Source organism: Genypterus blacodes, unplaced genomic scaffold (assembly GCF_046128005.1).
Source record: "Genypterus blacodes isolate CSIRO-AG114 ecotype Tasmania unplaced genomic scaffold, CSIRO-AGI_Gbla_v1 ptg000003l_1, whole genome shotgun sequence".
NCBI lineage: Eukaryota > Metazoa > Chordata > Actinopteri > Ophidiiformes > Ophidiidae > Genypterus > Genypterus blacodes.
The window spans coordinates 6901648-7032500 of NW_027466817.1; the positions used below are offsets into that span (position 1 = coordinate 6901648).

Sequence of the window (130853 nt, forward strand, 5' to 3'; positions counted from 1 at the left end):
CACATGCAGAGAATTGGACACATATATACACACACACAAAGAGATGTCCTTGGAGAAAGACAACTACCAAGGTTACTAGTAACAGGCAAGTAGACTCCATTGAGTCAGACTGCGTGTGAAAGATCTCTGATTAAACTCTCATAAACTCCTACTTAACTAATAGTCTGATAGTTTATAGAATGATGTGGCCTTAATATTATTGTTAAAAAATATATTATTATTATTGTTACTCTGCATTATAGTCACTTTTCACATTTTTTCTAATGCCTAAGAAGATAAAAATGCTAATTATTTACACACATTAAACAACATTATTTACATTAAACAATGTTTACAATGACAACAGTGATTAGTGATTTAATTAACTCCATGGCAAAGTTAAATCTTAATGATGCCAAAAAGGGTTTGTCTGATTTAGATGATGTACTGTTACTGTCTGCTGTAAACACAGATTAAAGATTGGGATTCGGATTAATCTGTAAAGTGATTATATAATATAAATATCATTTTGGGGTTGTTTTTCTGATGAAACTAAAAATATCTGAGTAATAACAGACAGAAGCACAATAATGTGACAATGTGTAACGGTCTGAGGTCGTCACAGTCAGGTACCAAACAGCAAAGACAGAGCAACAGTGACCCATGTTCAACATTTGTAAAAAAAAAAATATCAATAATTTGGAAGGTTTGTGAACATTTTAAAATTAAAATTTTATGCTTACCTGGGACTTTTCCTCCCAGTCCGAAAATAAACTTTTTCTGTATCGTATTTTCATGGTTCAAATGGTACAATGGATAATTTTTCAAAAGTTAAACAACAACAATAATAATGAATATACAACATTCTTTCCTTTTCTCTATCTCCCTCTTCCTTTCCCCCTCTTTCTGTATAAAAAATCTCCAAATTGTCCCATAACTGTATGCGCACTGTCATGTCAAATGCTTGCTTCAATAAAAATATACAACAAAGTACAATAAATGAGGCCTTAGTTTCTTGGTGTATTTTGTGCACACCATTATAAAACGAAGACGACTTCTGTTGTAACTTTGCAGTAAAAATCTTTGCACAAACTAATGTCTGAGCAATGATAATGCACCTCTCAATCTTCATCCACCATCTGTCTCGTGAGGAGATGATGATGATGATGATAATGATGAACCTCATTGATACAACTTGTTACTGAAAGATCACACACTCAAGCCTGAAAATTGCCACCACTGTCCTCATGAGGCTGAAGAATCACATCCAGTGACAAGAGTGCAAATTACCTCAGCCACCTCACGCTGTCACAGACCTAATTAGCACTTAAGTCTGTCATCGTGGTATTGCTGAGGTCTATCATGTGAAAAACACACCCAATCATTCCTGAAAATTCCTTCAAAGGGGACATATTTCCATGTTCCTATTTTCAGGGTCAATTTTAAGGGTCTGTGTTTGAATTTTTTGCAGTGCTTTCATGCGGATAAAGCACCTTGATCCACTTCAGCCTCGCTGTGCACACTGAGCCAACACTTACTGTATTCCTTGTTCTTATGTCAGTGGCTATGTCTAGGCAGGTGTTCCATGATGGCAACGTGTTAAAGCTACAGGGCATTTCAGGGCCTATGGCGTTGTCTAACTGGAAGCATCTCTACAGGCAGGAATCTGATGACTCAAACTCCCTATTATATAATTTCCTACATAAAAGGACAGGCACCAAAAGTTAGTCAGGAAGGCTGTCTTTTAGAAAATGTCAGAGATCAAATGTGCATTGCAGTTCACAGTGACCTTTAACATTTCCGATGCCAAATGTACTGTGTAAGACAGCGTGAAGGGGATTACTCTCCATAAAGCAGGCAGATACAGGATGTGTAGCATCATTACATCTGACAGCACTGTGATGCTCAGCCATATATAACAGTGGACATCCTGTACCTGATTACAGAGGAGACAGTCACCATTTCGTTGTGCACCATTCACACAGTCATCATTAGAGAGATACTCGTACATAAATACAAATATTTACAAATCCATCATTATTGTCTGTAATGCATTCCCTTTTTAATCGCAATAACTCCCTTACATGATTCCGTGTATAGAGTTTAAGCCTCGCTGGCCACCGTAGTTAGCTTCTCTTAAGTGGACAAAGCTAACGTCACTCTTAAAGGTTTACATTTAGCCTAGTAAACACAGGCAGTAACCTCGGTGTGCTGTAAGTTAGAATTCGCTCCACGAAGCACATCGGTATAGTGTCCTGTCTATTTTGCTCGCATACAACAAACCTTCTTGGGTTTAGGTGAGGCTGCTGTGAGCAGTTTGTAACGTTTGCGGCGTGTTTACACTCTGTGCCCGAAGAGCAATGACACTGGCGTTCAGATCAGCGCTCAGCAAGTGTAAGTTGTGTGTGTTATAATTTAGTGGTAGTTTCAAGAAACGTTTTCACTTATTTTAGGTTTTTCCGTTGCGGTTATGACGTAAATCTATCAAAGGTTTTTCTAGTTCAGCCATAATGGTGCATAAACAACTATATCACAGTCATATTGTTTCGAAGAGCTATTTAGGTCGAAGGTGAACCGATCAGCTCTCCTTGCATTGCAGGGCAAGTTAGGTTAGTTATATGGGTTGGTAGACTTACTGAAGGTCAATCTTCTTCGTCGTCCTCTTGTATGTTCTGTGGGTATATGTGTTAAGTTATTATTGTTATAAGTTATTTTAAGAAAAACTCAAAATGCTGGACTTTACCTCTTAAATATGTCACTGATTAAGGGAGGACATCTTATCCAGCTTATAACAAATGACTTGTCCTGATAATTATTACAAAGAGTAAAATAAAACTGTGAAAAGACACTCTGTCCAAATGTAATGAACTGCATTAGTGCTGATCTTCTGTGATCTAAACTCTACTGTTGCTGTACCCAGTTTGGTATGATGTTTCTGTATTTGTATTTGAGTCTTTCCGTCTATCTCTCTCTCTCAGATCGTGGTTTGTGGCTGCCTGGTGGGAATCTGGTCAGAGCCATGTCGTCCAGTGGTCAAACTCCTTCCTTCACCACCTTGTCTATCAGTCAGCCAGCAGCATCTATCACACATGTAGAGCTCCACCGTCCAGAGAAACGAAATGCCATGAACAAGGCTTTCTGGAGGTCGGTGCACATGTGCTGCTGAAGCTTCTCTTGTATTTTCCTCTCTCCTTACAAACTCTGTTAAACTTAAGACCTGAATCGACATATTTTGTGTTGGTACAGTTGTTGCCTCCATAAAATAACAGTGCTGCTGGTTTCTCTCCCAGTGAGATGGTGGACTGCTTCAACCACATAGCAGAAGACCCAGAATGCAGAGTGGTGGTGATTTCTGGAGCAGGAAAGATCTTCACAGCCGGTGGGTGAGCTGAATGTAGGTCAGGTTGTTCGGTTCAGATATTCGGAGACTTATGGCAAATTTCAGGGCGACATAGATTGCTATCTGTCTGTGGCATCCGATGAACTTAAAAAGGGCATACACTGATTTCCATTTAGGATATATTTTGAAACTTTTGCCATGCTTTAATGCGCAAAAAGACATTGATTCACTTTCACACTTGCTGCAGCACCACTGTGCATGCTGAGTGAGAAGGGGGGTGTTTTAGGTACAGGCTATAACGGTTTTATTTATTTAAAAAAAATTCTTACCTTCATATATAACATAATTATTCCATGTCCTTTAAGAATTGCTTTACTTGTTCATTTACATTGTGTATCATATGAAGTTGTCCTCAGTAAAAACGTCAAATAATTTATTTGACACTGACAAGTTTGTTTTCTGTCTTGTTGGACTCTCCAGGTATCGACCTGATGGACATGGCCAGCACCGTCCTCCAGCCAGAAGGTGACGATACTGCCAGAATTTCCTGGAACTTGCGAAAAACCATCACCAAGTACCAAGAGACATTCTCTGTCATAGAGAGGGTGAGAGTCCAATTCATACCAGTCACAGAAATGACTGAGTTAAGAACCTATTACCAAGGTTAGACATCATCAGAACATTGTTACAGTCGACACCACAACTTGAAGTTCGGACCACAAAGAAGTTAGTGACTGGAAGTCGGTCTGGGCAGCCTTTACAATCACCATATGATTGATACCAGATTGTCAGAAGTGAAACCAAACTGAACTACTTTTTCTGACTATAAATTATTTAAATAAACTTTATCTAGTCATCCATTAAAACAAACCCACATGTGCCCTGAAAGATGTGTTGTTTTCTTTAACTTAGTATGATTTTATTTTGTTGTGAGCCGACTCTTGTCTTCTTCTAGTGTCCAAAGCCGGTGTTGGTGGCCGTCCATGGAGCTTGTGTTGGCGGAGGTGGGACTTCATCGTAACATTCTTACAGACCAAACAAAAGTTTAGACCATAATGAAGTTTGTTAGTGTTAGTACTATCTCAGAGCAGTTGTTGAATAAAGTTTTTATGAGAAATGCATTTTCTACAAAAAAGTCCAAAATACAACTGAAGCACAACTGGATGTTTGAGGCAAACTGTGTCAATATACATTTGAGACCATTTATGGCAAAGATCAATTAATAAGGTTAATCAAAATGAGCTGTTACAAATGTTGCTGAAATGGGTAGAACAGAAATGCAAGGTCATGTTGGCTTTTTCTTTGTGTGTTTGGCAGGTGTTGACCTGATCACAGCGTGTGACATCCGCCTTTGTACGCAGGATGCCTGGTTCCAGGTTAAGGTATGTAGAGCAGTATGTTAATACAATCCCACACAGTTCACCATTTGTGGCAGTAGGCCCCTAAATATGCCACACTGATATGAAGAAGAATCATTAGAGTGTCTAATGTCATCACACCAGAGGCATGCTCAACAGTGTATGCGTGTCTTTCTATTTTGTCAGGAAGTTGATATCGGACTAGCAGCAGATGTTGGAACACTTCAGAGACTTCCTAAAGTCATCGGCAGTCGCAGGTAAAACAATCATTACATCTGAGTGACAGTCGTAATATTTGTCCAGTTTTCTTAATACCATTCCATCCAAAATCCTCTCCTCTTTAGTCTGGTAAATGAACTTTGCCTAACTGCCAGGAAGATGTATGCTGATGAAGCCAAAAGCTCTGGACTGGTCAGGTAAGTCTAATGTGTAATGTATTTCAAAGACTCTATGGCAAAATTCTTGTCTTCACTGAAATCTGTAATATTTTAGTTTAACAATGAACTTAGATTTCATACTCTTATCCGCTTTGTTGAGAGAGAAAAGAAACCGTGTCTTTGTGAGCCAGTCTGAAATTATATTCTCTACTCTTGTTCACATGCCCTTTTAATCTCTAGCCGAGTATTTGCTGACAAGGAAGCTATGATGGCAGGAGCCCTGGAATTAGCTGGAGAGATCGCCGGTCGCAGCCCGGTAGCTGTACAAGGCACCAAAATCAACCTCATCTACTCCAGAGACCACAGTGTGGCAGAGGGACTGGACTACATGGTAACAACTTCAACTCCCCTGTCTTTAAATGCTTGTCTCAGGAAGTTTGTCGCTCTCTACAACACTGAGTAGTAACTAAATTGGTGTGCGATCAAAGAGCAACAGTTCCGACGTTGACTCTTTGCCAACTGAGAAGCTATTAATCCATAGTCAAAGAACTCTTAAGGCCGCTGATGCACCCGAGATACATTTCTTATGTAAGCAGGCAATATAAGGCCAATGTCCATAGAATTAACTAGCATTTCTGATATTTTAACCAATTTAGTTAGCCTGTCTCATTCGCTCCAGATTTCCTTTTTCCACTCCCATGATTAGACCGCAAACTAGCTGTGACACTGCCTTATTTCCTGTTTTCCAGGCTACGTGGAACACTAGTATGCTTCAGACTCAAGATTTGATGAAATCAGCTCAAGCTGCCATGGAGAAGAAAAGTCCCAAGACAGTAACTTTCTCCAAGCTCTGAAACTCCCACCACCTCTCTACTGGGAACGGCGTGAACACAGAAGTAAAAGTGCCCCCTGCTGCCTTTCTGTGGGAGGAGAAACCACAGCATCCAGTGGGGAAACCTTCATCAAGCTGCGAGGAGCAGATCAGTCAAATGTGATTCTGTGTATGTAAATTGCCTACGACAACAAAACATTTTTCAGACTTGATATCTGCATTATTGGTAGACAGCACAAACCTGTCTTATAGTATTTTGCATTCTCGAGGTCTCGTCATCTACTTAACATGTAGAGATGCTGGTTAGGCAGCAGAGATGGAGTTCAGTGCTGACTGGACTACATCATTGCTGTATTAAATGTGTGAGGTGTTGTGGCTTTGTTTCTGAATTACCAGCTCATTTCTGTCTAAATGAATCATGTTGAATTCAGGTTGGAAACTGTAATCAGTTTTACAATTTTGCACATGTACATGAATAACTGCATCATTGTTTTTACTAATAAAATGAAATTTATCTGAAAGCAACCTAAGTGATTATTTTAAACCACTTTTATGCTGATGGAGGTTTAGGGATGTACAGTATGAAACATTGAGCCAAGGAATAACTTAATATAAATAAATAGGCTTTATTAGAGATACATTTACAAACAATATAAAAACTTCTGATGGTTACTGTGGAGTCCGCTTGGCTCTAAGCTTCTGTAAGGTTTTCTGTAAAGAAATAACAGAGATTGTGGTTTAAATCAGCTTTAACTCAAAATTTGGCAGATTTAACATGTACATTTAACTAGGCAAAGGTTAAGTTTGTTCCATGAGAGACTTGAGAGACTGGTAATGTAGCTCACAAAAATTGTTGGCGCTATGGTCATCAAGAAATCATCAGATACACTTTCCTCAAACACGCGTTTTACCTGGTGGAACTCCTTGGCCTTTAGTCTGTTGTTGGCATAAGCATCCTGTCTGCTCCTGACCACCTTCTGATGCTTCACCTCTTCCAGTTGATGATACAGTCTGCAGAAAGATGCAAATAATCCAGTTACTGATGCTCAGGTTTGCCACTTGCTGGTCTCTGAGGTTTAAGATGTGCGCTGGATGCAAAAGGATTTAATTGTGGCAAGACAAAATTTTGTGTAGACATTCTATATAGTTTTGAACAGACTATTAACTAAGAAAATCAGTCGTGTAAGGCAAGCCACGTAACTTTGCTCACAGCGTAGCAAGTGAATAAGAACAGATCCGTCTATGAAACGCTGAGAAAAAGCTAAACAACATTCTAAAAGCACCTCTGAGTTCTCTGAAACATTGCGGAAGCGTCACATTTCCTCTGCTCGGCTGTGGAGAGTTTCACCTCGTCCTTTTTCAGCCTGGACTGGCACGCTGAGGAAAGAAGGGAATTAACAAAATGTCAGTATCTTGGATCCAGCAATATGTTGAGAAATCCCAATGTGAAAGAGCAGGTTTAGGCAATGACTGTTTGCATTCAAGAAACTCAACCTTTTATTTATTTGCCAAGGAATTTCAGAATCAAACGTGCGAAGGCCACACACACACACACACACACACACACACACACACACACACACACACACACACACACACACACACACACACACACACACACACACACACACACACACACACACACACACACACACACACACACACACACACACACACACACACACACACTTTTTTCACATGAACCCGTTTTCATTTTCAATAAGTAAAAGTCCATGTTCTTTCGGTTACACACAGTCCAATAAATACATTTTGCAATTTATCACCCATCATCACAAAAGGTGCCAACTGAATTTAAACTTGAATGTACCTGCAGACAGAGGTTTTGGTTTGGAGGTTTCAGCCGTCTCAGCCGTTCGGTCTCCAGCCTGTCCTCCCCTGAGCTTTGACTTCATCTGGGATTCTGTCTTTGTCTTGGGCCGACAGCTGATTGGCTGTGGGTCCTTGATGCTGCACTGCCCTCTAGGTTCATATGGGCATTGGATTTTAGGTTGAGCCTTGGTACGAGTCCTTTTCTCCTTAATTTCATCAACTCTATTGGATGATCTCTGTAGTAGAGCCTGACGTTTATGCTGGAAGGCTTTCTGCAGGTCTCTGCTGGGACCGCCCTCAAAGTCCAGGAACATGACTGGATGGATGGGAGGTGAATCAGGAAGTCTCAGATTTAGTTTAGACCTTTTCTTTTATAATTTTATGACATGGCGACTTTCCATTATGCTCATGTCCCCACTGGGAGGAAAACAATAACAATAACACACTATTTATTGTATGGAGTTGATGATATATAATTTTACCTGAATATGATTGGTTCTTGTCCTCTTTTGCCAACAATGTAGATTCTAACTCCTAAAAGAGATGTTTCACAGTCGCATCATTAGTAAGACACCTACATCTGATTCGTCAAAATATCGGACTTATAATGTATTTGTAATACATGTGCATGTCTGAACGCTCATCTCTACCTCTTGTACTTGGAGGCCTTCCTCCCTCATCCCGACAGACTCTTTTTCTCCACATTCCTCTTCTTCAGTGATGGTCACCTCATGTTCGGAGGTGTCTGTCAGGCTTGCTAGTGTTATATCAGATTGTTCCAGGATCCCCTTCTCACCGGCAGCTTCCTGATGAGCAGAGAGAGACGTTGATAAAGCCAAAGCCTTAGTGTGGGACCCAACAAAACCAGATTCAAGTCTGCTTACAATAAGTCTTCACCTAAATGGAAATACACCACACTGTGCCACGGGTTTTGTAGATTTACTGTGGCAGGTTCAGAAGACAAAACATTTCACTTGGTTGCTAGTCCCTGAAATGAGACACAGCCCAAGACTTACAGGTTCCAAAGTTGAGCTTGAGTTCAAACTGGTTATTATTGCTGTCCTGACCCAAATTGGATGACGACTGTCTAACTTATCGCTGTGACAGACAGACACCAGGGATTACAATACACCCACTCAATACCTGTATTTTGTCCCAGATGAGGACAGGATTCCACAGGTGTGATCCCTGATGCAGCTTCAGTTCTCCTTTACTCGGCTGGGTGGATAGGATTGAGTCTCTCCCTCTTTCAGACATGCCCTTTGTCTCTGTATTGCCTCCGTCTGGTGGGAGCATGCTGAGCGTGGGTGTAGCATCACACACGGTTAAATTACGCAGACGTGGAGCTATTAGCTGGGCAACAGGGGACGCCATGAGGACAGATTCATCGGGTTGGCACGGAGAGGTGGTGAGCTGGCAGAATGATTGGTGCAAGACGGCTCGTGGGCAGCTGGATGGCTCCTCTGCTCTGAAGCGCTCTGGTGAGGCCTCGGAAAATTGTGCTGATGTTTCGGTCGAGTCCAACTCTTCAGCGTGTGTCGAAAACCTGCTCTCTGCCCTGGTCGACTGAGGGGGAGAACTCGAATTTGAACTCGGCGCGTCCCGTTCCGGCAGATGAAAGGTCATGGTGGGGTCTGCAGTTTCATTGTGGGTGACCTCAGCCGGGAGAGGGTGGAATGAATCTGAGGCTGATAGCACTAAAAGGGAAGAGCAGGAAATATTAAAAGTTGTGTAAATGTACTGCAATACAACCAAATACTGTATAGAGATTGCTGATTTTTTTTACCACTAGTCATACCAACAACAAAGAACAATGTACAATTACTAACTGAATATTTGTGACATATCTGCAGAAACTTCCTTCTGCTTCAAGCTTCTTAAACAACAACATTTAATTACAGATTTAACAACTTCTAATTACGCATTTACAGTACTTCCACTAATACAATTTCCTGGATTTCAGTGCAAAGCAGTTAAAAGTATTTACACTTCACCTTCAGTACTTTCCGCACCGAGTTCTGGTAAAATCTGAGAATCTTCCACCGTCTGGTTCTGTGGATCTGGAGTCACGTTGTGAACCGGGATGCTGTGTGACTGATCATGACTGATCAGCACTGGGTATGATGGCACTGCGTCGTCATCTGAACCACCAACATCCATGCTGGTTCTTTCAACTAAAAAGGACAAACAGCAGTGAAGTTCATTACACAAGACAAGCGATGAATATTGGAATTAATGTTCATTGAGAATGATCGACCAAATTGTTTCAGCACTTCTTGGGACGACCAGCTTATCTGCCTGTTGTATTTGGAACACGCAACTTAAGAAACTTGCATGACAGTGGTTGATGTATACAAGAATCCGCACAGCTCTGCATTTACCTGAGCTTCTGCTCTGATGGTCAGCCGACTCGTCCAACTCCCCAACCAGTGGTCTCATTTGGTTTTCCTCCCGCCCTTCATCCATCCATGTGGTTGACTGCTCCTCTCCCATTTGATCCATCACCTGACTGGCATACAATCCCTGCCCACCACTCAGCCATTGAGTGCCGGGCTGATGCGAGAGTCGATTCATCATGTGACTCAGCGTAGACTCCCACCCGCCGTGATCCGTGCTCACTGAAACCAACTGACATGGCAGCTGGCCAATTAGCGAAGAGTGAGCTGAAGGTTGACCAACCAGTCGCTCCATGGCCGAGTCCCTCGGGTCTGCATCTAGAAACACAGATGACTGATCTGCCAGCTGGCCAATCAGAGGTCTGAAGGAGTCCTGTCCTTGTTCGTCGACCAGTGAAGAGACATCTGAGAAATGCTGAATTGGATTTCCCCATCGCTGGAGGACAAAGGCATCGGATGAAGGTGGGTGGTTAATAATAACAAAACCAGTGATAATTGACTTGCAATCAGTTGAAAAGTACTATAAAAGTAATATGTCAGAAGAAGAGCCATTAAAGAATATATTCATTAAGAGCTGTGACATGATGTGGGAGGCAGTAGCTCAGTGGGTAGAGCTTCCGCTTGGGAACCGGAGGGTCGCCGGTTCAAGTCCTTGCCGAGGTGCCCCTGAGCAAGGCATCGAACCCTCAATTGCTCCCCCCTCTGTGAAGGGTGGTAATGTTATGTAAGTCGCTTTGGATAAAAGCGTCTGCCAAATGATCGTGATGTAATGATGAACTAAACACCCATTTCATTCCTATTAAACTGTGCCCCATAATCGCTTAATTGCTACCAAATACAAATCGTTGTGTCTTACAAATGTCAGTATTACTGTCTGCAGTCAGAAATGATTGCCAGTAACTCACCAGGCCGCTCTGCTGTGCTTCTGCTGTGTCTGAAGGGAGAGTTTGGGACTCTGAAGGCAGCGGCTCCTCGACACGGGAGCCTTCTCCATCTGCTGCTGGATCAATACAAGGAAGATAAGATAGTATTGGTCCATTAGACAATCTTCGCAAACGTACTCTACCACCGCTTTATCATTTGTTCCAAAAGACATAAACATCTAATACATGTGTGTATTATGTACCTGTGGTGCTCCCAGCAGTGTTTAGAGAGATGTTAAGCTCCTTGGTGTATCTGTCGATGATGCGCTGTATGTTGCTGTCGTGAAGCAGGGAGTCGACATTTGAACAAGGACGGGCCGGAGCAGAGTCGTCATCATTAACCGAGCTCTGACCGGATGGAGAAACGACATCTAGTACGTCTGCTCGCCCTCTTCCTACAAACAGTGAGAAAACAATGAAAGTTCAGTCTCGGCCATATTGTGTACAACCAGCCAAGACAAGCTGAAAAGACATGAAAAACCAGATTAGTAACTTGTTGTTACTAATGTAACAAATGTTCACGCGCTCTTCAGAAATTAGCGCTGCGATTGAACACAAGACTTCTGTTGAGGAAAGAGCCAGAGGCCAGAGGTTCCCCACCCCTGCTTTAAATTGTCTCTCAGTCCGGTTCAGTAGGCTACACAACATGGGGAAGACGACCATATTCTAACTTATTGAGCTGCACCTGTAAATAATAGCGATAGACACGGATCACGAACCATCTGCATGAAAACATTTACTCAACGTACAGAGCCCTTCCTGTTGTCTCTCACCTGTGTGTAAAGAGTTCTGCTCGGGGTCGGTGGTGACGTAACTGCCAGTGGAAATGGAGGTGTCGGAGAGAAAGTCAGGGTCAGGAGGCCTATGTGAAGACTGACACTGACACACAGCACGCAAACACACACACACACACACACACAACCGCTGTTAAGAAGCATGTTCACACACACTGAGCCTTAGTTACTGAACCTAGAAGCATAAAACAGTCATCTGCTAGCCCGATACTGTGACTACTGATACTTTCATACTGTTCATCTTTAGCGCCTAACTTGAGTAAATTTACATTAAAATATTACTGAGCTCAGTTCAAGTGTAGAAACCCTCAGGATATGTATTTGAATCAATACAGTTCAGGATCAGTAAAGTTACATCATCGCTCAGTACACACGCACACATGTACGCGCGCACACACACACTGTGATACTTAGCCACACACACACACACACACACACACACACACACACACACACACACACACACACACACACACACACACACACACACACACACACACACACACACACACACACACACACACACACACACACACACACACACACACACACACACACACACACACACACACACACACAGAGCTCAGTTCAAGTGTAGAAACCCTCAGGATATGTATTTGAATAAATACAGTTCAGGATCAGTAAAGTTACATCATCGCTCAGCACACACACACACGCACACACACAATGTGATACTTTCATACTATTGAAATTTTCATTTATTCACAACATGGTGAACCTCAGAGAACAATAAATACAGAAGTAAAGTGTGCCAATATGAATGAAAGTGTCACACTGGAATACTATGCAGAATCTCACTGGAAACTTCTCCCATCAGCCTCTGCAGCAATGGTCTGCCAAACGGCAAAGTGTGTTGCTAGCACAACAAACAATATTGAGTTCTGTAAATAATCCACTGGCTTTGTTACCTCTGTGGGGGATCTGTGGTAATTGACGGCAGAACCAGAGACGTCATCTCCTCTCCCAGAGTCAGAGGACGGTGACGAGAGGCTTCTCAGGGCTGAATCTGAAAGAGGTTGTGGAAACGAAGTGACTCTTATTATCTGCTGCATCATGGTTCATTGCTTCAATTCTACTTAATCTCCTAAGCGACATCAACATACCAGAGTGTAAGGAGTCTGAGCGAGTCCCTGAGCCCATCAGCGGCCTCTCTCTCCTGTGCAGCTGGCTGGGTGTTGATGAGCTCGTCCCAGAAGCAGTTTCTGTGTCAGGAGACTGCTGCCCTCTGCTGGACTCAGAGAATGTGTGCAGAGTTCTGTCGGAGGCCACAGATGATTCGGTTTCCTCTTGCAGATCCGAGTCTACTGTGTGCGGCAGCACCTTCCCAAACTCCTCTGTGCCATGATGGAGTCAACAAAATAATCAATGGGTGTAACTCAAATACGTTTTTGTCAACCAGTGTGATTGGCTGTAAATGTTGGTGTTTCAGTGTTGGTTGTGTAGAGATGAGCTCACCTGCAAACAGGCTGCCGCTGTCGATTGGTGTCTCCACCTCCTGGATGGCACTGAGCTCGTGCTGTTCAGGCATTTCCAGAACACCCAGCCTGACCCGGGTCACTGGGGGCTTCAGTGGCCGAGGAGGGATGTGGAGGCTCGAGGGGAGGAATGACCCCTGAGCCTGACTAAAGCCAGTGCAAGCGTGGGCGCTGATAGAATCTTTAGAACACGGAAGTGAAGAGTTAGAACCATTATGTCACAAAACTGTAGCATCTAACTGAATTTTGAGACTAACAGTGACTTGTTAATTGGACATTTTGCCCTGATGAGAGTTCACGACACACGATTTTTGTGTAATGGCGGTAAACTGCCTTACCACTGGTTGATGGTTGTTGGTGAGCGATGCTGTCTTGCTCCTGGTGGTCTTCTAGGTGTGACAAAGTTCCTCCATTAGACTCCTCTATTGCTTTCAGCAGGGATGCCAACAATTTGAGGCGATGATCAGGTACTTCTTCTGAAACATAGACGTCACTGACATCCTCTGGAGTTGGCTGTGGGACAGAAAAAAACTTTAATTACAATCTTACTCCTGTGATACTCTTGCTCAAGCAAACATTGTAAATTCCATAGGGCCAAAATATTCCAGCTAATATTAAACAATTCTGCATTTTACATCAACCTGTTGGCCAATTTGTCTTATTGAAACTAAAAAAATGGTGGCTATTGATTCACTATCCACTAACAAATGTAACAAATATATACTAGAGAAACTATAATATAGAAAAATAATAGAAATACCATTTAAAGTATTTACTGTGGGAAAATGCAACTCCAGACGGTAAACTTCAGCTGAGACTTTCCTATCATTGCTTGCAAGTACTTGTGTTTGGTTTGTTGGGATAATAGACACTCTTGAGCTCAGTTCAAGTGTAGAAACCATCATGAAATGTATTTGAGTAAATACAATTCAGGGTTAGTACATTTACATCATTGCCCAGTACACAGAAACACCAACAAAGACAAAAATAACATCTGGATTACTGAACTGTTCAACTGTTAGATGTATAAATATAAGTCACTGTTCCCTTACCTGCGTCTCTGTGTTAATCAGTGCCTCTAACGCTTCCCTCTGACGCCTCATCTGTTCCCTGTCCTCTTCCTGCTTCTGTCGCTCTTCCTCTCGTCTCTGCCGCTCCCCTTCCTGCTGCCTCTGCCGCAGCGCCACTGCCGCTCTCTGCTCCAAGACCCGTCTCTGGATGTCCTGCAGCTCCCGTCTCCTTTCGTCCGCATCCTCCTCCCTGATAGCCGCAGACCCGACCTCCAGGGAGCCGTGCAACAGCGTCCCGGGCTTCATTGGGGTCTGGCCTGAAGGCATAGGTGTGCCACTCGTGATGCTTTGGCTAATAGTTTGAAAAGGACCGGAGCTTGTGTGGACGGGAATGTTGGCAGTTGAGTGATGCGGTGATTTGCAACTTGGAGGTGCTGTGGTGACCGAGGGTCTCAGCTTCTTAGGAAGGTGCTCTGTCACTCTTTCCATTATGCTATCAGTCAGCACATCTGGGCACTGCCGTCTCAGAATGCCTGAATGACTTTCCTGTTGCTGTGGCAGCAACCTGGACTCAGTACGTAAACTAGGACCAGACTCATGAGGAGGTGGAGACACAATACCCGAGTCTCTTGTGGAGACAATAACGGGTGTTTGTGGTTTAGCCTGGGCACTGCGGGTGTATGCGGGTATTGTGGCACTTGTACGAGTGTGCGAAGGGGGTGGCAGCAGCAAGGCAGACTCAGGGCCCGGTAGATGTGGGTTAACAAGAGCTGGGGGAGCAAGGGGAGTCAACGAAGATGTGGGCGTCATGTTGTAACGAATCTGAAGAGCTCGCTGGTATTCCTGGAGGCGCTGGCGAGCCACTTCCACTGACCTCTTGTGGGTCCTATAACAAATGAAGAGCGAAATAAAACTGTAAGCTCAAGATTCAATTTCCATGAATAATTGCATGGTAAAGTAGTGAGTCAGTAAAGTAGAGAGGCAGGTAAATCACTACCTTAAGTGCTTAACTGATAAACAAAACATTTATCTATTTCTATGATTGTAACCCACATGTTCTGTTGCAGTAGCCGCTGTTGATATTCTCTAATTCTTCTTGTGTGATCATCCTCAGTCACAGGAGGCAGCAGCTGTAGAAGACAGAAAAGTCTGAGGTTTTGACTTTAATCTCGCAACTAAACCTTTTGAAAACTGAGTTGCTATGTTACCTCCATAGCTGAACCAGGGGCAACAGAGGGGACTTCCGGGTCGTGGACAGGCTCTTCTACTTGGTTGGCAGGTGCATCCTGGGTCACAGTGGCCTTCAGCTCGTCTCTCTCCTGTTGGGCCTCGAGTAGCATCTGCTCCAGTTTCTCCTTCTGCTCCTCCAATTCCTGGAGTAAAGCCACCTGCTGCTCTTTCTCCAACTCAAGCTCCTCTTCCTACAGAAAAATAAAGTTAAATAATGAAAGCTTAATAAAGTCATCAGGTTGCAACGTGATGTTCAAGCTTCAGGCTCTTTCAATATGATCTATCAACTTCTACAAGTACACAAATATCAAACTGTCTGTCTGACCAACTGCTTTATCCTCTTCTCTGAATCAACAATGAGTTGACCCTCCACATCCTTTGAGCAGAGAGCGAACACGTACCCTTTTTTTCCGCTCCTCCTCAAATTCTTGGATCCTGCTGTTGAGAATGTCAGGAAAAGGTTGATCTGCCACAGATGATGTCTCTGTCGTCTCCAGTGCTGGTCGGATTAAATTCAAGAAAAAAAACAAAATAAACTCATAACATGTCCTTTACCTCACAGTGAATATTATTCAGCAATGTTATCAAATGATCAAAAGTCTACCAGCTGGTGATGTTTGGGGCTCGGGGAGCTTAGGGGCAGGAGATCTCTGCCTCTCCTCGCTGACCAGAGAGCCTGTGTCAATAGTTGTGTCTCGCTCTGGAATTTGATCATTGATGGCGGTCGGAGCGTCGACATCAGGGCCGAAGCTGCTGACGCCGCTCCAACAGTTCCTTTGACCTCTGATGCGTTCCAGTAGCTTCTTTAATGCCTGTCTGGGAGCGGGTCTGGAAGGCTCTGCTGCTGCTGGAAGGAAAACCACGACGTTGTAGGCGGGTACAAGAAAGTACAAGAAAGACACCTTTTTAAAAGCGTATGAGCTCATTCTCAATACAGGTTGAAGAAGAATCTCTTCACCTTCTGCAGAGGTTTCCTGTTTTGCGCCTCTAGCTTCCTGCTCGGCGTCGTGTGTGTTTTCCGTTTCCTGTGTGGCTGCATCGTCCAGTGAGACGTCCAGCTCCCTGTCCCGGCTGCTGGTGGAGAGAGCAGGCAGTGGCTCCGGCACCAGCTGAAGCACCAGGTCGCCTTTGATCTCTGGGAGGGTTTAAGAAATGTGGGTCATTATGACACTGTGTGCAAAAAAACATGCAGTAGAAAAATTGTAGAGAAAGAAAACTACTAACATACTGAGCACAATTTATTAACTTGCTTGTAGTATTATTATTTGCTGTTTTTCGTTTGGATAAAGGTTTGTACAGAGAGTTTTTTTGTTCAGTGATCAGATTCATAATTACTGCAAAACTGCTACAAAACCTTCACACTGAATGTTGCAGCGGTGTACAATCCTCACTTCTTTCTCCGGTGTACATCTCCTCAAAGGCAAACTCCATGTCCCTCTGGAAGTCCTCCCTCATTTCCTGTCTCTTGTACACCGGCTGGAAGATCTGAGGAGGCATCTGTGAAACCTGCTGTCTCCTCCTCAGCAGGTCTGTCTGCTGCATGTGCTCCAGTTCAACCAGCAAACGCTCACGATCCTACAGTACACAAGTCCAGACACAGAATGTTTCTCTGCTTTCTTTCTTTTGTCAAACTACAAATAGTAGTTTGGTGAGCAATAACGAGGCCAAATAGAAATCTGTGGGAGCACTTTACCTGCATGTGCTGTTCCCTCCTCAGAGCTTGCTTTCCTCTGAGTCGGGCCTTCTCCTGCTGCTCGTGTCTCTCACTCTCTGCCTCCCTCTGCAGCTCCTGCAGCCTTCTCACCTCCACCTCTGCATGCACGTTTGCACTCGTCTGTGGCCGTAGTGAACAGTTATAGACATTAGGTTAACAGGCCAGTCGCTCTCTGTGTCCAAATATAACCAATAGGTCCTCACAGTAACTAACTGACTGAATGAATAACTTTACCTGCTTTGTGTTCACCTCCCTGTCCACTGTAGTCTCAGGCATGTGGTAGTGTGTAGCAGCAAAGGCATTCACATCCAATTTCCTCACTACGTGTGGTTTCTTGGAGTCAATGATCTGCTTAGACAATAAAAGGCAACAAAATACAGATGGATTATTACCAAAAATCAAAACAACACATTAAAATCCAAGTCTATGCACGAGGCCAACTCAGAGCAGGAAAACGTGAGTCACCTGGGTGGGGTTTGGTGGAGGTGGTGGGAGACTAGCGACTCTAGCCGATCTCTCCTTCTCAGCCTGAAGTGCCGTCTTCCTGGCATTGATGGAGCTATTAAAAAAAAACAATTTAATTCAGATGCGACAAACATTATGGCATTTTTGCAGCAGGTGAATGTGATTAAGCTCACAGTGATTGCTTCTCATGGTCCTTAAGCCTCTGTGACTTAAGTTCTCGCAGGGCTTCTCTGTAGCGCTCCTCTGCTTTGGCCTGATTTTGTTCCTCCCGCTTAGCCATGGCTGCCCAATCAGGTTCCTTTAGGAAACAAATAAGAAATAGAAACAACTACATCAATGGCAGGTCTGCTCGGCGTTGTCATCATATCACATATTGTGTCATTGATTATGCTCAATCATCTACCAACAACGTAGACAGTCCCTGTAAGTGTCTGACAGCCACATTAAACTGCTGTGGTCACATGTTGGATAATCACAACCTTCCTTTCCAAAGAGCTAAGAGAATTGCTCTACTTTGGACATATTCATCTACAGAAACATTCAAAGCCACAGACATGTTGCCATGGGGTACAGCTTACATTTTCCTTTGCACTCCTGTGTCCTTGGCCAATCTGCTGTAGACTCTCCTGGTATAACCTCTGCAGTGCATGGAGCTTCTCCCTCTGTTGTCTCTCCCAATCCTCTCTCAACTCCTCCTCCAGATGTTCCAGTTCACGCTGGCGCCTCTGTTCGACCTCTCTGCGGATCTGCAGAGCGATGTGCCTGTTCTGTTCCCGCACCTGTAATATGGTCACAATGCACATGTGTAAACATAGATATCATGGCAAATCCAGGGTGGGCGGATGGATACACAGATAAAAAAAAGAAAGCTCCACTCTAGTTTGAGAGGAAGACAGGAGGGAAACACACAGGGATGACCAAACACATATCGACCGTAGTTTGTGTAGAAAGTTATATTAGCTAGACGCTACTACAAATCATAATTCATACACGTGGGATTTACGTTACCTGCTGGATTCGCAGTTTTCTCCTCCTCTCATGTTCTGCTCGTATCAACTGAGCCTCCTCGTTGGGGCTCGGTCTCAGTTTGCCCACTTTTCTCTTCATTTGAGCCATGTTGACGAAGATTAGCCGTGCAGATTAGCGTTAGCTTCACCACTGGCTAACTTAACGACGACGAAACGTAAAGGTCGCGCGCACTCATCTTGGTCGCACATAAACTCAAGTTAACAAGCTAAAGATGGAGCGGAGAAAGTACCGTAGGGACACACAGAGGGTTTTGTTTTTCAACCGTACTGCGTACTCCATGCCAACCAAACTGATGTTGCTTGTGATCGTTTTTGTGACGTCATATCCGCTTGTTTAAACTGCCCGCCGCCGGAGCGTTTCAACCCGAAACAGCAAAGTTGCAGCTCGCCGGTAGAGGGAAACGTTTAGTCATTTTCATCCTGATTCCTATACAGAAAAAGAAATATTAAATTTATTAATAATAAATGTAAACATTGGTAGCAACGTTGTATTTCTTATTCAATATCCTTCATTAAATATCTGTTTGGAATGTTCGTTGCCTGTATGTCTTACGATCTCCCACTAAAATGACAATCAGTATCAATGTCAAATTGAATTGAACATTACAACTCATTTTGCTTGTTCAAATAACAAAGGTCGTGCAATTATAACTTGATCTAGCTCCCACATTTCAGACAGTCTCAATATTCTGACTTACACGCGCGCAATAATGATGTTCACGTAATTAAAATCAATGAATTGTACTTCAGCAACTCAGTTACGAGCCCCTGATATGAACTGTATCCCAAGCGGAAAAACCCTCAAGCTGCAAGATGTTAGCATCACCGCTAGGAGGCAGTGGCGTTTAGATAGTCGTGGGTACAGAAAGCATAGAAAGGCACAATTCATGCCGATTCTGCACAAAAATATCAACGATTATTCCACTTTATCGTACACTCGTCATTGTCTAGAAAGCATTGGAGGTAAGGCTACACAGCATGTGTGCATTTGTGTCATTTCTATGGGGAGACTGGTACATTTTACAAGATTAGCTTTGAGCTAAATCCAGCTAGCTTGGTATGAGGCATGAGCGTTCATATGTGCTGCACTAAAGATGCACTTATCAGCTGCTTTATGTTGTAGTATTACTGCTAACATAGTCTAAGTTATGAAGCTACTCAGACCAGACATTTTTAAGATCAACCAAACCAGCTGCAGCTACTCTCCAGAAAGTGATCCTGCTTTCGTTTTTTTCCGACTCAGCCTTTGGACATAGTTTCTAGTTGCTGTTGCTGCAAACAAGAGTTGACTCAAGAGTTTTGCAGCAAAACACAATCTTCTCCCAAGTCGACCTATTACCTGCTAAAGCCGTTGTGGAGATTTTTAATTGATGACCCTCCATCTTTTGATAGCAGGGGTCCAGGAAGCGTTTTTTTCTTATTTTGAAAACTGGAACAATAAGATGAGTAGGTTGGCTGCTGAAATTGATAGACCAGACTAATTAATTATAATAGATCTTTATTCTTCCTGGAATCATATACTGTACATATATATATATATTATTATCTAAGTAAGTAAGTCTAAGTATCCTGCTTTGAGCTCTGTTCTGTCTCATGAAGTTAGATATTTAACCGTCACTGCGTGTTTTCATCTCAGCGTCCTGATCATGTCGGGGGGTCCAGCTGTGCGGGTCAGCATTGAGTCCACCTGTGAGAAACAGGTGCAGGAAGTGGCTCTTGATGGGACAGAGACGTACGTACCGCCTCTGTCCATGTCACAGAACCTGGCCAAGTTAGCACAGAGAATCGACTTCAGCCAGGGCTCTGATTCTGAAGAGGAAGCGACAGATGGAGAAGCCAGGGATCGCGAGTGGAGCAAACAGGAGGCAGAGGAGGAAGAAGGTTAAGTATCAGAGAATGCTATAAATGACTTATTTTATACAGAATGTTTCTTGTTTGAACAAAAACCAAAGTTGTTGTTTCCTTTTACAGGCACAGTGAAGTTCCAGCCTTCTCTTTGGCCCTGGGACTCTGTGCGAAACAACCTACGCGGTGCCCTGACAGAGATGTGTGTACTGCATGATGTACTCAGCGTGGTAAAGGAGAAGAAGTACATGGCCTTAGACCCTGTGTCTCAGGATCCAAATGCTGGCAAGGTAAATAGTTCAATAATGTAGGTGTCATATGTAGACATAACTGAATAAATAACCTGCATTAAACTACAGTATTTTTCCCCACACTTTTCACCACCATTCTGCTCTTCTATAGGCTCCACAAGTGTTCCAGCTGATCAGTAAGAAGAAGTCTTTGGCCACAGCAGCACAACTCCTCCTGAAGGGGGCAGAGAAGCTCAGTAAGTCTGTAGCAGAGAACCAGGAGAACAGGAGGCAGAGGGACTTCAACTCAGAGCTGCTCCGACTCCGCTCACAGTGGAAGTTACGCAAAGTGGGAGACAAAATCTTGGGAGACTTGAGCTACCGAAGTGCAGGTGAGAAAGGGGGTTGGAGCCTATCCAGAAACTTACTATCAGGAAAATAAGTCTAAAAAAAACAAATGCAGATTATTTTGCAAATTGGATTACATTTTTTGCAGATATAAATGTTATTGTGGAATTTATACGATTTTTTTTTTGTTGCTTTAATTGGAGCCAAGTTTAAGTTTTAACATGTATCCATCTTCTTGTTGACCGCAGGTTCCCTGTTTCCTCACCAAGGCACATTTGAGGTGCTCAAGAACACAGACATTGACCTGGACAAGAAGATCCCAGAAGACTACTGCCCCCTTGATGTCCAGATCCCCAGTGATCTAGAGGGATCTGCTTATATCAAGGTTAGATTCCTTTAGATCCAAATAATCAATGCGATATGATTTAGCTTTTTCATGTATTTGAAAAATTTTTATATTCAGGATATTGACATTTGAAGAGGCAAGAGTGCAGTAGTGAGTTTGCGATTGTGGTGTGTCCTCAGGTGTCTATTCAGAAACAATCTCCAGACATTGGTGATCTGGGAACCATCAGCCTGTTCAGACGACAGCCCAAAACCAAAGCAGGTAGGATTCAGCACCCTCATTTCTGTGATATATGTATCTGATCTCTGAATTTTCCCTCATTTCTCTTATCCTCATAACCATTATCTCTCTCCCTTTCCTCCCCTGACCTGTCTCCATCTTGTCATCACTTCCGCTGGTCTTCCTCAGGTACGCAACTCTGGCACGTGAAACTGGAGGCAGCTCAGAATGTGTTGCTCTGTAAGGAGATCTTTGCTCAGTTGTCCAGGGAAGCCGTCCAGATCAAATCCCAGATCCCGCACATTGTTGTGAAGAACCAGATCATTTCACAGCCCTTCCCAGGTCAGAGCTGCCATGACAAACTAGTGGGATAATTGTTATACTGACCATATTTGTTGTGTATATTAAGTACTGAATGGAAACAGTAAAGGCCTTGGCACACATTATAGCATTATCAGTTTTTAAGAGCAAGAAAGTTCTGCGTCGTTTCCCCACATGACAATAATTCTGATGTCTCTTTAGGTCTGCAGCTGTCCATATCACTGTGCCACTCCACAGGAGAGAAGAAGAATCAACGGACATCTCCAGAGAAACCCAAACCAGACGACCACCTCTATGTACTGGAACATAACCTACATCAGATGATTAGAGAGGTGAGACACTTGAGTGATCAGATACTCTGCTTCTCATTATAAGTGACTGTCTAATAACTTTTGCGCTCTCATTTATTGGGTTCCGGTTGAAACCTCATACTTGTGCAGAGAGAATAGAGCTTTCAAAATCAGATCACTATAACACAGATTACCATTTAAACTAAATTCATTTGAAAACTTGCATCTTAATCAAATACATTTAATTTAATTTAATTTAATTTAATTTAATTTAATTTAATTTAATTTAATTTAATTTAATTTAATTTAAAATACATGAATGAAGACACCCTTGTGCCCTTTTGAACAAGCTCAAGTAATGGCAAAGGATAGAATACCTGAAAAACTGCACTCTACTACTTCCATATGTGTATAATTATGTGTATTTTCACATAAAAAAATATTAGGGACTAAATAATATGAATGCTCTTTTCGTGAAACATCCTTCATTTCCTTGTAGTTCCACAAGCAACAGTTGAGCTCCATAGTGATGCCCCACCCTGCAAGTGCACCCTTTGGTCATAAACGCCTGCGCCTGGCAGGACCACTAGCCTATGACAAGGCTGAAATCTCCAGCTTGCAGCAGAGTGAGGGCCTGCTGGAGAAGATCATCAAACAGGCCAAACACATCTTCTTACGTAGCAGGTAAGAATAACTACCTTAATGTAATGTCTTTGACAGTTTGGCCAATTTACACCAGCCTCTACAAGGTTAACCAATGAATTAAATGCAAAATTGCAGGGTTAGTGTTCGCTCTTCTTATCATCTCTTAAAAGGTTTGTGGGACTGCAGTGTGCAAATATTACTCAACTTAAATGCTGTGACACTCCCAAATTGCCTCACATGCATTGTCACTTTTTGCCCACCAGGTGGCACATTTTGTGTTATTCTTGGCTTTCGCCTGAAGAAAATAAATACACAACAGAAAATCAGAATCAGAATGTTCCTATTCTTGTTAGTTTTTGTTGAAGGCAGTGTTTCCCCTGCATTATTCTTCGGTATGAAGTGTGTGTCACAGCACTGTGTGTGTATATGCGTAAACTCTGATTTTCTGAATGCCAGGACAGCGAGGACCATTGACAGCCTGGCCAGCCGCATCGAAGACCCCCAGATCCAGGCTCATTGGTCCAATATCAATGATGTGTATGAGTCCAGCGTCAAAGTGCTCATCACATCTCAGGGCTATGAGCAAATCTGCAAGTGAGTGGAGGACTGTCAGTGCATAAAACAAGACTCTCTTTTTTTGTGTTAAATTACTGGAATTTTGTTCATGAACGGTATGTTTGACACATTAGAGTTTGCCTACTTTAACACCTCAAGCTGCTTTGTGTGTTCAGATCCATCCAGCTGCAGCTCAACATTGGTGTTGAGCAGATCAGAGTGGTGCACCGAGATGGACGGGTAATCACGCTTTCGCACCAGGAACAGGAGCTGCAGGACTTTCTCCTCTCGCAGGTACCACAGCACTTCCACCGGAATGTTTTTCGGACTATAATTGTCCTTTATGTGTCGTATGGGTAACTTTACACTTGTAGTTTAGTCCAATTCTGGGTGCATTTTTCTTAAGAATGTTGTTAAAATGAAGCTGTTTGTTTTGTGAACCCGGGTACAGACCAAGCGGCAGTAGCCAGGTCCACACGTAGGAGGTAGTCTGAGATGGGTTCTAGCTGAATTTGGTTTGGGACATGTGTTATCATACATAGTCTGTACCTCATCAACCAGTCAAGCCCAGATTTGGATGGTGAATATAACCCACACGTGAATATGACCTTATTTGAAGCTTCTATCTTTTTGTTGCCTGCAGATGTCTCAGCATCAGGTTCATGCGGTGCAGCAGCTGGCCAAAGTGATGGGCTGGCATGTCCTGAGCTTCAGTAATCAAGTGGGCCTGGGTCCAGTAGAGAGTATCGGAAATGCATCTGCAGTCACTGTTGCGTCTCCCAATGGAGAGTACGCCATTTCAGGTAAGGTGTTGTGGTTTGTTTTGGGGCAGAATGTGCATGTTGCCCTTCTGTTATTGTTTTTTAGTGTCGGTGTAGGTAAAACCCTTAAGAAATAATATGGTCAAGGCACGGTGTTGGGGATGAGTTCAATTATTGATACAATGTAAAATACCAAACAATTACGTAATGACATCCTCTTAATCTCAAAATATCAAGATCTTAGACATACCTGATGGTTCCGAGAAGACACGTTTGTTTTAATGTATTGAAGTGTACAGCTCAAACTTTGCTTCCAAGCGAGCTGCTAATTAGAACTGGCCTTTTCATTTATCAATATAAACTGATTTTACTCACTGAGTGCGTATATGTACCCTTGTATCCTCGATCAGTGCGGAATGGTCCGGAGAGCGGCTGTAAGGTTTTGGTCCAGTTCTCACGCAGCCAGAGCAAAGAGCTGCCCAAGAGCGACGTCATCCAGGATGCCAAGTGGAGCCACCTCAGAGGGCCCTACAAGGAGGTCCACTGGAGCAAGATGGAGGGGCGCAACTTTGTGTATAAGATGGAGCTCCTCATGGCTGCATTGACTCCCTGTCCGTAGCTCATGGCCACTGACGGTGAACTCCTACAACATCAGCTCTGCCATACACAATATAATCCATTTCCTTTTTTGTATATTTTCAGACAAAGAAATTAGCTGTACATTTTTTCTGTGGTACAGGTTCCCTTTTGTCAAAAATGTGAACTTTCCTTTACTCACAACTTCTTTTTATTAACCTGCCAATTAACCTGCAGAAGAATAAAGATGTGATGGGAACATTTGAGATGGTTTTGGTTTTTGTCAAATCTCCTGACTCTGCTACTGTTTTGAACCTGTTTTTGTTTTCCCTTGGTGCTAGCAGACAATCACACATCTTATTTTACTCGGCAAATAAATATTGACTTTTTCCCAATGTACCAAGTGAAATACTTGTATTTAATCTAGTGACATCATCAGTGTGCAGTAAATCCAGCGAGTTCACTTTCAAATGTAAACATGAGTTAGATTTCTTAGCACACTCTTTCTTTTAAATGGCAGTCCTTCATCTCTCTGCCATTAACTTAAGCTAACAAGTATTGTATGTACATTACACCTACATGGAATAAAGTCATTCTTATAGCACTGATATGTTTGATAAACAGTCCAGTAGGTACAATGTAATGCTTGATGTCCATCAAAGAGGCTGCAGTTCTGTTGCGTCGTTATCTGCAGAAAGTGAGGATTAAACTGTCAGAATACAGAAACTAATATTATATACAGGTATATAAGAAAGCTGTCGTGGACACTCCCATTCTGAGACACAAAAGATAACATCCACCAGTATTCACACCCAAGCCACACATGATGTAGTGGTAAGAAAACAATACCATGCTATGACATCAAAGAACTAAGCCTAAGTAAGCAACTATTATCACAAGAACAGTATAAAAGTATACAGTACATTTTTCCAGGTAACAACAGGTAATGCTCCTATCATGTTGAAAACATTTGTTTCCCTTAGAGATACAGGTTTGGTGTAATGTGTTATTTTCATTCCTCATGCAATACTCACCATAAATGCATTTCATAAAACCTAAATATGACCTAAATGTCATATTTATATAGTTTTACCTGGCATCTGTTTCTTCTGTCTCCATGCCATTATCTTCCTGTAGGCTTTGTCCAGAAGCCACATAGTCAGCATGAGAAGACCAGCAATACAGCCCAGCACTAAGGCAGCAACAGACAGGTACTGAAGATCCTCATAGAGCACCTCTGGAGGACAGGGACACATGAGGCACACCAGTCAGAAAAAGCAATCACATACTGGGTTGTGTGCACAACATCATCACAGCAGGAGCAGGGGGAGAGTTGTTGGGAAGCCAATGTCATAATTAGGTACATCGCGCCGTAAATTATATTCAATATTATCAGATAAAACCGATTACTTTTCATTCTTCATCAGTGGTGTTATTTCATTGGAGGACTCCTTGTCTGTGGCATTAGTTTAGCTGTTGCAGGAAAATGAAGTCATTGTTGTTGTATTTTACACTACTGCTATTCCACTTCTGTTCAAGGAGAGAGGACCCCTCTTTGAACTGCCTCTTTTAAAGTTTCTGTTGTTTTACATGGTAGGGCTGTTTGTGTTCTTTCCCCAGAGTGCTTGGGTAGATTCCGGAACTGTTGCTGTTGTTGATAAATCTTGGCCTATACAAATGAACTACTACGTGATTGAAGACCGGAACTGATGACCAAGTTCCGGTCAGTATTTGCAATGTTTCTCTTTCACTCAAACATTGCAAATATTGGAGCAATTGTCTATAAGTAGTGCTTGTGAAGTTAAGCTAGCCATTTGAAATCTCCTAAAACAAGGTAGTATTTCTGAGTTCCTAAAGAGTTGATGTGAACTGAAATTTGACTCTGCAGACTTTACGTGGAATTAAAGGTAAGATATTTTCCTATTGTTAAAGCAGAAAGTCACCTTTAAAGTGAAACACTACATTAAAGCACCAGTAACTCCAATGCATGTGAATATATTTATAAACATTCTACCTCTGACTATGATGCAGCTGCAGATTAAAATGTATTCATAATTAGCTGTTCGCCATGTTGTAATACACATGTCTGTTATGTATAGTGAATGGAATCTACTGTATCCAGTTCTTCTTACCATTAACTTTGAGCACAAAGCCAGCATCCTTGCTGCTTCCCGTCGTCTCTGTGACAGTGAGAACGTAGAATCCAGCATCCGGCAGCCTCACACCTGACAGACCCATAGACCCATTGATGTAGGGCTGCACTCTGCTTCTGTAATCCTCTGTTATGTTGGTGTACACCCCCGGCTGCCAAGTCCCTATGCTGCGGCTCACCACTCCTGACATAAAAGTCCATCGAATTGTGGGAATCCCACTGCAGGTAATGTCCACAGAGAAAAACACATTGTCCTGTGTGGACCTGGTGAGACTCCTCTCCGGAGAATGGATGGAAATGGCTCCAGCTTCCACAGAGGAAAAGATAAAAAAGAATTTAAACATTTTGGGGTAAAATATATCTCTAAAGGATGCAAAATGCTAAATCAATGCAAAAACCCTTATTGAGAGGGGGTTTGTGAAATGAACAGATACCTGGGCAATACCTGAGTGATTGCTCACCCTCAACAGGACACAAAGCACAGCTGAACATATGACACATACAAAGTATTTCACCTCGTAATTTTTGCAGTTGTCATAGGGCACAACAAGACACACTTAATAACATGCTTACAGTGACTCATTTCCTCTATGTTGTCTGTATGTTGTCATATGACAAGCAGGTTGTGGGTTAAAACCTGTCAAACAAGCATCCGCAATTTGAGTGAAGTCTCCAGTTCTGACCTGTTCTCCAGTTTGTCAGCCCCTTACTCAAACACTTTAGCAGTTTCAGTTGCAGTTTGCAGGTCTGGTTTTGCGCGAGGTGAAACTGGCAAAGTGTTACAGAAGAGAATACCAGTGCTGACTAAGAAATAAGGCACCGGTGTGAAAGGAACATTTATGTTTGTGTCATCGTTGCTACCTGATGACTAACAACTGAAAGATGCGTATGTGATAATGGCACAGCGATCACAATGCTCATTATGAATCTGTGTCAAATGCCATCATATGTTGAATCAATTGAAAGACCCATATCAATAATTAAGCCTATTCTATGCTGCTACAATGCTGCTCATTATATCATTTTTAATTTAAAATGAAAGGACCCAACTGAAACCCATTATATCTTTATGGCCATGAGTGCATGGTTGAGCGGTGTTGCACCACATGGCCGTGGTATGCAAGTTAAGACACAGATCTTGAGAAAATATTGAGTTTGGAGAGTGTTGGAGTTTATCTCTAGCTTGTGCTCTTGCCAAGTTCTCAGATTGAACAAGCACAACTCTTATCCTATGTACTGTGTAGTGTTGTCCTATGTGTGCTCAAAAACACAATAGTCATAGACAGTACTCACATGCTTGAATGTCGGCTTCACTTACCTAAGTGACACATGTACAATGTGATGCTGAGAAACACAGCAACATCGTGGACATCCCAGAACCTAAAATTCCACATTAGGATCCCAGATCCATTGGTTGAACTACATTAGAAATTTCTGCTAGGTTATTTCACATTCTGAAGGATTCTTTCTGTCTTCTTCCTTCCAAAAGAGTATCTTCCTTGTTCTCAGAATGTCCTCTTCTTCTGTCCTGTGTCACAGTGCGCCAGTAACTGTTTCCGCCACCATTGGTGTAAAATCACTTTCTGTTGTAGGTAGAAGTCCTGGCAGTTCCCTCCACTCTCAGATCAGTGCAGTGTAGCTCTTGTGAGTCTCTGTTCAGGTACACATACCTGTGCAAGCCAGTGGCAGCCAGCCCACACCTACCAGACAGGTTCAGCCAGAAATGACTGAGCAAACATGAACTCACAGTTGTGTACACACACGGAGAGGGAATAGGTACCAGGCTGTAGAGGAAACTTATAGCTCTAGATCTCAGTTTACTCGGCACACTATCCAACCACCCAGCACTCGCCTAGCTTCACACTGACACGTTGTCACAAAATGAAAGCAGGTTAGGTGGAATAGCTGCTATTGTTGCTGCGACACACCTGGTCAAACGTGTCAAACAGGAAGTGTTTACAGGCACCAAAAGACAAAAACACAGCGAACTGACTGTCAGTGTCTGTCCTTGTTAGACAGATATATTTCAATAAAGAAAGGACTTCAATCACACACAGGTTTGACACACTTGGAGCAGCATTGGTGACATATAGCAGCTTAGCGAATAATCATTATTTGTATACATAAACTGAACCCTATTTGGACATGCAGCTGAAGATAACTGAAATCAGATAATAATAAATATCCCCACCATCCCCTCCTGTGTATCACATTCCCAACTTCCCAATCAACATTTCTTTCCTTTTTTCCCCTCTCTCTCATTTTCCCCCATCTCTCTGCATAAAATGTCTTATAACTGTATGCTCATTGTCAAGTCATATGCTTTCTTCAATTAAAATATTAATACAAAATAAATAAATATCCCTCTATGGTAACCAGCTTTGCCATCTTAACATTCATATTTAGGTTAAATTTATTTTTACATATTGCTGATCGTTTTGGGCCAATCTAACACTCTGATTCATGGGTAACCAAAACACAACACAAATGTCTTTTAGCTAATTTTGTTAGGTTAGCAGCGTCACAAATTGAGCGACCACCGGACTTGAAAAACACATTTTAGTTTGTTAGTTAGGTAGTACGTTTTTTGTTTCTACATCTTAATCACGTCTCTTAGTTAGAGAAATGTTGATATTTGCTTTGAATATTAAGTAGTTTAGCAGTAACATCGACATCGCCAGCTGCCAACGAGTTCAGGATACCAATGGGACTCTTGGCTTTTATATAAAAAAAAAACAATGTTTATGTTTATGTTTATTGCGTTTGGAACTGTTTGTCGCAACACAGTGGCCGTCTGAAGTATGTCACCCCATTTTATGTTTTAAATTAAATTATGCTGAGTTGCCTGATCCAGGAGACTGAGCCGACGGATAATTACGGACAGGTGAGAAAACACTGATTACTAGTGGTGGGTCAGTCGCGAACGATCTGGCTCTAAGAGCAGGCTCTTTGAAGTGAACGACGGGCGCCGGCTCCTGATTGGGAGCCGCGTAATTACAGGTCCGCGTAATTACGATCGCTTCCTCGTCATGTATGCTCATCTGAGGCCATGAAAAAAGCACTGGATCTACACCTCTTTGAACTTTGGACTTGAAGATAAACTCGTGTTAAGTGAGCCTGGCAGATAAAATAGATAATGTCTGACAAACAGAACAACCGGGCAGTTTATGTTGACGATTGTGGAGCACATGACGAGACACTCATATGTACACACAGGTTATATAGAAAAGTGTGAAGTGCCCCCCTATCCCCTAGTTTTTGAGTCATCATATGTAACTTTTCTATACTATAGAAACAGTTTCTAAGGTGTTTCTACTGCTTGAATTGGTGTCAGCTTTAGAAAATGTATCTTGTTTTTTTTCTTTAGTTTTAGAAAATAATCGTACTTACTTTTTCCTTTTTTGTTAGTTTTTCTTTTCAAAACGGTGAAAATGTGGTTGTGTAACAGTAGTTGTTCGCACTACAGACCAGGAGATGGCAGTAACAGTAATAGCAGCTGCTCACCAGCAGTAAAAAAGCAGGAAGTGATTCGTGATAGTGATGGGAATTCCGGCTCCCAAACGGAGCCCTTTTATAACTCACTGAAATTATTATGTAATTATACGAAAGCTTGTAATTTCCAGAATACCTTAATTTTATGATATTATTTTTTTATTATATTTGATTATGTTAGCTGCATTGTCACTAACACAGCAAACCACTTTGTTTCAACTTGCCACTCTTTTGCCACTCTTAGTAGTTCCACTGCCAAGTTCTCTGAAGTGTGTCTGTCACTAAACTCAAAACAGTCCAGAAGACAAGACACCATTTTATAATTTTATAATTGTCTAAAGTGACATGTAACAGACATGAAAGAAGTCATGTCATCTTTTCGCGCTCTACACTCATGGCACTTCTCTCTTTTTCTCTCTCCGTCCTGCTCTGTACCTGTAGTAGACCGTCATCACGCCCCGCCCCTCCCCTCCCTGCTTGATGTTATGGCCGAACGGCACAACATCGGTTTAGAAGTTCAGTCTTCTCTGTGTCCATGGCACGGAGAAGTCGACCCTATCATTCTGCCTTGTATTACGTTACCGAAAGAACTAAAGCTCATTGAGCCGGTTCGTTAGCCGGTTCGTTAGCCAGTTCGTTTGTGAACAACACATCACTAATTTATGAGAAAATGCGCTTTCTTTTTACTTATCTGACTTACACTTAGGTCAAACAACTTTTTATTGCAGACATATTTGCTTTGCATCGCTTAAATCGACATGTCGCGGGAGTTTGTGCAGAAGCATGCACACAGAATCTTGTCATGAAATGAATTGATATGGTGATACAGCATTGCATGACGGGAACATAGTTCATCCTCTTGAGGAAAACACCTGAAATCTTTGTCAGCTTTCTGACAGCTTTGTCAGAGCAGCTATCTACAGTCGACAGTGTCAAAATCCACAACGCGATAAAAGCATCAGTGATTCTGTGAATGGCTCTACCATCTCTGACTCACATCCACCTGTCAGGGGAGATACTATGAACCTAGGGTGTGGTTCACCTAGGGCGAGGCTCTACCATTGCACTCTGGTTGTGCTGACCCCTGCGACTTCTCCAAATGTAGGAATCTCGACTTCATAACTTCTGGCAGTGGTGGTCTGCGTTGGCGCTCTTCCTTAAATACACAGACATCCCACCCCCTTTTGTCACAAAACGATTATAAGTGTGTCTGTGGAGTGCCACCTCACAGGACTTTCCGGCTGCTAGCAGGGCGTCATGTGTCGTTAGCGAACTAACCAGCTCAAAGAGCCGGCTCTTTTAGGTGAACGATGGGAGCCGGCTCCCATTCGAGAGCCGTTTTTATTTTTTCTGCAACTTAATACAAGACAGAATGATAGGATGGTCTTCTCCGTGCCATGAACACGGGGAAGACTGAACGTTTGAACTGATGTTGTGTCATTTGACCAATTCACGTGAAGGCAGACAAGGATCATAACATCAAACAGGGAGGGGTGGGGCGTGCTGACGGTCTACTACAGGTACAGAGCAGGACGGAGAGATGAGTGACAGCTGGGAAAAAAACAGCATTTGGATGCATTTTAACAAATGTGAAAACATAAAGGCGGAATGCAGAATCAAGCCGTCATGTCGAGCAGGGTCCACAAAAAACCTTCACAGACATGAGAACTGTGCATCCAACAGTTCAGTTGGAAGAAATAAGAAGCTCCACCCAGGCTCTCATTCCAGTGTATGTTCTTCCAAACAGGAAAACACTCGACAACACATTCCAAAACTGTTCGACAGAGAATGTGCTTCACTACAAGAACATTCCAAAATTATTTCAATTCCTCATGAAAAAGGTACCACACTCACTGTCATCTCACTAACATCAGAACAGACTGAATACATGTGAAGTACAGATGATATGGGAACTACAGGGAATTCCCTGAATTACAGGGAATGTGAAGGGAAATTGTGACAGTGATATGTGGACACACAGAAAATGTGAAAGATTAAAGCTATAGTATTAGTTGAAAGTAAAACAAGTAACTACTAATGTTAAAAATAATAATAACCTTGTTTGTTTTCTATGAGATTAATATGATGTGAATTCATTAGTGTGAGGTTGACACTGAAAATGTATACAGAAAAAAACAAGCTGATGTTGCAGAATTGAAGTGCATTTTGAAACCAAATGTGAGTGTTGGATATCAACATTTTGTAAATGTTCACACAAAAGACGCTTATTCAGCTGGTTTGGGTGGAGAATCAGCCATGTGGATAAAAGTTACTAATAATGTTAAACCTGAGGAGCTCTCGGACATTTTTATTTTGTCAAAGTAGCTCTCAGAGGCAAAAGGGTTGGAGATCACTGCAGTAGACGTATGTGTAATTCGTCTTGTGATGCGGTTTATAGAAGTGTCGATTGCACAATTATCATTCACTGGACACACTTGTATCTGCAGTTGCATAATTCTCCACCAGGGACCGCCAGAGCCCCGTTTGTTGTTAATGGATCGTTTTTCTCTCCACAGAGGACTCGAATCTAATCCAGAGATCTGCTTCATGTTAAACATCCAGACTAGTGACATAATAGGTGACGTTACCATACCATATTTAATTTGTACAGAATGTTTAGACTGATCTTTGCTAGGGTAACCTGCTGTCTTTCTGCTAATCCTTAGTCATTGGTTGGTTAAGAGTGGCCACGTGATCAGGAAGCCCTGAGAGAGGTGATATTTGTAACACTTTTTGTAACGCTTTTGAAGCTGTTTAAAATGATGTTATGCTGTATGTTATGAATGTTGCAGGTTATGTCCATATAGTAAAAATTGTTAACTAAGAAAGCCAGTGTATCACCTAATGTCGCTGCTGTGTATATGTTGTTATTGCTCTATATTAGTCCAGCCCCCTGTGTGTCCCAATACTATAGTTCGAATACAATTTATTTAGAACGTTTGTGTGGCATTTCCATACAGTGGTTAATGTGATCAGTTGTAGTATCTGTTTTTATCAGTGTAATGATACTTGCCCCGTCCACTCCACGCATTGACCTGGTATTGCATTACTTTCAGGAAACGGAGTATCCCCTTGAACTGTTGAATTAAAGTTACTGTTGCGGAATATGAGATGATGAGTTTGTGGCTGTCCATAAACATATTGTTCCACCCTAGTACATCAAGTAGATCTCTCATTGTACTTTAATGTTGTTAGTTTGGCTCATCATGGATATATGTTGTCGGCAAGAAGCAGCTTTGATTATATAACACCGACTCAATTATTCGTTTACTTAGTTTTCATGTCCAGGTTTTACATGAAAGTGTATGTGTATCTGTGTATCTCTATATAATCTGTGAAATCTAGACTCCTAGAGAAACTACATCCAAAGTACCTTTTACTGTGGATATTTGTAAGAGTAGAGATACATCTAAGTCAACTATAATAGCACTACTTTAATTTAATAGATGCTGAAATCTTGTGGATATTCTGTCACCCTGTGTATTATTATTATATCTATTTCTGTCTGTATCTTTTGGTGTCAATTTTCAATTAGTTGTTTTCTCCACTAGAGGCTTGTTGTTCAATGTGTTATATCAGAAAGAAGACGAATCCTGAGAGGCGTGTCCACTGTGTTCATATCACTGAGGGTGAGTGCAGCCTGTTGCTTCACGAATGTTGTTTAATGAACTTTTGACCACTACATAGCTCCTAGGCAGATAGACTTAACATGTCCTGTTTGGTTTATTGAATCAAACCCCAAAAAACTGCTGAGCTGTTATAAGTTGTGGTTGTTTTTTGGTGGAAAGAGCATAACGGTCAATGAGTCAACATGTAACTCTGAGACGGGCAGTGTGAGCTATGAATAACAGCAGAACTGGCAGCAGATGTTATTGCCTTTGCAGGTGCTAAATGACATTAGTTTTGCTGTAACTTTTTAACATCTCAGTTTAACCTTGTGAAATCTACTCTTAACTCAGTTTAACGTATATGTATTGTACATGAGTACTGCTCATGCAAGATACCTGCTTGGGTGTTGGTGTATTACCAACTTTAAATCATTTTTAATTCACAAAAATATCATTCTGAACTACAGCTCAGGTTTATCCACATAGGTATTATGAATGAATTGTGAATATTTTGTACATTGCTTTGCTAGAATAGAAAGATATTATAGATTTGAAGCCTTATTTTTGAATAATTGAAATGTAAATTATTTTCAAAGCCTGTATCAAATAAGAGAGCTATTGCACCCATCTGCTGCCTATCCTGTTCCCTGCCTTGTCCTACAGGTGTTGCCACCTGTGCCACCCCACAACCATGTCCTCGCCAGAAATTGCGTCTCTAAGCTGGGGCCACATGAAGGTGAAGGGATGCTCCACCAGCTACAAGGACTGTAAAGTCTGGCCTGGAGGCAGTCGGGCCTGGGACTGGAGAGAAACTGGGACCAATGTCAGTACATGTGCAGCAGTATCAAAATAAAAGCAACATTCAGATTATGCTGACAAGGGAATACATATTGACAACAGCAGCTGCGTAACAGCTATGGACTCAATAGAGTGGCTCACCACAGAACAGTGAATGTAGATGAAGCTGAAAACAGATTTGTTGTTCAGGTCGAGCATATTGTTTTTCCTCTCCTCTAGCATTACCCAGGAGTCCAACCAGCAGATCTGGAGGAGGTCCTGAAGAAAGGGATAGACCTGCTGGTCATTGGCAGAGGCATGGACGAAGCTTTACAGGTAAATACTCAAACAGAAAATGTTTATTAGTAGATGTAAACGTATAAAGTGTGATTTGTATTTGAGGTGCAACTTAGCCTATAGAGCGAACGTACAGCTGATCTTTGTATAAAGTAAAATTTTCCAAATTCTTCAACCCCTCTTCTCCAGGTTCCTTTGCCCACGCTGGACTTTGTGCGTCAGAAAGGCGTGGAGGTCAAAGTCCTGCAGACTGAGAGGGCAGTGGCTGAATACAACAAACTAGCTGGTCAAGGTGCCAAGGTGGGCGGAGTCTTCCACTCCACCTGCTGATGATGATGATTTAACACAGATGACACAAACAAGTGGAGTTGCCTTTAAACAGATGTCTGGTCCGAGCCCGGTGAGCGCCACAGGGGCATTTCATCCAACTTTGATGACTGAGTAGGAATGTAGAATTATTGAGTGAGATTGATTGACACTGCTGTCTAAAAGAAATCAGATATATTTTATAAAAATGACTTAATTGATGTCCTCAACACACTAACAATAAATAACTTTTAAACTTAACATTTATAGTTTACAGCTATGGGTCATTTTAAAGAGGGAGGAAAGGAGAGAGAGATACAGAGAAAGACAGAAGGTTGTATTATTATTTTTATTGTTGTTGTTGTTGTTTAACTTTTTTTGTAAACCCTGAGGTAAAATAGGCAATATGAGGTACAAGTATATTGAAATTGAAACAGCAAGAAGCCACGGCCGCTGGAGGATGTGAGAACATGGCACAGTAGTGTGTGGGCGCAGAGTCCAGGAGGGCATCAGTGATGTTGATGGGATGATCTCATAGGTTAAATACAGATTTTACAGGATGATGTCAAACAGCAATGTAGGCTACTACAAATTGCATCATAGGCACAAACCCAACTCAACCCAACCCCGCAGTCACACAACCCCGCAGATTCATACAACCCCATCCTGGCCAGTCTGGTTTATAAAAGAAAATGAAACTATTCAGTGTTCTGGTTTTCAGTCATTTTTTCTGACTTTTCACTTTTTTTTGGTCCCTTATGGTGTACGTGATTTTGTCGAGTTTAACCCTCGTATTGTCCTTGGGGTCAAATTGACATTGAAGTTAGAGTGGTAAATTTGTCCGATCCAGGGGTGAGCTGCTTCAGATGACAGAAGACCCTGGATCCTTTAACAGGATTGCCCATGTCGCGAATGTTCCAGGAAATAAAAAAGTACAGGCGTTCAGATTGGCAGAATTTATATATTTGTATAAAGTTCAACAATAATAGTAGGGATATCACAACCTTCCTCCCTTCTCTCTATCTCTCTCTCTCCTCTTTCCCCTCTTTCTATATAAAACATGATCTCCAAAATACCCTACACGTGTATGCACAATGTCATGTACAATATATCTGCTTCAATAACAACAAATTGCAAAAAAAACAGATTGGGCGAATTTGCCATTTCTTGTTTCAACTCCTGTAAATCATGGCTTAACTTTTGGCTCATCTCTTGGATTAGCATCGCCAGCTGATCTATGCGATCTCCAACCGTGGGTTGCACATCAGTCTGCGGGGAGACGGGGTGGTGAGTTTCAGTTGGAGCTTTTGTCCTTTCTGGGCTTTTTCAGGCTCATAGTGTGTACTGTTACGACCTACGTGTGCAGAATTTGTAGGGGATTCTTGGGTCAAGTGATGAAAAAAAAAACGCTAATAAAAAGCACTTTATATGAGATACTGCAGGAGACTCTCAAGCAAGCGTCTTAGGGAGGCAGTAGTCCAGTGGGTAGAGCTTCCGCTGAAGAACGGGGGGTTGCCGGTTCGAGTCCCTGCCGAGGTGCCCCTGAGCAAGGCACCGAACCCTCAATTGCTCCCCCCTCTGCGAAGGGTGGTAATATAATATAATGTAATGTAAGTCGCTTTGGATAAAGGCGTCTGCCAAATGATCGTAATGTAATGTAATGTACTCCATCGGTTGCTCAATAGCGACTTTACTCACTTACTTTTCTTTTTAAGATCAACCTGGGAATGAAGTGTGATGTGAAGTGTATATTAAACTTTCGATGCTCATGCTGTGCTGCTCATCTCTTACATGTTATCAGGACATTAGATGATAGTGACATTTAAAAAATCAGAATGTTGTGAAATGAAGTTAAAAAATACTATAAGTATTCATAAGAAAAGAAAATTACTATTACTCATCACAATTTTAATTAGTCGAGACATGTTTGTCACACACGATGAGTACAGAAAATAGTTGTTCAATACAAATACAAACATACAACATACAACATACAAATTCAACGGTTTCTAGCGTCATAACAGTCTCTTTCTTTCCATTATTCACAACTTCTAAAGAGACTTTAAAAATGATCACTAGCCATTTTAGCAAACCAACCACAACAATCTCGCCCGGTGTTTCATTAGCGTCTGGCAGGTTTGGGCATGATGTATACTTTGACAGACTTGCTGAAGGGAATGGTTCCCTCTATGGCGGCCTCTGGTGGCGGGAGGCTCTCGATGCTGTCGCTCCATCCCAGCTTAGAGGAAGAGGAGGCGTAGGCCAGCAGGAGACGCACCTCGATCTGAGAAGGCTCTGAAAGCAAGAGGAACGTATGAAGGTGTTCATTAGAATTATAGAATGCTGTAGATGAAGCGCTGAATGTTCGTGGAAGCAGAGGCAGTGCTACACACCTGTCCAGGCCGTGTGTGAGAGGTAAACCTGCGTGATGAGTCTGTGTCTGTGTGGGCCGGGCTTCCTGAAGTCTCCGGGTTTGGGATGGATCACATGACTCTGACCATCTGGATACAGAACCTGAAGATGTGTTCAGTCCACAGCAATCAGGTTAATCAGCCAGTGTCATTGGTGGAAAGAGTTTTTAAAATGAAATGAAAAAACAATTTGATTGGTAAGGTGGTTGAGCAATCAATAATCAATGAAAGTAAGTAGAGACTGACCTGTACTTTCACAGTGTTCTGGGGGTCCTGGACGTGTTCTAGCGTTGCATCAATGTCTAGCGCCACCACCAGGCCAGATGTGAACCTCAGTGGGTTATCAGACTCGCCTGTTGGCTCTATGATTTTCGCTGTTGCCCGATGAATCTGTCAAGAAAATGTCAGTGAAACTGGTCTCAGCCAAGGAGATGATCTACCTGATCTACCAAAGAGCACCTGTAGGTTCCATTCCATACCTGTTCAGGTAGTCTGAGTTGCAGCAGGCCGCTCTGTCTCAAGGTCGTTTGAAGGATCTTGACCATCTCCACTGGTTTACAGGACGACAGCCTGGGCATCAACTCCAAGACTTTATTCACAAAACTGTCCTGGAGGTGGGGCAGCTCTGTGAGGAACAGCCTGAGAGACGCAGCAAACAAAGTGATAAACAAAAGATGTGTGTGTGTGTGTGAGTGTGAATGTGTGTTTAGGGAAAGGGGGTCACAGAGAAAGATTACCTCTGAAAAGACTCGATATCATGCAGGAACTTTTCACAGCTGCTGATGAGAGACTCCAATCTGAACGACAGACAACAAGATCTGCTATAATTAAGAAATAAGAAACATACGTACAAACGGATCATTTGTGTGTGTGTGTATGTATATACCAACCCTTGTCTAGTGCGTGCAGTCAGGATGAGCTGCAAAGCTTTGGCCTGGAGACGAACGTGGTGAATGGTGGCCACTTGTCTGCTCTCCAATCCACTGTACAGGAACTCCAGCTTGTAGGTTTCCTCCAGGATCTACAGAAAGCATGCAACATTTGAAAGCTGTCGAGAAGCTGTCTCGAGGGAGGGGGGGTGTGCGTGTGTCCTGACCTGTCGAGTCGCTGCGGCTGCTGTGACGTTCTGTTTGAGGCAGAGAGGGACGGCCATGTTCCACAGCTTCTCCTGCAGAGCCTGAAAGAGCACAAGGGGGTGCATTTTGTTTTCGGAGCTTCATCTTAAGGTTTCAGTCATCATCCAAAGAGGACACTGACACACTTAACTGTCCTGACACGCTGACCTGCTCATATGTGGACACAGCTCTATATTACCTTCATAAGCAACAGCTGGCAGTGCAGGTACGTGGCACAGAAATCAGCAGCTCCAGCCAACTCGGTCTGCAGCTCCCCGAGCCGCTGCAAATCCCTGACAGACGCGAGAGGAGCGAAGACATTAAACACCAGAAAGTGGAACACGTCACATGACTACAGGGGGACAAGGCACAAATGTGTGTTGAATATAGATGTGCGTGTACCGTATAGTGAAGTTGAGCAGGTCCTGGGCTCCCGGTGCCTCCAGGTTCTGGATGGTGCTGATGCGGTTTAGACTCTGCTGGAGGAAAAGCTGAGCCGATTCCACGGAACCAGAGACGGAACCGGAGTCCACAGATTCCAAACTGTAGACTTGTTTCCTGCCTGGCAACTGGACAACACAGAGGGAAACGTGCACCTTATTTAGTCGTCACATGTGGGTAGAAGAAGGACAGATGGAAAAGGTGCAGTGTTGTGGGTCCCGAGGACTGTTTCGGACTCAAATGACCGGCGCTTGTACGTGTTCTCACCCTCAGTGGGGGTACAAGGTGCGACAGACTGTCCCTGAGGTAGGCGTAGTGTCTGAAGGTGTGGTCAGAGAACAAGGCCGGCATGGTGGGACACGACTTGGCCGCATTAAACACCAGAACCAGCACTGCAATGTCTGAGATTACATTAAGGTTACGACACAGGGACGCACAGCAAACGATCTATTCTACTGTTGCACGCAGTCATGGAGGTAAAGCTGCACAACATCACTACTTTTGAAACTCGTGAAGGATACAGGCCGGGTCGTCCATGTCGTGCTCCGGTGTGTCAAAGTACGGGTGCGTGCTGAGCAGCTCAGGAACCAGCGGCAACACTAACGTCGGGTGGCGAGAGCCCAGATACTTCAGACACCTGGAACACAAACGCACCACATCAGTCAACAGCTTCTACATTTTTCGATTACGTTTATGATAATTGTAACATTAATTTGGCAGCGCCTCAGTTAATCAGCAACATTCTGAAGTTGACCTAGATACACACACTGCCACACACTCTTACTTCCACACAGAGTTGCGGTCCGTCGGGTACTTGTTGAGGTTCTTCAGCAAGTCCAGCAGAGCCAGCTGAATACACTCCTTCGTGGACACGTTGGTGTAACACAATAACTCGTGCAGGGCTTCTCTGATGTCTCGAGACGAGTCCTGCAGACAGCGATTACGTCAGTGTGTGTGTGTGTGTGTGTGTGTGTGCGTGCGTGCGTGCGTGCGTGCGTGCGTGCGTGCGTGCGTGCGTGCGTGCGTGCGTGCGTGCGTGCGTGCGTGCGTGCGCGCGTGTGTGAGAGATTGTGTGTGTGTGTGTGTGAGAAAGTGAGAGAGTGAGAGTGAGTGTGTGTGTGTGTGTGTGTGTGTGTGTGTGTGTGTGTGTGTGTGTCTGTGTGTGAGAGAGAGAGAGAGTGAGAGTGTGTGTGTGTGTGTGAGTGTGAGTGTGTGAGAGAGTGACAGAGTGACAGAGTGTGTGTGTGTGTGTGTGTGTGTGTGTGTGTGTGTGAGAGAGAGAGAGAGAGACAGAGTGAGAGTGTGTGTGTGAGAGTTTGTGTGTGTGTGTGTGTGTGTGTGTGTGTGTGTGTGTGTGTGTGTGTGTGTGTGTGTGTGTGTGTGTGTGTGTGTGTGTGTGTGTGCAGAATTTGGAATTAACTCGAATGTGTGTGTACCTCAAGCACAGCCAGCACAGTATCCAGCTGATCCTCTCTGAGTGTGATATGAGTGGAGATTTCCCGCAGCACGTGGATGGACTGCAGCCTGACCTCCTCGATCTCGTCGTTGAACATGTCCACCAGGAAGTCCAGACACTTCTCTGCAAAACTAGCAGACGACCGCGCCAGCTGACACAACGCCTCCACTGCCGCGATACGGACCTCTGATATAATGTGGAACACACAGGAAAGAGTTCAGGTGAAGGAGAGCGCCAGTGAGGTGGAATGATCGCGTTATAAAGCGCTTTGTTCCGTACCAAACATCTCATCCTCCAGGCCGTGGACGAAGGCTCCGCAGGCCCCCGAGGCGATAAGGTTCACCGTGTTGGTGTCCAGTCTCTCTTTAGGAGCGTCGTCGGCCCACTTCCTGCCAGACGAGAACTCTCCAGAGGCAAAAAGCTCCTTGGCTCGTTCATGAGCCGTGCGCTTCCTCTGGACAGAGAGAAGAGGAGGATCAAGGCTTTGTGTTGTGAGGACTTGTGTGTTTGTTTGCAGCCAATTTCAACACACATTCTCCACAAGTGCATTTGCTGAACATGCTCCAGTTACTCACCCGAAGATCTGACATCAGCTTCTTATCCAAAGTTTGCTCCAGAAAGTGAGGGCTGACCTGCAGCATCGAACCCTAATGACCACACACACAAACACACACAAATCCTGAGCCAGGATAAATGATCTCTGCATGTCAGACCTGGAATCAGTAAAACAGTACTTACACTAATATTGAGACTAGTCAGCCAAATGAAAGTAAGTCTTGGGACTATACTTCTATATGCCAAGTTTAACAATATAAAAAAAATATACAGAAGATTAATTGGTAATGATATTAAAGGCTATTTGGAGCCTGAAGTTAACAGCATTTTGTCTGTGAGTGTGTGAGTCTATGAGTGTGTGTGTGTGTGTGTCATTGTGTCCCCTCACCAGGGTCTTGGCGGCCTGCACTCTCACCATCCAGGAGCCATCGCTGACCATGTGACTGATCTTCCCGAATGCGTCATCCACCAAACGGATCTCCTCATTGGACGATGGGATTGGCACGATGCTGATTGGAGAAGGGGAACAAAAAGATAATGAAGAGTTGATCACAAACAGAACTTGACAGAAATATGCTGCTTTTAATACTTTCACGTTAGTTAGGATTTGAACCCCCCCCCCCAATGTAACTAGAACACAACAAGAGCAGTTAAGGTTCAGCGTGTGAAAGTTGATGTAATCTGACCTCTCTGGGTAGAGCTGACTCAGCACCCACACCATCTGCACTGCTGCCGAGCGAACCTGCTCGTAGTCATCTGACAGCAACCTACAGGCCTACACACACACACACACACACACACACACACACACACACACACACACACACACACACACACACACACACACACACACACACACACACACACACACACACACACACACACACACACACACACACACACACACACACACACACACACACACACACACTTAATGTTGATGAGGATGATTTTGGCAGTTACAGTTGCAGAGGCTTTGTTGTTACCTGGTCATAGATGATCTGGTGAATCTTCATTCCTCTCTCGTGCAGCTGTAGCTGGAAAACAAACAGCAGCACTCCCAATGAGCTGAGTCGTACTCTTATATTAAACAAATACTAAGCTGGATTTCAGAGTGGATTTGTGTTTGCTGGCTGTGTCAGTGTTGATTGCTGTGATTGGCGAGAGAGGAGTCTGACAGTGACCTACCATGGCTTTGAGGGCCGCAGTGCGAACTCTGGGGTCCTGGTCTCCAAAGTAATCACTGATGACACTCTGGACATCCCTCACTCCTACTGGTGCACAGAGCAACGCAATATATAAGAAAATGGATAAAACACAAAGATACTGTACAGCTTGATAGAAACACAGTAGACAGCAGTTAGATCAACTCCAGACTCTGTTATGACTGATTACAGCATGCACACACCCATGGATGTCCCAGGTCCCTCCTCTTTGGTCAGAGGCGTGTCCACCGTGCCAAGGCAGCCTAAGAGCTGCAGACATTTGTTCCTTACGCCAAAATATGTGTCAAACAGGTGCTGAGAGGGGAAAAAAAGAAAATATTTTACATTTAAAAACTATCGTGCGTAATGTGAATACTATGTGTGTGTGTGTGTGAGTGTTACCTTGCATGCGACCTCAATGAGCCTCTGTCTTACTGTTTGACCCTCAGGTAGATGTGAACCAATGACCAGTAAGGTGTCGAGCAGCTGAGCAAGAACCTGATGGGACTCTGTGGAGAGAGACGACAAACAGACGTCACTTTCACCCAAATAGTTCATAATGACTCTTACTTTACATTTACAAGTGACCCAATCCCAAGTTCTTGCTCATATGGTACACGCATTGGTTGAGTTTCAAACTTGTGTCACTGAGAAATCACATGGTCTCTGATATTCTGTGGTTTGTTTTATGCCACAATCTTATGTGGAAATAAATGTCACAATGTTTTAAACATCTGCCAACGTGACTGCAAACTTAATGGAGTAAACAGAGGGTTCAGATATAAGCCAAGAAATTAGCCATTCACAACATGTTCTACAGTGAGTAGCTACATTGTGAAGAGACAAAAATCAGAGGATGAGTGTTGTGTGTCGTACTCTCATTGCCCAGCAGGTTAATGGCGTCGTCGACAACGCAGTCTGGACTGAAGCCCTGAGCTTTGGACAGCAGCCCCAGCAGAGACGCAATCTTCAGCCTGACCGAGTTATCAGTCTCCTGATGATACAAAGAGAGACAGAGAGGGTCAAGAACTGACTTTATTACTGATTTTAAGTCTGTTTTCTGGAATTAAGTGAAAATTAAAAAAAAAAAGAAAATTCATAACAAAAAATGTATTACTTGAATAACAATTAAAAACTTTACTTGTTTTTAAGAAAAGGCAATTTTGATAGTCCATATTAAAAACAGTTCAGACTAACACATTGTAACACAGTGATTTGGTTTAAAGCTCTGACAGCCCCACATCTTTTCAGAGGTGGATCATTCCCACGTGTAGTCAGTATTATTCTTCTTCCTTACCTTGTAATAGTGCTCTAGCAGGATGCGGAACACTCCCTCTACGCTTTCAGCCTCCACCGGCTTCCTTGCAAAGTGCAGCAGGTACTGCAGGGCATCGGTGGAGTTGGCGGCCTTGCAGAGGTCGATGTGCAGTGCTGCAGACTTACTGGGTTTGGACAGACGCAGTTTCTTGGCTGGAGCCTCTTCTTGTGGAATCTGTCAAAATAAAACCACTTCAACTTAAACAGTGATATACTTTTTAAATTGCAGCCTCGCCTACCCTCTGCATCCCACCTCTCATCTCCTCTTTGGACAAAAAATGTATCAAATTAGATATTATCTTCATACTTAATTATTGAAAATGACTCATCTGATAGCCCCTTTAAATTATGTTCATGGCTCACTAATGACTGGCTTAGTGAGCCATGAACATAATTTAAAGGGGCTATCAGATGACCAAAGACTGATTTTAACGTCTTTTTCTCAATTTCACGCCACTGTTTATACTACAGCTTTCTGTGTGGGGTATCAGTAAATGGAGCTGAAGTCGTAGATCACATGTCGTAGTACTTAATTCAATGTGTTTGAAAGCATTAAAATTGAAAGTTATGGATTGGTGTATATATCAAGCACAACATATAGTAATGCAAATAACTCGCGTTTATGTATAACACTACTTATAAGCGTATTCTATTGAAGATCATTGTTATGAAGATGCAGGCTGTTGGCAGCCAAACGCTTAGCATTAGCTGATGCGCCGAACTCTACGCTCGGTGTTGCTTTATTTGTTTGAGTTTAAGGGGCGCAGGTAAAACATATTCATCTGCTCACCTGTACAACTAGAGAAGAGAATTCCTCGTAAACTCGCTTTTTCAGATGTGCTGCCATATCCACTGAGAGATGCTAAGCTAGGCTCAGCCTAAGCTAAATGCGACAGGGCCAGGGACTAAAATTGTTCCATTTGACTTTCCGTAGTTACGGTAAACCACGGAAAACGCACTGGGGCCTTGCTAAAATAAAGCTTAAACTATAGCGTTTTCATTTAATATTCACACACTGCTGTCATTTAAAATGTCTGCTCTAATGTCTAAACAACGTCTTTCAGATAAAATTGTCCGAACGGAATTGAGTGCGATTTCACAGTAAACGCTCGGCTGTGTGTTTTCTTTTTTCTAGAAAATATTGACCCAACTAATATTATTATGGTTTTCCACAGGCACAGATTCAATCAGCTTGTATTGTGGAATTTCAAAATGGTTATAGCCAAACACATTTGTAGTGGCAAATTATTCAGGGCTTATTTTCTTGTGTTAGGAGTTCATATTTACCCCACTAAGGCGCTGTAGACATTTTTGTTTTATTTTTATTATTTTTATTATTTTTGCACCACCAGCAGCAGTGCGATTTGTAAAAATAGAAACATTTTAATGAATCGCTAACAATACACAGGAGTTCCTCAAAGTTACAACAAGTTATAGAAATAGAAAGTTTAGTCTTAGAATCCACCACTGTCAACAAACACATACAACCCTAAAAATACTGCATTCATAGGAACTGGTAAGGCTTCTCTCTATTCTTACTCTTTGAAGGTGACAGCAAGAAATTAAACAGTGGAGGTGAACAGCAAATTTGTTCAGCTTAAATTCAGTCAGACATGATATAAAAGCATTGCATCATTGTCAGTCAATTTCCCGAACCTCAATGTCTGCTGCAGACACCTTGGCCCTCTTACGGTCTCCCCTTTGCATGGACAAATTGACTATGATGAGCATGATAGGCAGAGACACACAGAGCATAATTCGAGTTATGAGCAGCTGGAAGGAACAGCTGGTGTTCAGGGGAATCAAAGTCAGATCAGTGGAAGGACTTTGCAGCACAAAGGTGGAGGTGAAGTCCAGGAACACCGCCACACTGTTGTCTTCATAGGTTTTCAGCTGACATCTCCACTTCCTGTTGTGGTCGTCACTCTGGAGGTTGGTCACCAGAGTGATATTGCAGTGAGAGTGTCCAATCACCACATACCTGAGAGGAAGACACACACATCCTCATCATCAGTAATTGCTGATGCCTGCGTGGAGTGGATTGGTTTGGAATGTTTAATATACTGCATATACTGTACTTTAGGTCATTTTGTTGGCAAATGATCAAACATTTTTAATTGTGTGAAAGTAATAAAGATAATGGACATTTCCTCTACTTGGTTTAAAGATTGAAATCATGTTTAAAAAGCTAGATTCTGTCTTTTTATTTGCACACATGGTCTGCAACAAGCAAGCCAGGACTGAAACAGCAGTAACAGACAACCTTGTGTTTTTTGATATGTCAGCTCTTTCCTCAGCCACCCAGCTGAGGTTGAACACGTTAGCAGAATATGACTTGCAGCTGCCACTATCATAGTAAGTGAACAGGATGCAGTTTAGAATCAGTTTCCCTCCAGGCTTCAGGTTAGTGATCAGGGATGGCGAAGAGATGGTGAGGAGAGAGAGGTAAATGTGAGAGTTTCCATGTGTGGACTCTCCCGTGGGTTGCTGCAGACACGTGTAGGTGCCAGCATCCTCGGCCCTAAGGTCCTGGAGACGGAGGGAACAGTTGGACGTCAGCAACATGCGGCTGCATCTGTCCGACTCCTTCATGACCTCCCCCATCTTAACTTCATGGATACGCTGCTCTCTGTTTAAGAAGTCCCATGAGGTGGAGGAACAGTTTGGGTAAACCAAATTGTTGCAGGGCAGATGGATGATGCCGCCGATGTGACCATAAATAAACACAGCATCTTTTTTCATGCTTCTCACACCTGGAAAGGAGATGTCTTCATCAGCAATTTTCCAATTTAGGTCATGACATTCACAGGTTCAGATTAATGGCAAAACAAGAGAATACACAGAAAAATCCTTGTGTTTATCTACCCTACATTCAATGAAATAAATAAAAGAACATTCATGCAAAAATAATACAGTAAATAAAGTCACAGTACCTGAAAGAAGCAGAATGGAGACCAGCAAGGCTTTCAAACACTTTCCCACATCCATTGTGTGAGCCTCTGTGGCATTTACTGTCACTGATAAGTAATCTTCTCTCATCATCCGAGAAACAGTGTTGTGCAACCTTTCTCTATCTGGGACATTTAAGAGGAAGTGTGACACATTGAGGTAAAAATGTGTTTACGTGTCCACTAAAGGAAGGTCAGGCACACTTATCGTTGAAACAGCAAAATTCAGTTTAATTCATTAGAAGTAATTTATGTTTTCGTGATTGGCTGATTTAGAAACATTTACCCGGTCTTCTGATTAAAAAATAAATAAATTTGCACACATACAAATTACCTGTCAAAGCTTAAATCAGCGAAAAGACACCAGTGACCTCAAAGGAACAAGTGAAGATAACGGAAATGTCATAGACTGAGATGTGCTGATACGGTGAATCTCAGCTGAACGCCTGTAATGACACCGACCCTGTGCTACCTTTTGTCTTTGAGATCAACTATAGAGTCAAAGTGTCGCTGCAAAACTGACAACTATAAGCTTAGAAAGGCTGTAAGCGCTGCAGAGGTTGATAATAATTCTTGTTGGTTTTGTTGCTCAGTGACACTTTCCTACTACACACTGTCATTTGATGAAACGATTAAAGACAAATTCAGCAGATTATGATTGATCTGGATCTCTATTAGAGTGGGAATACACTGTGTCCAGCTTTGATTTGAAGCAAAGCTCTCCCATCACCACCAGGCAAAGATGAGTTTGTAAAAATAGTTGTAGCTCTTGGATAGGAAGCTTTTCTCCATGACATGAGGCTCTATGGTCACTCTGTAGCCATGATTCTCTATGTCCAGCTGGATGCAGTCCAGCAGGTCTTTGACGCACGGAGCGGCTTTCCAGGGCCCAAAAGTCACCACTGACTCCTTGTCTGCCTCCAGGCTGTTGATGGCGTCATTGTAAGAACCCAAATCCTCATCTGTCCGCAGTACGCAGATCATGATGGTAGATTGTCGGGCGGCGACAGCCTCAGCTCGGCCAATACGGATCAACACCTGGAAGAAATGTGAACTTGTTGCTGATCGAGAGCAGAGCAAAGAGCAGAGCAGGCCTGTAATTCTTCAATTGAGATGAAATGTGATGATAACCAGATGAGAAATAAGAAATATATAATAAGAGATAAAAGTCCAATTACTAAGGATTAATGACAAGGAAAGATTTGACATATTAGTGTAATTTCAACTGGAAAAGCTACTTTAGCACATTGGACATAACCCAAATGACCTTTTAGTGAGTATGCGTTTATAACTGTGGTTGCCTTAGTGACAATCAACTGGATATTTGTAAATTGTATTCAATTATATTTGATTGTCTGCCATCACACAAGTGAGCGTCAGTCACCTCTATATTTTCTTTGTAGTGAGGAACTCTGGAGAGGAACTGCTGCCGTCCCACCAGCTCTCCAAACAGCCGAGGGCTTTCCTCCAAACTTTTCATCAGTGGTTTTATGTTAAAGTGGACTGCCTCCCTGTAAACCTGTGACAAAAACACAGGAAACAGGGACACATCAGTTCATAATACACTATTTTTAATCTAAAAGAAAGCATTCTGTTTGTGAAACATCCTGTATCTGGACATTTCTTTGTGAGGTTTGACAAAATGCCTAAATGTTCCTTAAAATTGAAATTCAGTTGAAGACCCAGTCTGATAACTTTTGCTGCTCTTGTAACTATTACCTTATCCAAAATGCTAATAAGAACATTACTTACATCCTGTAGAGACCTTCTGTTTTACTCGTTTAGCTTCAGTGACATATTCTCCAGTGAACCATAACCACTAGAACATGGATACTCCAAATGCTGAGGATCGGTTCTACTAAATCAGACTATGGTTCTTCAGTCTTCTTCTGATACATGGCTTTAGACTTGTTGCTACTGCTTACCTCTTGGACGTTCTGGGTGGGGAGCTGATCTGTGCGCAAGAAGTCCAGGATGGCTCCGAATTTTGATCCGTCCCTGTCAATGAAGTAGTGCCCACGTGGGTCTGGGTGTAATTTAGATGTACTGCTGAACATTTCGGCCAGCTTTGAGCCTGGATGTTTCCTCAGCGTGGTGAGAGAAGTGCTGAACAGATGACCTCCAACATTCAACTGCACTACAGATGAGTGCTGAGAGGGAAAATGTATTCATCAACAAACTTGTAATAATGTGATCTGTTTCAACTGAAACTGTTTAAACACACACATGCATGACAGAACATTTGTAAGGCCCGATCTATTATTTCTGCCTTTATAAATGACAGATATATTCACATGTACAGTATATAGCAGAGATTAGGTCATGGTGGTGCTTTGCACAACTAAGTCTTGATGAAGTCAAAGGTCCTTGGGTCCTACTTGGTTTGGAGAGTGAAAATGCTTAAATTCAATTGATATCACACGTACTTGCTGTCAAAACTGACTGAATTAAGTTAAATCAGATCTCAAAACAGCAAAGTTTGTGACTCAAGTCAAAGTCAAAGTCAAGTGACTAAAAATACACAAAACTGATACACAGTTTGACATCAAGACAACCAGTAACTGACTGTAACCTGATGAAGCCCCGCTGTACCTTGGATCTACAACATTTAGGCTAATGTAGCATCAGAAACATTAACACTTAAAGACCTAAAAGTCCTGTTTAATACATTTGGAAGAAATACCTCTTTCTGTGTGTTCTGCATTTTGGTGATTGTGGTCAATATGTTTACCTTTACACTAGTGATTACATCGTCCTGTAGTTACACCCATTTAAACCCTTAGTAAGATAAGGAGTAAAACTAATATCACATAATCATAAAATTATCCTTAAGGGATGGTTAAAGGTTTAACAGTCATACAATGACAAATACAAAATCCCTTCAAAAAATAAAGATGAATAAGAGAAACAACAAACAACAGATTTTAAAACTAATGGAATGTCTGACCTTTGGGCATTTCTGAACTAGTTCACCTAACCTTTATGTTTGGACTGTGGGAGGAACCCCACACAGACCTCTGCACAGAAAGAACCCAGCCAGGTGGTGAATTTTACTGTTTGTTTTAGGGTTAGGGTTTTTTTTCTTCCAAATGTCTTTAAGTTACTTCATTAACAGAATTTCATCTGCTCTTTCAGGCTAAATCTCATTGTTTCCTGATACCTGAGTCGAGGTAGTTGTGGAATAACAGCAGACGTAACGCTCAATTATTCATGCTGTTAAAGTATGAAATAAACTGACCCAATAAAAATGTACAAAAGCAAAGAGATAAAATAACTCGTGTGGATCATAATAAAGACAAAGTTGCCTTTTTTACCGTCTCGCCTGTCGTTCGGAATTGAGTCAGTGTCATTTAAGTTAAAAAAGTGTGACTTCAAAATCCGTGAAATCGTCTAAAAACATAATTAGTTCTTACTGGAATGGCGACGGAGGGCTGTTTCCCAGCTGTTTTGTAGTCCGGCAGGCTCATTTTTACTGTGAGGACGACAGACGACAACCCTGGCGAGCAGGTAGCAGCAGGGGGCGTGGCCTAACCCGGACACGCTGCTCATACGTGGATGAGATGAGAGTCACTCTGTGGACAAAGCTGATGTCTGTGAATTGCTCGACTACATTAGGAACCAAACGTGAGGACGTTACTTACTCCTGTAGGACAGGGGTAACGAGATAAGCAGTATCTCAATTTATTTAAGAAAAGCAATATGAATGAATGAGGTGGTGGCCCCCCCATCAGACCAATGGTTCCCAATCGTTTTAACTCGCCCCACTCAGATGGATCATATATTTTTATATCGTCTGTAGGATCTGTCTGCTGAGACTGTGGGCGATTCTTCACACTTTATGACACTGGTGGAAGCATAATCTATTTTTTATGGAGTGGCATCATCATACAACCTGCTTAAGAGTAAACATCACAGCTGCTGACAAAAGGCTGACCAGTTGATTAGGAGGGCTGGCGAGGTCCTGGGTGTCCATGACACAGTGGAGGTGGTGGGAGAGGAGAATGGTAGCTCTGACATCTCTCATGGCAAATCAATCCCACCCAAATGTGATTATACAGTGCAGCTTACTGGTCTCCCTGTGGTATCAAATACCAGGAAATCTGATCCGAGTGAGCCTTCTTACTTCCAATGCTAGGTGACAGTCTCCCATTCTTTCATATAATTTATAATAGAAACCCTGCATGTAAACAAAACAATTGCAACAAATGAATTTTCCAGATTTTATTGTTTTTGTACAGAAAAAAACAAGGTCTTGCTTCTACCTGGACAAAAGGCAGAAAACCTGCAAGAGAAAGGAATCATGTCAATTTAACTTTCTGCAATGCAAAACAATATAAATGAGTAATGCAAACAAAAACTTTAGTTTTAAAGCTTTTACTGTCTTTCCTTATTTTCTGTATTCTATCAAATGTTAAGGTCAACTTGGCCAAAAGCACAAACTACATGTGAATTCATTCATTCACATCACCTAATGCATGTGTGTGTGTGTGTTACAATGCGTAAGAGGGGCGCAAGACAAATCTGATAAGAAATGATGTTTGCATGTGATTTGACCGAATTAAGTTCTCTTCATAAAATACCTATTTAGGGACTGTAATATCGTGAATGAAGCCTGCTGAGGCTGTTTAGCTGCCACCGATTCAAACTTTGAAACCCTTCTGAATTTTATCAGTAGCTTAGTTATGTCTGCCACCCAGCACATCTTTATTCTCTACCATTCTTATTGTAGAGTAGACTGAGTGAAAGGGACCCAGTGGGACCAGTATCACTTTTAGAAGAAACAGAAAAACGGTGCCAGCATGAGCCATGGTGTCAAATTCCTTATTCAAGTCTATACAGCCCTTCTCAGACAAATGCCTCTATGTCTTCAATTGAAAAGGACTCTCTGCTCTGAGGGACTAGAGCAGAACCACAAAACGTGGCTCTGAACCAGACACACAGAATCAGGATGAGTCCTGTTCCGACTCGTCATCGTATCATCACCGAGGGGAATAAGTCAATTACTTCAAATACAGCAGGACCGAGAACAAGGTTCTTCACACAGAGCTTATTTACTGTGTGTTGGAAACCTCTACAACATTAATGCTCATTGTCCCATTTGACTTTTTATGTAATTTGGGGGGCATATATGCTTTGGTTTGATAACCTATGTCACTACATATCAAAATCTGAGCCTGAATGTTATCAGCATCATCACTGCTCATTTGTCCCTTGCACATGCATTTCCCCAGGACACTATTGGATTCAGCATGACCCAGACTTTGTGAGGGATGTCTCACCCCTTATGCGGTGGGTACAGGTGCTCCCTGGGGCATCACAGGTGCCTCTGGCTTGGCCCCCTTCTGCTCAGACATGGGTGTGGTGGGTAGGGTCTCTTCCTTGGGCTCCACGATGCTGACGTGGTCGGGCAGGGGCTTCTTGGGGCCGATCTTACCGCTGGGATCCCAGGGCAGCATGATCTTCACCTTGATACCCAACACACCTGAAAAAGGTATGACAGTCAACTCAGAAGGGATAGCACTGGAGTCAAGCTAATTTTATTTCTATATCCCAATATCACAAACAATGTCTCAAAGGGCTTTACAGACCCACAACAAAAGGAAAATTCCCAACCCAACCAAAAAAATCGAAGATGAAGAAAAACGCCAGAGAAAAACTTGACAATAAGGAATCAAGGATGAATCCTCGGGAGAGGCAATTCCAACAGAGATTCCCTCTGCAAGAATGTCTGGGTGTGCTATCTCAAGAGATCTAAACGCGTATTAAACACCTAACAGATCAACCATAACGTTTATGTGCACACAATCCTAATTTTGTCCGTACAAACGCATTTGGATTGTTGGGGTTCACCTCAGGGCTCCTTATTGATTTGAATAACATACCAGCCTCTGAAATGGACACAATGAAGAGCAGACTCATCAAATGAGCTGACCAGTGACCCACTAACTAGCAGGGGCTTGTTAACTCACTAGTTTGTGCCATCACTACAGTTGGAAAAGCATCGGTCTGTTACCAGCGCCCTACATACATCCCTTCTCAGACAAATGCCTCAATGTCTTCAAATGAAAAGGACAGTCTGCTCTGAGGAACCAGACAAGAACCACAGAACGCGGATCTCAAATGGTCAATCTCAGAGGCATTCTGGGTCCTGTTCCGACTCGTCATCGTATCATCACCGAAGGGAGGTTAACCTGAGTTTTTAGCCTCTAAATTATTGCTTTGTATGCATGATCACCATGAGGCCATTTTTTAAAATTCAGTTTTTAAATTTAGGAAGATACATAATTTCTTCCATCTTGGTGACCAACAGAGCTGGAGAAGCATCTAACCTATCAAATAGATAAAAAACTAATTATATGTCTAGTCACAAGTGCCAAAGAAGTTCCTTTGTAAGACCAAATTTGATTTTGCCATCAGCCCCCAGGGGGAGATACATAATCACAGTATAATTATTTATATGCTGTCATCAGAAGAGCCACCATTGTCTGGCGGGCCGGATCAAACAGTTTCATAGGCCGGAGGTTCCCCACCCCTGGACTACAGGAATTCCTGTCGTCCAAGGGTGGACTACAGCAATTCAAGCTAGCGTCACCAGTCAACTTGCTAGCTTGCTACCTAAAAACAAATAAAATAGCTTACTCAAAATTACAAATCCAATTGGCTTGTGCTACTAGAACTCCACTGACTGAAAGCTTTAGTGGAAACCTTAACACAAAGCACATTTAAGAACTTTACTCAGGCTGAACCTGATAAAGGTTCTGTGCATATTGTAAATGCTATGCAGGCAAGCATACAGTTTTGGTTATGTGATCAGACAGCAGAAACACCATTCAACAAAGCTTTGAAAGTTTTGCAGTCAACAAGCCATCTGCCAGTAGATTGTGTACGAATCAAAAATCAAGAACCCCAAAGGGCAACAATGGCTTGATCAAAATCATAGTCTGGTTTCATTTTTAATAAGATATTGCCTGATTTATACGTTAGTTGAAGTGCTGTTACTGTAAGACAACCTGTCCTGGAGGTTATTCAGAGATGAAGTGCAGTACTCACCCTGCCTTAGCAGGACATGGCGGACAGCTGTGTCGACGTAGTAGTTGACGGGATCTCCACTGTGAATCATCAGGCCATCCACAAACTTCATGGACTTGGCCCTCTGACCTCTCAGCTTGCCAGACACCACAACCTCACAGCCCTTAGCTCCGCTCTCCATGATGAACCTCAGAACACCATAACATGCCCTGGGAGAAGAGTAGGGAAAGAACAGTGTTACCATACTACAACTACATGCTTACTCAATTCCAGATTTTGTGACAACCTTCATGGCCTTGATTTGTGGTTAGTGCAATACTTGCCTACGCACAGCAAGGCCTCCCAGCAGCTTGTAACGCAGAGACTCAGCCTGGGCGATGGCACACAGACCACGAGTGGCAACCTTCTCAGCATACAGCTGAAAAACAGTCAATGCCAATTTCAAGTACAGTCCGCTAACAAAATCTTGTTTAAAGAGATGCGTTTGGGAAATTGACTGGGCAGCATATACTTGTACATGTACTTATACATGTTATATACAGTGATACATGTATATAACATTTTACAGCCTTCTCAGACAAATGCCTCTAAGTCTTCAAGGGAGAAGAACATGCTGATCTGAGGACCCAGAGGAGAACCACAGAACGTGGAGCTCAACCAGGAGCCTACAGAATCAGACAGTCCCCATCTGTCTCGTCATCATATCATCATTGAAGGGAGGAGAAATGCATCCATTAATATGGACTACTATAGCTATGAAATCAGGGCCACAACAGAGGTGACAGCTACAAACCATTCTAGACATTTAAGACCTTTCACAGATGCAACAGCTTTATAAAGAGTCAAATATTGATAATTCTAACATTGCTGAAGTCTTACCTCCACACTGCCCTCTGGGAAGCCAAACCTCTTCTGGACAACAGCAGTCAGCTCTCTGATGCGACGGCCCTTCTCTCCAAGAACATTCTGGGTCCTGCAACCATCAGACAGATCTTTAAGGTCACAGCGACTGGGAGAAGTTTTTACCTCAGAAAATTAAGCTGCCCCCAATTCAAACTTTGAAACCTTTCTGAATTTTACCAGTAGCTTAGTTATGTCTGCCACCCAGCACATCTTTATTCTCTACCATTCTTATTGTAGAGTAGACTGAGTGAAAGGGACCCAGTGGGACCAGTATCACTTTTAGATGAAACAGAAAAACGGTGCCAGCGTGAGACATGGTGTCAAATTCCTTGTTCAAGTCTATACAGCCCTTCTCAGACAAATGCCTCTATGTCTTCAATTGAAAAGGACTCTCTGCTCTGAGGGACTAGAGCAGAACCACAAAACGTGGCTCTGAACCAGACACACAGAATCAGGATGAGTCCCGTTCCGACTCGTCATCGTATCATCACCGAAGGGAATAAGTCAATTACTTCAAATACAGCAGGACCGAGAACAAGGTTCTTCACACAGAGCTTATTTACTGTGTGTTGAAAACTTCTACAACATTAATGCTCGTTGTCCCATTTGACTTTTTATGTAATTTGGGGGCATATATGCATTTTGATTTTGCTATCAGCGCACATTTGAAAACTTCACTCGGGCTGAACCTGATAAAGGTTCTATGCATATTGTTAATGCTACACGGGCCAGCATACAGTTTTGGGTGATCCACACCGTCATGTGATTGGACAGCAGAAACACCATTCAATCATCATGCCTTTGTGAAGGCATGGTGAGTAACAAATGAATCAAATTAATTATCAGTAACCCGGAGTGGCAAGATTTTGACAGTTTGTTATGTTAAATAAACCTGCAATCAGCGGTTGAGTACCTGAACACAAAGCTCAGCCTTTCAGATTAAGCCTCTGTTCACACTGACTATGTGGAACATTCACACCAGTTCGCTTTTATAGACAATGACCTTGTAGCCAGGATGATGATCTCGGTCCTGGTTGGGGTCACACGCACCTCCACACCTGAATAGCCATCTTCAGCAAGCTCACGAGTCAGAAACTCATTCAGCTCGGCCTTGAAAATGCCATCTGAGACAAACTGAGCAGAGGAAAAAGTCCATTTAGAAACACTGAAACAAGATGCAGTGTGCTAGAAGCAATTAACTGGCAGACTTTCAAGATTTATATTCACATGCAGTTAATATCACAGAAGAAAAAGGAGTCGGACAATAATACCGCCAGAAACTATTACTAGTTTGCTTAAAAATATCTATCGATTCAACACACCAAACACTCACAACGCATTCCGATCACACTCGTTTCAGAGTGAAACTGATCACACGTTTGGTGATGCAGCGATTGATACTTCCATAGGGCTGTCTGGCACTGCTAGCCGGTTAGCCTTAGGTTCGCCTTCATTACGCTGAGACGGTTACATTTACGTTAATTAAATTGAGTGCAAATAAGCAAAACCGGAGCGGCTTACAGGTGATATTAGACGGTTGGTAAAATAAAAAGCCCACACAAGCTAAGGACTCCAATCTTTCATTAAAACGGCGTTCATGCTTGTGGAACCTGGGCAACTGATAGTGCGTGGCCCCGGTAGCAAATGCCATGTTAGCGTAGTGAGGACGCGGCGCCGGTAGCATCTAGCACAATCCTCCATGGTTCGGGGGACGACGCGTACAGCAAAGACACCGGCGGATACGAAACGTTGGTATCTTAAATGAATCCATTTCATTTGTACACATATACATTGTCTGTGTGAGTAAAACGGGCATGAAATGTGGCTAACCTTCCTCTTCTTGGAGATTTGCACCGCCATCTTCCAAAAGGCCGTAGACAGGAAAGGACCCTGAGAGGATCCGGAAATAGATTTATACCAAAATGTGTAACTTCCGGTAAGCGCCTACCTCGGCCTATTCTTGGGACTTGTAGTTTAGGGGAGCATTTGACGCCGCTCGTCAAATCTTTGGTGATTTTCTTTTCTTTTTCTGGGTGATTTAACTTTTACGTTTCATAAATGAAATGTAGACAATATTTTCACATATGTGTATATACATACAGTATGTGATCTGAGATGTGTTGTTTAAACTATGGCATTAATTAATTCTTCCCCTCACTTTGCAAATCTTTAGTTTTTCAGTTTTATCAATTTGACTGTTATCATAGGCCACAGCAGAAACAATGTACTATTTTGATTTGGCAGATCCTCCTAGAGGGCCTGTTTACGTGTTGTTGGCAAGACACTGAACCCTGCTCCAGGGTTTGGTGCCTTGCAAGGTACGGCCCTAGTCATCCGTGTATGAATGGGTGGGTCATTGTAAAGTGCTTTGGAGAAAGGTGCTATATTAGTACAGACCATTTTGTATGCATCCTGGACAGTGCACTAATAAAACTGCCCTAGATGCCATTACAGATTTGCATGTATTGCGTTAGAGCCACAACTGACAGTATTGAAATAAAATATAGACAGGAGTGTTTAAAATATTTTTCAGTCCAGTACCTGCATGTTTGTCCAGCCTTATCTTTACACTGGCCACTTGTGAACGTATCCTTGTGCAGACTGAGGAATGTTTGCAACAAAACATGTATCAAATGTGTTGTAAATAAAACATGTAAAACTGTGTGTGCTGTCAGTCATTGTCATCCTCTGTGGCAAGCTGAACTGCTAATAACTAGAACACCTTGATGGTGTGTAGTGTGGCAGATGTTAATCTCTCTTTGTTTGCTAATGTGCTTTTGACCCTTGAGTCTGCTGACAGGACTCTGGCAGGATTCTGAATATACACTGATCAGGGTCCCCTCAGTCTAGAAACTTGTCATACTAAGTCTGGGTGTGCCTAATTTTTCTTGTTGTATAATTGTGATGAAGATTAAATTCCAACTTAATTTACACATATGCACCCAGTAAAATATCAAAAGTGAACCCTTATTGGCTCTCTTGGGGGATAAGGGACAGATTTGACCATTGAATATCACAGAGTTTCCTGTAAGATGCAGTAAAGCTTTGATACATAAACATTTAGTGTTTACAGCTGATTAAGAGTGAGCAGGTCAGGAGATGTGCACATACACAAGTTATTTACCCCCAATTGCACTTTTCTTTTATTAAAACCCTATACGGTATGATTTACATCACACCCCATAAATCATTATACAACATTACCCCATTTCAGGTCCAAATAAATGAGAACAAATATACTTCCCTCAAACTCCCCTCTTAACCGCACACACACACACACACACACACACACACACACACACACACACACACACACACACACACACACACACACATTGCAAATAAATAGTCTATAATAATACAACAGCTTCCCTATCTAAAGTTGTAACAGACAGCAGCTTTGTTGAAGTCCCAACAATGTTGACAGACACAGTCTCTCTTGGCTGTTAGTCGATGTTGTCAGGATGGAGTCCAGTCTTTCTGATTACAGCATTGACAGCCAGATCAGGTCATCATAGATCAGCTGGTAAGTTAGCCAGTCAGGTTCAGTTGGAGTTCTGTGAGAGTGAACAGGGACAGAACAAATAAACGCTGTTGCTAACCCCAACACCACAACATGCCTGCCATCTGCTGGACAGGATTGTGCAAAACATCTTTAATAAACATCAGCTGCACTGCAAGAATCGCTAATTCGACAGGACAACATTTCGGCTTGTGAAAATTATTTCTGCCAAGACGGTCAATTTTGAATTTAACCTAAAGGAGTGTGAGAATTCTAGAATTATCATTCTAAGAAATAAATGTTTTTGCTTGACTCTAGAAAGGTGTGTGTGTGTGTGTGTGTGTGTGTGTGTGTGTGCGTGCGTGCGTGTGTGTGTGTCTTCCATACTGAAAAAGTTTTCTTAAAAAAGTAAAATACATATAATAACTGTAACAATAATAATGGCAGAGGACTGTTGGACCTTGGACCTTGACAGATGTATGCTTTCTGAGTGAATTCTAATTTTACTTATGGCTACCTGAACTGATGACAAGGACAACCATCCTTCATTTCATTTATGTCACTGACTTCAGAACTCACAATTCTGGGGTGGACGATGATCTTGAAGTTGTCAATCTGGGTGGTGGGTTCATAGTGCAAGTGATCCAGGATATTAACCCGAGATACACCCCGCCACTTGCTGTGTGTTTGTCGAGGCTTTTCAGAGTTGGGAGCAGGAAGTGTGAAAGTATTGGGGAAGACAACGTTCACAAACTTGTAGCAGAGGTCTGCTCCATGTTTCTGCTCCAACACTGGCAACAAATCCTTCCAGCTGGCCATAAAATGTGTTATTTTGTAAGTAATACCTCAGCACACACTTAGATATACAGACACACAACACACCAATTTCAGTCATTTGCTTGACAGTTTATTCTGCAACAAAACCCTAAAGGTTGTATGTTCACAATGAGAACGGTACCTGTTCTCTAATTGGGGCAGTATGAGCTCATCCACATCATGCACAGCCATGTATTTGGTCTGATACATGTATCTATAGAGGCAGCCATTGAGAGCCATGGTCTGGCCATAGTACTGCATGTCAGCAGAACTGTGTTCAGCCCACCAGTTGTCAGACACCTTCCGAAAACTGCAAATACACCAGGTAATCACCTCCATTAAGCCTGAAAGAGAGTAAAAAAAAGTGTATCAAAGTGTGACTTATTTTTTGGTTGATTTGACTACATCTAGCTTGTTCTAGAATCTATATTTAATGAGCACACAGCTGGTATGTGAGCTGTGTTGCTCACATTAAATACTATGTCCACTAGGGATCAATGTGAGGGCTGAAACATAACATCCCAGTCAAATTTGTTGTTCAATGGGGAAAGTTTGTATCGTATCGTTGTGTATACCAGATTGTGGTCACTTCCGATGTCTGCTGACCTGTAGACCCTTGTGTCTTCCACCAAATTTCTAAACCGCCACACCCAGCATCCCCCACAAGTATCAGCCACACCCAGCCTCCCCCCACCAGTATCAGCCACACCCGGCCTCCCCCCACACCACACAACACTTCTGCCTCCACCACCAGACACTGCACACCTATCTTCACAGCAGAGCAGGTCAGGAAAGAGCTGTGCAGACTCCGCCCAGGTAAGGCTGCAGGTCCCGAGGGCGTCAGCCCAAGGGTCCTGAAAGCATGCGCTGCCCAACTGTGTGGAGTCTTACAGCGCATCTTCAACCTGAGCCTCAGTTTGGAGAAGGCCCGGTGCTGTGGAAGACATCCTGCCTGGTTCCAGCCCCAAAGAAGTCACGTCCGAACTGACGTCCCACCTGATGAAGTCCTTGGAGAGGCTGGTCCTGTCACTCCTTTGGCCTCCGGTCAAACTGTCACTGGACCCTCTCCAGTTTGCCTATCAGCAGAATCTGGGAGTAGAGGATGCCGTCATCTTCCTGCTTCACCGTGCCTATGCCCATCTGGACAGACCCGGCAGCACTGTGAGAGTCATGTTCTTTGACTTCTCCAGTGCATTCAACGCCGTCCGGCCTGCCCTGCTCGGGAGTAAGCTGACGGCGATGCAGGTAGACTCTCCCCCCTGGTTTCCTGGATAGTGGACTATATAACTGGTCGGCCACAGTTTGTCAGACTGCAGGGATGTGTGTCTGACACTGTGGTGTGCAATACTGGGACCCTTCAGGGTACGGTCCTATCACCATTCCTGTTCACCCTGTACGGCTCCGACTTCCAATTCTGCTCGGAGTCCTGCCATCTGCAAGTTCTCAGATGACTCTGCAATAGTAGGGTGCATCACCGAGGGGAAGGATAAGGAGTACAGGGGTGTCGTGGACTCCTTTGTCAAGTGGTGTGAGCTGAATCACCTGCAGCTCAACACTGACAAAACTAAGGAGCTGGTGGTGGACCCCCGCAGGAGGAAGTCACCGCCCACACCTGTGTCCATCAATGGGGTGACTGTGGACTCTGTGCAGGTATTCAAATACCTGGGAGTCCATTTGGACAACAAACTGGACTGGTCTAAGAACTCTGAGGCAGTGTACAAGAAGGGACAAAGTCGACTCTACTCCCTGAGGAGGCTCTGGTCCTTCAATGTATGTAACACCATTCTACAAGTCTGTGGTTGCAAGTGCCATCTTCTTCGCGGTTGTGTGCTGGGGCAGTCGGGCGAAGTCAGCAGACGCCAACAGGATCAACAAGATCGTCAGGAAAGCTGGCTCCGTCCTGGGGGTTGAACTCGATTCGTTGGAGCGTGTGTCGGAGAGGAGGATGCTGCGCAAGCTACGTAGCATCATGAACAATGACTCTCACCCTCTCAACCAGGTGCACTGTTGGTGTTAACACTTTATTCAACAGTATTAATTTAGTTAATTTATTTCATTTAGTGTATTTTTAATTTAATTATTCCCGAGCTGCTGTTCTTATATGTTGTTTTTAAATGTTGTTTCTTGTTGTCTTATGTTGTTATATGTACGCACCAAGGACCAGAGGGAGGAGGAAGAGGAAGAGGACGAGGTGAACTGGTTCATTATAATCACAATTTAATCGTGAAGTGGAACAAAAGAGTGAAATCAGGCTGGTAGGGTTCTGATCATTTATAGATACAGAAGACAATCATACAAACACAAACATTTAAAAAGTAAGTTTTATTTTGAAAGATCTATAACTATCAAGGGTGTGCCATCTTGTGGTGTGTTGCAGTCACTGCCAAAGCCTTTGGTGAAAGCATCTTCCCTATAGGCAAATACGTCAGCAAAAACTTGTAATTCAATCCATTAAAATTACTGTCCAGAGAAGAAATAAAGAAAGAGAGAACAAGTGGGAAAAGGTGTGCAGTATGTATGTGTGTCACAGTTTCTCTGTACATCAACATCCTTTGTGTATGGAGGTGGAGGATTCTCGTCATCCATCTCCCCGATAGACAGCCGGAAACCTTCAGGTCACAGTTTACCTTTGGGGGCTCAGCAAGGTCAAGTGTGCCACAATAACGGACGCTTTCATAAGTAAACAAACTCATGTATAAAGGCCAGAAACAGGAGATGAAGGTTTTCCTGCCAATGCATGCCAAACCTGATTCTGACACTGAATAGAACAATGAATTAACAACCATGTGTCCGATTGGAAAAGGTACAATAAATAGCAACCGTTGTTAACATTTCCAAAATATGACGAGAAGACAAGCATTTGTTTTGGGAAAGTACCATGTTAAAATGTTATCTGAAGTCTTGTCTGAGTCCGATTTGTGTCTAATTCATGCAGTCTGAGTCCTAGATAAGTGTCGCTATTTCACAGATGTGTGTGTGTAAATAGGTCCCCAGTGGTTTTTGACTTGACTTGACACTCAACTTAACATGACTTTACAAGAATATACACGAGGCCAGAAACTAGACTAGACGTAATACTTGGACTAGAACACTCAACTTGACAAGATGTTGCAAGACAAACAGGCACAGGACAAGGGGAGACATGGACTACTTATACATGAGGTAATGAGACTCAGGTGACAACAATCAAGGGCGGGGCAGACGATCACAAGACATGAGTGACGGTACTTAACATAACGTGAGACAAGGACGAGACATTAAACACTGAACATGGACTAAACTATAACATGGCGTGACTATGATTTAAGGACATGACATTCAACACTGAACATAAACTAAAGTTAAACTAACACATGGCGGGACATGACAGTTGCAGCTCCCAAGATAGTCACGTTCAACTCCTTTTTAACTTATTGGTGATAAAAATTGATGTGTGTTTGTGTATCTGCTTGTTCTTTGGCCTACTTTATTACATTGTTGTTTATTTCAGAATTGGCACAAATAAATTACAACCACAAGCAGAATCACACCTAATGACAAATCACATAATAATGGTAATGTTCACTACATATTTCCACGGTGTGGAGCAGGGTTAATGCCTCATGTTTTGACCTGTGTCATGCCGGTAAATGCCTTGCCATTGAATATCAAGGTCAGGATGCAGATTGATTCATTTGGACTTCTGTCATTATGTGTCAGAAGTGAGATCACAGGGTTCCACTTCGCTTCTGTTCTGCTGTGGCAAAAACAGTGCACACACGCACGCACATACACACACGCTGCCTCCCTCTGAACACCATCCATCCCCTTCTTCCCTCCTGCGTCCACATACCATAAACAACCATTCTGGTTGAACTTGATGTTAAATGTATACTTTTATCGGTGTAGACGCAAAGACTTGCAACCTTGACACCTGCATTTGCAATGTGTTGAAATGGGAGTTTTAATGTGATGCAGTTTAAATGTGACACAGTTTAAATGTATCATGAAAACGCTTCCATATTTTCAGGTTCCTCCATACAAACAACTTATTTTGTCAAATATTTGTAATTTTGACATTATGATAAGAAATAGAACCAAGGTCCATCCTCGCTATACGTGATACATTTTTAAAGGAGGAATGAATGAAAAAAACATACCACAGTGAAAACTTGTGTAATGTAATTTTGGCGTTTTTATACACACAATATAATCAAGCAAATGTATCAAAACACTCCAAGCATAGCTCTGTTCAGTTCTTTCTTACAAGTTCATGACTCACATTTGATCAGACAAAAGTCGCTGATAGATTTTAGCTAATGCTTTACTCCTGCTCCCAGAGCCAGTATATAACAAACACACACACACCGAGCTCAGCACTTCACTTGTTATTTATTAAATCATTACCACGAACCTACCTCTAGGTGGCACCCCCTCTCGATAGATACACTACGCGCTCCCTGTCCTGTCCTCTGATTATACCACTGTTCCACTGTTGAAAATAATTTGTTTCTTCTTTATTCAAACTTTTCCTTAATAAATCATTTGAAATATTTGTAACGATTTATTTATAAAATTACTTTAAATACAGATTTTGGCAAGAGTCAAGAACTTCCTCAAATAAACAGAACAGTTCAACAAATGAAATAAACAATGAACCAATGTAAATGTACAAAAGCAAAGAGAGTAAATACCTTGTGTGAATGACAATACAGACCAAAAGCAAAGGTTGTCGTCATCTTCTTCACTCTCTGTAATTAGGGTTTATAATGTTATTATTGGAATGGTGACCTAAGGCAGTTTTCCTTTTGACACGTAGCCTGCAGTCTCTGTATCTTTGCATGTAAAAACATGTTGTGCAGGTAAGCAGTGGGCGTGGTCAGACCCGGACCCGGCCCTGCGGATATCAGTCATGTATGTGTCGGATTTCAGCATGCACACACTGTGTTGCTCAGTGATGGAAACCGTATTATGTGTACTTTTACATATAATACCCAAATATATTTTTCTACAAATACTATAACACAACTACCTGGTGAAAAGCTCTTTTTCCACTTTGTTTGGAACTATGTTATCAGGGGATATAACGACTAAAATACATTTACTCAAGATATTAGAGAGTAGTTTTGTCATCACTGTTTCACACACTAAAAAGCTGGTGGAGTACACTCACACTCACTGAATTATTAGACTTTACTGTGGTCTTGTGAAGGTACTGGACTTCACAAAGGTACTCACAATTGGTCCCTGCAAATAGAAATTCACTCTGCATTGAAGTGGCAAAGTACAGACGGAAGTGCAATCAAACAGTCTGTAACAAACAACCCAACATGATGTGACAAATGACTGCAATCCGCAAACTGTTAACATAAAAGCACAGAGCAGAACATAGAGCTCCAGTTAACAGGAAAGCTGTGTGAGCGCTCCACTGCATGCTCTGCAAAGCCTCATGGAACCAAACTTCAAACTGTGTCAATTCCTTTATAGACACTTGTGGGATAATGAACTTCCTTGTATACTGGTAACTTTTTTTCTTTATTATTCAGTGGAAAGCAGGCATTGTTGTTCCCCTCACCACCTGGAAACTAAACACGTTTCATCATTATATTTTTGCAACTTTTAACAAAAGGGCCACACACTTCAAAAGCACCACTGTGTCTTGCTAGGGTGACTCTATTCATGTCTCCCACTACTATAATTTGTTAATGCAGGAAAAATAGTAATTGAAATGAAAAGCACCCTACGCTAATGCTGGATTTCTTTCCCTTAAGTAATTAGTAAGTAAGTAAGGAAGTAGGTAAGCAAGTAAGAGAAAGAGTAAATTTTTGTTCCTTTTGTTGTCAATGAAACACATTGATTGTAAAGGGTCAAGAAGCACGGCTGCAAATTAACATGATGCTTGTGGGAAAGCTTCACCAAAGTGCACATCCTCATTCTCACATCTGTACAACTCAGTTTTGTGGACAACAACTGTAGCTAATTTGCTCTTCTTATTGTTCTTCTGTCTTGTCTGGCAATCTGTTCAATGTTAAACTTGTTGCCCACTGTGATAATGTAATACTTGCTTGAGGCTGTGAGTCAGCTGTAATTACAGTACAGTACTTCTCTTTTATAAGGGACATTTGAGGAAACTTGATATTCAGAAATGCCCCCTGCACACGTGCGCGCACGCACCACTCCTGAGTGACCTGTTAACTCAGGGGTGGGCAATTATTTTTCCCAGGGGGCCACATGAGAAACAGAATATTTTTTGAGGGCCAATAGCCTGAACTAAATTCTGCATAAAAGTAATTGTATTTCTTTGTAAAAAGCGGTAGTTTGCATTGTTTTGACAAGCTGTGACTGGTAAGAGTTAATGTGATGATTATTAAGCAATGAAAAAGAGTGACTGCTTTACAAGAAATATCATTATTCAATCACATTTTCAAAAACAATGGTACGAAAAATAAGAATGCTTTTACTATTTGTGACTTGCTCATTTCTCCACTCAGTCACATTGACCCCAAAACACATTTTTAGTTTCATATATAGTGCTGTTGAAAAGAGGAGATCCTAAGCTTTCTAAAGACATCAATATTGTCTTTGTACTCCAAATATTAAGCAGTCTCACCATCTCATTTGCTGTTTTTTAGATTTTTTCTAGAGAAATCTAGTCTCTGTTGGGCTTTAACAAGTGTATCAAGTTAAACTTCATCCCTGAGAATATTTGTTCACATATGTAGGTAGAACCAAAGAGAACCAACATCTTCTTAGCATGTCTCCTCATGTTTGGACAGTTCTCCTCCTTGAGAGAGGAGTAAAAATCCAGCAGTGATTCTGACTTAAAGTGCTCTGCCAGTACCACATCAGACTGCAGGTCAATGAGTTTCAGCTGAACATCTCTGGGTGTATTATCCACACTTCAAGAAAAGGGAGAGGAGACCATTTTATCCTCAACTGTTTTGAAATCTTGACACAACACGTCGTTTCGCATCATTAGGTACGCTTAAAAAAACTTCTGTAATTTCATGTGACATTGAATGTGTTTCAGAACTGAGTCAGCAGGGGGTGAGGGACACGAGACCTGTGAGTGTGTGTGTGTCAGAGCGGATGGCGTGGAGAGCAGCCGATAGCCAGGATAAAACAGAATGCTTGTATTGTCTTTTTCTGGCGTGGTTAGGGCCGGCAGTAACCAGTTGCAGTTCGGTAACAAAGCGTTGTTTACTGATAACTTCTCGCCCATTCTTTCAGCGTCCTGCCGGATGCTACATTACGATAATTTATTTTCTAATTTCCATTTAACCTTACAGGGGCCGGTCAACGTCAGCCAAAAGACTGTATGTGGCCCGCGGGCCGTGCTTTGCCCAGGTCCGTGTTAACTCCTAATAATTCTCATTTCTCTTTCATTCTCTAAGCCCAGCACAATCCCACCCGTTCCAGATTTTTGTTCAAATCACTTCATTCACCAACTCTATCACACACACACACACACACACACGCACACGCACACACACACACACACACACACACACACACACACACACACACACACACATACACACACATACACACACACACACAGGGAAGCCCATCACCCTCTCTCTTAGGCCGATTCCAGTCCATTCCTATTGAGTAGCATTAGCATACAGATGTTAGACTGAAAAGGGAAAGCAAGGAAACACAAAGGGCCTGCATGACCATGGAAGGGGCTGGGAGGAGAGGGAAGGGGTGGGGGCGCTAAGAGATGGCCCATGGCCTCTTTAGGGTCTTAGACACACATGCACACACACAAACATGGTATTCAATGGTAAGTAGCCATAGGGGCTGTGGGAGTCTGCACTTGCTTCTCTCTACTGTTATTCATTTACTAGAGAGAAACTCTAAGCCTGTCTACCACTAACACACACCTAAATTACACTGTACTGTGTATTGTTCTATTCTATTCTTCTTGAGTTTTACTTTCATCAAATGATATATGCTTCTTAGATTACTGCATATTTACTATGTTGCTGATTCATAGATTCACAATTATATACAGTACTTTGCTGTCTTTTCTGTTTTAGATGGCTGACTTTACATTTTTTGCTTTGCTGTTCATGAGGGCAAATGAGCTGTTGTAAATAAAACGTTTGTATTTTTGTATAGTTTTATTTCACTTTGCCAGACTGTGAGAGATATTTGTTGATATATTCACTTTGTCAGGAGGATAAAAGTATGGGAAAAGAAGAAATTACAATTTACACGTTCTCTTACAAATACACACTAACATTGCACACAGTAACAACATGCATAGATAAACACATTCAAACACACCGCAACACACATGCACACACACACACACACACACACACACACAGAATGGAGCTCACATTCATATACACAGTAGGAGATACGTACACACCATGGGACACACACACACACACACACACACACACACAGAGAAACACACATGCAGAGCGAAATAGGAGGAACCCAACTTCTGCTCCACTTTGTGTGAATAGATGGAAATCAGTCACAAGTATCTCTGTGCACCATTGTGTGCTGGGAAGTCTTTGTTCAAGCATCTGTTGCCCAAACATTCTCCTCAGTGTCACTCCCTCTAAATTGGTCTGTTCTGACAAGTTGCAACACACACACACACACACACACACACGCACACACACACACACACACACACACACACACACACACACACACACACACACACACACACACACACACACACACACACACACACACACACACACACACAACACACAGGGGAGGGCAGGGAGATTCCCTTAATGCAAGTGAGAGAAAGAGTTCATCTTTGTTCCTTTTGTTTGTCAATGAAACACATTGATTGTAAAGGGCCAAGAAGCACGGCTGCATATTAACGTGATGCTCGTGGGAAAGCTTCACCAAAGTGCACATCTTCATCCTCATATAATTTTGTGCTTTCCAAACACGGAAGATATCTTGGCCAGCAAACTGACTTTTCATTGGCAAAAATGACTTTGCAAGTAACAGGAAATTGAGACCACTTTTTTTCTCCCTGAGCTCACATTTCATTATGAAATAAACAATCAACAACCTATGACTTCATTGCAACTCCAGCCCACTTGTATTTTACCTCCCTTTTTCTCCCTGAGCTCACATTTCATTATGAAATAAACAATCAACAACCTATGACTTCATTGCAACTCCAGCCCACTTGTATTTTACCTCAGGGTCTATGTATAAAGTTCAACAACAATAGTAGGGATATCACAACCTGCCTCCCTTCTCTCTAGCTCTCTCTCTCCTCTCTCCCCTCTTTCTATATAAAAAACGATCTCCAAAATTCCCTTCACCTGTATGCACAATGTCATGTACAATATCTGCTTCAATAAAAACAAATTGCATAAAATAAAAAAAAATGAAATAAACAATCACTTTCATTTGCTCTTCATATTGGTCCTACTGGTCTGTTCAATGTGACACTTTTGTTGCCAAACAAAGGAATAACACGGGTTTGTTGTACAGAGAAAAACAAATTACTCACAACACCAGTAAACCAATGCCAGTGATGACAAACAGGAATTAGTCCATTAACTTCTATGCTGCAACATATACATTAAAGCACATAAACAATCGCCACTAAGAGAAGACAGGATGTTTGTATTTTTATCTATACCCATGTACCCTGTTAAGCTGTTACTTAAAAGTTTATATACAACAAGCAGTTGCTAAATTTCAGCTCTTGAATTTCAGTGCTGAGAAGAACTTCTGATAATCCTACTACCAGAGATACAGCAATAACATAGTAATGCAACTGATACATCCTTTTACAGTGATTTGGAGATCAAGTTTCTGTTAACAAGATTAGTATGGATTAATGGGAGAACTACTTCTTGGTCACCAGTCAAAGGTGTTAAGACATTTAATGATTCAAAGTTGAATTGGTGAAAGGTGAAAGTTAACTGACTTTACAGCAATTCAGACACACACATCTCACTTTCTTTTTTGCCAAATCCTTTTATTTTGAAATAAAAATTGACAAATATATTAAGATAAAGAGCTGGGATATCAACATAACCCATGGAATGTAAACAATAAATGAACTTAAATTATGTAAAAGGAAATCAAACAACAACACAATATAGGCTTTGCTTTGAAAAACTAAATAAATAAGTTTTTAAGTTAACAAAAGTTACAAAACGGCTTGCTGTCAAGTGAAGCTAATAATCAGCTATAGCAACAGAAGCATATGTGGACTTATTGAGACAGGTGGAGTCGACTCTGTGACAAAAACAAAATCTTGCCTGATTTCACTTCAACTCTCCTGATTTCACCTGGCTCTCAGTTAGCTAGCTAGGTAGCTAGCGTGCAACAGCCACAGAGCTCTACCTACAAACACATTGTCATGGAGGCAACTCTGATAGAAACCAAAAAAAAAATCACTATAAACAAACGGTCACTGTTTCACTGTGTTTTACATCAAATCGAGAGAAAGGGGTCCATGTGTCTGTGAATCGGTGGTGATTTCAAAATGGAAATCTACTTCTGCCCCATTAGCGTTTTCTCCCAAGGTTTCTGCTGTCGCTCTTTTTGAAAACGAACATATGTAAAATAGTGTGGCTTTCTATCTTTTTTCCCATGGGGATATATTGCTCTACTAAGCAGTAACATTAAACACCCCACACAGCACACAAAAACATTGTACTTTTGACTTGTTGTTGAATGCTAGCAAAATATTACAAAACCAACTTCAGAGCTAACAAAATGCTAGCAACTAGCATCACAACTCCAGCTCAAATGGATTTTAGCTACCAAAATTTAAGGGAAAGGGCAGTGTACAGCATCCTCACAAAACATTTTTGATTAGACTGACAAACAGGAACTTTTGTGTCACTAAAGCCATGAGCATGTGTTTAAAAAAAAAATCACAATACAACCTTCAATATACCACTGGAAACAAGTGGACATCGTTAAAACAAAGGAGTGAGGCTTGAAAGAAGAAGAGTTCAGACTCACTGTGTGCCCTCACCACCAGCAGCTGCATCAAATTAGGGCCAGATGGTTGACATGAGTGTCACAAAGTTGTAGCGCTAATGCCACAAATGTGATGGGATTGGTATGGGAACTGTCTCTGGTTTAAGCAAAACGTAGACCTGCTTGCAGTGTTAATACACAGTGAGTCTTTGATGGCGGCCTACAAGCCAATAAGGCAACATACAGTACATATAGAATGCCAAAGTTTCTGTCTCTTCTCTCCTCTCCTCAAGCCCTCTTAAAGCTGCTGAATGGTGTAAACCATATGTACAGGGACAACATGAAAAGTAAAGCATATTTTCTCCCCCATCAGAAAAATGCAAAATACAATACGATCTCATATGTTGCACAAATCACACAAAAGCAATAAATAACAAAACAAGTAATAAACTACCATAATAATCACAACACTGTATATGACCTGTCTTGTCTAAAGGTTAGGCTAGGGGTTAACAGTACTATCAGGTTAGGGGGGTTCAACTTTGGTAATTAGAGAGAAATATGATGACGTTCACTGAATCTACAGATACCACTACATGTACACTAGCGCTCTACAATGACGTGGCCACAGCCAAAAACCATCAATAATCAATTCATGACTACAATTCAGAATGTTGTTATTAAACCCCTCTTACTCACGGAGGTTGATTCCATTTTGTTTGAGAGCCCTGGATACAAGTAGGGATAGTGGGAAACGGACTGCAGGTAAGAAATCAATGTTTAACCACAACTAAGCCAGAATTATGCCCAAGGTGTTAAACATTACGCCACAGTTGTAGAAGAAGGGTTTACCACACCGGTCGCTTGGGCAAACGGCACTTAACAATAATCAATAAATGCGGGTACAGGAAATTCTCACACAGAAGCTCCCACTACATAGAAGAAAGGACAAAGGCCAAGCTAAGTGAAGTACCTTACTAATATTTTCTTAAGTGGGTATACAACAGTATACAGCAGTTACAATGGCATAAAGAACAACCTATAAAACAACAAAAAACCCAAAAGAAAAGTCAGTTAAACTGGGCGAACACTGAGCAGTGCTACAACTGCTTGGATGAGAAATGCAATATGCACAAAGTTACATACGTTTACCTGGCTGGATCTATGGAGGAACTGAAAACCTAAAGTTTTAAACTTCAGTAACTTTTCTGTAAAATCTGTAAAACAAATAGACTTTTTATTCCTGGCAAAATCCAGCTCTCCAGTAAAACTCTTCTCTATTCATCTGAGACTGACAGGCGGCTAAAGATGGGCAGGCGTCGGCCCTCAAAGCTCGGAGACTCAGTGCCACTGGAGGAAGAGCTGAGGGAGCAGGAAGAGGTGTAGCCTTCCTCAGAGAGGGAATCAGCTGAGGAGCAGCGCTGAAGGCCAGACAGGCCATTCAGAGACATGGGCTGCTGCTGGGAGCCATGGCAGGGCATGTTTGGGTTTTTGGAGGTGGGACATCTGGTACCAATAGAGTCGGTTACAGCATAGAAGCGCAGAGCTGTATCAATGTTGTCACTGGGCACGTCAGTGACACCAGAAAAGGGATACGGGCAGTGCTTCAGGGCTCCTGGCTCTGGAAAGAGAGGGGAGAGGAGCTCTGGACTTCCAGTGAAGGACGGAGGAGGCGAAACAGAGAAGGCACGTGTGAAGAGAAAGGATGAAGGCTTTGACTCCTGAACAGGTTGGAAAGTCTGCGGCAATGATGAGAAACCTGCAAAGCTGATGCTGTGACGAAGAGGAGGTCTCTGCTTCTTTGACTGCGAAAGTACAGCATCAGTGTCGGTGACAGCTGCATTGTTGAGCTCGTCAGCATTGTGGATGAAATGGCAGCGGGCTCCGTAAGGGCAGAAGCCTATGGTGTGGAAAGTGCGGCATGGCTCTGTCTTGTACTTTGGATGTCTGCTGAGGCCTCTGAGTTCATCAAAGCCATGGGCGAACTGACACTTAGAGCCATACTTGCATGCCCCACTTTCCTCGTAGGTACGGCAGAGTTCAGTTTTGTACCGGGTGGAGATGTGAGGGGGAGGGGCTAAGGGTTTGCATACAGAGGAAGGAGAGGTGGACGAAAGAGAGGTGTTGCTGAGGCAGAGGCCTGGTGGAGGGAGCAGCAGCGGAGGAGACATGTTGGTCATCTTCTCATCCCTGCTACCAATGCAGCTAACATTTCCTTCTATCATGCTAACTGATCGGTCTACTCTGAAGGGGATGTGGCTGAGCGAGGAGCGGGGCAGCTGGCCATCCCTGCTCCATTGCTGGTCAGAGGTCATTTTGATGCCCCAGCAGGCCGAATCAGTCACCTCAGAGCTGCTGCTGCTATTGCTGTTGCTGCTGTTGAACTTGGAGTTGGTGAGGGTCACAGGGCAGAGAGAATGGCGACGCTGAAAGCCAAGGACTCTCTGCTGCCTCTGCCGCTCTGAGCTGGTGGAAGGACCATCTGTTGTCTCCAGGCCACGGAAACTCTGCAACACAAAAGAAGAATAGAAGTGAGCTTTCTGCATTCCAGGACCACTGGTGTGAGACTGGCTGCATTGACTCAAAGGGAAAGGAGATTTTGCTGTGGCTTAAGTAGAGCTGCTGGATCGATGATCTTTCTGTGCTTAATTTATCAGCCCAAAACACATGTGTGGTAGCTGTTCTTATTTATTGTTTTTAATGTAGTGACACTTCCCATTAATTTAAGCTTTTCTGAAAAAAATTGCATATTCAAACAGCATGAGCTGCCAGGAGTCAGTTTAATTTATCTGATAAGGTGCAAAAGCATAGGCTGAAGTTTCACAGATGCAAGATGTTTTGTGAACACTTTAACAACTAAACCACTACTAACCACAATTATCGAAACAGAGATCAACTTTCAGCAGCCACCCCAAAATGCATTTTAGAATATACAGAATGCACCAATGGCAAAATAGAAAAATAAATTGTTACTCTTTTTGTTACTTTTTTGTTATTTTTCATTAGTTCATTTATCTTGTACACTACTGCTGGAAGGTTTATTGATTAAAATAAACAAGTGATACTATGGTTGAATACTGGTAAATATACACATACAAACATTGAAATATGATTGTCACATCGTTCGTCTTACCTTGCAGAACTCCTCACTTAGTTCCATGAAAGGTGTTAGAAAATCAGAGGGCATGGTTGGTTCCTCTGTCCTCACAGAACGGAGGAGCTGGACGTCAGATCCCACAGTGGAGGGCTGAGCAGGACAAAAAGTCTTGGGGCTGGAGAGAGAAGAGACAAACTCTGCTTCTTTGAGGTATTGAGATGAGCGAAATGACCCTCCAAGTGTTGGTAGGCAGTGGAGACACTCGGCCCAGGAGGTTGGGGAGATGTGAGACAGGAAGTTGGGAGAGGGGCAGTGTGACTCCTGGAAGAAAGTTGCCATCTGCTGGAATCCGCTTAAATACTTGGGGAAACCCACAGACCCACCCCCTGCTTGTGCTCTGCAGGGGGCAGGGAGTGTGCGTGCATGTTTGTGTGTGTTGGGGGGCTGGGAATGGGGACTTGCATTCTAACCGTGCGCTGGGGGGCAGGGTGTGTGCATAGAAAGAAGAGGAGGGGGCTGAATGAAGCTACTTTTCTCCCCATTCATTAACCACAGACCCCCCACCCCCGGCCCCCACCCCCACCCCCCCTCCAGCTGCCCCTCCAAGAGAGTTGAGATCCATAGTCCTTTAAAGGTACATTCTGCTTTTTAACAGTCCGTCCCCTCACTTTGTTTAGGACCACCAAAGCTAAGGAGATAATGACAAGTTTAAAAAAGAAAGAAAGTATTATCTCCTTAGCTTTCATTAGTGCCATAAGTGTAACAAAAGTTGTTAAGAGATGTAAATACTGTGTAGACCAATAAAATGTCAATATAAGGCTAATATAAATGTACATGTTTGACAAAGTAATTGCATTAGGGATGGAAATGTGGAGAAATGTGGAGTTACATACAACATAAGGCATACAACATTACACAACAAGTTAAGCCTAAAACAGTGAAAAACAACAAAAGCAGCTGGAAAGAACATTTTGAAATGGTAAGAATACAAACACATCTGAAAAGTTACAGCATGAGTTAGGTACAAGTTATAAGTACTTAGAGAACTCAGTTTTCTGTGACATTACACTTCTCCACAGTATTTCATGAGGAAATATTGTATCAGCATGTGTTACATTTATCCATTGGTGGAAGCTTGGGCTGTTATATTCCACACAACAAACTCTACACTTTGGTTATTGAGCACAATGTTGCTGAAAGGTTAAAGCATTGACGTGATCTGAAACTACATCCCCAAAATTTGAAATACACCTTAGAGCAGCATCGTAAGGGATTGCGACAGCTCAAACCAAACAGGGTTTGATGCTTGCTTACACAACTACAAATCCATGTACTCCCATTCACCTGTTGCTGTCCGGTAACCTGTCTGTGGACCATTTACGATCATTCAATAATTATGACGTCTTTGCCATTTATGTCAATTTTTTCCATTTCCATCTTAAAGTTTCTTGCACTCATAATTTCTATGTTTGAATATACTGCGTTAAAAGCAATAGATCAAATCAAGGAGAATGCCCACTGCAAAAAAACAACCTACACTTTGCCAATTTAAATCCATTCATTCTGTTTATTCACATATTTGCTGTGTTTGAAGAAAGACACTTTGTATCCTCTTGATTCTGTCCATGTATACAGTTTCCTCTCATGTCCTTTTCACAGTGCAGACAAATAGTTAGAGTTTTGAGCGGCATGTAAACAAAATCATTGTTTGAAAGATGACAAGCCTTGACATGCTGGTCAGATTTCCTCCAGCCGCTCATGCAGCTGAGCTGTGTATTTGGTTACTTGAGAGTTTGTTGGGTTGAAATGGTAAACCGGGTTAAGAGGGAGGTTGAGAGCTGTTGAGGATGGACTGTAGACAAAAAGTGTGCTGCCTTGTTTTTTGCTTCACTTTTTCCTTGTGGGAAGCAGCTCACAGGTACCTGTAAACACTGTGTAATCACAGAAAAAAAATGTTTTGAGCTTGAATGAGTCTCACATCAACACTACAAATAAAGTTTTGTATTAGTGTCAGCATGGCCCAAAACAGTCTGTGTAAGTTTTATACATGTACAGAATTAAAGGGATTCTGCCGTTTGCAAATGTACACGTCCCTTTGCTTTGCTGGAGTATCTGAAGAGTGAGGAAAAGCGTGCAGGGTGACAAGTACACACGCCAGAGTTGCAATTCAAGTAATCAAGGTCTGTTGCTAAGACTGACCTGATGTTGATGGTGGCATTAAGTTTCAATATGCATGTAAATGCACTGCATCTGTGAATAGTTAAAAGGTGCATTTGAAAGAAAAGTGTTGATTGTCGTTAGGCTGTGAATAGGGAGCTTGTATAGACCATTTCACACATTGATAATCTTATGGTTGGGTGCGGTGTCCATCAAAGAGCCAAAGACCTGTTCATGGCAACTGTAAACAAAATGGTAATGTTTGTAGGAATCATCTGGTAGCACTGAATCAACACACTGAAAAAACACAGAGATCAAGTGAAACTGCAACTGTAGAAATGCCATTTTTGTTTTGTGAAGAGTGCATTTGACAGACATTTGTTGTAATGATTTGGCAGAGTTGGAAGATTCTCGGATCCTTTATTAAGAAGAAGTAAATCAAGTATCAGTAAAATAGTTTTTAAGTTAAAAGGAGTAAATTGTTACAGAAAACCACCAAGTGATGTTAAATGTCATCCAACTCCACAGACACCAAGATACAAGGGCAGACATGGAAATCAACAGCCTTCCTTGACTGATTGAGGCTAGGGTGTTAAAATATTCAAGTGTCAACTAGACAATAGCTACAAATTAAAAGGGAAAGATTTTTTTCCACAGTTGGCCATTGAAGTATGTACACTGCCTCATCTGTGGTTTTGTTCTCGCACGCCCTCATATGTGTTTTGAGTTGAGAGGATTAGATGGGTGGGGTTTGCCATACCAGGGCAGTGTCAGGTAAGTGGTCAATCTCAGAGAAGCACACAAATACCTGAGGAAGCCTCTGATGGCCGACTATTAACTTTGACATTGTGTTCGCTCGTTCGTGACAAACTCCACCCACGGGACTGTGGAAGCAACAATACCAACAAAAGTGTGTTTGCAGTAGATATAAAATCCAGTCTGATTCTTCTTGCTGTGGGATTGTTGTTGTTTTACACAAATTCTTAAATGGGGAGCTCCAAGGTGAGACAGAGTGAAACCTAGATTAAGATTATAAAGTATAGGGGAAAAAAAGAAAAACAAATCATTAAATTGAATTAATTATTAATAAATTTAAAAAATGTCTTGAACTGAATGACAGTTGTCATTTAATAGGAATGCAAAGACAAACTGTAAAAGGCAAAACAGTTTCTGCTTATCACAACACCTCACTCATACGTTTGTGTGTGTCTGTCTAACTGTAATCCAGTGTGGTTTCCTCCCTGCTGCTCCTATGGGCAGTTGGGTAACAGACCGGCTGTCGTTATATCTCTTACTTGCTTTCCTTTCTCACTGCATCAGGGTTAAATAATCTGGGTTAAATACTTTTATTCAACAGGACCTTTGACCGACCCTGACAGAGCTGCTGCATATGTCCGCCATTCCTCTTTCTCCCGTTATCTCTTTCCTACATGCAGTTTTTGCTATTTTACCCTGACTGACAGAATCTGTTCTTACATAATCACCATAACTGTATGTGAAATGTGTATATGTGTAGGCTTCTTTGCACAATGAGCTAGTGGGGCTGTGTAGTGGTTTACTTTCTTGGTTGGGATGGTTATTCGCCATGTCAGTTACTGGTGGTTTTGGGTGGAATCGAGGGGAGCAGAGGGTAAAACACAGCCACACAGCTGTGGACCAATTCTCGTTTAAGCTCCACACTGCACTGGGATAGATCAATGGCCTGGACTGTTCGAAGTTTGGGGGTTCAGTGTCTCCGGTGTCATGATCAGAAGCAGAATAGATGAAGTTGCTTGAAGGAATGAGACCATGGTGTGCCGAGTCAGGTTAAGGAGATGAATGGAGATGGAAAGGATGATGGGATGAGCGGGTTAAGGGAACCAATGAGGACACATGGACAGGAACATAAGTTGAGTAAAGGAACGGATGAGAGGATGATTGCACAAGTTGGGTAAAGAGATCAGGGGATTGAGTTGGGGAATGGACCAGTGGGGTAGGGGAATGAATGGATGAATCGGCTTGGTAAGTAAATGAAGCTAGGAGCTGAAGCACTATGCATTAATTCTTCATTAATCATTTGAAAGTTATCCTCAGGTTTTTGTATAAACCACAGCAAGTGGATGAAGGGAGAGCTGAAGGGTACGAATGAGTTGGTGATTGTACAAGGAAGGTGAGGAAATGGATGAGGGGAGGAGTGAGAGGATGAGTGGAGTATGGGTACGTTGAAGGGAGGTGTGAATAGGAAATGGATGAGGGGAGGATAGGATGAGTTGGGTAACAGAATGGAAGAGGGGATAAGAGGGTAAGTGTTCAGAGCAACAAAGGAGGATGGGTTGACCAGGTTTAGAAAGGCTGGACTGGTAATTAGAGAAATGAAACTGAGCGTGTCCTCTTATACCTGTTTGTAATTGTATGGACACTACAAAAACACAAAGAAGAGAAGAACAACTTTCACCCACACCACCCTTCTCCTCAAGTGATAGGAGAAGACATACCTTTTCGCCCCACCATCAGGTTATTGTCAACACACCATGTGGCCAGGTGCTTTACCTCATCCCTGTAGGCTGTCTCATCGTCACCTCTGATCAGGCACAGGAGAGGGCTCAGCACGCAGCCTTATGGCACGCCGGTGTTGAGGGTGATAGTGGAGGACGAGAGATTATCCAACTAAACAGACTGAGGTCTGTTAGTCAGAAAGTCCAGAATCCAATTGCAGAGCGATATGTTGATACCAAGCTGGCCGAGCTTGGATATCAACTTGGAGGGGATCACAGTACTGAATGCTGAGCGGAAGTCATTGAACAGCATTCTGGTGTAACAATTTGGGGTCTCTAGGTGTGTCAGTGCGGAGTGAAGTGCAGTGGAGATGGCGTCCGCAGTTGACCTGTTGTGGCGGTATGCAAACTGCTGAGGGTCCAATGTAGCAGGCAGAGAGGATTTTAAGTGTGAGAGGACCAGCCTCTCAAAGTACTTGACGATGAATTGATTGATTGATTGATGAAGTTACGACGGCTAATGGGAAGGTGGTTTTGAATCTGAAATGACCTGTGCTACACATGGGCAGATGATGTTAGTACTGGTAAATCATTCCATCTTCCATAAAGGAAAATGGCCTTAAATAATGTAATTAAAATAGTAAATCTAATTTAGCACAGGCCTGCTGTTTTCCACATCTCCAACAACAGATTATACTAAAACTTAAAGTAACCGAAAACCTGTAAACCATAACTATAAATGTAAAAAATTTAATGTGGAGCCAGTAATAGCAATGTACATACATCCTCTACACTCACACACATACACAGAAACAGCGTGAACAGCGTAGTTGTGGACCCCCTGTCTGAGTGTCTGTCTTGGCCTCTTTGTTGAGGTCAGCATGACAAGAGCTCCATTGTCCACACAAGCTTCTCCATATGTTCTCATATAAACCACACTGAAGGCAGCATGGACAATATCAGCACAGAGGATCCGATCTAACTGTCTGCTGTGGCTTAATCAAGGGCAAATGCTCACCCTGAGATGCACATGACTAAACCCCAGTGAAAAGGATTTGGTGAAGTCATTTTCAAATTGCCTCTAAGCAAATTACAGTGTTCTCACAAGGGCCGTAGTCACCCGAGGGAAAAAACAGACAATTCTGCAGGCTTTGATTCGTCATCCATTTCCAATGTAAAGGGCAAAAGCGATGTTGCTTTACATGAACTATCACTACAGTTAGCAGAATGAAAGCTGATGCAAAAATGAAAAAGGAAGTCTATATATGTGAGTATGGGAAGAGAGTTTGTGGATCTTCGTCTTTACAGTCAAGGGGGAAAATTATCTTGTAATTGACCCCCTGAAATTAGTTGTGTAATGTGCACAATAATGTTGACAGCACCACATAAAACAAGTAATGAAGTTCCTCCTGGGTACAGGAAGTTAGCTAACGTGCTTATATCCTTGTTGTACTTTTATCCATGAATTCCAGTTAAGAGACTAGAAAGAGTCAGAAAACACGTCAGGAATTGTTCCTCACTCATGACAAAAGAGAGAAATGCAAGAAATTAACCAACAGCTCCACTTTATGCAATGAGCCATCAAAAAAATCAAAGCACAATATTCATATTCACTCCTTCATTTCCTCCATGTCTTTGTTTTCTTATGGATTGTGGCTCAGTTAGGACATTTCTATTTCGTTTGAATAGGCGTCAAATGTTTGCATTTGCCATTACCTGATTGTTTGCGTAACAGCTATTGTTGCAACCTGCTTAGGTCGTTTGCTCTGTTGGTATTTCTTTCTTTCTTTCTTTCTTTCTTTCTTTTCTTATTTTTAATTCCCTGTGTAGTTCACCAGATACCGCATTTTTTGCTTCCCTCGCAAACTGCAGAGGAGTAATGGCAGCTAATTAAAGCAATCACAACAGCAATGTCAAGTCTAGAGGGAAAGTAGTGCCAAAATGAAGGGGAATAATCATGGAAGAGAGGTGTGGGTATATTCAACAAAGTCAGTTTAAAAACACAAGTCACGGCACTTGTCAAAGTAATTGTTCTGTTGTCGGTACTGCTTAATAAAGCTGTCAAACTCTGTTGATATACAGTACTATGGTGTTTTGTGTGTGTGGACAGTGTAGCTCTTGCTTGTACCCAGGGAATAGTACAGCAATATCATCTGCTTTCAGGCTTGTGATTTATGAGCTCTTTATAGGGTGCCAGGAAATATTTCTGGCGCTGATATGAGGAAAGTGGTTGATTAAAGTGAAACAATGTAGAGATTAATGGCAAAACGGTTGGGAAATAAATGTGCCGTTAAGACTGAGAGATTAATGGTGACCCCAGGCTGTTGGCCACTGTTATACAAAGGTGGAGGTTGATCAAACACCACAGGGGCCTTAAAGGTTAATAAAAACAACTCCACTTCAATGTATGTGTAATATAGACAAAAAAGTCCTTCTGTACATTCTTCACCCTGTGACAGCTGTGGACAAAAAAGACATTTCTCTTTTTACATCACAATCATTTAGCAGATGCTTTTATCCAAAGCGACTTAAATTACATTACCACACATTACAAAGGGGGGAGCAGTTGGGGATTCGGTGCCTTGCTGAGGGGCACCTCGGCAGGGACTCGAACTGGCGACCCTCCGGTTCCCAAACGAAACCCCTTCCAACTGAGCTACTGCATCCCACTTTTTCTTTTGCCTTGTTCCATCCATCAATTGAACTCCCTCCATAACAAGTGTTTATGTCTCAGAACGCCTCGGAAATGGTCATGGGTCTGAGGAAATATGGACTTAAGTATTGGCAAATTCAATTTTTACATTCAGTCTTCGTATTCTATCCTTTCTGGATTTTGGATTGGTCTCTGTTTATCCTTGTGTGCTTTGATGTAATCTGCAGCATTTTAAAATCAGAGGAAGACCAACACTCAGTGGGAAATGTCGTGGATGTAACACAGCCTGTCTGAGTCGGTACCAGGTCCAGTCAGAGGGTAAATAAGAGGGCTCAGCCAGGCATGAGCACATATCTTTGTGTATCTTGTATCTTTCTAATCTCAAGGCGTTCTCTCCGATTAAAAGGTCTACTATAACCATTTATCTTCAATTCAACTTTATTTATGTTGTGCCAGATCATCACAAAGGTTATTATTAAGGCCCATAACCTTGACATATGTTCTTTAACCCAAAAAAGCACTTTGGCAACAGTGGAAAAACTCTAAACAGGAAGAAACCTAAGGGAGAACCGGGCTCTTGGTAAGCAGCCATCTGCCTTGACCAGTTGGTTTTAGAGAGAGAGAGAGTGAGAGTAGAGAGTAGAGACACACACACACACACACACACACACACACACACACACACACATAGAGGCACAGGAACAACAACGGTAAGAGTAATGGAGGTATGACTAATGATAATATGTGGTTCAGTTGTTATGTGTTTGCAGTGCTCATACAAATCACAAGTGTGAATCACTTGGACTAAAAATCAGAGGCAAAAAAACATTGTGAGCACCGTAAAGAAAGTAATAAACTTTTTGGTCTCAAGCATGGTCAGCAGATCATTAGACTCTGTTGGTTTTCTCTCTCTGCCTTCTCCATCTCTCCACTCAGCCGTATGGTAAGTCCTTTAATGGACCAACTGCTCTCAAACTCCCCCACACAGGACACAACGACACACAGCATCCCACTCCCTCTTTCTCCCCAAACAAGAAATTCCCTGCCTTCCTTCTTCTGCTCATTCTTTCAGGATAAACAGCAGGCACCTTGAAGCTTCCTGGACTGAGAGAGAGGATGAGGAGGATTTGGGGGAGGTGAGGCGGGGGGCGGGGTAGGGAGTGAAGAGCCCCTGGAATATGGATTTGGATTTGGACAAAGACATAGACCTCCCCCGGCAGTCATTTTCCCGCCAGTCAGTTTCCTGTTTCTTGGAACATGGCAATGTGTCATGTATGGGTCACACACACCCACATACTGACGGAAAGAGGGGGCTCCTCTCTTTGCTGGTTTGTACCAGCTGCTAGCTACTGTATGATGCAACAGCAGACTGTCCAGCAGGCCCTACAAGCATCAATCAGCGCATTAAAGACTTCCTTTCTTCAAATCCGCAGAGATATAATCCACACATTATGTTATTGTACATCCTATTATTTGTCTTTGAAACTGCCTCAAAACAGATGATTAGAGAATTTGCAGAATCCTATTTATTTTGTGAATAACACAAGGATTATTTCTAGGGAACCTGTGAGTGTTTTTGATGATGTAACAGTTAACAGTGTTTAACTAAACTGGATTGTGAGTGTAATATTTAAGGCTGTAACTGATTTGATTCTAGAAGCTGGTGCTAAACATGTTAGCTTTAATTTAGAGGTCAACATAACGGATAATTGAATGTATGATCATTACAATGCAATACAACAATATACATGATATTTAATACTAAATGACTTTTCCTTTCAACTATGGAGATTTGTGTATCAGGCTTTACTTCTTTCTGTTCTTACTTACAGACATACTTGAGAACTCAGACATAAGAAAATAAACTGTTTCTTCTGTCACTTATTTCCACATTCTGAACCCTCCAGAAGGCTGCTGACAGTCAACTACAGTCTTGGTGTTCTTGGTGTGTGAAAGGTTTTCAATTTCTCATTCCATATTAAAACATTTTCATTTTTACTGGACATGGGACAGCAAGGAAAGAACCAAGCAAAGGACCTTGTGTGTGATCCAGGTCAGAGGGCTCGCTGCAACTAATTTCAAAATCAGGTGCTCCTGGGTCAGTATTGTTGTTGAACTGCAAACTGGAGTACGTTAAAGTGTCCGCAAATGTTCTTAAACTATCTATCTGCCCAAATGTTGCTGCAAACACACACCCACATGCACAACAAACCTCCACAAAAGCCATAAAGGTTCAGTATGTCTGGAGACAAATGCCAACCCAACACACGCGTCAACTGCCACAACTGGTGGACGGTTGCGAAGATGTGTATGTGTGAGTGTGCACGTGTGTGTGAGAGTGAGAGAACGACAGACTGGATATTGTTAATTCCAGACAGCCTACAGTTTGCAGTAAGACACACACACACACACACACACACAAACACACACACACACACACACACATACACACAAGTTGTGGGTCTTGGAGGTGTTGTCTTGCTGCTAAAAGAGACCAGTCTCCAAAGCAGCTGCCATGTTATTTTAACAGAGGCGAACACGTGTGTGTGTGTGTGTGTGTGTGTGCGCGCGTACGTGCGCACACACACACACACACACACACACACACAGCTGTTGGTAGCTAAGGCACTTTTGTGTGTTGCAATTACATCATATACACAGGAAGACAGACAGACAGTGAAACCATGCAACATTTTGGTGCTTCTCTAAACACTTTTAAAACTTGATTTGTATCTTCCAGTGAAATTATGTGAAAATTTTCAAGTGGACATCTAGTACTAATCAGCACATGTTCCTCCTTAATCAATACATTATATTAAAAAAGTGTAATCCAGAACCTAAACTAACTTTTCTTCAGCTAAATACCATTCTAGCCTGGTACAACATTATTTATCCACTTCTCCTGCTGCAGTCTTTCCTTCATTGTTTGTTGCAATTTGCTGAGAGAGCAAGAGCGTGAAACACACGCACGCACGCATGCACACACACATTTTTACTCCTCTGCACTCAAATGCACATTTATGAAGAGGCGACAGGGAGAAGGTGTTTTAATTTATGGATTTCACATTCAACAGGTTTTCATATTTTCAGTGATGCAGGACCCAAAGCTTACATCAGAATGGTTGGAACGTTGAATATAGCTTTGGAACATGAGGTCAGAGGATGTTTAAACCTCTCTGCCCTTTCCTAGTTTTGAACGTAGTCCAATTGAGGACCAAGTCTAAAGGCTTGATTATAGTCAAAAACAGATATGGACACAGACAGCAGTGTATGAAGACAGAGACACTGATACACGATGAAGGAGATGGTGATAGCATGTTCTCTCACCGTGTGCTTTTAGAGAACTGGCCCAACTACAAATTAAGAAACTTCTGCCTCAATGTTTGATAGTTTATATACATTTAATGCTATCTAACAATATCTCGCTTTATATACATCCATTTTCTAATGATGACTGCCCTCGACATTTAGCATATAATGTTAGCATTAGCTATATTTTAGCATGAAACAGATTATTATTTTAATCAGCGACACAGAAGTAAAACAAATAATTTTCTTAACAATGACTTGACAATGACATGATGCTCCTAAATTCCACATTGCTAAGCTCACTCGGAATAGATATAGAGATATAAGTGCCTCAATTTGCTGTGTGCTTGAATGCTTGTTGTTACTGTACTCACATGATGAATGCTTGTAACAGCTGACTTTTGAGATAAGAGTAAACAGACCTGTGTTGTTATGTTGTTGATATACCAAGTAGGCCAACATCTTGTTGTTTATCAGTTTTCAGAACAAACAAGACAGTTGGCAAATATTGTTTGCAGATGTCAGAACATGGTTGTGAGCTCTGTGTATTACGTTTGAGTAAAGTTGATGGGCTATGAATGTTATTCGTCCTAAGTTTCTCTCTGAATCTTGTTTCTACAGAAACAACAAAACTCTTTGGCAACCACAAAAATATGTTCCTGTTCTTCATTGTCCTGAAGTCCAAATGACGTCTGTATTTCCTTTCATTGTGAGCTTATAGTGATGGAGAAAAGTAAGACTTTTCTTATCATTCTGACCAATTCAAGAGCATCATCAACATCATCAGCCCAATGCCAATAAGTAGGTGGATGCAGCCAACCGACCATATCAGACTGATTCATTTACATAACAAACATTCATTCCCAGTGGAATCCCTGCACTAGTTTCCATATTCTGTATAATACAAAGCAACACAGCCAATGAACCATTCATATGAACTAGCCCCCCTTCACTCCTATTGTTCCTGTGTTGTTTTCTACACCAGACCTCCAATGACCTGATTAACCCACACTTGCAGTCAAAAAAATGTGTCATGTTCAATTGTTCCTGGGAAAAAAACCAACAGAATTCTATAGAAGTGGACAGTAGAAAGCTGTAATGACATTCATGCAGGAGTTGGTGGACTAGATGAGGATTTACCAGCAGAGAGAGCAACATTATCTGGTTCTATAGTCAATTTTCTGTTGACGTGCATCAGCTCTTGGAGTCAGCGTGGCTTGAATTTATCCAATATCCAGTCTTGTTTAATCCTGGTAAATATTTTGAGAAGCTCATTTCTGCTTTTTCTTAGCAAGCCTCTTCTTAGCTTTGTCTTTCAACCATTTTGTGGTTGATAGAACATTTAATGGTTTAATATAAGGGGTTTGTGAGAACCTTTATGGAGCAACAATACACTTTATTAGTGTATAACTTCTTTACAATTTTTTTTACTTGTATTTACAAAATCACTTACAATGTAGAAAGACCTCTGCACAAGCCACAGTAGATCAGTGTGTGTTCACACTCACACGTGTTCCCTGTCAACAGGTTTGCAGACCAAACACATGGTGACATAATTACTACAGGAAGGGAAAGGGGGTTGACAGAAAGGTGTGTGTGTCAGGGGGTCTGGTACACTTGCAAACTTTGTTGGCAGACATAAACAAACACACATTCAGGGTACCTTGTGTACTGTTTCCTCCCTGAGTGAATGTGTTTTCTTGTGTCTGCCACTGACAAGAGCCAGTCGAAGCTGTGTGTGTGTGCCTGCATGTGTGTGTAATCCCATACTGTTGATAAGCGAATGAGCAGCTTTGACCACATCCATTGCCTCACATCAATAATCCCAGCGGTTAACGAGACACAATGGGTGTTACAAGGCTTTACGCGGCATGCATGTGTGTGTGTCTGTACACATGTGCGGTAAGATGTGTGGTCATGTTTGAGCGATGAGGGGTTAACGAACACAGCTGCCGTCAGTTAGAGTCTAAAGCCAGAATCCTGGATGTGGTTTTCTGTTGAGTGTGTGCACATGTGTGTGAACCTTTATCTGAACATTTTACACGATCCAGAACTGTACACACGCTCTGTGCTGTATAGAAAGGAAGGGTGGGTATGGCGCCCTTCGATTTAATCAGTAAAATGAACAGTTCATCTAGTCACCATTTCACTATTAATGACCATAAACGTATAATATACCAGCCTCAGAATTTTTTACGTTCTTCAGTTGGCACTGTAGACCATGGTGGAGCTCCAGATGCGCACAGATAAGTGCTATCTTTGCTGTTGTTTTCACTTAATAGGCACTGCAGAGGCCTGTTGTAGCATGATATGACATGATGGAGTTAACCGACAATTGGACTATTAGAATTAGACAATTCAGAAATTGGACGTTCCTTTTGAGCTGCTGTTTCATCCACCTTTTCAACTGTAAGGTTAGATAGATGACAACAGCAGCTGTGATGTCATCTTGTATTTGTCTGTTTAGTTAGCTGATTTGAGTAAAATTCTTACACAAACACAAACACAAGAACATGCAAGATGAATTAATATCTTCTGTGTGTTTTTCCACTGTACATACAATAAGAGAAGCAGATTTACCCATTTACCTCCTTGTTTTCCCCACTTAGTATTGCGGCCTGCAGAAGATTCCATTGGTGCAAGCCTTAATGCACTCCAGAAATTTTTGATGAGCACAAAGGCACAAGAGCACAAAAAATTTAGATTACCACTATTTTCCCGTAATCATATTGTCATAGATTATGATAATTTATTAAACTGATGCTGCTGGTGATGGATAAGTTTGTGTGTGTGTGTGTGTGTGTGTGTGTGTGTGTGTGTGTGTGTGTGCATACCAACCCTCCCTCCCTCACACAGAATAGAGAAGTCTTTTAATATGAATGTCACATTGCATCCTGTCTGTGAAGTGTGCTTGTGTGTAAGAGAGACTGCGAAACTGACAGAAAGCAACTGCCTGTTATGTAAAACACACACACACACACACACACACACACACACACACACACACACACACACACACACACACACACACACCACACCACACACACGCACACACAAAAACATGCGCATGCACTTAAATACCATTCTAGTTAGTCTGGACAGCTGGTCTGTTGGCGGGAAAGCAGTGGACCAGCTGTCACTCCTCCACTGCGGTAGGGGTCCTGAGTGGGGGGTGAGAGTTGGAGAGAGAGAAAGAGAGCAAGAGCGAGACAGTAGTAATTTATGTAGAGAGACAGACAGGATGAGTTACACGGCTTAACAGAATGATGTATAAGCTGTGTAACTGTATAAGTTTACCACTGTTCTATAGCACTGCCCCCGCTGTCCACCACTCAACACTGGGGCCCAAGCAGTGTGGGAGCTCTCCAGACAGGCCCAGGGCATCCATCCATTCTGTTGGCTCTCGAAGATGAGGGCCTGAAATTTCTTGAGCTTGTGCTCATACGCTCATGATGTATTTAGACCAGAGAATAATGTCGGGTCTGAGCCATGGGTTATCTCCTCTGGGAATTTGAGCTGCTTCAGTCGCTTGCCGTGGCCAGGAGCACTTTGCCTCCTCTCTGTATGCTGCCACACTCTTCCCTGACCTGTAAGAGTGAAGAAAACGAGGGCCTCCTTTGTTGCCTGCTTCACTGTGCATTGATTGCTGTAAACTAGCAATCAATGAAGTAAATGTTTGTTTAAAATTCAAACTAAAATGAATGTTCGTGAAACTTGTATTTTGCCCAACAGAAACAAAGAGTTTTTCTAATCTACTTTGTTTCCTTTTGTTTCTGAAGATGATGGTGGATGATATGGAGGCTTGGGAATATGTCTTGTTCTTTCTCTGCCTGTCTCTGTCTAACCTTTATCTCACTCTGTCTGTCTTTCTGCCTCTGTAGAATTAGGCCTTCATAGACCATTCAATGTCTCAATGAGGTTAATTACCTGTCGCCTAATTGGCCTGAGGGTCACACACACACACACACACGCACACACACACACAAACACACACACACACACACACACACACACACACACACACACACACACACACACACACACACACACACACACACTCCCTGGGAAAAGAGCAAAGTGACTAAGTGACTCCACATAAATCTTCATCCAGCAGTAACGAGTTAAATTCCAAAATGAAATTCAGCATCAAATTGATCAATTATTGAGTTTTAACTTTCTGAGCTATGAACAATTTTCTATTAACTTTAGTCTTTACTTTAGTCCTACACATGAAAACAAACATGCAGGCATAGAGATTTGCATGCAAACACTAGACACACACACTTTCAGGGTCCAGGGAGCGTGGTAAAATAAGGTTGAATAGTGAAAAGCAGCTATTTATCCCTGCTCTCTCAGGTCTCATGGGACACACAAACACACACTGATAGGAACAATGAGTGGTTTAACTCAGTGTATGGATCTGTGCACAGTCACGCTCACACGCACAAACTCACACACATCATATACCATATACTTTTGTGTATGTTATAAAAGAACAAATTACATAGTGTCTAGTTGACATTAGTCCATAATTGTTGTGCATTACTCACATATCATATGTTATTGAACAAACCTTGTGGCAAACATAACTGTAAGCAGGGTTCACATCATATCCCATGAGCACCTGGGCATTATCGCATATTCTGAAGTAACCACTTGGTATCTACAGTATGACCTGTATGCTGGGTTAAGAGAGCGTGTTCAGTGTGTTCCATGTTTTCACTTGTAAACATCAGTGTGTCAGTGTGTAACAATCAAGCAGCCATATTATCTTCACACTTCTGTTACTTATTTACACAAAAACACACAGAATTTCACTGCGCTAAATTTTCTTAGGACACATTTTATTTTTGGAGTGTTTGGCTGGTACAAATACGACTTTGTTTATTAATTTAACAAATCAGTTTCCGCAGATTGAATAATTCTGGCACAGCTGCTTGTGTCAAACTTGTTGGTAAATAAACTTCTACATTTTGTAAGAGGTGTGACATTTCTATTCCATTATGCAACAAAAGAGTATGAGCTCCATCCATCTTTGCCTGAGTTGCTTTCCTCTATTTTTCATAGCTTGTATTCCTTCTCTTCTCGGTTTTATTTCTCATTTCTCCTCCTCTCCCCTTCTTCCTCTCTCACTTTCCCACCCTTTCTTTCTTTCTACTCGCCTCTCTTTGTTTATTTCTTTTTTTGTTCCTTATTTCGTCTATCTCCCTTCCCCCCGTTTTCCCACCTCACTGCCCCATCGGGAGCACCAATAAGCCTGTCGCTGCCCAGGCAACCACCGCACCACCGCCTCCGCCCAGGCAACAGGCCGTCGTCAGGGGCGCTGACCCCTGACCCCATCACAGCTGCTCAGCCAATGCCTATCCCACAGTTCCTTGCTCTCTGCTCGCTCCCGTGAACAGGGGGTCACCTGCAGGAATCAGTGAATAAAACTACCTCGATTTTGCTTTGTGTCCCACTCTGAAAAAGGAAAGAAGGATAGGAGTGAAGAAGCAAGAGGAGGATAGGAGACAAAGAGATGTGTGGAAACAAGGACAGAAAACAAAGAGAGGAAAACAGAGGAGTACTGGCAGTATGTTTACTGAAACTTCAATTAGACTCCAGTTAAGGGAATAAAACGATTTTTCAATTGAGGCCCAAATTTGTCTCTAGTAGTAGACACCTATCTTTCTCATGCTCCTCCCCTCTGTGCAGTTTTGCTAACCACAGATGTCTATGTTTTGGTTCTAAATGCTTCTTGGAGAACTGAAACGAATTCGCATCTCCTACCATGAGACTGTTGAACCCAAAGGCAACAGAACTTTCAGGCAAAAACCACCACACATGTATTCCGTTTGCACTGTGTCAATGAGTGAGTTCCCATGATGAAACTGGGAGACCCCTAGTGTCCCATGCCACCTCCTCATGCATTTCCTCAATGGGAGGACTCACCTCATACTGTGATTATGGAATGCGTCACAAATGGCGGAATCCTATTGATTCTGTGCATGGCTCATTTTTGCCTTCAAAAGTAGCGAGGACAGAACACTTTAAGGCAGTTAGTCAGCTAATCAGTGTACAAATCACTAATCGACAACTAAGCTGCATCTGATTGATCAAGTAACACTTGTATGATCAAACATGATTGTTCAGTCAAAAATCATGGATGCCCCATAGATCAGTGACTATGAAAAAAATTATGTTTGTTTATAGTTTAAATCATGATTAATTTAATGTCATTTTAATTCAATGGATTATTCATAAATTCTCTTCTTAAAGTTGAGCTGCTTATCTTCTTTTCGAGAAGTGACTCTAACATGCCCTGAAAGCTTTGTCTTTGATTTACTTGCTTGATTTACAGAGTGTGTATGCCAAGCCAGTGATTGGCCAACACCTATGTTTCATAGGTCCTATAGGTCACCAGGTCAGGCAGAGAAAGAGAATGGATCAGTGTGTGTTACAATATTACAACAAGAACACGTTTCAAATAGATTCCTGATGAAAATAATCTGTAATGTCTTTTAGACAGCCTCTTCAATGTCTCTTAGATGCCAGCTGCGTCCTTGCTGTTGGTGTCAGCACAGTGATCCTGTAAGGTGACGTCTGACATGTTGGAAACGCTGCTGCTAAGGTATCGCTGGGGGCAGCAACAGTGTGGTGCAGCAAAACCACTAAAGCAACAGTAATGACACACTGGCATGAAACATAGCACCAAAACAACAAACGCCACACAGTGTGAATTTTAAGCTAGGTGACAATTAAATTTGAACTTGTGTTTCCAGTGATGGGGCAGTATAGCGATGCAATCGCACCTGTGTTTGTGCATGAGTGTGTGTGTGTTGGTTCCAGGTGCTGTCCCCGGTGTAACCCGAGCTGGTCTTTATTAATAAATAATGCACCTGAACCAGGCTCATCAGTCAGCCAGCTAGGTAGGTAGGTAGGTAGTCCAGGCTTACTGCAATTTGCCCTCTAATAGAACAGACACATACACTCAAACACACACTCATACACCCTCTTATACACACAAAACAGCAAGCAGCATCACACACACTGTCTGTTCTCAGCTTTAGGATTCAATTTGAGGGATTTTAAAGTCCATCTTCATCTGGAGTGACCTCTGACTGAACATGAATCCTGAATAGTAAGTGTTTGTGCTAAGCTGCATGTGACTGAAATAGAAACCATGTGAACATTTTAATTCCTCTAAGAGCTTTGCCATGTATCATCTGAATGACTAAAACTAGTGCCAGTAGTTATTTGTGGCTTTGACCTAATAACTGATGAAGGTTATGTAGGTGTGTAAATGTATGATTATTCATTCTTTGTCCTTTATACCATCTTTATAGTATATTTTCTTTATCCTGTGTGTACATCAAGTATTGCTACGATGCTTTAATCTACGGCAGCAGCAGCTCTTGCGCTACAGTAGTACACCATTATGAAAATAAATTTGATAATTGATCAGTGATTAGTTCTAGTGTCTCTATGTTTACGCCCACTCACCACACAAAGGCAAACTGTTGTGATCTAATACAAAACAAAGTTGTGACCTTTGACCTTTAAGACTAACAAAGTACCGACAAAACTTTGGTTGTTCATAGACCCTGACATGTTCATTGGAAGCCATGTTGGCCTCACAGTTAGCCTATTGTTATAGTAACAAATGATCTGTGAGCTACAGCAACAACTAGAACAGGTTGCATTGGGGCTGAAGGTTTGAACCCAGTACTAACAGGAGAAAAGGTGACATTGTTACAGCATCATCCTTGTCCCTGTCTGTGATTGTGACTGGTTCACACTTTGCAGGGATTCGTTAACGATGTGATTTCACTTTCAATTTGCTTGCATGTGGCATTAATGTGGAACCAGTGTGACAGGATTAATCATCTGTAATGTCGCATTGCAACAATTTAGAATACCAATTCCATGCAAGAACGCTTGACATGTTTGTGTGTTCCTCCTCTTCCAGTGACTACCTATTCAAGCTTCTTCTGATTGGTGACTCTGGTGTCGGCAAGTCATGCCTGCTGCTGCGCTTTGCAGTACGTTTGCCCTCAGCTACACATGTTTCATACTTCACCTTTTAACACTTAACAGATTCTTGCTTTCCGTCTAATGCTGCCTTCTCCCGACCCCTCAGGATGACACCTACACTGAGAGCTACATCTCCACCATTGGAGTGGACTTTAAGATCAGGACCATCGACATGGATGGGAAGACTGTGAAACTACAGATTGTGAGAGTTTCTCTACCTGATGTTATTGTTGTCACATCAGTGTTTTCTTGTGAATTGTCTGGAAATTAGACAACAGGTGACTTCATTTATGCTGGTATCTTTTGTTGTGTTACACAAATTAAAAATCTTGCCATGGTCTGGGCAGAGAAGATTTTTGTGTGGCAAAATTAATGAGAAAAGTAAGAATAATCTAAAGCTAATATTGTGTGTTTGTGTCAGTGGGACACAGCAGGCCAGGAGCGGTTTCGAACCATCACTTCCAGCTACTACAGAGGGGCTCATGGCATCATCATCGTCTATGATGTAACAGAGCAGGTTTGTGGAGTGTCTGGCACCGGTATGAACAAGATGATGGTGTGAGGTGTGGGTGAACAGTAACATCTCTTCTTCCTCCCCCTCCTGTGCTCTGTGCCCTCCTCTCTTTCCTCAGGAGTCCTTTAACAACGTGAAGCAGTGGTTGGAGGAGATAGATCGTTACGCCTGTGAAAACGTCTCCAGGCTGCTGGTGGGAAACAAGTCTGACCTCGTTAGCAAGAAAGTGGTGGACTGTGCCACGGCTCAGGTACAAAATGAGCAGTGATACACTGTGCTGTCATCTACTTAGGGTATGAAAACAGCCATGAAAAACAGACTGACACTACTCACAAAGGCCTTTTACTTTAATACCAATAGGATTGAAGGATGGAACAGAAGACTTTAAACAGCTGATTCTATACATTGTAGATATAAATGACTGGAGGCATAAACAAGATTTAAAGTCTTGCAGCAAAATCAAACTCTTCACGGTTTACACTCCGTATGGTTTATTAACATAGTAGCATACTCACGAGGAGCACATCACAATGCTAAAGTTTAGCTTAAGGTGCATTACTTTGTCATGCTATCATAATCAATCAATCTATAATTATCAATCTGCATGGCATATAGCTGAGGCTAGAAGTCACCTATTTTACTATGAACTGAAGCGTGGATTCTAATCTATCATGGATTTTCATTGGATGAAAAATTATTTTCTTTCGGACACCAAAATTGGATGTTTTAGATAGAGACATGGCTAAAAAAATGTTGTTTAAAATGTTTAATAGCCCCCCCCCCTCCTTCTATCTCTCTCTCTTACTTTTGTCTCTCTCCAGGATCTGGCCTCGTCTCTTAAAGTCCCCTTTATGGAGACGAGTGCTAAGAGTTCAAAGAACGTGGAGACGGCTTTCCTCACCATGGCCTCTGAGATCCACAAGCGTCTGGCCAGTGATGAAGCAGCAATGCAGGGTGGGTCGCCAAACGCCCAGAGCACCAAGATCAACAGCGCCCCATTGTGGCTCGGAGGGGAAAAACAGACTCAGGAGGCCAGCAACTGTTGTTGATACAGACTGACTATAAAGCTGTGCAGTGATGTTGATGTCATTATCAACACATCTTTGGCTACAAGACACCAAATATCTTAAATATCACATGTAACATACACTATACATTACAACATCCATCATGAGAATATCTGCAAGGAGATACCACCTGTAATACCTCATGTACAAAAGCCCTCCACTCAAAGGCTATTTTGAGTGGAAATATTTGACTTACTGGTTGTACAGTGTGATGCAAGCCCTCAATTATGACAAAGATTATATATTGTGTTCAACAGTTTTGATGTGACTTGCTTGTTCAATAAAGGTATTTGCATGGCTTTCATTGGTGAAACTCAAACCTCGCACAGAACTCATGGGTAGACGTGGGTTTGGTCCAACCGGATTCCAGTTCATCCCTACACCAATCAAAACAATTACAAACAATCGCACATGGCTGTGTAACCAAGGATCAGCTTTTCTGTTTATAGAAGGCAACACTGATATGAACATGATATCTTATGTACAGAACTATATGTGCTAAATGTGTTATGATGCTTATTATAATCCTGTTTTATTGAAATAGAACTAAAATAACAATCCAATCTCTACAAATTTGATAAATCACTAGACATTCCTTGCCATTATTAGTCTAATAAAATACCCAGGGATGTGAAGTGATTTCTCAAAATTGCCTGAGAGGCTGGAATGTGTTATATTAGGCTCATTATTCACAGCTATGAAACAATATGTCTGCTCTGGGCAGGGTCAAAGATGCAGAGCAGATTTATTCCAGACCTCAGACTTGCTAAGCAGGATGAAACCGATGCCTGTTTAGTTTGAGTAATAGTATGAAGTGCAGTTACTGCCACAGGAAAAGGTTCAGATAGGAAGAAGAAAGCAATACAAACCGGCCAGAGGGACAGCATGTAAAATAGCAAAAGCTGATGTTGTATTCCGCTGCACTAGATGTCAGTCTTGTGCTGCTCTTCTCCTGTACTGTTGCATTCGAGGAACAAACTATGAGTGTGGAATCTGTTCCTCTTCCTCACCATTTTCCTGCTTTTCTCTCATTTTGCTCACACTCCCTCCTACCTTATTCTCTCTTTAACATTCCATTCCTCTCTTCTGTTTCCATGTCCTCGTATTTATCTCTCCATCTTGTCCTGTCCTCGGCTCATGCAATTTCTCCTCTTTCTCCCCCACCCCCCTCCTCCCAGATTTCTGTCATCCCCTCTTTCTCTACATCACCTCTCCCTGTCTGTTTCACCTCTTTCTTCTCTTGCTGAGCGCTGCAGTGATTTCAGAGCGTGACTTTGCACATTTCCTGATGTTTGGATAAACTGTGCTGCTGCTGCTGGTTGCTCATTTCCTGGAATGAAGCATTCAGGTAGATATCAAGTATATTATAATATTAGTATATGATTATGGAACTGGGACACAGTGTGGGCGTCAAGGATACGTTATGTTGAGGACTTGGGATAATAATGCCATACTTTGTCACTGTAGGTAATAAATTGCTGCTCTGAAATATGAGATTGTGTCGGCCAAAACTTCTAGAAAAAAGAGATTAATATTTGACTGCAGATTAATTTATCATTTCCCAGAAGTGTATGGAACAATGGGTCATTAACAGGGGTCCTATACTATTCAATAATATAATGTGGATTATGTTAATATTATCCTGTAAACAACAAGGCTTGAGAGTGAAAGTATGTGTCATTTGAACACAATTTGTCATAAAAAAATCAAGGCTGAAGGCTTTGTTGTTGTCTGTCAATGGCAGGAGCTTGGGGTACCTGCAGACAAGCCTCCTCTGCCTCCACATCACGGTAATTAAATCAAATTATTGAAACACTCCACCTGGGATGCAGGAGAAGAGACAGCAGATCGGTATAGTTTTACAGGAGGATTCAACATGCTGTAGTTAGGTTGGGATTTATTAACTCCAAGGATATGACTGCCTAGCCTGCCTTTCTCTTTAAAAGACTCAGTGGCCCAGAGGCAGCAGGTGGTGGGGCTCCATCTTTCCCAGTGGCTGTTACTTCATATCCATGCGGACCAGAACGCATGTGGTACATTTTTTACACCTGCTGAGCTGCACATAAAGGAAAGCTGAGGGGCCACAGGGCTGAACTGATCTGTGCATAAAGGACCTTCAAGGGGAGGTTGTAATAGAGTCAGTGTCAATATTTCTAATTCAAAGCAGCAATATGTAATTGTTTGAAGCTTTGCAAGACTGTTAAACTGATCCTGTCTAAGTTTAATTGTTTTGTGTACTGTATGTAAGTATGTAAATCACCCATCAGCAACTCAAAGGACTATATGTTGCCCACCATCGCCTTCTACTGGTGTATCAAAGTATTGTACAACCCAGTTCGACCTACTTATTCAACTCAAATCAAATCAAATCAAATCAAATCAAATCAAATCAAATCAAATCAAATCAAATCAAATCAAATCAAATCAATCTTTCACTGATTGTTGAAGTTAATGCCAGTAGATTTTATGAGAAAATTATTTCTGCCAGCTTATCGGCTTCCAGCGAATCCTACATGGCATTCAGGGACTGCGTGGTAATGTGTAAACGTTACTGAGATAGTGTTATCCTGTCAGAAGGCCCATATATGCCTCTTTAACATTTGCGCAGATGACACATGGTCCAACAAGGGAAAAACAACATTGTCCACATTTTTGTTGAACAGTGACCTTGGTGGGTGGCCAGAGCGGCTGGTTCATCACAGTGAGGGGGATTGTAAAGCAGACTACATAAAATGTAATTGGCAGTGTATATATATCTATAAATGTACTAAGAGCACACATCCCCTCTCCTCCCTCTGCGTCTTCCTCTCTTGTCAAGCTCCTCTTCTCACTTCCCATCTTCCTTTGAAAAATCATGTATCTGTCTCTGAGTCTACTCTGAAATGGGAATAAAACTCACGTGTCTCTCCTCTCCCTCTCTCTGGTCCTTATATTTAATGGTAAATCTCTCATCCACACCTTTAAAATGGTGATGAACCAACCTCTGTTATCCTTTTCCTCCTATTCTCTAAACATTTTCCTAACCAACCAATTCCAGTCTCTCTCTCTCTCTCTCTCTCTCTCTCTAACTCTCTCTCTCTCTCTGTTCCTTCACTTTACCTTGAAAGTGTGATCATCCATTGTTTTCCTCTTTTCCTCTTCTGCAGATCCAGTTAGTTGTATTTGCTATTGCTATCTCAACTCTGTCTCAATTCCCTCACCATTGTCTTTGTGTAATTAAACACCATACAGGGTGAAAAGAAAACAATATGGAGCAGAGAACATGGAGAATTCATTCCATCCTTGATATGCGATGTCCCCCCATGACAGGACCTTCACTTCATGACAATATAAAATTAAACCTAATTCTAAGACATATTCAAAGTCTAGGTATGTTATCTTTGAGGATGTCATACTGCCTGTGATGAGATTTTGAATAATGAAAATAAATCTTCCAACCAAAAACCAAAATGCTGTTTTTTATTTGTTGTAGTTCTTTATTTGTTTTTATTGAAGCAAACATTGTACATGACATTGTGCATACAGTTGTAGGATATTTTGGAGATCATTTTTTATATGGAAAGAGGGGAAAGAGGAGAAAAGGCGACAGAGAGAAGGAGGGAAGGTTGTATTATCACTACTATTGTTGTTAATCTTATAACATAGACCCTGAGGTAGAGTACAAGTAGATTGGAATTGCAATGATGTCATAAGTTTTTAAGTTTTTACAGGTTGATGTCAAATAGCAATGTAGGCTAGTACAATTCACATCATATGTTGTGATAGAGAGAGAGAGGAGAGAAACAGAAAAAAAAACCCCAAAAAAACAGAGAGAAGACATCCCACCCAGAAAAAAATGCTGTATAGGTAACAAACTTTATAAACCCACAGGTGAGAAACAGGAAAAGATAAAAGTCATCAGCCTTGTAACATTATCAGTTCCATATTCACATAATGAAATAATAAGATCAAACAAAACAAACAACAATAATATAAAATATTTAAAAGTATAGTCAAGGGGACATTTCTTAATCACATTGTCACTACTTTGAGAATCATCCAGCACATGTCATGTTACGGGAGTGGCTGTTAAGCAATGGTATCATTATTTTAAATGTATTTTGGTTTTACATTTTAATGACAGTGTTGTTGGAAGGTGACTGTTGTTGACTGAACATTGTGAGTGAACGCACAAGAATACAACCCACTATGACTAAATTAACACTGTTTTGAAAAATGTTTTGTCTTTAAAGGTGCTCACTGCTTGAGTAGGCTAGAAAGAAGGTGACAGGCAAACATGGTCAACCTAGATGCTTCGAGACCGTCTCTAATGTGCCTGATGTTCCTGCTGGAGCAGGTCACACTTATGCTGACTGACCTACCCAGACAGACTGGGGCCTCTTCTTTTCTCCCTGTGACCCCGCTCTGTTCTTTCTAAGGAGGCAGTTTGTTGTCAAGTCGATAAGTGTGAAATTGATCATCATCATTGTGCTGCTGCGCTATTTTATCTCCATTGACTCAAAGAGAAACTAAATGACTGCCGAGGCCTCATAATGCGTGTACAAGGACAATTCCCTTACAAGTCCACCAAAAGCTAACACATCATGTCTTATCTATTTACAACAGCACTTACTCTAGCAGTCAAACTCACACACGCACGCACGCGCGCACGCACGCACGCACTCAGAGAATCATAATAATATATAATATTCCTTTACTAATACTATTAATATTTTATTTTTTACGTATACATGGAGAATGGCAGAATCCTTTGTTGTGTCTGTGGCAGAGAAAGCATGAGGTTGGATAGCGGACAGTGGAGACGGAGGTTGAATGAAAGACGGCTGACGAAGGCAAGAAGAGAACACAGCAGAGAGAGTGCGTGCGCGCGAGAGAAGACTTAAACCACACCAAATCACAACCTAAGGTGTGACTCTACGTAAACCCCTTCCTTCAGTTCCAGGTAAATCTAAGTTGAACACTGAAAGAACCCTATTGGTATTTTGTGGACAGATTTGCTGGATGCATGATGCAAGAGTTGAACGCTGGCATTGAGCATTAATAAGCAGTGCTCTTTATTAAACTCATTGCATTGTCTTAGCCACTATAGTGTTTTGGACTAAATACATTTGGAAAATCTATCAAATTCCCCCCTTGGAATCAGTGCTGCTCTCAATCTGGCTGCATGAAATCCCCTCAGTCACAAATCATCCAGGACAGTCCTCAGCCACCTCCTCTGATTGTGTGTGAATGCTTCTTTCATAATCAAAAAGCAAATCATGATGATGGTTCAGTTCTACAAGACAGCTGATGCTCTGCCAGTTCAAGTGTTACTCCGATGGTGCTTCACAACCATGCAGGGACCCACACAGGCCTAATTTTACATTGATTTTAATTTTAGATTTTAGTATCCATTACTAAACAGGTTGGCAAATCTTGGCTGGAAAAAGTAGGAGGAGTCGACTGCATCAGTGAAAAAAAGCAATGATTTGATGTATTTTGTGGCAGAATGTAAAGAAAACAAAGCTCATACATTTTTTATGTATTTTTATGGCTTTGCTTGAGTATTTTTTGAGAAGTTTCCTTTCCTTTAAAAAGCTCAAACCAAATAAAATAAAAACTTAAAGATAAACTACAACAGAAATGGTCAAATAAAACCAAACTTGAAAATAATATTATATAGAAATCTAAGTGTAGATGTGTTTGTTTTAGAAAGTTTCGAAAATGAAAAAAAAGAGATTTTTCCTTTCATCCACTTTCTTTATTTTTCTTCTTTGGTTATGGCAGCTTTTATCATCAGTCTATTTCCTGTGAAATTCCCAGCACATTGTTTGGGACTGTGAGGATCACATCACCTAATTTATGACACTTTTCATATTCGGGTTTCTGAGGAAAAATGTCAATCCACTGAAATGAAATGTTGTGATCCCGGGTTAGTGGTGGGAGGAGTAATTATACCTCAATCAATGTCCAAAATCTATTGCAACGATGGCTCACTTCACATCATCATATTTCCACACCTGCATGCTGGGAGCTGCAGAGTGTAACCACAGTAATCAGAGGGAAGATTTTCCCCCGCCACTAAGCCGGTGGCGGGCCACCGGCCACAAAGTGTCTATATTTGTCATTCAGTGGAAGAGTAATTTTTATGCTGTGTCACCTAAGGGCCAATTTTATTCAGTTACAGGAGGGACATTTTTATGGTTGGGGGAGGAAATGGAGGAATAAATATCTATCTCTTGCCTAATAAATATGCTAATTCAGGGAAGACCAGAGGGTTTTGTTACATCTGTACTTCAGGGTCTGTTGTCTCTTTCTTTTTTGCTCCTATCCTTCCTTTCTCCTTCAACACTCCAGGATTTCGCTATGAGGGCTGAGCCGCCCAAATGCCAGTGCAACTGAGCGGTGACTTAAGGGAAAAAATGAACCCTAACATTTAGTGGTGCTCATGTAAAAGACCAGCACGCCATAGAACAGGGGCTCTGAGACGCTTGACACCAGGGTGTCCTTACAGTCACGTCTCTCTAAGGCAGTCGTTCTCAAACTGTGGTACGCGTACCATTACATTACATTACATTACATTACGATCATTTGGCAGACGCTTTTATCCAAAGCGACTTACATTACATTACTACCCTTCGCAGGGTTCGGTGCCTTGCTCAGGGGCACCTCGGCAGGGGCTTGAACTAGCAACCCTCCGGTTCCCGGGCGGAAACACTACCCACTGAGCCACTGCCTCCCCACCTGGGTACCACCAGTGGTACCCAGGCTCACTGTAGTGGTATGTGGAGGAACCAAATAAATAATATCTAAGAGTGCACGCTGCTAAATTTGCGATCTGCCGGTCTGTCTCGAGAACTAATTAAGTGAAGTTGGATAATGTCCCACGGCACACCTGACAATCTCTCGCGGCACACCGGTTGAAAAACACTGGGTTAAAGCGCAGGAGGCTTCGTATCATGCCAGCCTCCGCATAGCGGAAGCCGGTAAGCCGCACACAATTGCTGAACAGCTGTGTCTAGCATTAGCCAAAGAGATGGTACACATGTTTGGCGAGAAGGTCGCCAAACAGTTAAACTTGGTGGCACTTTCAAATGACACAGTGTTCCGGAGAATAGGAGCCATGGCAGATGACGTTAAGAAGACACTGATTGCATAGCATTAAAAATAGTCGCTATTATTCCATCGAGCTGGACGAGACTACTGATAATTTACTTAGTTATGTCAGATATGAGCATTATGGTGCAGCTTAGGAGGACTTTCTGTTCTGTCAGGCCTATAAGAGTTATAAATAGTTGCCGAAATGCTGTGTGTTTGAAGTACAGTTGTTTGTGTTTTTGACTGAAATGCAGTTGTTATTTATGTTCTCACATGCTGAATGTGTGTGTGTGTATATTTGTTTGTATGCGCGTTTGTGAATGAAATGCAGTTGTTATTAATGTTCTCACATGCTGTGTGTGTGTGTGTGTGTGTGTGTGTGTTTGAACATGCTGTGGGTGTAAGAGGGACTGCCCTATATAGGAGAGTTGTTCATATGAGAGAGTTCTAGTACCAATTTGTACAATGTGGCTGTAACTGACAAAGGTCAAAATAAATAATATTCTTATGGGGAATACATTTGCTTCGCGGCTGAATTGGGTCGGCCTACTCTACTGTATTTTCACATTAGCCATAGTGGTGGTACTTGGAGAGCCAAATATTTTCTGAGGTGGTACCCGATGTAAAAAGTCACTCTAAATGAATCGGTGCACTTGATAAGTTGCTAGGTCGGTTTTTAGTGACTCGTGTTTATGGGAGCCCCAAGGGTCTGTTACATTTTGCCTTAGGTTAGAGTTAATCTGTTAGAACCTCTTTTACCTTATTTCCTTTCAGCTCGTCCTGGCACCTTCACTGGTCGCAGAAGTGTGTACGAATATAGACAATTTTGTAATTTGATTTTATCAGGTTTCTATTAGCAGGGGCAAAGCTCACAGTGTCATAAGTAATTCACATAACATGTCCATACACTGATTGTAACTACTGAGAATATCCAGAGTATAATCAAAACTAATACAAGACATTCCATTACTAAAATAAGTAATTTGTTCTTATCAGATTCGAGTTGTAAATTATGAGCTGAGGTCAAGCTCACAGCATAGTATATAATTCCCAATCAAGTAGATCCCCATACTGATCACAACTATTACTATACAGATTATTATTACAAAGAAATTAAGCAATGGAATGGTTTGTATTGTTTGTAATTATAAATACAAATTAATCAATAGTAATTAATTATTTACAAATCACAAATTACAATTATTAAAATTAACTAATCTTGTTTTTTATCTGATTCTAGTGTAAATTACGAGCTGAGGTCTAATATATCATAACTACATTTTAGGAAGAGAGAGAGAGGGGTTAACTTGGCCTGGTTAACTGACTTCCTCATGAATCCCCCCAAAAAATTACTTCTCCTCTTCCTGTAAAACCTTTGTCAGTGCACCACCAGGGCCCCCAGTTTGACCTCATTACACAGTTGCTTTATAGAGTTAACTATATTGACTGAACAGATGCTGTGAACGTTAATGAGTGCATTTCTCTGTCCTTTCAATGTGTTTAGTTATTTTCCATCTGTTTGATTCTATTCTGCTGGATCCAAGTTAAAGGGTGACTGACATCCAATGGCAAAACTTTCCTTTCCTCCTTTCCTCTTTCAATTGTATCTATCTTGTGTGTGCCAGTGGGCATTACCTAATGGGGCCTAGAAGCGCACGCACGCACTCACGCACGCGCAAACAAACCTCCTCACAGATCTGTAATAGATTTAGAGAGAAACCATCCTGTTCTCCAACCAAGCTAATTAGCTGGTGACAGCTGATTGGCTGAAAACACAGTAGAACTGTGGAAAGGTGACAAAGGAAAGATATATAGCGGTAATGACCTCAGGAAGGATTCTCTCCATTGTTTCCTCTCTTTGCTTCCTTTTTCTGGCTTGCTCACTCTCCCTTCTCACTCTAGTCTACATTTTTATATTAACTATTTGTATAATAAACTAAACATTAACATTTAATTCCAAGTAAACCATTGGTCCCCAACCTTTTTGCCTCTGAGAGCTACTTTGAAAAAATAAAAGTGTCCGAGAGCTACTCACGTTTTACATTATTAGTAACATTTATCCACATGGCTGATTCTCCACCCAAACCAGCTGAATAAGTGTCTTTTGTGTGAACATTTACAAAATGTTGATATCCAACACTCACATTTTGAGAAAAAAAGGACTTAAATTCAGCAACATGAGCTTGTTTTTTTCTGTATACATTTTCAGTGTCAAGCTCACACTAATGAATTCACATCATATTAATCTCATGGAAAACAAAACAATGTTATTACTGATTTTACTAATACTTATATACATACATAACACATATTTCACATTATCTGTCTGTCCACATATCACTGTCACAATTTCCCTTCACATTCCCAGTCTGTTCTGATGTTCGTGAGATGACAGAGAGTGTGGTACTTTCTTCATGAGGAATTAATATAGTTTTGGAATGTTCTTGCAGTGAAGCACATTTTCTGTTGTACAGTTTTGGAATATTTTTCTCAGAGTGCTTTCCTGTTTGGAAGAACATACACTGGATTGAGTGGACATGACAGCTCAATTCTGCATTCTGCCTTGATGTTGTCACAATTGTTAAAATGCATCCAAATGCTGCTTTTTTCCAGCCGTCACTCATCTCTGCTTCTCTCTGTCCTGCTCTGTACCTGTAGTAGATCGTCAGCACGCCCCATCCCTCCCTGCTTGATGTTATTGTTGTCTGTTTTCATGTGAATTGGTCGAACGGCACAAGTTCACCAATAGTGTAAAGTTACTGATATAAAAAGAAAAAGGCTGTTTTTTATTTTGTTGTTTTGTTTTGCATTCCCGTACATGTTTGTATGTTTTTGTGTTCATGGCACGGAGAAGACCAACCTATCATGCTGTCTTGTTTTAAGTTGCAGAAAAAATAAAAACGGCTCTCGGACAGGAGCCGGCTCCCATCGTTCACCTAAAAGAGCCGGCTCTTTGAGCCGATTCGTTCGCTTACGACACATCGCGCTCTGCTAGCAGCCTGAAAGTCCCATGAAAAGTTGCTGTGGACTTCGGTGAAGTAGCGCTCAAATGTATGTATTCTTTGAACCTTTCACGAGCTACTGCTAGTTTGCGGATGAGGTCAAACAGCAAGGTAGGCTAGTACAAATGTCATCATAGGCTGTGGTAAAGAGAATAGGTAAAGAGAAGGAAAGAACAAACAAAGAGAGGACATCCCACCCCTAAACCCAACCCAACCCCGCAGTCACACAACCCTGCATCCATACAACCCCGTCCTGGCCCGCCTGGGATGTAAAATAAAATGAAAAAATAAAAAGGAACTGTTCAGTGTTCTGGTTATCAGTCACTGGTCTGTGAAGTAAGAGAGAAATTGTTGCCATCTCTGATAGAACTTATCAGTGTGGCCCCTCATAGTGTACTTGATTTTCTCGAGTTTAAGAAAATACATTGTATCCTCCAGCCATTGCAAAATAGAGGGAGGGGTAGGGGATTTCCAATGCAGGAGCAAGTTCATTTTTGATGAGTTGTTTACTTCTGTATTGTGTTGACATCAACATGTAACACAATGTGAATAACACACCTGCCAAGTACAAGGCTCACAGCTCAGTGCTGATACAGTATGTGTGGCCACTGTTAGCTAGATTAGAAGAGGGGTTTAAAAAGACAGTAAACAAACAGCATGTTTTCCCTCAGTGTTCACAGCAGTGTTACAGGAAGAGACAGTAGAGTGCATTATTGCAAAGGTTTTGAAATAAATGAAAATAATGACATGGTTATTTGGATATGCTGGTCAAAAAATGACACAAAATTAAGAATAAAACGTAAGAAAAATAAAAAATAAAATGCAATACACTCAAAGCCCTAGAAAGTGTCACCTCTATGTGATGTATCTTCTTGCAGTGCAATATTGCATAATCTGACAGTGGCATTCATACAACAAGGATTCATACATTCTTTATTAGTTTGCTTAAGAAGTCGTGTCCCTGAGGACATTGTACTGGTGTCACAGAGGTTGCTGTCAGTTCTATCAGTACATTTTCCATGGTACAAACATAAGACTGCTCAAGAGGGAGTATTAGATGCCAGGAGAGCTTTCTGATACATTTTTAATGAAGCAACACTCATGCAATGTTAATTAGGGTGTGTCAAAGAGAGCCATGACACAGATGTCAATATGTGTGTGTTTACACACGCACCGATTCAAAACAGGCCAGTGAAATGTCAAGTTATCCTAAGACAGAAGCAAATGTACAATGTGTCTTCAACTACAGTGCTGATCATAGCTTTCCTGTCATATGACAGCTGAGTGATTCTATCTTTTAACAAAATGCAAACTTAAATAAGTTACTTCTTACACTTCCTCACATTAGGAACAATAGGAGCTGACCAGTCAAACTCTTTCTTTAACCACCAAAAATCATAAAACTATCACCACATAAAAACACACGTTATCACCATGACAAGCCCATACATCACTCACACTCACACACTAACTCATACAGGGAAACACACGGCTGCATCCTCAGTGTGTCTGAGGAAGAATCACCACGTATCAAGCCCTCAGGAACAGAGATGAGTCCTGATGCAGCACTGTGCCTCTTATGAAATCCGGAATGGAACTCATCGAAGATGTGAAGAGCCTCAATAACCCCTAATCATTGTTAAACTCCATCTTTTTCTGTAATTTTGGAGATGAATGGCAACTTGAAAATGTAGTTTTCATGGAGGGAGGAAGGTTTGGAGGTTTGAACTATGGCTCTTTCCAAATGAACCAGGACATGATGAGATGAATGGAGAATAGTTTGTGTTACAAGAGAAATGAAAAATAAGAAGCTCTAACATTCTTAATCCTGGCATTGTACACATAGGAAACATCTATTTAGACAGAGAGAGATAGTGGACATGAAGTTTAAAGGAATTCCACTCTCAACCTCTGCACTGCTGTTTAACACACTGGATGTCTAAACAAGGAACATGGTTTATTAAGGGGGCATTTTGTACTTAAAAAGGGGCAACTTTATTGAAAATTCAATGTCAAATCTCATTGAAATGTGGAGCTACACAACAAGACGAACAATCAATACAAGGAAATAAAAGAAGTAGACAGGGCTGAATTGAGGAAAGCTGCTACTTGTTGAGAAAAAGAGTCCAGGTTAAGCTGTTATAAGGTTCATCAGTGTGAAGAAGTAAAGTTTCCAAAAGGAATTGGAAATTCCGAGACGAAGGAGCCATTATGTGCAATTCAGAGGAGTTGAAGTTGGGCTTCAACTGCAAAAGAGAGGGTTTCCATGTTTATGTCCTGACAGACAAATTGAGACACGAAGACAGCAGCCAGATGTCCTGGAGGGGGCAGATGCAAAGGACGCCAGCTCAATAATGCTGGTATTAGCCTTTCTCCGCTGCCAGGTTTTGCTACTGCATTGCCAAGATCGAGGCTTATCAAGGATTAATTCGAAATCAAACATGTGTAGACCAATGCCATGCTGAGATCCATGGGCTACATGGGAGCTTGGCCCAAAGTGCTCAGAACCGGCGGGTTTCTTCCGTTAATGTGCTCCCATCTCTCTCTGGATAGTAATATGTAATATGTCATCATTCTTACAGCCTGTGTTTGCTCTCATATGTGTGATGTGGCCTCTGTCCACATTATTACTGCTGTTGTTTGCTGTTAACTGCATTATTATTACACACAACATGACCCATGGTGACTGAGCCGTGTCATTTGTGTGTTAATATCCGCGTGTTGTGCTTGTTGTCTCCCGAGGATCTGAAGGTGGTGTGTGTGAGAGTGAAGCCATGCGTGTTAATTGCATCTGGAGGACTGCCAAGAGTCAACATATCTATTATGTTCTGTCCCATTTTCCTGGTCAGACATATGAACAGAGTAGACTAAAAAGACACACACACACACACACACACACACACACACACACACACAAACACATAAACACACATGGACGCTGCCAGGAGTGGATGGAGTGAGACTAAATTAAAGTCCTCATGATATTGCTGCTGCGTGTATGTGTGTTTTTTGGAGATGAATAAAGACGTGTGTGCCACCTATAGGCTCAGGTCAGAGCTCATACCCATTGCTAGGTGGTTGCCATGGCACAGTGCTACCGCATTCATAGACAATTGGGGATCTTATTACAGTGACTCTTAATGAAAAAAAGACAAAAATTCTTCCATTTTTTTTCTACCGATGAACACAAGCCATAGTCTCTATAAAGTTTGCGACCACACAAAATGTCCTTTATAATTTCACAGTGTTTAATAAATGAGGCCCCTGGTCTTCACTCACATACAGTTATTCAATTCGTAGCTTGTCCCTCTCCTGCTCAGGTCTAATCATTTAGCCAATCAGCGATGTGACGCATGCAACTGAAGACAAAAAGAGATATCAGACCAGCTGGGCATCAATCAGTTTTGTCTCCCCTAAATTTTCCCAAATATAGTGTAGTTCAGATGGTTGGAGGTGGGATTATGACAAAAAAAGCACAGTATCAAAGTCTTCATTCTTCATTCAAAGGCCTCTCTTAGTAAAACCTTTTTTCCAATATCCCCGACTCAGGCTGGGCAGACAGTTGGTGTGAAATGCGTCTGACCATGTACCATTGGAAGTGTGAGAGCTGTGAATGTCTGAAACACCGCCTGGATGGTCCGTTTTGGAGCCACACTAAGCATAGTGACACACACATAGGGTCCTCTGGTTGGTTCACAGGGTATTACTAAGTGGCTGCTAAAATATGTAAGTTGGTTGCTACAGTGATTATTGGTGGAGAAGGTATTTGGTTGAATCACTCTAAACCAGTTCCCAACCTTTTCCTTTCGCGCCCCCCCCCTTTTAGATCAGAAGTTTTTTGTGCCCCCCCATATGTCCCCCCAAGTGCGCCGGCGCTGACACTGGCAAGTGCACTTGATGAACCAATGATGGCCCATTCATGCATTGATCAGAATCTGCAAATTAATTTAACATATTTAATGTTGTCGTAGGATAAAATTAGATGTCTCATTGCTGCTCTTGTGTCAATGCCTGTATGGAAAGTATTCCATAAGAATGAAAATTGTCAATTAGCGAAAAGGTACATAGGGAGGCAGGGCGAAAACAAGCATAGTAAGTATAGAAGTAAATACTAGAATTTAATGGAGGAAGAGGAGGCCAGGAAGGGTGCTAATGAGGAAAGCAGAGCAGAAGAAAATAATTTTCTAATTAACACTCCTTCAGCTTTATCCTGGTGGGGTTCTCTCTCCAGGCCTCCTCTGTGATGCGTCATCCATCCTTATCTTTACCATTATTTTACTTTTACTCCTCCTCTCTGTGTTGCTCTATGGCAGCTATGGACAATGCAAAAAATTTAATTATCCCTCAGCCAACAAAAGTTTTCTTCAAATCTTCTCTAAACTTGCTACTTATCTGGACTAGCCCCAAAAGAGTAGTAGATGGGGCCTATTAGGAATGAATTATTCCAATTGTTAAAATCAAAGATGGTCTGGTCTCTGTGAAGTTTTCTTTGCCTTTTTCTTCTTATTCCTCTGCATCTATCCTTTGATCTTGTTCACCTTGACTTGTCTCAACCCCCTAACCTTTAATGCCTCCTCACCCCTCCCAATTTTTCCCTTTTTCTTCACCACCTCCCTCCACCCTCTTCTCTTCCCCTAAGCCTTTACTTCCTGTTCTTATTCAGTTTGCCTCTTACATCCCTTTATCTTTCCCATCCACTACAAGTTCCAGGAATGAAGTCCTCAGGATCTCAATCAAAAATCAAAAGTTCCCTTCCAATACACTGCTTGTATTGCAAACTCATCGTCAGAAGTGTGATCTCTTATATGCCAATCAGAATTATGGAGGGGCGGAGCTCCAGGTAAGATTTTTTTATTTATTACTCTGACTGATTGCCTGAACATAGCCTGTTTTGATTAGCATCATAATTTCAGTGTTGCTTAGTAACAGTAAGACATTAGCTCACTCTCACAGCATTGAGTTACAGATGATCAGAGCAGCGGGGGAGAAAGCAGTGCAGTGCAGTGCACTTCACAGTTTTGTGTTCAACGTGTCCTCCTCCTCCGATTGTCAACCTTCTGCTCTTTTGTTTTCCGGATTTCTTGCACTTCCACTATAGGACAGGCTGTTCAGTCTGTCCTCTCTGCTGTTTGGAAGTAGACTATCAGAAGGAGTTTCCAGGGAAGGCAGACACACTGATGCACCAGGTGTCTATTCACGTCCATCGACTCATTTCCATCCAAGATTTTTCTGCTATTAGATTTTTCTGTTATTTAAAAAAAAAAACCTCCCCTATCATAACTTTGATTTTTTGCTTAGTGTTTGCTGCAATTGACTGCTAAGTTGAGTGGCCATGGCTTCTTCTTTAAAAATTGCCATATCTCATAAATGAATCATTCTACTGTAACCAAACTTGAAGGACATGTGCATTGGAGGAGTACTCTGCCTCGTCCTCGCTGTCTCCCTCTTCCCTTCCCCACCCTTTTCCAGTTTGGATCAATCGCTGTGCTGTAGGTGTGCTCCATGGAGAGATGAAGTCAGCCACTTGCAACCTACATGATACCAGGTGCCAACTTCCTTCTCACCTGTGGGAGATGATCTTCATCAGGACAGCATGACATGAGGTCACGCCCAGGTTACAATCATACGGGAGTCATTAATGCATCATGAGAACACCTGGCTTTGCCCCTTTGGACAAGACAAGACCTGTGTATCACTGTTGCATGTTGGAGGTTCTGCTTGTGACCGCATTTATCCTGTCGTCATTAGATTAAACATGTTACCTCTGTCTGACCTTTTGACCCTGCTGTGTGTGTCAGGATGACAAATACATGAAACAGTGCCAGGGGTGAATATTGGTGAGGCAGAGCTCAGCAGACGGCTTATAGTATTTACATTTGGGTTGAAAGAACCCCCCCATTCCATCAAACATCAAAATGTCTGAGTTTAGGTATCGCACTGTTTGATGCCTCTCCAGCTGGAGAGGCTTCAAACAGTGTGCTATGCCAGAAGGAGTGAGCATGGCAAATATGGATTTACATCTTCTTGTTTGGGTCTGACGTCTAAATAAAGGCATTTCAATTTGAGATGAAAGAAGCAAAGTATCTCGGTTTCCTTTTGAAATCAATTTGTATCTGTTGCAGTTGAAAACCCTTCAAATGAATATTGCAAAATGTGTCAGAGCAGAGACAGTTAGGACAATTATGACAATTTCTCCACTGAATCACGCTTAATCAACCATATCTTCTGCTTCCTCTTTACACTGTTATTTACTTTCTTGATATATTTCTGACCTGGTTTCACTCAGCTTCCACTTTTCCAAAACAAAATATTCATGGTGCTATTAGTGGCCCTCAAATGACCTTTGGTGATCTTTGTTTGGTTACAATTTCCTCTAGATTAGATAAGTCTCCATTAGATAAGTGCATATATGAGTTTTAAGGTGAATCTTTCCAGCTCAGACTCTGACAAACACTGCAGGACTGAGTCATGAGTATTTCCTAATACTGAGCATTGTGTGGGTGTGTGTTTTGAGTCAAATCGCTTTATTCTATTTTCAGTTTCTGTACCTGTTAGGGTTTAAATGTCTCACAGGTTTGTCACTGTGCCTGACAGTCTGGAAAGCGGCAATATTTCATTGATCGCTATTGTTTGGTGTTATTCATTACAGATATGAAACCAGCCCCCCCCATTCATGTATTATCCATGAGCAGTTTCTGTGAATACATAAATATATATACAGTAGTAGTGTTAAGGATTGTAGCAAAATAGTGTTCAGTCTATATTTCAGGAATCAGAGGAGACATTGCAAACTCTCCTTGTAAGTAGTTCTTCACTTGAAAAGGAGGTCTGAGAACTTCTGTTGTCTTCCATCCCGAGACTCATCTCTTACTGACACTAACAAAAAGGAATAAAGTAGGCTGGTTTCTGCTTTTCTCTGCCTCTCAGGGGAAACACTCCCTCTGTCTGCTAGAGGGCTGCTTTATATGAAGAAGAGACAATAAAGAGTGAGGGACGAGCGAAACCAGGGACTGTAGTGGAAGTAGAGTTTGAAGGCTTTTTATTCAGGACAATCTTGAAACCACAGTGGAAATATAGAAGGAAGAAGGAAGGAAAGAACATTCAGCACTTACTCCCTCCTGCATTAACTACAAGAATGATGGAAAACCACAATATAGAAGTGAACACAATGTCATCAGACCCGCCCCCCCAAGTTCACTGGATGCTTACCCAGTATATTCTTGTTCGACACAAAAGAAAGAAAGGTTTGATATCAAATGTGAACCTGGCAGAAACATAGTAAATACCTGCTAGATAAATGTAGTGCAGCAAAACATATACAGTATATCCCTTTGAAAACTGGAAATCCCAGCACCTCAAGTGCCCTCATGCACAGTGCTTCAGTAAGTGCACTTAGTTATACCTCACTGCTGAGAATACAACTTTGTAATGCATGAAAGCACAACACCCAAGTGCAAATTTCAGAAATCTGTGTTTTGTGTACATTAGGGCTCATGTCAGCATGGACAGATGACAGAGGCATGGAGAAGACAGAGTGAAAGGGAAAACGTAGGGAGGCGAGAAAGACGAGGACCGAGGCAGGAAAGAGAGGTTGACACAGAGCAAGAGGAGCAGGAAGAGAAGGATCAAAGGTGAGAGAAAGATGAGAGGAATGCAGCTCCATGCTAACCAAGGTAGAGTGCAAATGGTAAACTGAAGGGCTGTTCAAAGCCAAAGTGTCTCTCATAAGAGGAGAGCAGGTGAAGATTAGCACATATTCTGAAACAAATTGAGTACAGGCAAAGTAATTCCAAACCGACATTCTTTTGATAATTTTTTTTCTTTTAATCTGACCCATTGTATTTGCAGTTTGGCCAGGAGATGTTTGCCTCATATGTCAGAATCAAATATTTTTGATATCTGTCATCTGAAGCCCCTTTCAGACCTAAATCAGTTTGAACAAAACTCCTCCTATTACCTGGGTAGAGTACTTCCTCGCCTGCATTTTCATCATGCTTCAAGTACCACGAAGATTATGGAAAATAGAGCAATTGTCTGCACTGCAACACACAACAACAACAGAAGCAATTTGGAGTCAAGGGGATTGTTTCTTTTATTTGTGGGTATCCTGATGCCAGACGAGACATGGAGAGGATTGTAAGCTTCGAAAAGAAAGCAAGCGAAAGAAAGGTGAAAGGGGAACAGACCTGTTTGTTAAAATATATACCCGAGTAAAAATGCAGAGCTCAGTGATGAAACCCAGCTACAAGTTCAAAACCAACGAGAAATATAGTCACGGTTCCTGAATGGGTCCTGGTTCTTTGCTGCTGTTCAAGGAAAGTTTACGTGAAACAAACTACAAACATATATCAGGGATCATCTTCTGGAGACCCTGAATGTCATCAATACCATGTTATGGCAATATTAAGGGAGATATTTGACTTTGGAGCGAAGTGTTGGACGAACTGACACACCAACCAACTACAGTCACCATCTGAGGGTAGAGGAAAGTGACACATTCAGAGCTCCACAGAGCTGACAGCTTCTGTAGAGGAAGTTAGCATCCTGCTGGGAAGGCCCAGAGGGAGTGTGTGTGTTTGTGTGTGCTTTTGTTCGTACACCCTGAAAGCTCTCTGCCGTGCCTTCAGCGTTAGCCATCAAAAGCATAATCCTTTAATGAAGAGCCTTTTATCTTCCTCTACTGGACTTTGTTTCGGGGAAAAAAAGCCCTGAATCACACACACACACACACACACACACACACACACACACACACACACACACACACACACACACACACACAAACTGCCTTTGTTGCTTGCTGTAGCTTCCTAACTTTTCTTTATCTTCGGTCCTTTGCTCTGAGCAATGTCTCCTCAGATGTGTTCATAGGAGTTCTTAGGAGTAAGCGATCTGATTAGCATATCGTTAGCATTCTCCTAGAAAACAGTTCCATGGAGCATGAAGTAAGTGGGCTCATTCTGCAGACGGACCAGAGATCACTGACAGGAGCAACATGTAAGAGAAGAAACTCACCACAGGAATATTATAACTGAAGCGGGTGAGTGTGTAAGATGTACAAATCTTGGGATGTTTTTGTTGCCGATCACTTCGTCCTCCAGCGAGAAAAGCTCAGCTTGCAATTACAGTTCAGAACTAAATTAGGATTCAAAGTAGAAACTACGTGTTTATGAAATGTGGAAATGTCATACCTTCCCCTTCCTTTACCCAAAAAATGTCTGAACTCCATGTGCTTCAATATTGGTTTCTGATTTCTGGACTGAATGGCAACACATTTTTGTGGCTATTGAAGTACAGCTGTGGTTAATCTACATTTGGGGACATACAAGTCTTAAGTTCTTACAAGGAACAAGAAGGTTTAGGAATTCCACCGAAGGTGATCTGTGAATTTGCAGGCACAAGCTACGTCTGTATCTGCTACAACATATGGTAGACAACATATGGAAAGATTAAAGATGAGTATCAGCTAAGGAGACATGTGTGTCTTTCATCATCTCTATGTGTAACCATGGAGGCTGTGGTGGAATCATTTAATTTCCAGAGAGCAAAGTGTTGCATGACTCCATTTAGATGGACAGCGAGCTCAAATGCAAAAGTAAACCAAAGTCAAGAGAAGGAAGACACACACTTCCTCTAGTAAAAAAACGTTTTCTATGTTTAAGTCAGACGTGATACAAACTCCTATGTTCAACCAACCATATCAATTGATATTACCCCTCCCCAAAGCAAAATGCACCTGCATAAAACACAGATGTCAGGGTAATTTCGATATCACATGAGGCCATCAGGAAATACTGAGTGCTGGAGTAGGGGAGGGGGAGGTGCTTATTAGGACACCATGATTACCTAATCGTCTTCAGCAGATGTTGATTATGAGTTCATCTGCTCCCCTGGACTACAAAATCGAAAAAAGGTACAAAGAGAAAACCTTTCATTGGTGGATATCTCAACTGTAAGTCAGTGCAGGGCAAGAAAGCAGCGTGTTGTGTGTTTAGATCCAGCCAGAGCCGCAGCACATCAGGGAGAGGAACTGAAGATTAAATCAAGGAGGCGAGGCTGCACGCTGAGCCTGAATTCCTGCAGCTCTGCAGTACAAAACCAGATTTATCAGCCATTAGTACTGAAATGAGAGGAGAGGATTTCACACAATTCTCACTCCCTCATGAGCGCTTATTAAAACACAGACTAAAGTGAGAAAGCAGACAACGCATCACGAATATCTAACTGTGGAGAAACAATGGATGAACATGCACATCCACACCACACTGTTGTTTATTATATTTCTAAAACCAATTACACAAGCTGTGCAGTGGGCTTTGAAGAATACTTTGACACACTATTTGGGAGACCAAGGAGGAGATAATGTTCCAATAACACAGCTCCCAGAGTTATTGGTGCCCACAGACTCCTGCAGTATGATAAGGTGGTGATTCAATTCAGCGATGTGGACATGGATTATCCTAAAATCAATCAATTGTGTGTTTAATCTAGAATCGTATCATGTTACTGTTAATCACAGAAATTATGATTCTTATTTATCTTGTCTTGAAAACCAAAATATATCGTAATGAACTACCAGCAAAGTTAATGCGATACATGTGACAGTCAATTCTTTCCAGCCCAATATGAATTTTTCTAAACACAATTCACAATAAAGTTCCCATGACACCAGCAGTGATCTTCGAGAAAACTCGGAATTTAGCCACACTATTTTTTGTTGTAACAAGATCAGGGAGTGTATGTTATCTACATGAATGTCCTTGTCAGTGGACAGCAGGACTTTATGGACTAATTCTGCTAAACTATCTTCTTGGCTGTTTTGCAGTCAGACAAAATAGTGGAACATCAAGAAATAGGGAAAACCTTTAAAACTAAATGTACTGATTTATTTTACATCACATATGTGTTTTTTTCAAAGTCATAGGGCCGGCTCCCATCGTTCACCTAAAAGAGCCGGCCCCTTTTGTGCCGGCTTGTTCGTGAACGACACATCACGCCCTGCTAGCAGCCGGAAAGTCCCGCGAAAAGTTGCTGTTGAATTTGGTGAAGTGGCGCTCCACAGACACGTTCGCACCGCAAATGAGACACACACACCCTTGACATTCACATTCGTAACTTTTTGCTACAAGTAGCTCGCGAGCGACGTGTTGGTGACCCCTGGTGTAGTCATTTTTGGCTGCCTCTGACTTCTCAGTCTCCTTCTCTACAGTATCACGTCTCTCTTCAGGCTCATCTCCTCATCCTCTGAGACCCACCTTCCTTACTCCCATGCAAAAATTGAACTATGTTTTGCTTGGGAGGACACACAGTAAAAGTGTTCAGACAAATATATTGCATGTCGATGACAATTTACTTCTACTCGATTATTATTGATTTTGAGCCTATTTAGCATGAACTCCAACCAATGAGATAGCAGTGGAAAGCCCAGGATTTAACCTGAACATTGTAGTCTCTGGTTTTTGAAAGACTCATATCCCCTCTAGGACGAAAAGGCATGGCTAACATGTGCACTTCAAGGTGGATCAGAGAGTCAGTCAAAGTGTTAGACAAAAACAATTTCCCCCCAAAAAAATTCAGTAAGAATTTCAACAGTTCACACGCTACTGAAAAGAGACCAAATAGGCTGAATGGGAAATGTTTGCATCTCAAAACAACTCCTCCGTGTGTATTAACTCAGAGAAAACACATTCACGGAGGCAGAAGTTTACATAAAATGCTGGTTTCTTCCCTTCAGTCCCTTGACAATGAGATTTACCAGAAAATATTTGCACTAGTAGACCAATGCAGCATCTCATCCACAAGGACCGACAACTTCAGACGCGAGGCAAACTGTTGAGCCCACTGAAGGCATAAATGACACCCAGAGAAGCAAGCACATTACTAGTGTCCACACGTCTGCCTGACATCGGATCAGTCAGCTGCAGATAAATGGAATGATAGCATGAGGTATGCTTTTCTGCAGCCATATTCACTCTGTAATCAAAGATAAGGATACAATTTTGTTTCAAAACTCTGTGTCAAATGTATCAAGTACACATTTCACTGGATGGTACTTTCTTGAGTATCATTAAGAGAATAAGGTTCAATAGATACACACTGTTTACACTCTATGTGTAGACAGAGCAATGACAATGAGTTTGGCTTGGTGCCTCCTTAAAATACCACCTTAAGATCCTCAATGCTCAAGACTCACAGACATTAATAGATTGAAATTGTGAACACCAAGGACAAGGGAGAGGGATGGAAATTAGAAATGGAAAGATGAAAGAGACAAAAGGAAATCAAACAAAGAATTCATTTTCATTTTAATCATTTTCATTTGAAATTCATTTTTGATTCTTTTCCGGACGGATAATAACATTTATCCATCCGCAAGCCTCTGTGGCCTCTGTGAAAAACCTGCGGGTACAAAAAAAAGGTGGAAAATTCCACAGGAGTACTGATTTTTTTTTAAGTATATCTCAGTAATGAATGGCATTTTAGTACTTTGTTCCCGTGATGGACATTGAGCTATGCACTATACAAGGATATAATATAAGGATCCATATTTTGTTGTATTTTTCAGCCATTCAGTGAGGATTGCATATATTACATTACCTGTCCCTGTGTTGGTACTTTATCCCGAGTGTCCTTGCTTAAATAGCATCATGATGCTCATGTGTCCACACAGCAGGGACTCAAAGTTCTCCTCTGACCAAAGCTGTGTGTGTGTGTGTGTGTGTGTGTGTGTGTGTGTGTGTGTGGTTCAGGGTTAATGCGGATAATAGGAAAGTAGAAGAATATTAAGAGGAAAATCACAAATACATTGCCAATATCATGAATGACTCACACAAGGTGATTCAACATTGAGAGAGGAGAGGAGATAAATAATAAATATCTGTTTCCAAAATCTGTTTAAAGTCTCCAAAAACTGCCAGAATTCATGCTACAGCTTATATACAAGAACTGGGGCAAATCTTTTTCGCACCGGCACATAGTGGAAGTATGAAAAAATCTATAAAAGTCTACATTGATGTTATTATTAAGAATTATTAAGAAGAAGAAGAAGAATTGTAACTGTACTTTGGTCAATGTTTTCTCATCTCTTTGATAAAAAAGATGCTTAAACTTGAGCCATAAAAATATCTTAACTGGACATTTAGTAAACAAAGACACGTTATTAATTATTATCAATATTTAACTCTTTGTAAAATAAATTGTAGACATGAAGCATGTAGACGAAACATTTCATACTAAACGATGAATCCTGAACTAAAGCATGAATTTGTTTTCCCTCCATGACTGATGAGTGAGCCTACAGCTTGGTCCTCTTTCTGGTTCCTGCTAATCAGCACTCCCTGCCAACACTTGCAGCTCAGCCAAGTATCTCCACGAGAACATTCATGGCAACTCCAATGAAAATTCAAGTCCAAACCTTCACACAGCCAGGTCCTCCACTGTTAAATGTATTTCACTCTTCGTCAAATAAGCTGTCTGAGAAAAGGAGAGCAGAGCAAACAATCACTCTGCTAGAGAACCACCAAAAACGAGGTAATTACGTGGGCGAGTCTTTGTCTGCAAACACAGTGAAGCCTTAATAATGCTCCCGGAGCCTTGGAAAGTGTGATCAGCAGCCTGATGAAAACCAGCCAAAACACCATGAACTGGTAACTTTTTGACACAGAGGTGATTGCACAACTGAGCGCGAAAAGCAAAAAGTTGTTGCAGGAAAACTGTAGAAGATGTGTGAATATATTTATGGAGTGAAGATAAATGAATAATCATCAAGAGGGCTGAGAAGAAAAGGGAAACAAATGAAAATATTTAGAAGGTTTTGCTGTGGAGTAATAAGGCCGTTACTCTCATCCTCCCTCAGTTTGTCACTCACGTTGATAAGCTGACATGTAGCTTCAGGCTAAGGGAACTACTGTCTCTAAATCCTCCACAGATGCTGAAAGAGAAGTCAGAGAACACAAACGTTTCAAAAAACTCTTCTTCCATATCGTTTTAAAATGTATCTTTCTCCTCTTGCTGCTTCGCTGTGATTCTCATCTTTTCCATGTGGAATGGTGACTGAATATCACTTTCATGTTGTCATTATATACTGTATATACCAGTGTAGTGGAGGTGTGTGAGTAACATGTTGTATGAGCAATGAGTGTGTGAATCTGACACGCAACGAGTTCAAACAAAAAGCTGTGTTATCGCTGTGAAACACACTTTACCTCACTGCTCTCTGTTCATGCACATAAACAGCCGCTCGTCAAACATTAACCCTGTGTGTACGATTCAAACACACATCCAGCTTTAGATGCTGACACAAAGCAACTTGTGAAATTATCCCCCCCACAGTATATGTTTGGAAGATGAAAGGAGTTTGTCCCGTTCAAATAATAAGAGCAAACACAGACTCAATCCATTTGAAGTGAGAATGTGTGTCAGCAAGTTGAGGTTCAAGTGCGGTAATGTAAACTAACTAAGTAGAAATAGTATAGTATAATAGTTCTTTGTTTGTCAAGAACAAACTAAGTTTTAAGCTCATTGTTGTACAAAACATTTCAGGCCGTGATTGGTAAGATTGGTGAGCATGTTTTTCCTCTCTAGGACTGGTCTAGTTAGAAAGATGGTTGGTGTGTGTGTTTGTGGACAGGTAAGAAGTGTGTTGCAGCCCTCCGGCCTTTGCTTTGTGATGGCTGTATCACAGACAGCATCATACAGCACAAGCAAACAGTCTGTTCACTGAATGCTGGGTTTGTTGTCAGCCTTGATTTGATGTTTTGCTGGACAGCGTTAAACAGCACACCTACATCAGGCTGTGCTGCTGTGTTATATCAGCACCAAGGACAGCACCTCACTCTACTGCAGTGGGTGTGTGTTGTGTTATTGCAGCACATAATACACTGCTGAGGTGGAATTCATGCAGGATTTCATGGACGCTAAACATTTGAAACGTGTGGTACCAGTGGTTTCAGTGGTTCCCAAAGTGGAGGACGCCCTAGAGGGGGCACAGAGCTACTGCAGGGCGGTGCAGTGCGAGATCGGAGGAGTGATATGAATAAGTACCGCCTCCGGTAAATGAATGAGGCGATACATCTTCGTCTCACTGCAGGAGAATGTACTTCTGTGTGTGAGTGCTCCACAAACAATTACCTGACACCATATCGATTTTAAATCAATGCAGACATGGCAGGGCAGGGCATTTTTTTAAAGTAGCTAAGCAGAACAGGACACCAGCTATAAATGAGTCGACACTGTTATATGATCTCAAGCTCCTGTATACTTCAAGTTCATCCAGGCCCAATAGCACTAATACTGCAGTGTTAACAAAAAAGTTTTGTTGATAGATTATTTAATTGTCGTATCTTTCAGCACTATTGTGAAATCCAGCGGCTCAGTGTTTTGTCGGGGACAGCAGACAGAATGCACTCGCTGCATAGGGTCAGAATCATTTCCATATTCATATAGTCAGAAATGTTGAGTCAGCAGGTCATGGGCTCAGCAATGAAAAGGGCTCTTCTCTCTCATTTTCAGAAAGCGGAGGACCTGGATATACAAGCTGTAGGGGGAGTTACGGCACCTGAGAACATCCGTTTTTTATATAATGTGTTTATAGCGACCGGGCGGGGGGGGGGGGGGGGTCATTGGTCATCTGCTTTATTCTTGGAGGAAAATGTAATCATGGACATCACTTCAGCTTCTGTTCATGAGGTTCATGAGTTTGCCAGCAGCAACAACAGCTGTGTGTGTGTGTGTGTGTGTGTGTGTGTGTGTGCGCATGTGTGTGTGCGCATGTGTGTGTGCGTGTGTGTAAGAGGGGTGTTCATGTAGGTGGGTATGTGTTTTGTGTGAGTGCATGTGGGAGGAAGTTTGAGTGTGATCGTTGAGTCTGTGTGTGTGCATGTGTCTGTGTGTGTTAGTTTGTTTGTGAAATTGTCAAATAGCATAGGGAGGAAGACCTTCTTTATTCGTCTTCTTCTTCTTCTTTCTTCCTTTTGCAGACAAACACTGATAGAAACTGATCCAATCCAAAAACACAAGTATTGGTGCGAGAAAACAACCTCACTGGCCGACCTTATTGTAAGAAAGAATTGAGAAAGAGTCTGGTGTCTATTTTCCTGGTTTTGCCTTGTCCTGTAACTGCAAGGGCTGTACATATCACTGGCAGAGCTTTAGAATGAGGGAGTTTCATGTTGGCAGACCCAGATCATTTCCCTCTGTCCCGTGATCGGAGTCTTCAGGGTGCCTGAGCTGCATCCGCATCACAAGCTCCCTGCTGTGCTGTTTGGCCTCTGTGGTCCAGGTCTGCTCACTGTGGAAGTCGTCCTCAATCCCCAGTGTGACAGCTGCTGTAGTCTGCTCATCTGTTCTAATCTAGTAATGGTAACTCTAGTAACTCATTGTGAATACATGGTACAATGCAATATGACTTGAAAAGTTTACAAATCTGTATGGAAGCGGTAGCACAGCTCTTTTCAGATTCAATTGTCTACATTCATATCTAACAGCTTTCAGGTTCCTCTGGAACCAAAGTTAGAATCAATGAACTCAGATGAATGCAGAGGAAGAATCAATCCCCCCCACACACACACGGACAGCAGAAATCCGACATCACTTGTTCATTTCAGGCTGTATCAGGCCTTGTGTATTTCCCCCCCAGCACATTATACTGACTTCCATTTGAATCTGTCCGTTGTGCTTTGCCCGTTTCCTGCTGCAGGGAGCTCGCTGATGCCAGACGGTCATTAACTGTGTCCTGCAGATAAAAAACCAGCCCACTCAAACTGTTTCGTCTGGACCAGCTGTTACCAAAGACCAGAGTTTCCCTTCTGACTCTTAAAATAAACTGACAGGGTAATGCAGGAACAGAGGAACAAGTGCTGTCTGGTTTGCAGACACAGTGTGTGTGTGTGTTTGTGTGTGTGTGTGTGTGTGTGAGTGTGTGTGTGTGTGCGTGCATAGCGGAGCTGACTTAATGGGCACTGGAGCACAGCGCCTCCCACAGGAACGTCTCCACCACGCGCTCTGTCCCATGCAGGCAGAGATACTGTAAAACGTTGCACAGAGCACCATCTATGAAGGAAGGCTCTTTCTTTTTCGTCTTAATTCAGCCCTCGCTTCATCATTTACCTCACTGATTAGACTGGTGAAACGAAATTAAAGCAAACAAACCAACCCCCAAAAAAGTATAATGTATGATTATTACAGATAATTCTAATCCTGATTCCATTACTGTAGATCATGATAGGGTAAAGCATCTCATTTGCAATTTAAAACACTAAAAACAGAAATGTGTTAATGTTAAGAAAGAAGAATCTACACAATAAATTTGAAAACAAAGCTGTGTATTTCTTAACTTCATATCAATGAATAAAGACCAGGCAGATAAAAACAAAAGTGGGTTCAGTCTATTGGCTCTCAGCCTTTGTACTCCAGCTCGGCTGCCTGCAGACCTGCAGACCTGACCTGCTAGATTAGATCACAGTCATCCATTTAACACCCGGGCAGCTAAAGGGTAAAGTCTCTGGGTGTTCAAAATTTAATCTCTCCATCTATAAATGCAGCACATGCAGGCAACCCACCCTGCATGGCATTTCCCTACATTTCAGGACTGATTTCAACTTAAATGACCTGGATTAAATACAGACAATGTAACAGGTTCCTTAAGGATGATGTGACACTTCTTAAAGATCATCTTCATTAATGATTCATATGAAAATTGGATTATTATTAATTTTAGAAACCTTCTTCTGTGGTTCTTAGAAGGGATTTGCTAGTCTCAGTAACCTTAAAATGGTTTAAGGGATGAGCATCCTAGAAACTCTTAATTACATTGTACAGAGCTGCTTTGAATGCAGCGCTTTCTTCCCTGCTCTGCTCACCAGGCACGCAGCATGTTTAACTACAGTAGACGGCTGTCAAGTCCTTGATATTGCCTAAGCAGAGATTTAAAGGGATAATGTCCACAAACAATAAACGAAAAATGCCCTTAAAACAAATGATCTACAAATATAATAGAGCCAATCACAGCATCACCCCAGCAACTCTGCCAGGCGGTGGGGGGATGGAGCCATCTGATAGGATGTAAATAATTCAGAGAAATGGATGATATCAGTTTTATGACTAGGAGTGCCGGAAGGATGCCAGGAGGGAGGGCAGATGTTGATCACACAAAAACACACACACACACACACACACACACAAAGAGAGAGAGAGAGTCGTGACCATGCAGAATGAGCAAGAATACAGCATAAGCAAACAAAGGAAAGTGGGGGATGACAAAGGGAAAGCAATAGAAAAAAAGGAAAAGCCAACACGAGGCAAGAAGGCAGCACAAGAAATTGGGAATGAATGAAAGAAGATTAAGCAGGATGAGGCCAAGCGAGGCAAGAAGACAGCAGAGAAGATAAGAAAAGAAAATTGAGACAGAGAGAGAGGGAGGTCTGAAAAGTGTCTCCACAGTGTAATCTCCAAACACAACCAGCCAGACAAGCTGACTTTACCTTTCTATTTTCTCCTTAGTTTTGTCGGAAATAATTCATTTTAAGCTCTACAGCTTTGTAAACACGAGCACTGTGTGTGTATTTCCTTTCATTTTGGGTGCTAGTTATGCCAGTGGAATCCCTTAGCACAGAGGACCAGCATGTCTGGATTTGAATAACAGAGGTGAAGACAGGCCAAGAGTCTGAGTTCCACGCAGGAAATATTGGAATTGCTGATTTTATGCCACAAGAGGGAAAAACAAAAAGAGATGGACAATCAATAGAGTAAAGAATTTAAAGAGCAAGGGCATCTGAATTATTGAAAATGTTAAGTGTGAGTTTAGAGTTAATATATTCTGAGGTCAAAGATAAACCGACAAGCAGCCAGACATTGGCTGGAATACAAATCACAATTTATGAGAATGAAATCGGAGCAGCCAGAGGAGATGTTCCTTCACACTCAACATCATCCCTCAGCTACAATAGAAACTGACTGTTACACTCCTGACTGGCTCATTATTGAACCTCTATTCTTGTTAGCTCTGCTCACCCTTATTGTTGAAGCCTTCTCAGATTGTGAGCTTTTTTCAATTATTTTCTCTCCTCTTCCTCCTTTCTCCCTCGGAGGTTCACACTGAAGACTTGTTAAGTTTGAAGGTGTTCCACTTCTCCCTTCTCCCTCCCACCTCAGAGAATGAAGAAGACCTAGATAGTAATGCAAAATCTTCATTTAACTTTGAAAATAATAAAACAACTGTTCTGATATTCTTAAACTCTTAAACTGGGAAATACAACTTGATGTACTGTCCACACACACACACACACACACACACACACACACACACACACACACACACACACACACACACACACACACGCAAGCAAGCACAAGGACAGAAAATTGTGCCATCAGTGTGAATTGTCAAGTGTTTTCTACAGACACCTGATATGAGCCACTTCAACATAATCTGACAGCCGGGAGAATGAGCATACGATACGACATCATTAGCCCGTCTAGGACGTGGATTAGCCCGATGGATGATCCTCATTTGTACACGTTTCCATGTAGAAGAACCAGGAGGTCGGCACATAATCTGGTAATCTGTTTGAGGACAAGTGTTAGACAGGATTATCAAGTCAATGATGGGTTTCACTGTTACAATTACAGCCTTTCCCAAATCTGCACAAGTAGTGTCACACAGGCATTCCTCCACCAGAAAGCACGTGGGGAGACATAGAGAGAGTGAAGTAGAGATGAAGAAGGCAGAATGGGGTGAAGACTGGCAGATCATTAGACTGCGAAGGGGGTTAAGAAAAGAAAGAGGGAGTGACGACTAAAACGCTCTGAAGCATAGCCAGAGAAGAAGACCGAAGAAGACATGGAGGAGAAGAAAGGGAACATGCAAATGAGAGAGAGAGAGAGAGAGAGAGAGAGAGAGAGAGAGAGAGAGAGAGAGAGAGAGAGAGAGAGAGAGAGAGAGAGAGAGAGAGAGAGAGAGAGAGAGAGAGAGAGAGAGAGAGAGAGAGAGAGAGGGAAATATAGATTGTGATTCCAGTGATTTATGAAGGAGCAGTCTGGAGTGACAGGGTTTTTTTTCGCCAGGCTCATTCAGCCGAACCACAAAACCCAATTATGTCTGAAAAGCCTTTAATGTCTCCTATTACACCGCGGGCGTCACTGTCATTCAACTCATTTCTCCAACACATTGTGAATATCTGCTGCGGCTCAGTAAAACTGAATGGCTATCAGTGTCTTTACAAGCCAGAAATGTCCTGCGAAAAGTGATGAATGACTGACAATTACACCGTTTCTCCGAGTCGAGAGCGAAATGCGGAATGGGAAGAGGAACAACAGCCGGACTGACACACTCACACACACACACACACACACACACACACACACACACACACACACACACACACACACACACACACACACACACACACCTCTGTCTAGACTGCTTTTTTCAGCGCGGGTGGGGGTATGGACCCACAGACCAAAATGATTTATGAAACGGGACAAATCTGTTTCTGCCGTACAGCGTGTGAAAGAACACTTTCATTGTCATTTAAACACTTTTCCACTGCTGAGACTCGATAAGCTGATCATGTTTGGTCCACAGGTTTATTTGCTAAAACAAAGATGCCACACTGAAAACAGTTGTGCATCTCATGACATCACTTCATGACATTCTGAACTCAACAACTCTAATTTCCAGATCTTTCCCATTTCATCTCAATGACATCACAAATTGATAACATTACTAAACACTTTTTAAACTCACAAAATACTAATTATATATCACAAAAATACTTATATAGAATGAACAAATATGTAGACGATGCAGCAGCGTGTTGGATGCATTCACTGCATAATGCATACGGTAGGAATTGATTGCAAAAGAGAAAATATACAAATTGCCACTAGTTGGTGCTGCAACGGAATACAGATCATTTACAGACAACACAACTCAATCTGTTCTGTGGTAAATTTGTGGTTGATTAGACTTTTTTTTGCAAATCAATTATTTTCCCCCACAAATGTAAATGTCTTTAAATACACATTAACATGGAGCCAACATATTGTAGTGAACGAATAAATGGAGGCAGAAGATGTTATCTTTCAGTCAGCAATGCACGTCCCTCCAAGCCTCCTGTACACAAAGAGGAGGACCCGCCCCTTTTCGCTGTTGTGCCAATCAAGAGGCCGCATGTTACAGGCTGGATCTGTCAGGTTCCCTGTGATTGGCTGAACCTATTCAGTCCCCGGCTGACTAAGATCCCAGACACAAGACGCATCTTGCAATATTATTAACAAGAAGATACCTTTGTAAAACAAAAAATAGATCAAATTACAAATACAAAAATGACAACATTTAGTTCACCAACGAACCCTTTTGAAATCTTTTTTGCAAGATATTCCGGGTCTAAAACACTGCAGCTCCTATCGACAACAGCCAGTACCGAGGCCAGTATATCATGATGCCAAGGGTATGGACATTGTTATAAGCGAAAATGGATCATTTTGTAGCTTGACTGAAAAACTCCACAAGCTGAAGAGAGGTACCCTCCACCTCAGAAACCACCCATGAAAATGCAAGTGGCGAGGCTGCACCTGCTGCTGTTGTAGCAGCTGATAAGGGTCATTCTTGTCATTTTGTAACACTTTTGGTTGGTGGTGTGACTCAGGATTTTTTTTACTGTAAAAATGTGCCTTGGCTCAAAAAAGGTTGAAAAACACTGGGTTAGATGAAGCGTACTGTGACCTTAAGAATGTGGTGAGACCCGTCACCTTTTCCATCACTAACAGCACCTATTATATAAGTGTTCCGATAGGTCAGGTGCTTTTTCCCAGCTGAGCAATCACAGCAAGAATACCTGGCTGCTCTGGGGATCCAGCATCAACATGAATGTCGTATGTGGGTACCTGCTGCTGATGGTATTGGAAAATGGAATCATCAATCTGGAGCCCCTGGGTGAGATTATTAAGGACCACTTGTTGCTCTCTACCACCGAAGATGTAATTTACCAACAAGTACCATTAGCAGTGCTGTCTGCCTCACAAGCTAAAGCCACAGTGAGCTGCTTTCTCCTTTGCCACGAAAATCATGGTGAGATTGCAAGTGAAGTGAACTGCCAGTGTAGGCTAGCGTTACGAAAAGTGTTCACAGCAGCATGTTCTGCTTTTCTGCAATGCCTCTGTTTTCCAGAACAGACAGAACCAAGAAGTATCATAAAAACAGCTATAAGCAGGAGGATTTCTTCATGTATACCCCTCCGAAAGCCTCTAATTGTGTTTTCAGCCACAGTTAACGTCAAACATGCACACATCAGTGTGACAATTTTCTTCTGTATATAATCAGCAAAATCATATTAACAAGACAAGCGTAATCCTGTCTATTCCTTACATCTAACTATTGTGTTTTTTTCCCTGTTACGGCTACTATAAGAGCATCAGCTTTGTGTCATAATGAGTCCTTCATTTAGCCATCACACTGTGATTGCACTTGGGTCTGAAAACCCTTTAACGTGTCCTATTACATTACAGCCATTGTTGTCTTTTAAGTCATGTCCATAGCACAATGTGCACATCAGCATCTACTCTGCAATACTGATTTGGCTATCAGTGTCTCTCCAAAGTGACAATGTCCCCGCGTTGGGCTTGGAGTGGAAATACAGATGATTGTTTCACATTCATTCCATATTGCCTAAACTCACTAAACTGTATCTGATGTGTTCAATTCTCACTAAACTTTATGTTCTTTTTATTGAGTCACTTTAGGTCAATGCATGTTTCTCTGTTTTCTATTTGTGATGGATGACAAATGTGAATAGGGGTTGAATTATTTTGAATCTAGGCAATGTACAGCTACATCAGCATTACAAGCAACCGATTTGAGCTACAGCACTTACACACAACACATAAAAATGCTAGAAATTTAAAATACATGCATTTCCTAATGTTTTATGACCTTGAAAATAGCAACCGGCTCCAAACGAGAGCGTAACAAATGAATAACACCACAAAACGAAAAGACGATTGAAAGCAGGAAAAGATTGAAAAGATCTTCCAAATCTAAAATTTATAGGCATTACTTTTCTTTTTCAAATTTGGACTCATGTTTTAGTGTCTCAGTATCAGCTATTTAGTAGAATAAATTCTCTCAGCTCCCACCCATATGGACCAGCAAGCATATTTGCCCATTCTGGACTCAACTACTTGAATACATGACATTATGTTGATCTGAAATTATTATTACTTTTTAGTATTGTACGGATTTTTGGAATGCTGCTACAGTAATGACTATCTCACACACGATTTGGAACAATTAAGTCTGTCACGTTTAAATTACTGTAAACACCCTCACTTATTTAGCTGTCACAGGGACTAAATAAAGAAGGTGTGATTGTGAGTGTTGAGTGTAATGACAGTGTATTGATAATGATTGGCAGCCAACATAGCAGGGGCTGACCTGATTTGACAATACACACTTTACTTGCTGAGCAACACGCACGCACGCGCGCGCACACACACAGCTATCTCTCTGTTGATACTCAATGTTCTCTTTTTATGACACACATATGTACAGTTTAATACGATAACTCTAAAGACTTTTTTTCCACACATCACATCACACACACACGCACAGACAATGCAATTTCTGAAGACAGCTCTTAACACACACATAAAGCGATAAATACACAACCACCTTTACACTCTCCATCAAAAGACAGCCGATAGCCAATCTACCTGTTTCTTGACATACAGGATCTGATTGGCTATCAGTTTCTGATATAACTGAGTTCCTGTCTGAAAAGTAGCTTTGATCTCTAGCTGGAGGGATTGTGTGTGTGTGTATGTCTACTACTCTAAAATAGATGTTATAAAATGGCTTCTTCTGTGTTCATTGACCAAATAAATTCCCAGAAATGGTTCTAGACCTCCTTTGTGTGTGTCTGTGTGTTTGAGAGAGTAATTTTTTCCTCCTCTACTTCTTTGCTTAAGCGGACATTTTGTCAAGATTTAAATGTTCTTATTAGTGTATTTATAAAACATTTACAATGTTTTAATGTGCAACATACACACACATACACACACACTGATGCACGTCTACTCTGCCTTGCTGAAACATTGCTGGGCACACTGAGTGAAAACAGACAGATGCTGGCCAAACACTAGCCCTGAGCTTGGCGGGTTTGTCCAACCAAATTCACGTTCTGGTCACAATGTTACAGAACTGAAGGTTGCATATGAGGGACGAATGCTTTCAGGGCAGGTCAGGACCTTTGTGTTTGTAGAACTCAATGAATCACCGTTGGCATCATCGCCAACTGTTGACACTGAGAGCGTTAAACACAGTTTACTTCTAAATTACTCTCAAAGCACGAGGAACATTTAAATTAACCAGAGTAGTAGATGTATATATGGACAGTTTTAATCTGAGGGAGAGACACGCGTTTGGGGGGAGACATGCGTCCTAATGGATTATGGACACTGTCATATGTTCTTGACCTACAGCAAAAAAGCATTGTTTTTCTGTTTGTCCTTGTCCCTAGGCATCATTCCTCTTTTGTTTATGTACATTTTATTTTATTTTCTGACAACTGTTCTGCTTCTGATCTATAATGGATCAAATAGCCTGCAGGAACACAACATAAATACCAGAGTATCGTGCTATAGCTGAAAACAATTCCTCAAATGACTCCCGCAAGATTGTTCAAAATATCAAGCCATGAAAGAAAGAAAGAAATTCTGCAAAGCTGCCTGCTTATAAGTATTCTTCTGACGAGATATGGTCAGTATGTGAGCTTGATTTTACAGGATAAGGAGAGAAAGATCACAAGCCTGTGGCAGACGTTGTTGTTTGTCCTTGACATTTAGTTAATTGATTTCTTTTCCTTTTCAGGCTGTTAATCAATCCTAAGCAGTATCAGTCAACAACTGCTTTGGCCTAATTAACTGTCATGTTCTAAAAATAGAACACTGATCAGAAGCTTTTCACTGTGCTTCAACTACGGTGTAGAAATGGACATTAGAGCAATCAGGCAGGTCTGTAGTGCGCCGCCGAGACCTGGCTCGGCTGTTTAACACCTGACTTTGCGCTACAGCTGACGGGTTTTGAGCTGCTCAGAGCAGACCGGGTCACGGAACTCTCCGGGGAAAGTGAAAGGTGGAGGTATCTGTTTTTACACCAACAGTGGCTGGTGCAACGATACAGTGATCCTACAGCACTGCTCTCCTACTCTGGAAACGTTCATTATCAACTGCCACCCCTTTTATTACCCCCATGAGTTTGCGCCATTTTTTCTGGTCGCTGTTTACATTCCACCACATGCCAACGTGCAGGAGGCTCAGCGCGCACCCGCCGACCAGATTCTATATGTGGAACGGACCAACCACGACTCCTTACTTATTGTCCTTGCTGACTTTAACAAAGGAAATCTCAGCCATGAACTCCGTCGTGGTCCATCTGATTCCCGCATACAGGCAGAAACTTAAAATGTGTAAACCTGTTGTGAGGACATCTACAAAGTAAGAAGTGGACCAGTGAGGCTCTGGAGAATCTTCAGGCGTGCTTTGACTGTACTGACTGGGACGTTTTCAGGTATGACAGTCTGGACGAGTACACAGAGGCTGTGACGTCATACATCAGCTTCTGTGAGGACAGTTGTGTAAGCAAGCACCAGGGTGTGCAACAATGACAAACCCTGGTTCACAGTGAAACTCGTGCTGCTACGGCGGCAGAAGGAGCAGGCATTTAGGAGCGGGGACAGAGACGGGTTCAAAGAGGCTAAGTACAGATTTAGCAAGGCGGTGAGAGTTGCTAAGAAACTGTACTCTGAGAAACTGAAGCAGCAGTTTGCGGCTAATGACACTGCATCTGTGTGGAAGGGTCTGAGAGAAATCGAACGACAAGCCTAAACCCGCTCAGTCTTTAAATGATCTGTGCCTTGCAAACATGCTAAAGGAGTCTTATTGTCGCTTTGATGGTCAAGCTGCCAGCCCTGACACCGTCCCACATGACACCTACAGCCACCACCACTCCACTTCACCTTCCAGCACTGGGACTTCGCAGGAACCTACGCCAGGATCCTGTTTGTGGACTTCAGCTCTGCCTTCAACACCATCATCCCGTCACTGCTGCACAAGCTCTCCCAGCTTCATGTGTCCGACTGTCCTGACTGACAGGAAGCAGCATGTGAAGCTGGGGAAACAAGTCTCGGATTCACGCACCATCAGCACCGGTTCCCCTCAGGGCTGCATTCTTTCCCCTCTGCTCTTCTCCTTGTACAACAACGACTGCACCTCCAGTCATCAGTCGGTCCAGCTCCTGAAGTTCACACCCTCATTGGACTCATCTCTGATGGGGACGAGTTCGCCTACAGGCAAACAGGCGGACTCGAGAGAGATTGACCGTGAATTGGTGCAGGCACAACAATCAGGAGCTTAATGCTCTGAAAACAAAGGAGATGGTTGTGGATTTCTGATTGAACGCAGCCCCACCCGCCCCCATCATTCTGTGTGACTTCCCGGTTGACACTGGGAAGTATTTTCGATTCCTGGGATCCATCATATCCGAGGACCGCAAGTGGGAGCTCACAATCAGCTCCCTTTACCAAAAAGGCCCAGCAGATGATGTTCTTCCTGTGGCAGCTGAAGAAGTTCAGCCTGCCAAAGACAATGATGGTGCAGTTCTACTCTCACCTGGTATCACCTGCTATGCAGAGAAGGTGAACGGCTACAAACCTGCGGTCCGTCAGGGACCTGTACGCCAATCTTTCTGCCCGCCTAAGGCGGGCAGGCAAGATTGTGGCCGACCCCTCCCACCCTGGACAAAAACTGTATGCAAACCCTCCCCTCTAGCAGGAGGCTGAGGTCCATCAGGACCAAAACCTCACGCCACAAATCCAGCTTCTTCCCTTCTGCAGTGGGCCTCGTCAACAAGGCCCGGGTCTTGCACTGACCACTTAGTAACATGCACGTTGAACTTTACTAAATTTATTTATTTAATTTTGTGTGTTTTTAATTTGCTCTTTTGCACAGCTAGTTGTTTTGTATGTTGAGCGCACTAACGACCAGAACAAATTCCTTTTAAGAGCAAGCTTATGTGGCAATAAAGCTTTTCTGATTCTGATAAGTTAGTTTTTGCTGTTGCAGTTTTGTACGAAAGAAATGGCATCAAAGTGTCCATCAGATTGTGTGGCAGGAAGCTTACGTCTGACCTTTGTTGTGAGCTCCTACACCATCAGAGATGCACCAAGACGTGAATTGAACAGTTGTTGCGGGTATTCAGATCCTGGAGTTAGTGTCATTTTTCTTACATACTGTATGGAAGAGAGATCCCATAAGTGATGGATATAGATCCCATGATTGTCTGCCTC

General features: G+C 42.1%; 11 protein-coding genes, 1 long non-coding RNA gene and 5 other non-coding genes across 22 annotated transcripts; 6 read left to right on the forward strand and 11 right to left on the reverse strand.

Annotated features, from left to right (window-relative positions):
• The first annotated feature begins 2110 nt into the window (after positions 1-2110).
• ech1 (enoyl CoA hydratase 1, peroxisomal) lies at positions 2111-6407 on the forward strand. The gene is made up of 10 exons (XM_076145739.1): positions 2111-2373; positions 2958-3123; positions 3270-3358; positions 3800-3924; positions 4275-4323; positions 4637-4701; positions 4864-4934; positions 5022-5093; positions 5295-5445; positions 5804-6407. The coding sequence occupies exons 1-10, from the start codon at positions 2340-2342 to the stop codon at positions 5906-5908; spliced, it is 927 nt and encodes a 308-aa protein (XP_076001854.1). The 5' UTR covers positions 2111-2339; the 3' UTR covers positions 5909-6407.
• A 98-nt stretch (positions 6408-6505) lies between these two features.
• On the reverse strand, positions 6506-19090 carry cep295 (centrosomal protein 295). 4 transcript variants are annotated; one of them, XM_076145767.1, is made up of 29 exons: positions 18753-19090; positions 18323-18523; positions 17918-18042; positions 17745-17838; positions 17514-17627; positions 17259-17399; positions 16957-17140; positions 16524-16700; positions 16170-16409; positions 15967-16064; positions 15544-15756; positions 15389-15465; positions 14378-15221; positions 13664-13838; positions 13306-13506; positions 12954-13184; positions 12759-12856; positions 11809-11914; positions 11239-11430; positions 11018-11112; positions 10098-10548; positions 9711-9890; positions 8860-9413; positions 8367-8522; positions 8199-8250; positions 7715-8032; positions 7170-7263; positions 6798-6897; positions 6506-6597 (listed from the first exon to the last, which is right to left on the reverse strand). In XM_076145767.1, exons 1-29 carry the CDS (start codon positions 18858-18860, stop codon positions 6556-6558), a joined length of 5661 nt encoding a protein of 1886 aa, XP_076001882.1. In that variant the 5' UTR covers positions 18861-19090; the 3' UTR covers positions 6506-6555. The 4 variants fall into 4 exon arrangements, with proteins under 4 accessions (XP_076001882.1, XP_076001891.1, XP_076001874.1 ...); XM_076145776.1 differs by having other exon boundaries at positions 11809-11908; positions 16170-16412; XM_076145759.1 differs by having other exon boundaries at positions 11018-11109; positions 16170-16412.
• Positions 19091-19601: 511 nt separating this feature from the next.
• Positions 19602-25150, forward strand: med17 (mediator complex subunit 17). Its single transcript, XM_076145788.1, has 13 exons — positions 19602-19735; positions 20409-20653; positions 20744-20907; positions 21020-21239; positions 21444-21580; positions 21721-21802; positions 21950-22102; positions 22283-22413; positions 22871-23055; positions 23473-23610; positions 23748-23865; positions 24215-24374; positions 24743-25150. The coding sequence occupies exons 2-13, from the start codon at positions 20419-20421 to the stop codon at positions 24949-24951; spliced, it is 1932 nt and encodes a 643-aa protein (XP_076001903.1). The 5' UTR covers positions 19602-19735; positions 20409-20418; the 3' UTR covers positions 24952-25150.
• A 143-nt stretch (positions 25151-25293) lies between these two features.
• vstm5 (V-set and transmembrane domain containing 5) lies at positions 25294-28985 on the reverse strand. Its single transcript, XM_076145796.1, has 4 exons — positions 28379-28985; positions 27041-27367; positions 26002-26145; positions 25294-25596 (listed from the first exon to the last, which is right to left on the reverse strand). Exons 1-4 carry the CDS (start codon positions 28452-28454, stop codon positions 25565-25567), a joined length of 579 nt encoding a protein of 192 aa, XP_076001911.1. The 5' UTR covers positions 28455-28985; the 3' UTR covers positions 25294-25564.
• Positions 28986-31547: 2562 nt separating this feature from the next.
• Positions 31548-31712, forward strand: LOC142996004 (U1 spliceosomal RNA). The gene has a single exon (XR_012961717.1). It is a non-coding gene; the product is annotated as a U1 spliceosomal RNA (small nuclear RNA).
• A 1473-nt stretch (positions 31713-33185) lies between these two features.
• Positions 33186-37215, forward strand: aamdc (adipogenesis associated, Mth938 domain containing). Of its 2 annotated transcripts, none has more exons than XM_076143310.1 (5): positions 33186-33266; positions 34132-34181; positions 34824-34983; positions 35178-35273; positions 35424-37215. In XM_076143310.1, the coding sequence occupies exons 3-5, from the start codon at positions 34852-34854 to the stop codon at positions 35562-35564; spliced, it is 369 nt and encodes a 122-aa protein (XP_075999425.1). In that variant the 5' UTR covers positions 33186-33266; positions 34132-34181; positions 34824-34851; the 3' UTR covers positions 35565-37215. The 2 variants fall into 2 exon arrangements, with proteins under 2 accessions (XP_075999425.1, XP_075999419.1); XM_076143304.1 differs by having other exon boundaries at positions 33238-33266; positions 34104-34181.
• A 421-nt stretch (positions 37216-37636) lies between these two features.
• ints4 (integrator complex subunit 4) lies at positions 37637-45061 on the reverse strand. Of its 2 annotated transcripts, none has more exons than XM_076145815.1 (24): positions 44831-45061; positions 44021-44215; positions 43600-43717; positions 43126-43232; positions 42927-43038; positions 42707-42789; positions 42505-42555; positions 42205-42293; positions 41907-42027; positions 41539-41610; positions 41243-41417; positions 40944-41149; positions 40292-40434; positions 40029-40144; positions 39775-39908; positions 39469-39635; positions 39266-39359; positions 39048-39128; positions 38842-38972; positions 38689-38748; positions 38431-38590; positions 38198-38341; positions 37934-38054; positions 37637-37835 (listed from the first exon to the last, which is right to left on the reverse strand). In XM_076145815.1, exons 1-24 carry the CDS (start codon positions 44885-44887, stop codon positions 37663-37665), a joined length of 2910 nt encoding a protein of 969 aa, XP_076001930.1. In that variant the 5' UTR covers positions 44888-45061; the 3' UTR covers positions 37637-37662. The 2 variants fall into 2 exon arrangements, with proteins under 2 accessions (XP_076001930.1, XP_076001922.1); XM_076145807.1 differs by having other exon boundaries at positions 42707-42792; positions 44831-45060.
• A 331-nt stretch (positions 45062-45392) lies between these two features.
• LOC142994929 (uncharacterized) lies at positions 45393-47082 on the reverse strand. Its single transcript, XM_076145826.1, has 3 exons — positions 46974-47082; positions 46304-46793; positions 45393-46021 (listed from the first exon to the last, which is right to left on the reverse strand). The coding sequence occupies exons 1-3, from the start codon at positions 47080-47082 to the stop codon at positions 45679-45681; spliced, it is 942 nt and encodes a 313-aa protein (XP_076001941.1). The 3' UTR covers positions 45393-45678.
• Positions 47083-47224: 142 nt separating this feature from the next.
• Positions 47225-50518, reverse strand: kctd14 (potassium channel tetramerization domain containing 14). The gene is made up of 4 exons (XM_076145838.1): positions 50402-50518; positions 48914-49138; positions 48373-48507; positions 47225-48026 (listed from the first exon to the last, which is right to left on the reverse strand). The coding sequence occupies exons 1-4, from the start codon at positions 50453-50455 to the stop codon at positions 47715-47717; spliced, it is 726 nt and encodes a 241-aa protein (XP_076001953.1). The 5' UTR covers positions 50456-50518; the 3' UTR covers positions 47225-47714.
• A 676-nt stretch (positions 50519-51194) lies between these two features.
• rps3 (ribosomal protein S3) lies at positions 51195-56822 on the reverse strand. The gene is made up of 7 exons (XM_076145844.1): positions 56751-56822; positions 55924-56054; positions 54897-54990; positions 54341-54435; positions 54039-54226; positions 52268-52470; positions 51195-51270 (listed from the first exon to the last, which is right to left on the reverse strand). The coding sequence occupies exons 1-6, from the start codon at positions 56778-56780 to the stop codon at positions 52271-52273; spliced, it is 738 nt and encodes a 245-aa protein (XP_076001959.1). The 5' UTR covers positions 56781-56822; the 3' UTR covers positions 51195-51270; positions 52268-52270.
• On the reverse strand, positions 51829-51976 carry LOC142995962 (small nucleolar RNA SNORD15). Its single transcript, XR_012961704.1, has one exon. It is a non-coding gene; the product is annotated as a small nucleolar RNA SNORD15 (small nucleolar RNA).
• On the reverse strand, positions 53020-53169 carry LOC142995967 (small nucleolar RNA SNORD15). The gene has a single exon (XR_012961706.1). It is a non-coding gene; the product is annotated as a small nucleolar RNA SNORD15 (small nucleolar RNA).
• LOC142995973 (small nucleolar RNA SNORD15) lies at positions 54586-54733 on the reverse strand. Its single transcript, XR_012961709.1, has one exon. It is a non-coding gene; the product is annotated as a small nucleolar RNA SNORD15 (small nucleolar RNA).
• Positions 55269-55416, reverse strand: LOC142995957 (small nucleolar RNA SNORD15). Its single transcript, XR_012961703.1, has one exon. It is a non-coding gene; the product is annotated as a small nucleolar RNA SNORD15 (small nucleolar RNA).
• Positions 56823-71426: 14604 nt separating the features above from the next.
• Positions 71427-73336, reverse strand: LOC142992955 (mRNA decay activator protein ZFP36L1). The gene is made up of 2 exons (XM_076143522.1): positions 73283-73336; positions 71427-72656 (listed from the first exon to the last, which is right to left on the reverse strand). Exons 1-2 carry the CDS (start codon positions 73334-73336, stop codon positions 71427-71429), a joined length of 1284 nt encoding a protein of 427 aa, XP_075999637.1.
• Positions 73337-90945: 17609 nt separating this feature from the next.
• Positions 90946-93415, forward strand: LOC142991954 (ras-related protein Rab-1B-like). The gene is made up of 6 exons (XM_076142166.1): positions 90946-90959; positions 91788-91860; positions 91959-92054; positions 92274-92369; positions 92485-92616; positions 93188-93415. The coding sequence occupies exons 1-6, from the start codon at positions 90946-90948 to the stop codon at positions 93413-93415; spliced, it is 639 nt and encodes a 212-aa protein (XP_075998281.1).
• A 1231-nt stretch (positions 93416-94646) lies between these two features.
• On the forward strand, positions 94647-96862 carry LOC142991929 (uncharacterized). Its single transcript, XR_012961005.1, has 3 exons — positions 94647-94781; positions 95178-95223; positions 96665-96862. It is a non-coding gene; the product is annotated as an uncharacterized LOC142991929 (long non-coding RNA).
• The last annotated feature ends 33991 nt before the right edge of the window (positions 96863-130853 follow it).

What these genes read in the sequence shown, in the direction of transcription:
- ints4 (XM_076145807.1), bottom strand. Translation starts at nt 44,887, where the DNA reads ATGGCAGCACATCTGAAAAAGCGAGTTTACGAGGAATTCTCTTCTCTA. An exon ending in TAACCTGCTGGGCAATGAGA is followed by an intron (nt 43,233 to 43,599) that starts GTACGACACACA and finishes CTCTCTCCACAG; the next exon opens with AGTCCCATCAGGTTCTTGCT. An exon ending in AGCTGATGTCAGATCTTCGG is followed by an intron (nt 41,418 to 41,538) that starts GTGAGTAACTGG and finishes CTCTCTGTCCAG; the next exon opens with AGGAAGCGCACGGCTCATGA.
- ech1 (XM_076145739.1), top strand. Translation starts at nt 2,340, where the DNA reads ATGACACTGGCGTTCAGATCAGCGCTCAGCAAGT. An exon ending in AAAAGCTCTGGACTGGTCAG is followed by an intron (nt 5,094 to 5,294) that starts GTAAGTCTAATG and finishes TTTAATCTCTAG; the next exon opens with CCGAGTATTTGCTGACAAGG. An exon ending in CAGAGGGACTGGACTACATG is followed by an intron (nt 5,446 to 5,803) that starts GTAACAACTTCA and finishes CCTGTTTTCCAG; the next exon opens with GCTACGTGGAACACTAGTAT.
- med17 (XM_076145788.1), top strand. Translation starts at nt 20,419, where the DNA reads ATGTCGGGGGGTCCAGCTGTGCGGGTCAGCATTGAGTCCACCTGTGAG. An exon ending in CTTGAGCTACCGAAGTGCAG is followed by an intron (nt 21,240 to 21,443) that starts GTGAGAAAGGGG and finishes TGTTGACCGCAG; the next exon opens with GTTCCCTGTTTCCTCACCAA. An exon ending in AGGACTTTCTCCTCTCGCAG is followed by an intron (nt 23,866 to 24,214) that starts GTACCACAGCAC and finishes TGTTGCCTGCAG; the next exon opens with ATGTCTCAGCATCAGGTTCA.
- aamdc (XM_076143310.1), top strand. Translation starts at nt 34,852, where the DNA reads ATGTCCTCGCCAGAAATTGCGTCTCTAAGCTGGGGCCACATGAAGGTG. An exon ending in GGAGAGAAACTGGGACCAAT is followed by an intron (nt 34,984 to 35,177) that starts GTCAGTACATGT and finishes CCTCTCCTCTAG; the next exon opens with CATTACCCAGGAGTCCAACC. An exon ending in GCATGGACGAAGCTTTACAG is followed by an intron (nt 35,274 to 35,423) that starts GTAAATACTCAA and finishes CCTCTTCTCCAG; the next exon opens with GTTCCTTTGCCCACGCTGGA.
- LOC142991954 (XM_076142166.1), top strand. An exon ending in AGACTGTGAAACTACAGATT is followed by an intron (nt 92,055 to 92,273) that starts GTGAGAGTTTCT and finishes TGTTTGTGTCAG; the next exon opens with TGGGACACAGCAGGCCAGGA. An exon ending in TGGACTGTGCCACGGCTCAG is followed by an intron (nt 92,617 to 93,187) that starts GTACAAAATGAG and finishes GTCTCTCTCCAG; the next exon opens with GATCTGGCCTCGTCTCTTAA.
- vstm5 (XM_076145796.1), bottom strand. Translation starts at nt 28,454, where the DNA reads ATGTGGAATTTTAGGTTCTGGGATGTCCACGATGTTGCTGTGTTTCTC. An exon ending in CTTTGTGCTCAAAGTTAATG is followed by an intron (nt 26,146 to 27,040) that starts GTAAGAAGAACT and finishes CCTGTCCTCCAG; the next exon opens with AGGTGCTCTATGAGGATCTT. An exon ending in ACAGAAGAAACAGATGCCAG is followed by an intron (nt 25,597 to 26,001) that starts GTAAAACTATAT and finishes CACTTTCTGCAG; the next exon opens with ATAACGACGCAACAGAACTG.
- LOC142992955 (XM_076143522.1), bottom strand. Translation starts at nt 73,336, where the DNA reads ATGCCCTCTGATTTTCTAACACCTTTCATGGAACTAAGTGAGGAGTTC. An exon ending in TAAGTGAGGAGTTCTGCAAG is followed by an intron (nt 72,657 to 73,282) that starts GTAAGACGAACG and finishes TTTGTGTTGCAG; the next exon opens with AGTTTCCGTGGCCTGGAGAC.
- LOC142994929 (XM_076145826.1), bottom strand. Translation starts at nt 47,082, where the DNA reads ATGATGAGAGAAGATTACTTATCAGTGACAGTAAATGCCACAGAGGCT. An exon ending in CTCCATTCTGCTTCTTTCAG is followed by an intron (nt 46,794 to 46,973) that starts GTACTGTGACTT and finishes TCTCCTTTCCAG; the next exon opens with GTGTGAGAAGCATGAAAAAA. An exon ending in GACATATCAAAAAACACAAG is followed by an intron (nt 46,022 to 46,303) that starts GTTGTCTGTTAC and finishes TCTTCCTCTCAG; the next exon opens with GTATGTGGTGATTGGACACT.
- kctd14 (XM_076145838.1), bottom strand. Translation starts at nt 50,455, where the DNA reads ATGAGCCTGCCGGACTACAAAACAGCTGGGAAACAGCCCTCCGTCGCC. An exon ending in AGCCCTCCGTCGCCATTCCA is followed by an intron (nt 49,139 to 50,401) that starts GTAAGAACTAAT and finishes TTTCCCTCTCAG; the next exon opens with CACTCATCTGTAGTGCAGTT. An exon ending in ACTACAAAGAAAATATAGAG is followed by an intron (nt 48,027 to 48,372) that starts GTGACTGACGCT and finishes CATTTCTTCCAG; the next exon opens with GTGTTGATCCGTATTGGCCG.
- cep295 (XM_076145752.1), bottom strand. Translation starts at nt 18,860, where the DNA reads ATGGCTCAAATGAAGAGAAAAGTGGGCAAACTGAGACCGAGCCCCAAC. An exon ending in CCCCTGGTTCAGCTATGGAG is followed by an intron (nt 15,466 to 15,543) that starts GTAACATAGCAA and finishes TGTCTTCTACAG; the next exon opens with CTGCTGCCTCCTGTGACTGA. An exon ending in ACCACAGATCCCCCACAGAG is followed by an intron (nt 11,915 to 12,758) that starts GTAACAAAGCCA and finishes GCTGTGTGTCAG; the next exon opens with TGTCAGTCTTCACATAGGCC.
- rps3 (XM_076145844.1), bottom strand. Translation starts at nt 56,780, where the DNA reads ATGGCGGTGCAAATCTCCAAGAAGAGGAAG. An exon ending in AAATCTCCAAGAAGAGGAAG is followed by an intron (nt 56,055 to 56,750) that starts GTTAGCCACATT and finishes TCCTCTGCTCAG; the next exon opens with TTTGTCTCAGATGGCATTTT. An exon ending in CCATGTCCTGCTAAGGCAGG is followed by an intron (nt 52,471 to 54,038) that starts GTGAGTACTGCA and finishes TACCTTTTTCAG; the next exon opens with GTGTGTTGGGTATCAAGGTG.